This window comes from Centroberyx affinis, unplaced genomic scaffold, assembly GCF_046629955.1.
Source record: "Centroberyx affinis isolate AG114_WGS23_722 - 3 ecotype Tasmania unplaced genomic scaffold, CSIRO-AGI_Caff_v1 ptg002840l_1, whole genome shotgun sequence".
Lineage (NCBI taxonomy): Eukaryota > Metazoa > Chordata > Actinopteri > Beryciformes > Berycidae > Centroberyx > Centroberyx affinis.
This window is the reverse complement of record NW_027280982.1, coordinates 82768-193638: the sequence shown is the minus strand read 5'-3', so window position 1 is coordinate 193638 and position 110871 is coordinate 82768. Positions and strand designations below refer to the sequence as shown.

At 44.0% G+C, this 110871-nt stretch overlaps 5 protein-coding genes across 7 annotated transcripts; 2 read left to right on the top strand and 3 right to left on the bottom strand.

Annotated features, from left to right (window-relative positions):
• Positions 1-10130: 10130 nt before the first annotated feature.
• On the bottom strand, positions 10131-17670 carry elovl7a (ELOVL fatty acid elongase 7a). 2 transcript variants are annotated; one of them, XM_071536197.1, is made up of 8 exons: positions 17561-17670; positions 14598-14688; positions 14201-14391; positions 12910-12990; positions 12721-12777; positions 12438-12543; positions 12153-12289; positions 10131-11733 (listed from the first exon to the last, which is right to left on the bottom strand). In XM_071536197.1, exons 2-8 carry the CDS (start codon positions 14659-14661, stop codon positions 11482-11484), a joined length of 888 nt encoding a protein of 295 aa, XP_071392298.1. In that variant the 5' UTR covers positions 14662-14688; positions 17561-17670; the 3' UTR covers positions 10131-11481. The 2 variants fall into 2 exon arrangements, with proteins under 2 accessions (XP_071392298.1, XP_071392300.1); XM_071536199.1 differs by lacking the exons at positions 14598-14688; positions 17561-17670 and having other exon boundaries at positions 14236-14373.
• Positions 17671-19062: 1392 nt separating this feature from the next.
• On the bottom strand, positions 19063-30772 carry ercc8 (excision repair cross-complementation group 8). The gene is made up of 12 exons (XM_071536208.1): positions 30435-30772; positions 29690-29785; positions 29218-29319; positions 28813-28936; positions 27297-27378; positions 26121-26189; positions 25953-26019; positions 25184-25287; positions 23904-24028; positions 21989-22186; positions 20211-20306; positions 19063-19456 (listed from the first exon to the last, which is right to left on the bottom strand). The coding sequence occupies exons 1-12, from the start codon at positions 30509-30511 to the stop codon at positions 19391-19393; spliced, it is 1206 nt and encodes a 401-aa protein (XP_071392309.1). The 5' UTR covers positions 30512-30772; the 3' UTR covers positions 19063-19390.
• A 163-nt stretch (positions 30773-30935) lies between these two features.
• ndufaf2 (NADH:ubiquinone oxidoreductase complex assembly factor 2) lies at positions 30936-44758 on the top strand. The gene is made up of 4 exons (XM_071536203.1): positions 30936-31123; positions 40923-41012; positions 42007-42047; positions 43473-44758. Exons 1-4 carry the CDS (start codon positions 31009-31011, stop codon positions 43713-43715), a joined length of 489 nt encoding a protein of 162 aa, XP_071392304.1. The 5' UTR covers positions 30936-31008; the 3' UTR covers positions 43716-44758.
• Positions 44759-44863: 105 nt separating this feature from the next.
• On the bottom strand, positions 44864-46267 carry smim15 (small integral membrane protein 15). The gene is made up of 2 exons (XM_071536204.1): positions 46198-46267; positions 44864-45534 (listed from the first exon to the last, which is right to left on the bottom strand). Exon 2 carries the CDS (start codon positions 45502-45504, stop codon positions 45280-45282), a length of 225 nt encoding a protein of 74 aa, XP_071392305.1. The 5' UTR covers positions 45505-45534; positions 46198-46267; the 3' UTR covers positions 44864-45279.
• Positions 46268-48958: 2691 nt separating this feature from the next.
• On the top strand, positions 48959-96807 carry LOC139658149 (zinc finger SWIM domain-containing protein 6-like). 2 transcript variants are annotated; one of them, XM_071536200.1, is made up of 14 exons: positions 48959-49416; positions 74595-74951; positions 76907-77055; positions 78302-78452; positions 79989-80168; positions 80933-81103; positions 81282-81428; positions 81884-82030; positions 82862-83122; positions 84485-84620; positions 89867-90024; positions 90232-90395; positions 92800-92881; positions 93055-96807. In XM_071536200.1, the coding sequence occupies exons 1-14, from the start codon at positions 48990-48992 to the stop codon at positions 93918-93920; spliced, it is 3396 nt and encodes a 1131-aa protein (XP_071392301.1). In that variant the 5' UTR covers positions 48959-48989; the 3' UTR covers positions 93921-96807. The 2 variants fall into 2 exon arrangements, with proteins under 2 accessions (XP_071392301.1, XP_071392302.1); XM_071536201.1 differs by lacking the exons at positions 80933-81103; positions 81282-81428 and having other exon boundaries at positions 79989-80150.
• The last annotated feature ends 14064 nt before the right edge of the window (positions 96808-110871 follow it).

The window sequence follows — 110871 nt, the reverse complement described above, 5'->3', positions numbered from 1 at the left end:
TCTTTTTATTGTATTTATTTAATCTTTATCTAACCACTAAAGCCAATCTCCATTCACAATGACAACCTGGCCAAGAGGCAAAAATATCACATATCACTAATCCTTTCAGATGTACAACATGATGGAGGCCAACAGTAAACATGGATTACATGCAGTTGTGATGACACAGTAGACCGGTGCGAGCATTTGAGATGACATGAAATTGTAGTTTACCTCTGCGATTTCAGAATGAGATTTCAGAATTTGATCACAGGCACCACAACAGGAACTATGGATACCTTGGAGGGTAATCACAGAATGTCATACAGTGCAGAACAGAACCTAGTGGAGGCCAACATTGTGCATGGCAAATGTCAGCAGTAAAATTAAATCAAATCAAAGAGTTCACCTCATGAAAGGCCTGGCTGCCCATTCAGCCATTTTGCCTTGCATCCCTCCTTCCACATGTCTGGAACCAGTTCAGCTCAGGCTCTTATGAAGACAAATAGCTGAGAACACAATATTACTGATATATTTATATTACATATTACACTGATGCCAGTGTAATATGTAATATTGCTGTGTTCAGACTGAGACTGGTAATAACAAGGATGTCCAAAGCTTGGAGAGTCCATAATTCACAAAAGCACAAGATGAGAGATAATGAGCTAAATGGCAGCCAGCAATGTAACTGTGCTGTTGGTATTTTTGAGGATTTCAAAGAACACATTTTGAGGTAATGTTCAAATTCCTCTCCGAGTGAAGAGACCGTCTCAAATAAGTGCACATCAGACGTAATGCACCTCCTCTCTCATCCAAATATTGACTTGGAGCACTGGTAGCTGTAACAGCCAGTTTTCACACAGTAGATGCTAGTGATAATATTTGAATCAGACTGCTCTCTCAGCCTGTATCGTACATCCGATGTTGTGTGCCAGATTTAATTGCACTTTAAAAAGAAATCTTCATTACTAAGCTAAATCTGAGTTACATGTATTAATTAATCAATCTGAACAACCTGCTAATCAAAGGTAACACAGACAGATTTGGGTCAACAGGTCTGGTGTTCACCGTGTAATGAATATCTAAGTAGTAGATTCAGTTTTGAGACTAGAACAGGAATACAAGCAAGCAAGGAGTGAGACAGGCAGGCAGGGATACAGGCAGGGATACAGGCAGGAATACAGGCAGGGATACAGGCAGGAATACAGGCAGGGATACAGGCAGGGAGGCAGTCAGGCCCTCAGGGATGAAGCAAGGCAAACAGGCATGCAGGCAGGGATTCAGTAAGGCAAGCAAGCAGAGTGCTACTGTACTGTAGCTGTCTTGCCCCAAGGCCTGTCAAACTCACAGGAGTGGAAGGGTTATGCTAATACTATGCAAAGGGTGTACACTCTGTGCCACTCTCATGCTATTACATCAAAACATCTTACATGGGGCAAGGAACAGCATCAAATACCGGAATAAACGTCTGTATCTGTAATTTGTCCGAGGAATGGAAGTAGTTTGAACTTTAACAAAGTTGTAAATCTTGAAGAATATGAGGCTGAAATACTCCTTGAAGAGATGAAAAAATCTGAAGCAGGTTATATAAATAGCCTTTGCTGCCTGGCTGTCCTTAAGCAGATATGACAGCTTACAGCCATAGAGTCGGCAGCTGACACACTGCAGGCCAAACTCACTCTGCTGAGGCCTTATTGGAAGACAAGACAGTGATCGATAAGTCGGCTTTGGGACAGATGATATACTGCCTTGGGGTAGGTAAGTACCTGGAAATATCAGTCAGTCCAGAAACACTGGATTTGTTTCATTGCTGTGCACTGTGAGCTGCTGCAAAAGCTATTGACGACAACTGTCAGGGAGAGAGAGAGAGAGAGTGAGAGAGAGAGAGAGTGCGAGAGAGAGAGAGAGAGAGAGAGAGAGAGAGAGATAGAGATTAGTTTATTAAGGCAACTTCATCAAACATCCAAAATGATCTCAAATACCAATAATTATCTTCATAGAGCCATCTGTGCTCTGCTGACAGACTCAGCAGTGCACACACACACACACACGCACGCACACACGCACGCACACACGCACACACACACACACACACAGATTAGCTTGCTGTGCTTCGCCCTTGCTAATATAGTCAAGGACTTAAGAAACCACTTGGGGAAAGAACTTTGGTCACTGAACTTTGGTCTGGCATGAGCCGCGGCCAAATGATCACCATTTTAAGAAGTTCAAGACATGTGACTAAACAAAATTATTATTATTATTTTATTTTGCTTAATTCGATAGCTGATAGGAGAGAGAGAGACAAGAAGGATGGGAGAGAGAGAGGGATGACATGCACCAAGGGACCTGGCAGGATCTTAACCCAGGACATTTTGAAAACATGGCATGTGCTTTAGTCAACTGAGCCACTTCTTTTAAACTTAATTTATTTCGCCGAATCCATACATTCACACGGTTGTTGACACTTCTCATATCACAGATAGCAGTTTGAGCGAGGGACAAGATGTTGCAAAGACTGAAGCATTTCTTCTTCTTTTTGTCCTTGTCCTCTACTCCTTTTTTTGCAGACTCATTCCCCTCCCAGCACCCTCTGTCCTCTGCCTCTGTCTTTCTTCGTCGTTGTCCCTCACTGGAAGGTTTCCAAGGTGTTACAAGCTATTATGCTGTCAAACATTAACATTCATTAGGAGATAGGAGGCACATGGATGTAGTCCTTCCAGAACCGTCACGACTGCACTCACAAAGCACTGACAGCTAAATTACACCTAACTAGCACTGATGAGAAAACAGATATGCTTAACCCTTTGCCGCTGCAGTGTGTGATGGTGCCACTGCCTGGCAGCGTCGTGATCTGGCATTGCCAAATTACAGTCTTCACAGAGAGGTAATTACCATCCAGCTTTCTCCCTCTCCTCTGAAATCACCTCCTCCTGTGAGCAGTGACTCTGCCTCACGAGTCTTCTTGACACTCAGCGCCGAGGGAGACATAGTTAACTCAGGACGGCATCGCATTTGATGATATATGTGGTTTGATATATGTGGTGGTCTGTTAACGTGGAATCATGTAATGACTCTGGTGTTCAGTATAGTCCACATTAATGTGAGGGGTTTTTAATCTGTATTGGATCAACATTACAAAAACATCTACAATGTTTTCTGTTTGCTCAGATAAAACCTAAAGTGAATAAAGTACTCAGGTTTAGTTTGTTGTAGGAAATTCATTACAACATCAACAAATAAACATCAACAAATTCTTTATTTAAAACAAAACTTGTTTTGTGTTTGTATGAAAATTGAGTCGTAGTATCAAACAGCATTGCATCATTGCAATCCAGAAATAATGCATCATTATAGATGGATACTTTCCCAGTAGTTTTCCTCACACATTTTCTCATTTAATTCTCCAGAGATGTATTTCTTGAAGTACCTCAGCAAGCTCTTGGTGGTTTGAGGCTGGTTTGATATTTCTGACACCTCTGTACTTGTCACTGCAGTTATTTATCCATTAATGTATTCCCATATTACACCAGAGTCATTTAGAGCAGAGTGTACTTCTTATAGCAACACATTCAGACTCAACAAGTTTGTTTTGTTGACCAGAAAAGCACAATAACATAGCATGGTAGCAATACATACTAACAATTTTTGATTACATACTGTATAAAAACAACAACATTATTTAATTTGATTTTTATCCATCATAATACTTTGAAAAAATGGGTTCTGGGTGAATATTCACCAGTTTGGATGAAAATAGCTGTAAATCTGTAAATCAAACTTGACTGTACTTTAACATCACACTGTCTGTGCTATTTAAAATCCAAATAGGTTAGAATACAGAAACAAAAAGTTTAGGAAAACATTTTCACAGTACAAATACAATTTGAGCTTGCTGAACTTATTTATGGAATCACTCTGACAGCAACTAATGCTGGGATATCACATGAAACTATAATTAGGCCTAAATGAAAGAGACTTAAATTGCAGCAAATATTTAAGTAATTAATGCATTTTTGGGATATGGAAAATCATTTGCCCATTTCGCCCATAATTAATGCTCCACTGCAGGGGCATTTCAGAGGTAGTTTGTACGAATACAAATCTTGGCAATGCTTTATGTTACAGCATTTTACAAAATAACAATGATGTGGTTACAGGGTAACAAAAAAAGACGTCTACACTTTCACTGCTTTAGGCTACAGGTTACCCATAACTGCAGGAATAAAGGTGCGTTTTGAAGAAATGCACACAGACACTATAACAGTAGTGTGCAAATAAATGTATTCAAACAAAATGATTCAGTTGTTCAATTCTGTAAAGTGGATAGGAAGATGACAGGAGTTCAGAAGTGGACTGCAGGTGAGAGGGTGTTCAGGCAGGGCTTTGGCTCATCTCCTGCTGTTTGGCAGGTCTGTTGGAGTGGCGTCTCTGCTGTTGCAGCCATGTTGTCAGCAGATTTTTTGTTCTTCCCCTGGAATATGCGGGATAGCCAAGTAAAGAAGCCACGCTTCTTCTTCTTTGGTTTTGTCGACAGGCTGTCAGAACTCTGAGGCCCTGTACGTTTGACCAGCTGGACGGGTGAAAGTGTCTTTTCCAGTGTCAGACCGGACAGATCCTTGGTGTCCTTTACAGTTTCAACCACAAGGCTTGGTGGAGCTTTGACCTCAACCTGGATGGCTGGAGCCTGGGTCTCCTGAAGCAGGTTGGTTGATCCTTCCTTAAGCAGGTGAATCAGGGTGTCTTCAGCAAGAGAGACGGGGAGAGCCTCCTCTGAGGTGGAGATATTGTCAGGTCTAGCAGAGAGGACAGTTACTTTTGTTCCCTCACTACATTCAGGCTGATGCAGGACAGTGACAGAGCTTTCAGCAGCGGCCTCAGTCAGTGCACAAGAGTTGACTGTTTCCCTCTTGATGATAAAAGGACATTGTTTGTTCTCCTTTTCCAGGTCCTGGAGGAACAGCATCAGTTTAGAATCAGCTTTGACGATTGGCTCCCACTCATCAAGATGATCTTGAGTAGGGGCATGTTGTGCAGCGCAGGCAGCCATACATGTAGAGCTCACTGTTGAGGAAGCAGAGATGTGCTTTTCACGAAGTTCCTCCTCCAGGAGGACTGAGAGGAACTGCATCAGGTGAGAACCAGTGCTGACTAATGGTTCCCATTTGTCAAGCTGGTCCAGAGATGGCCCATATTGTGGGGAGCAGTCAACTGCAAATCTAGAGAGATGTGATAAAGCATAAAGGAGCTCCTCACCAAATCCCTCCTTCTCCAAGTCAAAGTGGGATTTGACTACTGGCTTCCACTCATCCGGGCAGCCCAGAGTGGATCCACAGGGTGAGCAGCAGTCAGCCACAAATCCAGATGTGTCACCTGGGGGGGCACAGAGGTATCGCTTTACAACTGCCTCCATGTGAAAGTCATCGTCAAAACCAATGGGGGAGTGCTGAAGCTGATTCAGTCTCTCAATGATTTTGAAGACATCAGTCATTGGAGCCTCGTAGGATGGAGCCTCAAGAAAGAGGAGCAAGTTGGATTGAGCCTCAACATGCTGAGCTGGGTGGATAGATGCTCCAGCATTACCTAATGCTGTGTCCTCGGTCATGAGAGGAGACTCTTTCTCTGTGGGAGGAAGGTCTCCTTTGTCCACATCCAAGAGAAGTTTGCATGCTGATGAAGCTGCACTGGCTATTGGTTCCCATATATTGAGGCTCTCAAATCCACAAGCAGGTTTGGAGCTGAGACCAACAGCAGAATGAGGTGAAAGGTCACAGTCGAGCTCAGCAGCCACTCATGAGAAACTAGAGTCTTCAGCATAAAGGTATTGCTCCTTCTTCAGGACTTTCGCAAACATGCAGTTGATGTTTTCATGGCGATCGTCATTAAGAGCATTGAGTCGAGTGACCATTTGCATTGATGCTGAAAGAAATGCAATGGCAACATCTTAATAATCAAATCAGATGAAGCTCAGGCCCCAAACTTTGATGACGGAGATGTCTCACTTCGTAGGCCTACATGGTTTATAAACTACACATGACTAAAAAACACATAACTGAATATTTGGAATTTGTATTAAGATATCGTATTTTTTATGCGGAAAACATCTATTTAATTGCTAATTCCTATTGCACTTTCACTGTTTTAAGCCACAAGTTAGCTCACTCTAATATCACTGCTACCTACTACTATTACTACTATATATTACTATTACCTATTACTACTACCTACTATCATATCTGAGGGGATACTTTAGGAAAATAAAAAGAAAAGTTATTCATTTTCAATTCAGCTTTTCAGGTGTAGAATTTATTTTTTCCAGAACAACCTGTGCATCAAACCATGTAGTTAATAGTAACATGGTAGCACTTTACAATGGCCTTTTTCAGTGCATGAATCTTTAAGCATCAATAACATTTGTTTAGTCCCACCTAATTACGTTATTGTGCTGTAATAATTTTTTAAGTATGCAGTAAATACGAAAACAGTTACACCATAACTACCTTATAAATCTCTCATAATTACAAAATTGTTACCCCTTAATTGCCGGACTTCTTGTTTTGTTACCCTGTAACTACAGCATTGTTATTTTATTAGTACCCCATAATTACAAACTAGTTACACGATAATTACTGGGCTGTAAAATAAAGCGTTACCCAAATATCGTTATACCTAAATACTCTAACAGAGGGGATGTCGACAATTAGTCCAATTATCATCGCGAGTAAAATCATCATTTCGAATAAAAAAAGGGGTTTTAGGTTTTCACATCTAAAAGTAAGAATACAATGATTGCGGATGTTTAGACCTGTGGTCAGAGGCAGTAAACATGAGGTCTGGCTGCTGACTCTCCTCACTTGTGATGCACATATCAACAATGATGAGCCGCTTCACACGTTGAGACTGATAATGACCTACTTATCCCAGGCTCTCCCCCATAGAAACCAGGGTAGGACCTGCAAGGATGGCTTGGAGACAGCGGCTGTTGGAGCTCATCGCGGCGCAGAGGCATCATCCATGCCCTCCCCGCGCTGGACGGTGCTGCTGCCTGCTCACATCTCTTCATTCAACCCACTGGCTTCAACAGAGCGTTCAAACAACATCATCTATTCACACTACCAGTCAAAAGTTTGGACACACGTAATTGAATGTGCTATCTTTTTCATTATCTTAAAGTCATTTTGATCTAAAGGCTTATGTTTAAATGCTTGAAATGTGTTTCTTAGACAAATTAGACAAAACAGTTAAGTTGATGGCTATGTATGAATTTCTTTCCAAAGCCTTTGCCTTTCCATCAAGGCAAAGTGTGGATACTTAAAATAATCGAAAATATAAGATAGTTTTGATTTGTTTAATACTTTTTTGGTCACTGCATAATTCCATTTGTGTTATTTCATAGTCTTGATGTCTTTACTATTATTCTAAAATGTGAAAAAATAGTACAAATAAAGAAAAATGCATGTGTCCAAACTTTTGACTGGTAGTGTATATGGAAACCATAATAGACTTAAAGTTATTTGTATAATTTCCAGTGATATCTTGAGTCTGATTTGAGCTTTTTATAGCTTCCATAGCAGACATTTGCCGCCTCAGAGTTGAGTGTTTTTCAATACAAAGCTCAGTGGCTGTTAGGTGTGGAGGTATCATTATGTACCACTCACACTGTACAGGGGGTCTTATTGACAACTAATGAACAGGTCAGTGTGCTCTCCTGCTTCTTGGCTGTGCTTGTGTGTGTGTGTGAGAGAGAGAGAGAGAGAGAAAGGGAGATAGAGAGGTGAGTAAAGATTAAAGAAACAAAACAGACAAGAGACACTATACCATGTTCCCTGGGGTGTTTTCATTAGCCAAGGGATGGATGTAGAATCGTTGTTGTTGGGTAAAAACCTTGTAACTCCAATTTTGGTGATTTTCGTGTTTTAACTTAAATTGAAGGATTGAGAAAGGTCTTTAAGGCTTATGAAACCCTTTCAAAAATCATTGGATGAATTGAAAAATGTATGGTCGAAAGCTAAAATCAAGGCTGTTTTTCTTGGTTCCTGAAAAGTTCACATTTTGGAGATACAAGGTTTTCACCTGATAACAGCAATGTGATTCAGGTCATCATCTTGAAGGTACAGTGGACCAAATGAGATGTTCAGTTATGAGACTATGTTAAATTGGAGCATTGCTCATCAAATATATTCATTTCATATGGCCGATTTATTTCATGTGGCAACAGTAATCTGTGTGGTCACCTGAACATGAGAAAACTCAGTCATCATTTAAGGTGTGGCTTGTAGCCTCTTGCCTTAGGGGAGACCGCAAACTATGAACATTCACAGCATAGTTTTGCGGTAATATGTAACAAACAATACAGAACTGTTACTCAGGACTACAGAGAGCTCTTTATGTACAGATGACTTACCACCAAGGGTGTGACCAACACTCTTTACTCAACGTGAAAGTATTAATTTTATCCATTGTTATGTGCAGCGATCCATTTTAATATGCCATGTCATTATAAAATACATTTTAAGGAACAGCAATCTGCAAACCAAATGTTCATGTATCAGGGCTTTCTCTCTTAATTTAACAGCACCTTCTAGTGGGAAAAGGAGCCATTTACAGGCAGTGGTGGAAAGTAACTAAGTACATTTACTCAAGTGCTGTACTTAAGTACAATTTAGAGGTACTTGTACTTTACTTGAGTTTTTCCATTTTATGCTACTTTATACTTCTACTCCACCACATTTCAGAGGGAAATATTGTACTTTTTACTCCACTACATTTATTTGACAGCTTTAGTTACTAGTTACTTTGCAGATTTAGATTATTAATACAAATTATAAATCAATTAATAAATTATGATATATTTTTATAGGTTAAGCTACCCAGCTTACCCATAAAGTAATTAAAATTAGCTCCACCTTTACCAGCTGCAATGCATCAATAATTATAGTCCAATAACATGATATATATGATTCTGAAATGGGCCATTCTACATAATGACTAATTTTACTTTTGCTACTTTAAGTACATTTTGATGCTAATACTTTTGTACTTTGACTTAAGTAAGATTTTGAATGCGGGACTTTTACTTGTAACAAAGTATTTGTACACTGTGGTATTGCTACTTTTACTTAAGTCAAAGATCTGAATACTTCTTCCACCACTGTTTACAGGCAGACCTGGCATGAATTCCAATTAGCCAATAGGAACCTATGAAGGTAATCATAAAAGAATTTCACAAAGCCAGTGTTGCCTCTAGTTGGCAGTTAGATGCTACCTACAACAATGTACTTGGTTCTCACCGTCAAATGCTGCTCCGAGACAGTTATATATAATAAATACAGCCATGCCGCATGTCGGGCACAAGCGTAACCCCATAAGATTGGAATTTCACCCTGCTCCTGCGTAGTTCCCTTTTCCCATACAGCGGCTTTCCCCTCATGAAATAACCACCTTTCAAAGATGCACGCAAATAGCCGGCATTTAGATTCTCTACAATGGTTCCTTTCTTTTATATTTTTTCCCACTAAACATCAAGCTTCTAATCTAATCTTCTGATCCCCTACTTTTATTGTACCCTGCAAGAACAAGAACAAACGCACCAAAAAATACCTCTGTTCACCGTGTGGCACAATAGCACCCTAAGATCATACTTTAAAAAAAGATCTTTGGTCACATTACTTATCAGAGATCATACAACTCCCATTTTAGCCAATCTACATTGGCTCATTGAGCTTTTATCGCATGTACAAAAGTGTAGTCTTACATCTACAGACAAATCTGACTGTTCCCAAGTCTAAATCAAAAGGTGATTGATCATTGTCAATCAGGGTCCCTGCACTTTGGAACATGGAGGAAATAAGACTAGCCAACTCTGTGAGGTCTCAGCTGGAAACAGATTTTTCTAAAAAGGCATTTAACTTAATATTTTAGCTGCCATTTTTGTTTGAGGTTTCAACCTGGTCATTCAGTTTAAATTTTACTGTTGTCTTTTGTTTCCAGTAGCTGTATTTCTTTTCTGACACCATTTTATCCTAAGTAAAGCACTTTGTAAGTCCGCTCTAAAAAGGTGCCAAAGTTGATTAAGCTATATAAAAACATGTTTAAAACACACTTATATACACACACACACACCATAAAAGAAAAACAAAAACACTCAAACTAAAGTACAACGATCATTTATTTTGATAGAAATACATATTAAAAAAACATAATATACACACACACACAAGTCATTACAGGTCGCACCATTACTACAGTTTAAACTACACCAGTAGAGTGAAGACGGGCTCAGACCAAGGCACTGAACAGTAAACCAAAAAACATGTTCACATAGACCCATATCTGTATGCATTAGAGAACTGTGATATATCCCTCTAGTGTGTTAACCTGGGCCGCACACCCATACCAAATTAAATACTGTGCCCTCAATCACCATAGGAGCAGAGTGTTGCGTTCACTTTCAACTGTAACAAGAACGCCATAACCACATATTAGAGGCTATTCCAGAGGCTTCAATGCAAAGCCGTTGCCTGAGCTTCAACAAACGAAGCGAAACAAACTCACGGATGAGACAAGCAAGGCCACTGAAGTGTTTTCCGACTGATTTGGCTAAACAGTGAACCTACACAATTGCATGTACTGTGTGTCTTGTGATATGGATTTAATCCCACATTAGTGATGAAGTAGTAAGGCAACTGCTGCTAAATTTAAAGCTCTGCTCTGGGTCCTACAAGAACCACAGTGTTGTACCGCCCTTCCTCTCTGGCATCTTTGTCACACCGTCACTTCATATGGAGAAGTAATTTTTAGAGTCTGTACCATCAGCAGCTGTGACTCAAACCATAGAGAGGAGGGCATGCATATGAGAAGAGCGGTCTCCCTTCTGCGTGCATGTAAACATTTAACAATGTCCTGAACAATAGGAAATGTGTAGCCAATATACCATTTTTTAAAAATCCTCATGTAAAAATAAGGAGACACCAGCTAAGAGCCCGTCTCAGAAAACATACAGTCAGCACGAGTTTGGGCCTAGTGTAAAATCCAACCCTTAAACTTTTAAGACCTCAACTGAATTTCGTAAAAGCTGTAGATTCTTTTTGGGAAAGTCCAGCATGGCTGTATGGCGGAGGCTGCTTTAGCTTTATTAGGAGGTGAAGTGCCCATTATGTAGTCTGACTGGTAGAGTCTAAGGGTTGATTTCAGACTAGACTGCATACTTACAACTTTGACAGAAAGAAAAAAAAAAAAAAGAAAAAAAAAAAAAAAAACAGGGATATTTGGAATTAGGCTTTAACTTCAGTGTAAAAAACAAACAAAAAGCAATCAGCTTTGGTCATTAAAGTTCTTAAATACAGCTTTGGTCATAATTTAAAGATTGCCTTTGCAGATACAAGTAGGAGAGTGATGAGAAGTACAGTCCAAACAGATTGGAGTTGAATCTAACAGACTCCCATAGTGGTCTGCTTACGCAAATGAGGTCAACGCCGACCCCCTGATGGGCCAACCCCCGCATCACTCGTCTTTTTCATGTTGGTTGGCATTGCCATTCATAACTCCGTTGCTGTGGTGTGCCCATGTCTGAGCCTGCAGTACCTTGGGGAGCCTCTTGCCTTTGGTGTAGGCGTGGTACCAGAAGTTGAGGAAGAGGAACAGGAAAATCAGGCCGTACAGCCCGATGATGTAGACAAAGATGGGGAACTGGTAGTCGCAGTCCTTTATGAAGAAATACTGGGAGATGTGGCTGGTCACCATCACAAACTGGATCTGGGGAGGGACAAAGGAGGGAGGGGTTGACATGCATCATCAAGTCTCATTGAAAAAAGGTAGGACTTTATACATTTAAAAACTGCAATTTTTAGACAAAGTTACATTAAACTTGACTACACAAATCTTATTTTGTGTAGTCAAGTTTATAAACAGTTGAGTCTGTTAGATTCAACTCCAATCTGTACATAACTGATAAAGGATCAAGAACCTTTATCAAATCTCTCATTCTCTATTATTACATGGAAAAACTGACATCTATAGACAAAGTTATATTAAACCGAGTACACAAAATAAGAGCAGATCAGAGGAGACCTACCCACTGTGACATATACACACACACACATCTTTTAAATAAGATGTATAAAATCTTCCAAAGCAGTCCTATGTCAGACTAGCTCCTAGACTATTTTACATACCAGCTGGATGGTAGTGAGATATTTCTTCCACCACAGGTATTTCTGGTAGTTGGGGCCCAGAGCAGTCAGGCCGTAGTAGGTGTACATGATGACATGGACGACACAGTTGAGCAGGGCATGGAACGTTCCCAGACCACCTGCAATACAGGGAAGATGTCAGGATGTGACATGCAAACAGTTGCTGCAATAAAATCCTGGAAAATCCTTTAATGTTCCTTAAAAAAACAAAAAGGGAACACATCAGCTATCAAAGAAACATTGAGACTTTAGAGGGGAGAAGTGTACCTGCAGCAAAACGAACGCCGAACCACCAGGTGAAGGGCATGATTGAGTGATGGTAGACATGGAGGAATGTCACCTGACTGTTCTTCTTCCTCAACACAAAGAAGATCTGAAAGAATGGCATACATAAATTAGTTTTAAACAAATAATGAGACATTGCTATAATTTGACAAATACTAGTTTAACTACAGACTACCATCTTAGCCCGGTGTCTTTAAGCAACAATAGCACAACACAATGTATAGGGACATTTATTCAACTGTCTGGGAAATCTTTTGCCACTTACTGTGTCCAACATCTCAATGAACTTGGAGAAGTAGTAAAGCCAGCATGTTGCTGCCATCTAGAGGAGACAGTAAAAGAAGATGTCAGAGCCAATTCCAAAAGAGAAAACACCCATCAGACGTGATATTTATTCTGCCAAATTCAATTAGGTGTTGCAATAGTGCCAAGTGTGTGAAAGAAAGTGTCTCACCCTCACGGCCTGTGGCGATTCAGTGTAGTCAACCAGATCGCAGTGAAATGAGTATCCTGTTCCCCATCCTGACATCACAAACTGAAAAGAATACAGTGCAAATTGCAATTAGTCACAAGCAATTTCAGGTGTGAAGTCAAGGCAATTGAAAGAAGGAAAAATGAATAACTATTGCATCTTTAAAATGTTTGATACAAATCAGAAATTTATCTTGCCATCAAAAAACACGTATTGTTGGTTATTCAGGAATTCGATTTGTACATGTAAAGCAAGTTTTTGGGACTTTCTTAATCCATCAAAACTCAAGTTTACACGAGTTTTTAGTCTAGTGTTGACCAACATGACAAATGTGAACTAATCTTTTACAGCCTCGAAATGCATGTAAAACCTAAGTTTGGCTGTCATACAAGTCTTTTTGTGTTTTTTTCAAAAGGCACACATACAGGTTAAGAGTAACACATTTTAGAGTAAAAAATAAATCTCATAAAAATCACTAAGCATTACAATCAAGAACATTTATCAAATCTCTCACAGTCTCTAAAGTACTACATGGAAACACAGAATTAAGTACACCATTACAAGACAGATGTCTATCAAAGTCAAAGCCACAGTGAAGTTACACAATCCTGAGGCAAACTTTGCAGAACACTGTCGGGGGGGAAAAAAAGGAAGTCACACCTGCCCATCAGGTTTAAACCTCAACACATAAAAGAAGACGCCCAACAGGTTTAGGCCCCAGTCAGCACCAACTGAAACTCAGTGTTTCAGGGAGGAAATTACCTTTTGACATTTTAGGACCTTTCTGTCCAATAAGAGATCAGACACTCTTCAGCTTTAAACCCCATGATAGGATTGAAATTTTGATTAAATGAAAAATCGGGAGTTATGGGAGGCCACGATGAGGGATTTGTAAGCTTGGGCTAGGTTGCTTCACAGCTCTTTAAAAACACAGAGATCAAACTCTGTTGTGACTTCCCATAGAGGGAAAGAGAAAGGATAATATCAGCAAACACGTTAAAAAACGGAATGTCTTTCTTCCTGGTTTCGAGCACATGTGAAAGGCAGACACTTGAGCAACAGCATTTCACAAGACCAACAAATAACTGTGGTATGTGTCATGGCCGTGTTCTTAACAATGAGCTCAACACCAGGGGAAATAATGACGCATGCTCCGTCGTGAGCCTGTGGTATGCATATCCGACTCAATCTTACATTAAAGAATGATTGCATCACCACCAAGTTTCAAGTAAACCACGCACTGATTGAAGCAGAAGATGCCCATTCAACCCACCTCATAGCACATATAGAGAGAGAGGGCTACCACACCAAAGTTGTAGAATATGAGAATTCCTTTGAGGTCAAAGGCTTTGCGGTTCTCCATTATCCGAGGCCCCAGTGACGTGACAAAGTAGATGTATGCTGCGATGATTATAGTTTGGGGGAGAGGAGACGACATGAGCAGCCAGTTCTCCGTCCGCAAGTCTGCAACAGAAGCACGGTGAGAAGTTGGTAAGATGTTCGATACAGAACTAAAGCACCAAAGAGATGCAAGCATAGTGTTTTAAATGCCATAAACATGCAATACAGTGTTTGTCTCAAAATTATTCTTTTCAGTTTATAGTTGAGCTTAAAAAAGAGGATAGGTAGTCCAACAGTAGATTTTTCGGTCAAAATGGTCAAAGACTCACCTGCGTTTTGGATGAACTCATCGTACAGGAGTGCAGCTGAGGACTTGATATCACTTAATTCCATCTTTTACACAAGGTCCTTCCAATTCACCTAGAAAAGCAAAAAGGTCAAAAAGTTAGGAGTCGGTTTGGACAAGACATGAGGTCACTGGCATTTGGATGAGAAGCCTGAGAGAAATCAGAGCTGGCAGGATTTGTCTCAAAGAATGCAAACTAGGTCTTTTGCTGAAATGTTCATAAATATTCAAGGCTGTTGAGACACACCATGTGGGGGAAAAATAGCACAAACGCAAATAATTTAGATACAAATTTTAAGATGATCATTTACCCCCCTTTTACCCAAATACATGTTCTCAAACAGATGTGTGCAAGCCATTTGAAATGTAATTCAGTAGAATGAGAAGCTCTCCTCCTAAACTTCCATCATGAACCCCCAACAAGAATTAAGTCTCTCTCCAAACAATTGGCTCAGAAGTTGCAAAAGCCAAGTGAAAACAGGGCTATTTACTATGAACAGGCCACCTATCATTGCCTCCTGATTGATTGATATGCACAATTATTAGTAGGCTATTTCAGGATGAATTTTAAAAATCTGTGACTGAGAATATGGCCATCTGTTGTTATCTGTAACAGCATACTATTAATGCTGAAAGACTGGATTGTATGAGAAAATGAGTCAACTCAGCATCGCAGCCATTCTCTGCTTTCTTTCCAAGCATCTGAGGCAGACAAGGGAAGAGTGTGTAGTGAGCACAATGAGTGGCAGTCAGCTCTACTCACTGGGCCATGCTCCGCAAAGGACACAGCAGTGGAGCCAGCAATCATTTATTCAAGAATGTGGTACAGGGATGCACACACAGTGCATGCAAACGTATTAATGTCCAATTAAAAAAAAAAACCAAATAAAATACAGTGCATGTTTTGAGGAAGGATAACTCGATGTTTTCAGTGTATGACCAGTGTATGGTGAACTATGACCAAAAAACAAAACAAAAAACCTGTGTCACCTTGCCAGTTGCCATGTGCGTTTTTGTAATGACAAACATACCATGAACCAACTATCTGGACTTACAATTTGTATATGGAAATTGTACTGCATCTAACCAAGGGCAGAACTGTTAGTAACACCATGTAAATGGGCAGATAAAGGTCATTTTCTAGCCAACAGCTACATGAGGGTGTATGCTGTAGATTAAACTTTAGCACCACACACTCCATACTCAGATAACACCGAGACAGGCAAAGCAGCATCTTATGAAAAGGCTCCAAGGATTATCATTGAAACAAACCAATCAGTAGTTTGTAATTAATCCAAACAAGAATGTATCAGAATGACATCATTTTCAAACTAAGTGAACTGGGATGAAATGGAATAATCAGTGTCAGCGATTACCCATCTACAGTGATGAAATGAGTTCAGACAGCTGCCATTTCCAATTCTTTAGCGCCAAGACATTATTGCCACATCTAAAGACAGTAATGTCCTATGCTACAATTCAACATGTATGCCTCTTCATTTCTTAATTTGAGGGGGGGATTCCTCTTCGAAGCTCAGAGCCTCATGCTTGATGCACAAATGAGGCTGTTCTATAACCTGCTACACACCTGTAGAAGGTTGTAGAATATAGGAAAGGATGTGGCGACACCTGTCACATTTACAGTGCTGACAATAACCAATGAGGAGGCAAGTTCAGATAATGAGCTCACTGTGTGGTCCGACTGGTTTATGGAACGTGCCTGTAGTAAGGAACTTTGTCAGAGGGAAGTTTTCATGTTAAAACACATGCTGCTTTGACAACCAGAACTCCAACGTCCAACGGGTGAAACATAAATCTCACCATTCTATACTTGCTACATTCACCTTAAATCTTAAATAATGTTTCTACAAAGCCCTCTCAATCTCAACGCACCGCCCCCCCCCCCCCCCCCCAGGTCTGAAATGATGTACATTTTGCCCAAACCCTACATGACAGGTTCCAAGGTGTGTCTACCTCTGACACACTAAGGAACAAAAAAAAAAAAGAAAAAGAAAAGAGGATATGGACAAGTCATTGAATGAACAGTGAACCTGCCAATGCCAATGTCAATTACAACTAGTTCCAGACGTAAAGGCTGCTGCTCCTGATGTAGACTACGCCTCATCATTGGTGTGTAGGCTACTTTATAGTATGCAATGTCAACAGATCCCACAACTGTTAAATTAGAAGAGATGACTGGACAGCCTTTAAAATCCACTTCTGAATAAGTTCTGGCCGTACTAGCCTACAGTCCAAGTCTGTAAGGTCCAAATTTTATCATATTCACAATCATATAACAGTTTTCAGTTAAATCATTAGGTCAAGAAACTGAACACACTTTCGATTAGCCTAAGCTATAATCTTTAAATGAGTTTTATGACAAACCAGCAGACTGCCAAGCGTGGCATGGAGCCATTTGGCGTCAATAGTTGTTTGACAACGCGGTGCCTCATCGGATGAAATGTGGTCGACCCGGTTTAGGTTCCTAGTCTTCTAACTCAAATGGTTGGTAGGCTACTGCAGTTGTAACTGGTGGTATGTTAAGAACTTATGTAGCCATGGGAGATTTGTGTGTGTGTGTGGGGGGGGGGTATATTGAAGTATCAGGTGTAGGCCAACCATATAGGTGATCAAAATCAAACTGGAATTGTTATTTTTACGCGTGGAAGACCCCATGTGATTTTTTTTTTTTTTTTTACAGCCGTTAATGCCATAACTCGCAACAGGTGACGCAACAGGCTGGAAACAGATCCAACAGCAAATCAACTCTTCAACAATGACAGGAAGTCATTAAGTGATAACAAGCACGCTTTTGCATCCATACACCGATCTCCTCCTCAGTCATTTTACCCCTTAACCCTATTATCTTTAAAGTATTCCTGGTCGCTTTATCTGTTGAGTCCTCACCATTAAACGAAAAGTTGAAAAAATAAATAAATGACTTACCTTTAGCACTGCTGATAATCCAAAATCCTTATGGTCCGTCAAACTTGTTAGTATCCGACCTCCTGGCTCACCTGCGGCCCCGCAGTAACAGGTGTGTCTCCAGCTCCACGCACCAATGCGCTGACAGTGCGCGCCTCTCTGCTTATGACACCAACCGGAGGGCGGGGATTAGACTCCAGGTTGGCCTCCTCGTTCTCTGATTGGACAAAATGTCGTCCAACAAGGTCCCTTTTGATCCAAAATCATACCTAAAAGATGCCTCACAGTTACCAATGAAAACAATGTCAAACGTTTTTTGGTTTTTTTTTTTTAACTCTCTGTCCTATTCGGTTTCTCTTTGTAATTGGTTTCAGTACAAGAAAAAAAAAAACATAGCAGCTATCAATATAGTATCTTTTCCTTAAATATCCTCTCGACTTAAAGTTACACATAAAACCATAGTAAGAATACAGAAGTAGGTTAGGGAATGCATTATTGAGGTAGCATTCTCAGAGCTTTTATTATAAGGAAAACCACAGGTAAATTATAAAAAGACTGTACAATTCAAGACACTTCAGGTATTTTAGAAAAGATAAACTGGCTGGTGAATTATGTGATGGCACACAGTATATCCAGGATATAAACCCTCCCTTTGAATCCTTTTGATACTATTATACATAAATTGTCTCTCCGCTATGGGGATTACAGTCAAAATGATCTCTCACATATTTCTGACTTGTAAAGTACAATCACTGGGTGGATATAAATGACACAATAGTATATTTAAAAATCACAATAGATCACTATAATACGTATGGCATGTGTCTTTGGGCCATGAGTGAAGGTTTAGCCTGATAAGGATTCCAAGTATATCCATGTAAATAAGGCCAACATGTAAAAGAGGGAGGGGGAGAGTAGTTTCAGTACCACTCCTCACTGGTGGTTTCACTGAGGCCTGACAGCAGAACCTAAAAACAAATGCAAATTTACCCAGGAATGACAACAAGAGAATGAATGGAGTGGTTCCTCCCATGTGAGGCTTTTCAGGTTTTTGGTTGGCCTCTTCTCACCTCAACTGCAGAAAACACACAAGCTGAAAGCCTGCACAAACAGTGATGCTTGTTGTTATGAGACCACACCTCTACAAGAGGATACTGCTCTCCCTCTGAGCCCTAGATTATACCCTTGGCTAAAATTTTTAAATATTCAAATATTTGAACCTGAAACATCATAACAGGTGTGTACATCATGGTAAGAAATGCAGTAAAAAGTGACAATAAGTCCGCCGCTCTCTGCTATAGGAGGAAACCGTATATCACCAAAGAGTCAATGTATCAGAATTTGAGAAAACAAAAGCAGACATCCCTCTTGATTTCCATGCATTTTTGAAAAAACACAATGGGTTTTGAATGGGTTAAAAAGGCCTTAATGACATGAAACTTAATGTGCATACCAAGGACAATGTTGGCTTTCCGTTCTAGTAAAAAATGAAAAACACAAAAAATGACGCTACATCAAATGTATAAAAAAACCCAATTACTTTACATAATGTGTACAGTCAGTCATGTAGTACTTGTCAGTGTAGTACATGTCAGTGTAGTACATAAAGTACATGAAGTACATGTCAGTGTAGCCTACTCTGCTGACATGCAATGTCTTTCAGGCATGTCAAGGTGTTCAAAACGTCGTTTGAGTTTTAAGAGCTTCGTCTTCTTCTGTAATGTCATGATGATGCAGGTGAGATTATCCCAGACCCCTTATTTATCTTCATTTATTTTCCTAGGCCTCTCATTTGTTGACATGGTTGTTGTTGTTAAAGAGCTGTACGTCCACACATGCAAAACATTATCGTTAGTCTTCATCGCTGCTCCATCTGTCCTCGAAGGCAGCGTTCACTGAAGACTGGCCAGCCGCTCCCTGTAATGCACCAATACATTCATCTCAGTATATCCAATCAGTAAGCAATCCCCATTATTTTAATAGAGCCGTTACATAAACATAATATATATATAGTGCACTCAGAAAGCATCGTACAGGTATAGGAGAAATATTGCGATCCATTAAATGAAACCACAAACGCAAATTTGACTGGCAACAATCTTACACATTACAGATGACAATTATTATTCAGCTCATCTGCTAAATACAGTAACCGGTGAAACTGGAAAAGGAAAAGTAAGATGTATTCATCATTTCATACGCATCAGTAGAATGTAGTATGGCACGGCAGAGCTGACAGGGGGTGGTGACTGACTCTTCCTGTGTGTGTGTGTGTGTGAGAGAGAGAGAGAGCGTGTGTGTGTGTGAGTGTGTGTGTGTTTGTGTGTGGATTGTTGGGTGCCAGGTTTCCCTGATGTGGATGAGAAAGATGTGTCGAAATCTAAATTTGTCATACGAGGCACAACCCATCTGGGATCGAATTTCTGCCATGAACACAAAAACACAAAGGAAAAGTTTCACAGACATTGACTAATCCTTGTGTGAAACTAAAAATCTGCTCCTATTAAGACCTCCTTTGAAAGAGAAGTCTTGCTCTAACTGTGAGCCTTGAAAATGCTTGACATTAAAATTTTCTCTATGAGATCTGAATAAAGAGTGTAAAAATATGCTTCCACAATCTTTTCCTAATACAGCTTTTCCACATCTTGTTTCCTATTGTTAGGGCTTGTACCTTCTTTGCTTCTTTTGACTCTTCTTCTACGTCCGGGGCACGGAGGACAGGAACCCACGCCAGAATGTTACAGTCTTTACCTCCACTATACAGCTCCTAGACAGAGAAGAACAAAGGGAATTAGAGGACACACAAGAAGGAGCTGATGTTGCAGCATTACCTTCACCTCACAGAACTTGTACAACAAAGACATCAGCACCAGGGGAAACCGGCGGTAACAAGCAATATGCTCAGGACCAAGTGTAAAGTAATTATTAAGTACAAAACTGTCACCGCAACAAGTGTGCCTCTGGGAAGTATTTCACTGTGCTGCGGGACTACTCAGTATTGTTACATCAGCGTAGAGGCATCCAACAGAACAGAGGCAAAATACATTTCCAGGACTGTGTGTTTCCAGTAACCCTCCAGAGTGACAAGCTGCTGAGCTGCATTCTTACACATGTGGGCTAATAACTAGGGTGTGGGTCGGATAACGCTACGGATGTCCCCATAAGTACTTGTGGGGCAATCAAATCTTCCTTAAATTACTCATTAGTGTCTCTATCAGCACAGACATTATTAGCTATAGAGGAGAATCTGAGTAGAAACAGAATTACAATGTGTTTTTTTGTCATGTGCTACTTCGGAATATTTCATAAGAAAAACCTTAATGTCCTCAATGAGGCAATTTGTTGAGTAGCGTAAAAACACAATTACATCACAGAAACACAGCGTCACTTAAAAAATAAAGTCCTGTTCTGTATAATGCTCTGTCATAACTTTAAAGTGTGTGGTATGCTACTGCATCTGTCTGTCAAGTCTGGTGGTGGTCAATGTTTTTTTCTACTCATTACCAGACTTAATAACTAGGCATATAATGGATCAGAAGATGAGGGGCAGACAGAATCTTCCTAACAATGGACAGTCAGGATATACAGGAACAGAAAGCTCTGGTGAAATGCCAATGACACGCCCTTGTCCCATGAACTCCTTTCTCACAATCGCATGCTCCTAGAATTACTTCATGGCGATGACGAACATGAGTGAAATTCAGAAGGAAGAGACAAAAGTATGTCACAGATTACAATTACAATTTCACATTTGGCAGACGCTTTTATCCAAAGCGACTTACACATGAGATAATGCTGGAAGTAAAGCGAGCAACGCCAGCGCCTGACTCTGATGGCTGTGACACCAGATAAAGGAGATGACATTGCTGTTGATCTCCCCACTGCACAGTAAACTTTCTCCACACAGCTTCTGACAGCTGCATATCATTGAGAGATACAGAGCATGCACAGGCTGAGAGCACCAGCTCCTATCGCACAATGGGTATTCCTGTATTTGCATTTATACCAGCTCAGTATAGCTCGGGAGATGTTGACTTTAATAGGTAATCTCTCCAGAGGAAGTGGCTCATTTGAGTCTACCATGGCAACTGCACACTACTGGCAGCCGCGACTACAATGACAAGAGCACAACAGATGAAAAGATAAAAGAAAGCGACTGCGGACAGACAGACATTGACCTAAAATCTCTATGCATGCAGGAACCAAATAGACTTGTCTGGCATACAAAGCAGAAATAAACAGGTTGCCCAGACAGACAGAAAAAAGGCAACAGAGTGGATAGATAGATGGAAATACAGACAAAAAGGCACAGCAGCAGACAGCCTAATGGAGCAACGGACAAAAAGGTAGTACAGCATATGGATGGACATATTGGCCCCTATGCAGGGGATGTTCTCCATGCAGCAGCAAAACTTCTCTCCGTGCATCTGGGTCCTCAGTGTGTCTCACCTGGTAGTCTGGGTGGAACTCACAGCAGTCGACGTTGTTGTAGTGCCCCCTGAGCATGGTGACCAGCTCACCTGTGTGGAGGGCATACACCGCCACCGAGCTGCCGCATGGCACAAACACAAACTCTGGGCTGCAGCCGTGCGACACCGTGAACTTGAGCCCCTTACGGCTCTCGTTGCACACCTTCCCATAATTCACCTGGGGGGACAAACGGAGTGGAGGGAGAGAATGGCCGGGTCACTGTTGTATATTTATTATTATTCCTTTATTCCTATTATTCCTTTTCCTGACACTGAACAGAGTGGAATGGTTTCATGGACGGAAATGAAGGCTTGCTCTGCACTGAGAAATTTCTCTCAATGGAGATCTCTGTTGAAATTACAGAAAACTTTGCAAATCTTCCATATAAATTAATTTCCGTTTTCCTACTTTTCATGAAATCTTTTATATTTGCTCTTCATTATAATAAGATCACCACACGCTCAACTAGTATAGTATATACAGTATATACTAAGGTTCTAGAGGTAAAAAACATAGAAGTGGAAGAGCCAAACTTCTGCACACTTAGGTCCATGCAAGTTTCTTTATTTAACCAAGCTTTCGGTCAAGTAGACCTTCTTCAGGGCATACCTATGAATGCCCTGAAGAAGGTCTACTTGCCTACACTGAGTGCAAAACCTAAGCAATGGCCACTTATCCTCTTTGTCACCAAAAGCAAGAACCTTGCAGATTATCACATTAACTTGACCAATCACAGGAAAGGGAAAAAGTGAACAATAGGTTAAATAGAGAGACCACAACAATTTAGTAAGTGGTATATAGTCTCAACATTCCATTCCATGTCACACAAAGAGTATCAAGTCTAAGTATAAACCACACATAAGAAAACATCATCACATTAATTGCAGTATACATATAGTACAATAAAAAAATATTAGAGTAATAGCAAAAATAAGCCTGAATATCATGGAAATACCATATGAGATCAGCATAGGCTAAACCTGCAAAACCACCTCCATCATCAAAGGTGTATGTTCTGCAAGCAATGGAACTGTAGGGGAACCGCCTATCAATAAAATGTTTTGCTATATGTGTACCATACATATGCGCATTCACTCAATTCGGTTGTCACTACCAAATTCTGGCACTGTGTTCGTAGCCTTAGTGAGATTCAGTTATAAAAGTAGCCGGCCAGACAGAGGTGGGTAGACGGCTAAATAGCCGGCAGCCGGCACTTAGGGAACCCAAGGAATTCACACTGCATCATCTATAAACAAATTTTAGTCAAAGCCCGCGAGAGAAGGTACATCTAACCTTTGAGTCATTAGTCGTCTTGTGCAACAGCCAGAAGAAATGGAAACATGCCCGGCATAGCAACTGTAGCACGGAGCAGCAAGAAATTAGAATAGGTGACTGTGTGGGAGCCCAGGGCAATTACATGGTCACCCCTGGTGTTTGGAGAGGGTTAGGTTTCTGTGGAGTGGGTTTCTGTGTGGAGTTGGGGAGTGGGGGGTGGGGGCTCTCTATGGGGAACAAACATGAGGCGACTGAAACCCACTCTGAACCCCTAGTGAAAGCTAATACTACTGGAACTCATTCAGAAGCCATATGCAAATAAAATATCCAAAACATTTTGCATGATATCACAGGGATTAAATTCTCCTTCAGGGTGGTAAGAAGGGAAAGCAGCATATTTGCCAAAGAGCCCATGGGTGTTGTGATGGGAGCAAGGGCCTCTAATTTGGTTAATAGTGTGGTGACTGAGAGCAAAAGTCTAGTTTACACATCTATTGCTAATAAACCCATTTTCACACCATTACCTGTAGGTCTCGGCCTATCATATTTTCCACTGAGGTTCATATTAACTACTTATGTCTCTCTCTCACTCACACTTTCACACTCTCTCACACCTTACCAGTGTGTTTTCTCCAGTGGCGCTATTCCACAGTCGCATACGGTCATCAGTTCCCATAGTGAGGAGGTAGAGACCATCTCCAGTAAAGCACAGGCCATTCACTCTGCCATTATGGGCTGTGTTCACTGGTCAGAGACAGGCAACATATCAATGACGACTCTACATACTGTACTTACACACTATCGATACCATATCTCACACACACACACAAAAATTGATTAATAAATTCTGTACAGATTATGACAGGAGCTGCACTTCCATTACTATATGGCTATGAGGACTTGGAGGACTCAAACATTAACATTGCTGCTATCATACCATACAATCCACCATGTTATTTATGTAGCATCCTTACCCTCCAAAACATAAGCATCTGTCATCTCCTCTCCCCTCTGTCTGTCTAAGGATACTTTATTCTACATGCTATTCATTCTAGCTTATCGCTTCGGGCGCCTATCCATTAACAAAATTTGCTGTTGCAGGTGTTGTTACACTCCTTTGCCCAGGAAGGCTAAGATAAACTGGTTTTGTCTAGCTGTTTGTTCTCCTTAGCTAGTCCTACAACACAGACAAGTCCTCAGGCAGGAAAGGCAGATATGTGGAGAATGTTAACCTCTCCTCTAAAGAGAGAAAACTCAGCTGTTAACTTGAATTGTTAAGTTATTACACACGACCTTCACAGCTGGGAGGAGGAATCATTTCATCAGTTTAGAGGCGTAGATGTGCATCCCCATCAAATGTTTTGAGACACACTCACCTCAACACAGCAGGCTTTGCTACAGTTTACCATACACAAGCAACACTTATGCCCCAAATATGACTGTGATCATTAAGAGTATGCAAATATGGGATTCATTCATTTTGTACTTCTATATAATTTCTGAGCTTTCACCTCTGCTCCTGTTGTTAGAGCACAGTCTTTCTCTTGTGTAGCACCACTATGAGATATTTGCCATGTTGTGAGGTGCTAAAAGAACAACATGGAGAGTGGGAAGTAGAGTGTTGTGGTAGAGGGAGGGGGAGAAAAAATATTTGACAGGATGACAAGGTGCTCCATCAGTATCCAAGCTAAGCCCCAAGCTGTTACCCTGCCAGCTACACCCCAGGGGGCTGTCTGACAACCATTTGTGCCCTGATGTCCCTCTATGACTGTATGCCTCTCAGCTTTCTCCTTCTCTAAGTAAAGGGTGAAAAATCTACCAAGAGCTCTGCCCACTCACCTTTAAATAAACAAAGGCTAATGACAGAGGAAGGGAAGGAAACAAGAGAGGTGACAGTACCTGCCTCAGAGGCGGCTTTCGACTTGTCTCCGTTGTGCTGGTCCAGAGTGAAGAGACTGCCAGAGGCCCGACGCACATCCCACACCTGCACCCTGCTATCTGCACTGAGAAAGAAAAAGGGGGAGATTAGTTTGTTTTGTCCCTCATGGTTAATTCATGCAGATATAGCCCTTTGAAATGATCCAAAATAAGCTCCAAGGTTGATCATCCCACTAAGAAGTAGAATCCTGGGGTTTACAGGTACAGGCTCAGACTGAACAGCTTCAATGGGCTAAAAGAGCATCATATACTGAACGACCAGTACCCCAGAGTTTGTTTTTAAAGGTCAGTTTTCTGGTGGGACTTCACATTCTACTCCACAATACAATATCATATACCTCTCTGTGCGTCACTCCTTCAGTTGTTTTCAAAATCACTTACAGTCCAAAGGGACGGCAGCACACGGATCCCAATGGGTTAATTAGCGGGTCTAATGCAGCATAAAGCAGGTGGGTACTACATCTACCATATGCTATACTGGCAATCCCAGGGAATGGGCTACTAGAGTGCCACTGTGCCATCCTACTGGTAATATGGTGCCATTATCCTTGACTCAGGTTGCCAATGTGGCCAGATGGCAGGGGACTGAGGTGACAAGAAACGCTGGGATACAACAAGGTGGGAATCACCCTGCATTTGGCATTATACTTTGATATGGCATTGGGGGCTAGCTGAATGATGGTTCTGAGGCTGTATCCCAACAGAAAGAATGGCAGTCAGCAGGGCCTACCTGGCAGTGGCCAAGATGTGCTCGTATCTGGGAGACCATTGTACAGACAGGACCTCTGCTCTGTGACCTTAAGGGGAGAAGAAGTTATTATTTATGGTTTCAGCTTCAGTTTCAGGTACAGTGAAAAGAAGTGAGTGTGAGTGTTTGTGTGTGGTGTGGTCTACTAACCCTGAAGAACGTGAATGCGTGCGCCAGACTTCAAGTCACACAGCTGTATTTTAGGGTTTTTGGTCCCAACTGAAAAGGCAGAGACAAAGTGGCAGTTTAGAGAGGATCAATGGGACTCATTAAGGCTGCCAATACTTCTGTGTTTAAAACACTATTAAAGAAAAGACCTCTATACTTGCATAGGATATATTAATAAAACAATACCTTCGTCAGGTTTATGTGTTTAAAACAGTGAATTACAAGACTTAACTGAAAATCCATGCAAAGTACCTTGTACAGGCTAATTTGCTGTGTCTGTCATTCTTACTTAAATGAGCACATTTTAAGGATCTTGCTTGATAAATGTGTGAGAACAATCTGCCCCAACATGTGTATATGGGAGAGGTGCTTCAGGAGGAAAAAAAACTGGAGTCCCGGGTTCTCACAGATGAGGTGTGGTGAATATGAAAACTCACTGATACTACCTTCTGATAAACATGAGCCAACACACCCAGCATTTACACATGGGATGAGGGCAAGCTAGATGGTGGAATTCAACAGACAGCGAAGAAGATGATTAGAGCATGGGTTAGAGGATTAGAATTGAACTAGCCCAAATGATGCAACTTTGACTTTAATGCAACTTTAATTTCCCCCAGGGGATCAATAAAGTGCAATCATATCTTATCACTGCTTTTCAATAACAGATTTCCTTAAAAATGTCCTCCAAGAAGTAATGGAAGACTACAGGGTTGTTTACGACCCGTTTGGTACACATCTGTAACTCCTCTGAGAGGGATGGACACATTGAGAAAGAAACAAATACACACTGTAGCAGACACTGGGTTACAAACACAGTCAAAGAGACTGTTGTGTGAGTGTGTGTGTGAAAGGGTTCACCTGTGTGCACATGTATATGTATACATACTGAACAGGTATGAGTAACCAGTCAGGCCTGCTTGGTGACATTGTGATGAAGCACCTAGATTCCTACCATGTTTCTCCACAGAAATCTGTTCCTGCACCTGAATCCGTGTCTAACCCCCTTCTGACTCTCTTGTCCCCTCCAGGCACCTGTCACTTTGTAACTTGGGGTAAAGACTGGGGTACAAGACAAGGGCAGTGACTGTGGAGTGCTGTGGGGAAGCACATAGTACACGGGCAAGAGAAAAGACCTGATGACAGACACTTGCACACCTGCAATCAGGCTGTGTTTCCTGGCGATGGGGGACATGTGGTGGCAGTAGACGTTTCCTTCGAACTGGAATACTTCAGCTGGCTGAAGAATCGCAGAAAGAGAGAGAGAACAATCAGCTGTGGTCAAGCTTCAGCACTGCCTTGTACTATGGAGAAATAGGCTGTGTGTGTTTTGTTTGTGTGTGTGTGTGTGTGTGTGTGTGTGTGTGTGTGTGTGTGTGTGTGCGCAATAGAGACTAAAGCAGAATGAAAAAAAACCCCATCTATTTTATGATCAAATATACAGCCAAAGCCTGTTGTCACTTAAAGATGCAAACCAAACTACTATCGGTAAAGTCTGAAGAATGTACAGTAATGCAGTGTTGCTCAACCTAGGGGTTTATTAGTTAGAGAAAATTTGCTGAGCATGGCATGCTCTTTTTCAACAGAGCTTTGCTACACACTTAGAGGTAATGAATATGTATGGGACCTCTTCCCTTAGTTAATCATGTGAATAGCCTGAAAAGGAAAATCATCACTTGAAGTCAACCTTCACCTTTCTTTGTGTGCATGCTTGTGTTGCACAGTCGTACGCCGGCATTCCTTTGTTTTTAGAGGTCAAAAGCTAAACAGGCTGGGACTTATTGCAGTGGTGGCAATTATTGGCCTACATAATATCTAACACCTTTTCACTGAGGATGTACTGTTGTACAGCAGGCTGTCCAAAAATGTTAACAATAGTCTTATAAAATGACTAATCTGAAGTCATGGTCTTAAATTATAACTCATCTGCAGTATAATTTCACCCACTCTACAGGGAAGGAGTTTTGGGCATTAATTAGGTGACCATGAGAGGGGGAGGAGGGGGAGGGCATAGCAGCTCAGAGCTTGGGAGTCAGTGTGCCTGAGCAGCAGTGGCGGTTACAATGCAAATTCTTCTGCAAACACAAAAAGCCTCTCTGTGCCCTATCTGCCAGCTTGTGCCAACACAAGCATGGACAGAGCCAATGTGCACACACACAGACACAGAGAAGGCTCTGTTTGGGCATAAAAATACCATAACCATGCACATATGCACACAACACTTACAGTCATTAACACACACAAACACAAGTGCGTGAGTACACAACTACATAATAATATTTTAATGGGAACAACCAAGAATCGGTGTGTGTGGCTGTGTGAAAGAGACAGAGAGAGAAACGCACAGAGCGTAAAACAAATGAGAGGGTTAGTGGGCTTTTACTGTCCCTTGCTTGACCTTTTGAGGTAACCATGGCACCAGTGTAACTCTAGCAGAGCGAAGAGCCTGCCATATGGGACCATGTGGCACAGAAAGGTAGAAAGCATGAAGCAGAAAATAAGAAAGACAGGGAAGAGATGGTGAAACAAGTGAAAAGAGAAGACAGGGTTTTGGAACTATAAGGAAACCAATGTCAAGTCAGCCAGTCAGTCAATAAATCAATCCCTAATATATATTACACATTTCATACAGATGAACAAAGAAACAAACAAACAAACAAATAATATTCCTTACCTTCAGTGTCTCAGTGTCCCACACCTTCATGGTCTTGTCAAAGGAACTGGAGACAAATATGCCTGTGTCATGAGGATACCACTGGACCGTCTCTACACTGAATTTGTGGACATACCGACTGGACCTACACACACACACACACACACACACACACACACACACACACCCTTATGTCACCATGTCCTAAATTTAAAAAACTTCTCAGCAGATTCTCACATCACATGTTTCATGGTTTGATTCCCCCCCGAAAATATTCAAAATTCAATACTGTACCAATATTGCTAATGTAGTGTTACTGAACATAGTAATATGTCCTGTCTTGACTATAAAAGACACAGTTTGTGCAGGGTTACAATGCAATGCTACCCTCTAGTGGATGGAGTTAGTAAATGGGAGAAACTTCACCTGCCTACTGTGCAGATTGCCTTGCAGCTGTATTGGGGTTTCCCACTGCTGTTCTCCAGGTCATAGATGACGATCACCCCGTCTGCACCTCCAGACAACATGCTGAACAACAGAGAGGGTTGGGATCAGATGCTGCAGTCCGTCAGTAACCCATACTTGCTGCAGCATGACTTCTCACATTCTTTCAACCCGGGAATACAATCTGAAATTCAGTCTCTTCCCTTGAGGTGCAGGTTTGTTAAATACATTACCACCTTTGTTATGCGTGGACCCACAAGTAATGGGCTTGTGAACAATTTTGGGTTCCGAACCACAGTTTAAAAAATCAGCTTCTACAGTATTTATCCAATATTATATAGGATAGACCTGCAGAGGTTGAATGCTACATTTTGCAGGAAAAAGAGTGGTATAGCTTCAGTGGGAACAAGAATATTTGCAGAACAATAGTGCTAAATTACTGAGGCACACTTACTATCTGCCCTCTACCACTTCAATGTCTATGGTGTTAATGCCGTTGCCATGGATTCTGTCCACATCTCGGTCATGATTCAACTTCAGACTGAGGACCCTTTGGAGCGAGAGATGGAGAAAGAGGTTTGCAACACTGGACATTTCTGAGCATTAATCCATATCTGGGACTTAAAAGCCTAAGTAGATGGTCAGCATAACATTTGATAACATTTAAATAATCCCTGTGAGGAAATTGGTTCATTGAAGTAGAAAAACAGCTAAAGGATACAGCAAAGTAAAATAGACTATAAATAAGAATGGTCATACATATGTAAATCAAGTGCCTGGGTGTGTGGGCGTGCATTTTAAAACGTATATCAAAATGTTCAATTTATCCATGTAGAACTGATGTAGAGGTGGTGAAGGTTTTCATATGTCCTGTGCATTACTAGTTATCAATCTTACATGGGTGTATGTGTATTGTTACTGTGTGCAAGGCACTTCACAGATGCTTGATGCCCCGTGAAAAGATTAATTGGAATAAATCAGACACAGAGTTTAACTTTAGCTGAAGAGTCTTTTATTTGTATTTTTCCGTCTTATTTACCTATCTCTAACTATTGATGACATGACTAAATGTGGCTTCAGGGGTGAATCGAGGGGCCAAGGTAAGTGCTGTTAATTAACGTTATGCTATGAAAACTGAACCCTCTGGTAGACATAACGGTTACTTCTCTCCTTTTCTTTCTAGCTCTGTTCTCTCTCACCTTCTCGTTGACTCTGCACGTCTCAGACGGAGCGGGTCATCGAGACCAGCCTGTCTTGCTGCGAGAAACCCCAACATTGTTTCAACCCGGAGAGAAACTATCTTGCTTTCAGAGCAGGGACTATTGTTTAATTGTTTGCTAACGTTAGCTAGTTTTACTTAGCCAACTAGCTTACAGGCTAGCATGTTTTCTACCGTGTAGTGAAAAGCCAATCCGACCAGAAACTTTTTGTATCCAAGAAATCATCTTCTATGTGCCTGGGGCTCCGTGAAGTGTAAAACATCATTTGGATCCCATTAACTTACTATTGGCACATCATTTCTAGTCTAACTTAAATCACTTCCATTTAGCTTCGCGACTCCAACGTAATGAGCGGCCATGTTGTTACGTAATGCGTCCATTGTATAACAACTGCAATCATTGGCTGGTCAAGTCCAGCCGTCCAATCACAGAACAGTTTATTCATTCCCCCCCGAACTCGTAAGCGATTGCATAAACAACCCTGCGAGTCAGTTCACTCAGCTGGCAACGCAGACAAAATACAAACCGATATATCGCTAGTTATCCTGTAAAAATGAGCAGGTTCGCTGGCGTTTTACGACGGACGTTTGGAATTATACGTGAGCACGTTGGCACAGATCATTTAGGAAATAAATATTACGTAATCCCTGAACAGAAGACTTGGACAGGTAAGTCTTGTACTAATATTAGCCAGTCGTGATCTCTTAGAAACTACTCTGACCTCTAGACACTCACTGTTAGCCAAGTCCTACGTACCAGCAGTGACGATACGTTAAATATATACTACAACGTTACTCATGTATGCATTTTTCTGTCCATGGCTTCATATATCCAGAGACGCACTCACTGTAGTCACTGTAACAAACTTTGTTGTCATTGCTCCCTGTACTGTTATATAGCCTAGCTTAAGTATAGCTCAAAAGTATCACCTCGACTAGATATGTTGGCCTATACTACATAGCCGCATGAATGAGCCACTGCTTTCCTACTAAAATATGTTGCTGTCACTGTGCTGTCACGATTTAATTGAGCCTTTTACCCTTTTACCCTTGTAGTATGAGGCTGCCACTAGATGGAGCGCGCGGCTCAATAACAATTGAGAATTGCCATTTCAGAGGTTATTGTTAGGATTTCTCAGTCTGTATTTAAATGCAATTCACTGCAGTTACGATTTTACTAATTATGGAAGCAGACTTCGGTCACGCAGTTATACCAGTTCCACTGTCACTGACTTGCAAAAAGAAGAGACTCCCCCACTGTTGCAGATGAAATGATTACTACTTCATGATGAGGATTTAGAAGGAGGTCATATCTCCCTACTGAGACATGGCAGTGGTACAGTATGTAATACATAAGCCAAGTAGCAGAACTGTGTCATCAGGCTAATCCATGGTGGGACGCCAATGGTGTCCTTCACACCGCCTCCGACTGTTATAAGGCCAAGGACGCGCTCGCTGGCCTTGCACACTGAATATGAATGCCTGTCTTACTGTGAGTCCTTTTCCAGATGCCTAACTGCACTGTCATTTGCATAGATGTTTTTAAAGGAGGATGTCTAGGAAATGAATATGTTGAGGTGTAGGCCTTAATAAGGATCCAGCTGAGTGAGGGAGATGGATGATCTGCAGGTGGTCGTCGGTATCCAGGCACAGAGGCTATGCTGAATTAGAGGAATGCATTACACTCATTGTCTTGCTCGGAAGGCAAGAGGGGACATTGACATAACTGACATTGGGGATGTGATGACTTTGTGCAACGTTGTTTTTTTGGGGGGGTTTTACCAATTGACAACAAAAACACCCTGACCATGAACAATTGTAGACATTTTCAGTGATGATGTGTCATACCCCTACCTGAACTTGTTTTGGGGGAAATCTAGTGATAAAGTAAGTATGAACAAGCCCTGTAGTGGAAGCCAGGCTAATCAGGCCCACTCGAGTTAACCTGAATTGATTCAATTAATCTATCATGAATTAGCCTATAATGTAACAATATTCCCCCCCCCCCTGATTCTAGCAATGCTACTTATTCCTCTTAAAGGCTTAGCTGTTGAAGACTGTGATATACAGTTGGTTTGACTACTGTTGACAAAATGCACTTGTTTTAAGTTGCTTTGGACAAAGGCATCTGCTAAATGACACACTGTAATGTCATGATTCCACTTTCTCTTCTTCTGCTAGGATTCCCCTTTCCTCCTTAAATCATTATTGGCAGGGGCCTTTCCCAGACTATAGGCCATAGGTCAGGGGTCACAGGCCAAAGGGCAGGGCCTTTGCCTGCCCCAGACATGATACTGCTAGTTAACCTGCCATAGGCTTATGGATAGCTCATTGTAACGGGGGCAGTGCTTCATGATATTTACCTGAATCAAAATGCTTGACCAGAGCTCTGTGTTATTCCAGGTATTTGTCTAATCTGGAAGCTACACACAGCATTAATCTGGGAATTAGCCTATCTGATACAACACTTGATTTTGTCTCCCTCTCTTGGCGCCACTTTATACAGGCTAGACAAAACCTAGCATAGGCTAAATAGATAACATGCAGTACATACACTCAGTGGTAGTTCTCTTCTTTCAGGATATAACCAAACTGTTGTTTTGCTGGAGTGTGACTGACCTCTGGCGGGATATAAGACTGGCTTGTTTCTGACTGAACTTGACTTTGCGCTTCACCTTTTCTCAGCAGTTTGCAGGGAGACTTGCGCCCGCCTCGTATTCATAATTCATTTCAAGGCTGCTCCTCAGCCCCTGGCTGTCAGACTATTCAAATGAGACATCACAGAAGCCCATTTCTAGCACGCTACAGGCTATCGTACCCACTGTCCAATCACAATGAATGACACTATGGAGAGGCTAGTCGGCCTATGGAAATATCGGTTTAGAACAAACACAGTCACATATGCCACACAGACAGGCACACACAAACACACACACACATATACACATGTGTGATGAACAAACATATGACACTTATACACTCTCACATTCACCTCTTTTTTTTCTGCCACTCCGTCCGTCCAACCTTGTGGAAATAAAGTGGATGCATTATTCAGTCCATATGTCTTGCTAAAGCGAGCTCTTTTTGATCTTAAACTGATAGGCCAAGCGTGGGCTCAGGGCCTAAGGCATGGACCGCAGGGCTTTCCACTGCAGCACATGAGTGGTGGATGAAAGAAGAGAGGAGACTCTCTCTCTCTCTCCTCTCTACCTACTTCTCCTATTCATTTGTCCATCCCTAGTGCTCGGTCCATCCCTCTCTACCTTTTTCTATGCCTTGCTGCTCCCATTTTCTACCTCTCTCAATCTGTTAACTTTAGAAAACTGGGGCGGAAGTAATTCTCTGTGTAGTGGGCTGGGTTGTTGAGGATGGAAATAGTTGTTAAGACAAAAGCAAAAAGGGAAACAACTCCCTGTTTTACTTGGTTCTGTCCTATCTGATTTCAACATTCTGACTTAGTGGTCTGTAACTGCCCAGGCCTCGCCCTAGGTTGACCTCTTTATTTGCCTTTTGCTCCAGTAAGTCCTTCCTTCCCTCGCCCCACCCCTTCATTGCTGCCTCTCGATCTTCCCCCTTTGAAGCCAGTCCAGTGAAGATTTCTATTCAGAACATCAGAGTAGTTCAGCAGTGTGGAGGGCTAGACCCAGCAGCAAGCTTTCTCTCCCCCTCCCCTTAGATGCTGATGCTCTTGTGTCTGCACATCAAAATGAATAGGCTTGGGTCTGAAGCACAAGTCTAGTGAGGGAGAATCTCTGTCTCTGCCTTTAGAATTGGTCCAGCTTTAGAGGCCCGCTGTGTGCTGCTGCCCCATAGAGAGAAATATGCTATAGGCTACGGAGCCCCAGCGATTGTTGTCTATGGCCAGGATACAAGAGAAAGCCACTGGCAATCTGGCCACTGGTCTTTAGAAGCCTTTTGCCTTGGTGTTGGGTCCATAGAGCTGAATAGAGAATCTATATTCTTCTCTGTTTCTGTGTGTCTGTCCCCCAGGCCCAGCTCTGCCTCACACTGCATGGGGCGCCATGTCATGCTGCCCAGATGAAAGCAAAGCATTCTGCGGATGGGCTCATTCGTCTTCGGCAGTGGGCCTGCAGCTTTGACGCCTGCCTTCCCTCCTTTTATTTAGGAAGAGAGGCGCGCTGACATTATCGGCCGCTGCAGGCGCATTTGAAAATAATTGCCTGTATGATTGCTATTTTTCTTACCTCTTTGAGTAGGTGTAGCCTTTGTCTTGGAATCAATGGCTGCTCAATACTGGACAGGGGAAAGGCAGTTTCCTTTCATGTTGCAGTGAAAAGGATGTATTTTTAGCGCTATTCATTTAAGCGTTGTATGCCATGCAGTTTTAATCTATTGGTCCTCTCCGCTGTGTGGAGAATGGAAGGGATTCAGAGGTTCTTCAGAGGTGCGCCATGCTGTTGTAGAGAAAGGAGGCATTGACTTGTCGTCCTATCACTATCCCTCTCTCTTTGTCTATTATTTATTTGATTCCCCAGCTCTGTTCTATGAAGTGAAAAACTGAAAAGGCCTCAGTTCTGCCTTTTCAGGATGGGCGACTCCAGGGACCAGAGGGAGTGTGTGAGTGTGTGTGTTTGTGTGTGCATCTGTGAGTGTGCGTACGTGTGTGCATGCTTGGGTGGCATGATAACAACTACGCACTCTGTGTGTGTGCATTTGTATCTGCTCTGTATTTTAAAAAAACAAACAAACCTGAGATTCTGTGTTTTCTCTCCACTTCATGGCCTAACACACTTAACACAACAACAGATGGCTGTGTGTCATCAGAGCGTTGATTCAAGCCGCATATTTCCATGGAAAGAGTCACAGCGGAGAGAGACGAGGGTCCAAATGGCTGTTTATTCTGCCACAAGTCATCCCCAGGGTGCAATGAAGGAAGGTCTACCCTACAGTGGGACACCAAGTCGGTGTTTGCCATGGAAGCACTATGTCCAGAGCTGCTACAGTAAATCATGTTAATTGATCAGCAGCTTTGCCATGCATGGGGTTTAAATGAAGGTTGTTTAATCATTATAGGAACACCAAGTGTGTTTAGCTCATCTTTCTGTATGCCGGTTGCCAAGTGTATGGATGTGTATGTGGTGAAACATCATGGAGTGGCTTAACTACTTCATTAAAAAGGCATTTAAAATGATAGACCCAGAATATGCAAGTGGGGTATAGGCACATTTATTTCTTATGGAAGAACATTAGAAATGGGCCTAGCTGCAGTATCAGTGGCCTAGCCATTTAACAGGTCTATTAAACACTGCTGATACGTATTCCCAAATACACTCCTGACTCCACCCACTTCAGGACTGACATCGTTTAAATGAATGTGATTCTTTCCACCTCCCTCAAAATGATTCTGTTTGGAGAGCAATGACGGACAGCTGGTCATGCCAGCAGACGGAAGACAACAAATTAATAGACATTTTTTTCCGTTTGGCCTAGATGTGATTCACTGTCCAATGCACTCATCTCTCTCTCTGGTCAGATGGCCAGCTGGATGTTTTGACACCTCGGGGCTCCCTGTCTGTCAGAAACTCAGCCGGGAAGACTGACGGACAGACAAGCAGACATCTCCCGAAGCCTGCCGCTGCTTATTCAATTCAGAATATTTTAATAAAGCAGACAGGCAGAGAGGAATAAGGCTAGAAGTAAGGAAGGGTAAGATAAGACTGAGAGAGACTTATAGAGGGTGGAAAAAAAGGCGGGGGAGAGAGAGTGACAAAGAACAAGGGGGATGCTGACATATGGGGTGAAATTATAGAGTGGGGGAAGAATGAAGAGAGTGAAAGTGAAAGGAGGGTTTCTGACAGAAAGAGGGTGAAATGAGTGGGTGGAACAGGCAGACAGAGAGAGGGAGAAAGAGAAGGTGGAGGTAGGTTAATGGAGAGAGAGGGGGACTGAAGGTGGAATGGAGGGAAAGGAAGGGGGTTGGATGAGAGTGATGGAGGTGAATAGAAAGGGGTGGACAGCTCGGTGTATGGACATCACACACATGGGCCTCAGAGGAGGAGGGGTTCCACACTGCTCCACGGCCTCACAAAGAACGCTGACTTCCTGGCTCGCCATGGTCCTTTTCTATAGTCCGCTGGACAGGGAGGAGATTTAACGAGGACGGGTGGTCTGAGTCTGGGCTAAAGTATCCCTTCCACCCTCAAGGATGCCTGCGTTTTGTTAAAAGTAACACACCGGGGAAATCAGGGTTATTCTTTTCGGCATGGTATTACTTCAATATGAATTATTCTCCTCTGTTCTGCTCTGAGTCGCTCATGCCTCAGTGGGATCGACAGCAACAGGGACAAACAGAATGAGGGCTGAATAAAAACGAACACCAGCAGGCCTAGTTTATGCTTAAGCTCCTCCTCTCACCAGAACGGATGCAAAACAACGGCTGGCCTTTTCCCTCTAAACCTCATCTCGCGTCACTAGGCTCAGGGCTAACTGGTAACCATGGTTACGGGCCCCACACATCCCCCATTTTTTTTTCTAGGGAAGGAGATTGGAGGGAGAGAGAGGGAGAGGGTGTCAGTATTGGTACCTGGTGCTCCTGTATCACTGATGCTTATCGGATCACTCCATCTTCATAAAGCTGTCCATTACCATGCACACACCGGTCCCCTACCCTCTCCGGCACACAGCTCAGCTGGAAAGAGAAAGACGAGCCCCAATCCAGTGAGCCCATAGGCTGATGGGCTAGCTGCTCCAGCCAGCTCCTATGTAGCCACTGCTGTTGGCTTTTTGTTCCAGTACAGTGCCAAGCCTGAAGCTTTACGCTTTTTGTCATACACTCGGGAAGATTGAGAAAGCTGTTCGTTCTACTGTCTTTTGAGAGAATGCTGGAATTGAATGCAGTGTTGTGGCACGTGGAAGCTTTTGTGTGCACTGCAATCTATTCTGAGACTAGTGAAAGTGGTGTTTCTCTGTATGCACATCGGTGTTGATGGTGAGATGTTGGTCCACAAGTTTAAGTCAGATCCCGGTGTAGGAGGCCGACTCTGTTTTGTCTTATCTGAGTTTTTCTGGCTCTCTCTTCCTGGATGATGCCAATAGAGGTGTGTTCCCCTGACGCCTGCCTCCATAATCAAAGGCAGTGTGCAGGAGAAAGGCACACAGGAAGAGAGACAGCGCAAGAGGCCCTGAATGACATTGTGGAGGTGAAAAACCTCTCGGGTCGCTCCCAGCACTACTCACCAGGGACCTGATGTGTGAAGTTAGGGTTTTTGTGTATGTGTGTGTGTACGTGTGTGTGTGTGTGTGTGTGTGTGTGCAAATGAGCATGTATATGTGTGTGGGGAGGAGGGGGGGGTAAATATGTGCAAGTGTGTGTGTGTGTGTGTGTGTGTGTGTGTGTGTGTGTTGAAGCAGGTGATGGAGTTTAACAGGGTGTGCTCAGGGTTCAAAGAGCAGCCCTCGGAGCGCATCACATCTCATTCTAACGAACGAGAGGGATAGGCATCCCTGCTGTTTGATTGGCTCCCGATCTCGCTGCCACGGCAACCCCTCATCCGTCCTGCCTCCCCTTTTCCTCCCTTCCTCCTTTCCTCCCCTCCCCCAGTTCCATTGCTAGGCTCACAGATGAGTCGCGCTCAGACAGGTGAGATGGCTCATGAATATTTATGAGGTGGGATTTTATTCCTCCTGCCGCTGGCCCCTCCCCCTCTCCAACGCTGTGCTGCGTTTGTCCTTCACGGTAAGAGGCAGCGTCCTCGCTCCTGTCCCTCAGGTTAATCTGCCTGTTCTCTAGCCAGTTGTGTGTTTGTGTGTGCGTGTCTGTGTGTGTGTGTTTTTGACTGGTAACTAGGTTCCCCCCTAGTGAGTGATGGGAAGGCAGACCTGTCACAAGGGGGCCCGCTGAGATAGAGAGCTCCTAACACCCTCCACACCTCTCTCTCTCTCTGTCTGTGCCTCTCTCTTTCTAAGACACAGAGGTAACAGAAGGTGGGGGAGAGCGAGGGCTAGTAAAGGTGAGAGCACTCAGCTCTGAACTGTGAAGTAGAAAGATAGGCTACACCCAATCTGGCTGTGTCAAAGATCCTAGAATAAGAGTGGTTTGTAGGCGCCGTTAAGGCTATGTTGCCAATTTGATCTGAGAAATCAGTAGGTAAACAATGTGCCTGTTAATTCTGTATGCTGCATTAGGATAAGATTAGGCCTACATGCAGTAATTGCATTCTTTAATAACGCTAATGTCCATAAGTAAGGTTGTTGCAATTTTTAATCTTGCATAGCCTATCTTTTTGACTGATTCCTATATCGGCTCCTGTGAGCTAATTTGTCGTTCTTTGTTTCTCTAAGGTGCTGTCTTTCTTTTGAAGTTGTGTAGTAAAAATGGTATAGCCTTGGCCTATGTGTTTTCCTGCAGTTGTCCCAGATCAGAGATTACCAAGAGAGCAAGATTCACCCCAATCAGACTGACAAGCCTCCTCCCAATGTGTATGTGGTGGGAGGATCAGGCTTGTTTCATAAATATATGTACATATTTGTTATTCAAATCCAAGGATAAAAGCCATGGTGGAAGGGGTTTAGTCATGCTGCAAAAGCAACGAGACAAGAGGAGAGCCATGTTAGAAAGAGACAGAGAGGAGAGGGGGGATGCAACCTAGCGGAGAGAGAGAGAGAGAGAGAGAGGAGAGGGGGAGAGAGAAAAAGTGGGCGCCTGTCTTTATGCTTATTAGTTAGGCATTAGCTGTAGCTAAGTACATTGCTTGTGGGGACTGTATCATAATTGTACCATTTCTGTCTGCTGCCACCCACACCCAATGCAAATATGGATACGATCTGTTTATAATTAGCATACCTGTTAAATGTATTTGTTGGTATCGCCTAGAGAACACAGCCTTTTGTTTGTTGGCAGTTGTTTTTGTTCTACTATCCTGGGGGTTTCTAGGAAAAACATTCTCTGATGACTTTTTAAGGCATACATGTAAACAAATAGAATGATCATAGAATGCCTTCTACACACTGCTGGGCCAGCCTTGCTGGTAAAGTTGGGTTAGAAAATCCAGTGTTTTGTCAGCCCTGGATATCATAAAACTAAGGCTACAGAGCTGGAGCCTGTGAGGCCCTATAGTGACAATCTAGTGGGAACCCAAGCAGAGGTATACTAGCCTAATTAGCTGACCTGATTACTATATAGGCTGGATAAAGTATGGAATGGAACAACGTCCTGATAAGGCATAATTACAGAACAGAACAGGGAAGAAATTATCGTCCATGCATGTAGAAATTTGTTTTTTAGGTTAAAACTAAAAATTAACACGCGTTTAGGAAATACAAGCACAACACAGCCTCTGGTACACACACGTTGGCAGTTTCTCAGACTACCATCACTCATCCATCCACGTGCCATAGCTATCTGTTATGGCTGAAGTAAACATTAAGGCCATCAGTCTGCAGTGTGCGTGGAGCTGGTTGGCTCCATTTGTCCATGTCCAGTCAGCTGCGGAGAGATGGTGATGGAATCCTGACAGATTGTCTGTGTTTTGGAGCGTGTTGTTTTCCTTGCCCATCCATTTCTCTCCTCCTAGCCACGTTCGCCATGCATCATCACTCTCTCTCCCTCCTTCTCCCTCCTCCTTCCTGCCTCATCATTTCTCAGAGGGATGGGAGCGATGGATGGACGTCCGGCTACCTGCAAGGAGAAACTATGGAAACAGAGCACTTGTTATTAGTGAACGCTGTATGAGGCTCTGTAGCACCACACACAGACATAATTCTCTCTCTCTCTCTCTTTCTCTGTCTCTCTGTCTCTGTTTCTCGCTCTCTCTCTCTGTGGGTTCCCCCTCTACCTCCATCTCCATGTCATTGTGTGCCAGCCAAACTTGTCTAATCAGCAGATTCGACCAAAATAATTGGCGGTGGCCTTGCTGCTAGCGAGCGTCGTGCTGTATACAGATAGGGGAGGGAGCACTTAATATTCCACGCAGCTCATGCCTCTCCTGTTCCCTGTGATATCTGACCTCTTTTGTCTCCTGCTTGGCTTGATGTTGATTTTGGAGGGCATTGTTAGCCCGAGTGCTGTGATTGGAAGAGGTTGTCAGTGAGGGGGGCTGTGGTTGGTGGGTTAAAGGGGGGGCTGATTTGCATAAAGGCTTAGCCCAGATTTGGAGCCACTCAGAGAGATCTGAGGAGAAGGGCCCGAGGGCCACGAGGTAATCATCCATGGCCTGTCACAGCGCTGTCATCCCTCTGTGTATTTGTGTGTCTGTGTGTCTGTCTGTATCTGTGTGTGTGTGTGTGTGTGTGTGTGTGTGTGTGTGTGTGAGAGAGAGAGAGAGAGAGAGAGAGACAGACAGAGAGACAGAGGGAGAGTACTGTGCGTGTGTGTGTGTGTGTGTGTGTGTCTTTGTGTATGTTTGTATTCCTTTGTGTTTTGTATGCATCATTGTTGAGCATCTCTGTTTCTCCCTCACTCTTACGCTCTCTCTCACTGTTTTTCTCTCTCGTTTGTTTTGTTTCCCAGGAAGGATGGTCCGTGCCAAGCGGCTGGTAGTGGCAGCCAATCCTACAGAATATGAATATATGGAAGGCAACATTCCACTGGAGTGGGATGGTAAGTCTGGACTGCTGTTACATATTTTGACTATCACTAATATGGATAAATGACATGTTAACAAAAGAGCTACCAAGTAGACTACACAAAGTGCTGCACAAATAAAATAGAATAACAAATTTGTTGCTGCATCTATTGGGGCCTAGGCTAATCCATTGATTTTGTTTTTCATACTGCGAGATGGGGGTTGGGAAAGCATATTCATGAGTTTATCAAAGACGCCTTCTGCTGGTGTTATACAACCGTAACATAAAATAGTGTTTCAAATTTCTTACAACTGGATACAAACTGTTCCCTCTGTCTCCGACTGGCTTTATCCACCTTAAACCCCTCATCCTGCTTCGCCCCATCCCTCATGCATTTTCATCAGGATGCAAATAAGAAAGGGATAAAAGAGGCCCAGAATCCCTGCGCTAGCTGGAGGAAGAGTTAGAAAATCTCTCTCTTTCTGGCTCCCTTTAACCTGCCCTGCTGTGCAGCTAGCTCAGCCAAAATAGAGCTTCTTAAAAAGAAAAAAAGAGGATGACAGAGAGAGAGTTCTGCTCAGGGAAAACAGTTATGAGGAGAAGGAAGAAGGACAGAGGTATTGATAGAGAATGACAGAGTGTGTACTTTTTAAATTCAAAGATCTGAGGAGAAGAGATGTGCACTTTCTCGTCTGAGACACGGTTCTCAGTGGCCCTGCACAGCCTAGAATAAAGCAGGATTATAGTTTTTAGTTTATCATGTGTTCAGCTTGCATGTTTTACCATTGTGTGTCTTTTCCCCATAGTTCATGAAGTGTAATGAAACAAAACAAACTGAAAGTCCTGTATACAGTCCCCCATCTACTGTAGCTTGGTTTCTCTGTAGTTAACACCAAGCGACTGACTGTAGTTCCCTGAAACTGAATGATGCTATCACTACAACCTTTAAATATGACTGCAGGTTTTGTTTGTGCAGCGTATGTTTGTGTGGGTGTTCTCACTCTTTTTTTTTCTCTCTCCTCCTCCAGCTTGGATCCGAGGCAGACGGAAGGAGCCCCCCTCCATCGAGGTACGTCTCCCCCAGCCTCCCTGCTGCGGTGATGGTTGGACTCTGGGGGACTGGTTACAAGGGAGGGAAGAAGCAAAGATGGAACGAAAGGCTTTGATTTGATTTCTCTCACAGTTTCCAACAGAATCCAGGAACTTTGGGGGACAGGTGTTAAAATAAACTGCTGCTGAAGTGCATTGATGGCGAGACTGAGAGCAAAGACAGCCTCTGAACAAGGGGCTCACTGACACCATGTCCTAGTTTACTTTCTTTTTGCCAGCAGAAGCCTGCATCTCTGTATTTGTGTTTTATTTCTGGCAGTCTCTAAGATGGGAATGGTGAAGGAGTGCAGTTTTTCCCCTCATGTACCTCTCACTGGGTTTATTGCTCTTTTAAATGTGAGAATGCTACAGATTATTTGGCCAGTGAAATGTGGGTCTATAGGAAATCCCTTGGAAGGCCAATACCCAGGCAGCTCTCTCTCACTCACTCTCTCTATCTCTCTGTCCTCTCTCTCTGCCAGTGGCCAATGCCATCCCCTCTTTCTATTGCCAGAACATTCTATTCCAATTTTCTGCCTTGTGTCTGCCCAATAGCAGCCATCGACAGCTGGACAGTGTTGATGTGGCCAAGACTTCACTCCCAGCACATTACCCTACCCCTTGTCACGCTCCCTCTCTTCCTGGTCCAAGCCGACATAAATTGATTGGATTAAATCCTGTCATTAACAGGCTGGAAAAGCAGCTCAGTATGTTTGTCTCCATCCCCAAAGCAGGGCTTTTTGGCCATGGCTCTCCCCTCTCTTTTCCAGTCCTTTATTACTGCCAACACACAACAGCATTATGCCCAGTCCTCCCTTCCTTTTTGGCTCCCTGTGCTAGGGAGAGGCTAACATCACTGGACACTAGCTGCAGCTCCAGTGGGTAACTATTCCACTAGTGGACTGCGTTCAGGTTGTAATTGTTTCCATGAGTTGGAATGGTTGTGTAAACTCCAAATGCCTCCTGTCATGTCAGAGCTTACCAATCCTTTCCAAGTACTACATTTTTAACCAGGGTTTATTGGACCAGTGTAGGTTAACTAAGCACGCTTACTTTTTTTTTTTTTTCCAGTAAATGCCCTACTTCAGACTCAGCAGTTACACACATTTGTTCCTGGAAGCTGCCCAGTGCAACTGCATGTCTTCTGCTTTTGACTCGTGAGCAGTTGGGGTTATGTGCCTTGCTCAAAGACAAAACAATGGTAGTTGTGTTAAGGAAGGGAAATCAACAGAAAAACAGTTTTTCTGTCTGTTCTTTATCACAGACCAACTTCTCTTATCTACAGGCATCTACCACCTAAACATTTCCAGCACCACCACAGACCTTGGCAGATGATATAAACTACAGTGTCACAGACTGCACTGTCTAATATGCATGTGTATATGTCCACCTGTATGTTACATAGGAGCTGATGAAGAACAAGCTCTACAGGGAGCAGATCAAGCTGAAGGCCAGGGAGGTGGAGGAGAGAGATCTGGTCCTACAGGCTAAGGAGTACGAGGAGGGGCTAGTGGCTGCGCCCTCGCAGACCATGGCCAAGGGCCATGCAGCTTCCACCGGCTTCGGCAAGGAGCAAATCAGCGAGGAGCCCACCAGCACTGCAAACACATTTCAGCCTGGCTCCTGGATGCCCAACCCCAAGAAATAAACTGAGACATTTATATACACAGTATATTCACACATATACAAGATAATAGTTCCATCAGTCATCTGGAAGTTGAATAGACTCCATAAGTGACGACAATTTAAAGGTAGCTGTAAGGGAAGGATTGATCTAATAAGCAAAAAAAAAACTGAAAATGGTGTACCTCCTATAGTGACTGAGTACACCAAACCAAGAAATGCTCTGTATCAAGCGTGAGAGGGATATTGCACTGGATCACTTCCCAAATTATGATTACCTTAGTTGAAATCAATCTGCTAACTCTTTACCAGATACTTAATTGTTTTACAGAGCTAAACATAAAATATGTTTCAAATTCAAGCTGAAGTAGGACAGAGGTATTCAACTACAACCAAAGTAAAGATGTCCAGTCTTTTAGTTAAATATACAATATTTTTTCAGTGTACAGATGAGTGGTATTACTTGTTATGGAAGCATGTGGCAAAACTTGTATTTAATGCTGTGAGAATTGTTTATATGTATATATGTCTTTTTGTGGACTGCAAATTAGAACTCTGAGGTGGGTTCAAGGGGGAGCAAAGTGATGCAATGCAGCTGTAGTTACATTCAATATTTTCTGTGTAAATAATGTTTCCATTCATCATATGGAAGTGGTGTCCAGTGGTTGTGAATCATATCTCAAATAATGAATAATGCGATGCCGTGTTGATGCCCATTGGGAAGTTCTATTTCGCTTGGCCTCCTCCACAGGGAGGTTTAGCTCCAGTACAGCACCATTTGAGCGGAAAGGTATTTAGTGTCTTGTTCAAGGAGACTTCATCAGAGCGGACACTCGCCAGCACAAGAGATTCAACCTGGATCCTCTGGTTGAAAGACGACCTCCCAACTCACTACGCCAGCCATGCTATGCACTCGAGATGACTACACTGAAATCAGTAACAAGTCAGGTTTTCTAAGAAAAGGGAAATGGATTAGCAGTTGGCAGAAACCACTTGTATACATTTAGAATTATCCTTTCATTTTCTTTATCTGCTTACTTTCTCAGGAGGTATTCAGATTTATTTGACATTAAATAAAGGCACTTGCAGTGATTGCTTTTTCATCAGTCCGACATTAAATCCACAAAGATGCAATTATATTTTCTTATCAACCATGAGACCTTTATTGATTAGAAAGTAAATCATTTGGACATTTTGCTAGTGACTTGGAAGAAAAATTCCAGTATACTCATTACATTATCAAATCAGCAAAACAGCGGGTGCTAAAAATGGAATGCAAGGTGTTGCAACAGCTGCACAACAATATACCGGTGGATCTCTGCATAGAAACAGATTATACAGATGACCACTGTGCTCTTGCTGACAAGAGTCCCATTGGGATGAGCCTCCTCCCGGCAGTACTGTCCGTCTCAGCACTGTTCGGCCTATAGGGCCAGTGTCCCTCCTCCTCCTCCAGACAGAGGGATAGCAGGCCTGTGCTGATGGTAGGACTGAGACAAGGGAGGGCAGCGCACCTTTGGAGTGAGGAGAGCCTCGGTTGCTGTCCCTCCTATTCCTTGCCCTCATCCCTTCATCCCACCCTCTGTGGCTCAGTCTCTCTTGGCCCTCTTGGCCTTGGCTATATTTTCCTGACGTTTCTGCTTTTTCTTCTGTTCGCGGTCACGCGCCTCAATCATCTTGGCCAGTTTCCACGACAACAGCGCGCTGGCAATGAAGAGAGGTGTGAGAGCCAGTATGACAGTCGTCAGGAAACCGTAGGGGTCTTTGGCAGCCCACTCCACCACATACTCTGCCCATGCCCGCACGTCAATCATCCTGGTCACCAATGACGACAACTATCAGACCTGGGCAGGGCGACCAGGAAGAGAATGGTGATTAGCCAAACACACAAATGAAATGGATTAACGCTAGCTACAGTAGTTCAGTGGCAGATGTAACTTACTAGCGTTACCTCTAGATAGCATTTTAAATAGCAAACTAACATATGTTGCAATAGGATTTCATGTCATCACAGTTATCACAATCTGTGTCCACTGGTATCTCTACCACGGCAAATCAAGTCATCAAGATGGCTTCGTGACATCTGACGTTAGCAGGTTAACGTAACTAAGCGCTCCAACCAGCCAAACACTCCGCCATAAAACTGTTGGTAACTAGCTAGTAACATTAGCCCCGAAACGTAAATATATTCAGGGACGGAAACCTTACTCGTGGCTTAATACCGTCTGATTTACACGCCCTCTGCTCAGGCGATAGCTTCCTAGCAAACAAGCTAAGCTAACATCCCCCTCTGCCCGTCATTAAGATGAGATTTGCATTCTGAGATGAGGATGAAAGATTTGCATTGCTTAGCTAAACCGCCCATCCACAACGGCCCAACTCAGAAGTAAACCCACTATAGTCTAAACAGCGCAACGAGAGTATCTGTAAACGTAACATAATTACAGGAGTAGATTTTGATATTAGTTAGTTGTGGTATAAATTCGCTAAATAGTAAATATACTCACCAAATGGAGCAATTTTGTTTATGTCAAGGCTGCGTCCCAGCTCCCCTCTCTGCCTGGTTCCAGGAAGTGGTCGCATTCTGTTCACTCGCGATTGGTTATGACGTCCACCTCACGAGATGGGAATTGTAGTCCTTAAACCAGGAAAACCAGACTGGGAAAAATTACAAATCTAGGTTTCTGTAGCACCGAACGCATTGAAAATTACTTTTAAGCGAAAGAGCTGGTCTCTCTTGGTAAGTTTAAAATGACTGTGAAGAGTTTTCAGGTAGTCTCGGTAAGGACTGACCTATACGTTTAGCTCATGCATGCTTTTCATTGGTCATACAGAGTTTGTGATTTATAAAGCAAGTCTTATGTGTTTTGCTTGTAGCCTATTTGTAATTTTTACATTCATTGGTGTAGCCTTTATTGTTTTGTTTATTCTTTGTGGAAATTTGCCTTTGGCATCTCGGTTAAAAGAAATAAAATAACATTAAGTGCAAAGGAATAGCAGTCTTAAGAACATACAATTAAATGCAGTGAAAAAAAACATAATAAATAGATGTGGGGAAGAGGTGGGGGGCAGCAATAATAAATAAATGCAGTAATAAATACAAAGGTGCTGTGTTGCAATTAAAATGTAATTATTGGTGTGCTGAATACTACTACTACTACTACTACTACTAACAATATTAATAATGATGATAATAATAATAATAATAATGATGATGATAAGTGGGGAGCCTTACTCCAGATTTTATATCAAAGCCTATTAGACTGATAAATTTTGTCTGGCTTGGATGCAGAATTGAAAACCTAGCCTATGTTTCAATGAAACAATTAGATATAGGTTTCCATGAACTGATGTCCTTGAAGGTAAATATAGGCTAAGTATAATTTCTGAGGGGAGGTAGTACTGTAAATTTTGGAGAAACAGGCCAGTTACCAGAAGGTTGCTGGTTCAGATCACCAGGTGGACTGGAAAATTCTGGGCAAAGAATGAATAGTGCTCTCCTCTCCATCAGCAATTACTGTCAGGATGCCCTATAGGGCCTAGAGCAAAGCACATAACCCTTGTATCTGTACTGGGAATCTTCCAGTAGTGACTATGTAACTATATATGAATATGATGTGATGCTGAAAAAAGTGTGCATGCTCAATAAACCATTGGATAATGATTAAAAGATAAATATTTTATGAGTAACGCAGGACCTTCTTTTTAAAACATTAGCATTACTAGTCTTCTTTGTGAATAGACAAAGAGAAAGCTGACACCTTCTAGCTGAGGCAGAGACTTCTGATCATGTGTCGGATTGCTCTGCCGGAAGAACAAAGTGAAGGATAATGCAATAACTTCACTCTTTAAAAATAAGCTAAAAACTGTACTGGCCTTCTGAGAAACATGACTAACATAACAAAGGAGGACCTGCTGGCTCTGTGAACTTCCTGTGGGGAAGTATTGAAACCAAATCAGGTTAGGCCACATCTGCTCCGTCCATACGGCATGGATCACTTTCAGAGTAGTTCAAAGGCCAGCCTTTTACTCACAGAGGAAGGAGAGGGGCAGCTGGGAACACATGCAGAGGACAGACAGACAAGCAAACACACACTCTGGTCTACCAACATAGTTTTGGCCAGTTTTAATTGACAATTTAGAAAAACTCCTCCAATCTGGAGCCTTTCTTGTTATATGGTTATAATTATTAGCTTCTGCTGTATGTCTCTACCCCATGTGTGTGTGTGTGTGTCACAGGCGGAGATCCAGGGGGTGGGCAATTCAGCCGCACCCTGGCCCCTGATGACTATTTTACTCCTCCAGAAGTAAATAGTGGGCCCCCTTTCATGACACAGCTATGGAACTAACATTATCAACAGACAGGGAGGGGGTCCATAAAAACGACTGCACCAGTATTTATTGTTAACCAGCTCCACCAGTGGTGTGTGTCATGATGGTTGCAAGTCAAACCACCAGTCTAGCCAGACCTCAAATAATTTCTGACATCCTTTGATTTTGCCTTTTCTGCAGCAAGGGTGATAGACTAAATTACTTGAGTGATAGATGAGTACAAGGCATGAAAGAGGCCTCTTAAAATAAAGATAAATCCTGTGTGGGGGAGAGAATGAGAGCATGTCTTTTGAAGTGTGTGTGTGTTATGAATTGCCTATAGGCTGCAGCTAGTGAGCCAGCCATATAGCTACCTAACAGCTGACCACAATGACTGATAAATGACTGCGGAAGACAGGCATGTCCATGGCCCTATATCTTCATGTTCCTCCTCCCACGCCCTTTCTCTCTTTGACAGCTGAGAGGCCTTTCGACTTTAGGCCTTGAAAACAACCCTCGCGATGTTATTGAGAAAGGCAGAGCCCGCGGTGGTAGCACAGACTCCAAAAGAAAAAATCAACTCTCTTGCCCCCTTTTGCCCCTGTGGGAAACTGCGAGACCGCCCCTGGATTAAGTCCCCGCCTTTAAACTCAAATAAGAAGGAAACTTCAAAGGCCGTCGGCCGCCGGGGCCCCGCCCTCGCGCTCCCGAACGGCTTCACAAAGGATTTGCCGACGTTCGGGAATTCCGCCTCCAGTTCCTTTTATAGCGCCACTCGTGCGCTGGCAGCGCTCCAGGATCCCGCCCATCCCGGTTACTTTGACAACACAAAGGACTTCACGGAACTCGGAGGCGCCGCCTCCTTTTCCAAATAAGGGCAGTCTCTCCATGTACGGCAAACAATCGGTGCGAGATTGCCCTTTTCTCTTCCTTATCCCGTTTATATGATCGGAGAGGAACTGCGCTTCAGGTTGGAAGCGGTGCGATCATGGCCGAGCGAGTCCAGCAGCCCCCAGCCAAGCGGCTCTGCTGCCGGCCCGGCTACAACCCGGCATGCAGGCAGGGGCAGCGGGCTGGAGGAGTCCTGTGTGGCGGCGCGGGGTCCGCTCCAGGAGGGTCGGGAAAAACGCACAACCCCGAGTCGCTGCTCGACATCGCGGCGCGCAGAGTCGCGGAGAAGTGGCCGTTCCAGAGGGTGGAGGAGCGGTTCGAGAGGATCCCGGAGCCCGTCCAGCGGAGGATCGTATACTGGTCATTCCCGAGAAGCGAGAAGGAGATCTGTATGTATTCCTCTTTCAACGCCGGAGGAGAGGAAAGTGGGACTAGCGGGGACAATAATGACGAGACCCAGCTGCCTTTCCTACGGGGTGTCACTCTCCTAGAGGGTGGCTGGGTGGACAACGTATTGCAAGTCGGTGAGTGGGCTACAATAAGCGGCTTATAATGCAGGGAAACGGAGTATAACAAATAAAACATCTAACCCACAGTGTTTGGCTTTTTCCATGGAACCGTGCCAGGCTTTTAAAGGGCTTGTGTTTGCTTTCCGTAGTCTTGTCTATTATCAACCATGTAGGCTATTTCTAAACCAGTCTACCCTATAGCTGTGTGAGAATAGCCTATTTTCAGAGAAGCTCGTAATAGTAGCCTACTTCTCCTTGTTTTTGCCCAGCGAGCTGCGCGCATTGAATTGCCCTGAGCCATCCCAATTGGAGGCTTAGCACTTTGTTCCTATTTTTGTGTCTTTCCAGCTCTCCATGCCCCCACCAATGGGTACGCAGACAAAAGCCCCCTATATCTTTTCACCGCTGGCTAAATAGAAGATATTTAGAAAGGGTGGGAGGGACGGCGATTTAAAGCCACAGTGCTTCTATTTTGTTTGCCAAACACCTTTGTGAGACAGATTGAAGCTTTTCTGCTGCCTTCCCAATATTCTATGAAAGCCCAAGCTATAGGAGGCTGTTAAAGGCAAAGATGCATTTTTCTCCCAGCTGCATTATTTGTGGTAGAGCAGGGAGTAAACAGAGGTGCTGTGGGCTCAGCAACCCCCCTGCCTGCCCGCCTGCCTGCCTGGCTGGCTGCCTTTGCCAGAGCCACAATATTTCACTGCATTCGTCAGTGCAATAGGCTCAGCTGTCAATCCGGCTCCCCACCCTTGGAAACGGTTCAGGATTCTAATCCCATTACCCTCCCCAGTTCATCTGAATCTTAATGCATTCTGCAAACAAGATTTTATGCATGATCTTCTTCCTCCTCCCTCCCTCTCTCTCTCTCTCTCTCTCTCCCTCTCTCTCTCCCTCTCTCTCTCTCCTTGGCTCACTATCCCTCCAAAGAATCTGTGTGGAGATGGCTTCAGCTCTTGTGGGCTCAGAGAATGTGCAGTGCACAATAGTAGCCATGGAGCAGGCAGACGGGCAGGCAGACAGGCAGGCAGCTCTCTCTCCCTCTCTGGCCTGTTTACCAGATTCCCCAGCATTAGGCTCATTTATGTGCTCGCTCTTTTGGGGCTTTAGGAAGCTAAACACTGTCAGTTCTGGGTAAAATAGAAAGTGCGAGGCTTCATTGGGGAGATATGTGTGTGTGTTTAGAAAGACAGTCTGTCAGGAAATTTGATGGAGAAAAGAAAGGGGGCGTATTCTGTGGCCACACATACAGTATGTGTATGTGTGTGAGAGAGAGGAAGTAGTATGTGTGTCAGTGTGTGTGGGGGGGTTTGATAAACACAGAGGGGAATTGTGCATGCATGTGTGTGTGCGTGTGTCTTCGTCTGCACGGGCTGTCAGTCTCATACTGCATGCTCACAGAGAGTGGAGGATGACAGGCGAGTACACAGCAGGAGGAGGGCATGTTATGCTGATTGCAATTTTCGCCCCAGAATTTTTGCTGGGAAAATAAAGCCAAGGAAGAGAAAGTGATTGATAAATAAAAGATGCAATCTTCTCCAGGGGACAGGCAGCCACTGGAGGATGAGGGCTTAAAAGCAGGGCAACATGGGAGGGGGCTGTCAGCCACATCACAAATCGCATGTATTGGCCCATCAAACACACAGTGGGTCTGGCCTGAAAAAAATACAGGGTGGGTGTGCATGTGTGCACACACGCGTGCATGTTTGCATGTCTGTGTGTGACTTTATTCTGTGTGTGTGTGTGTGTCAGTGTGTGCTGTCAGTGGGATGGGATTCAGGGTTGATGATGAAAGACAGTAGAGCAATAGAAGAGATGCGAAGGTTATTGTGTATGGGGGGGAAAAGCTAATATACTTGAATGGATCTGCTGTCGCTGTGTTCCTCTCCTCCCCCTCTCATCTCCTCCTCCACCTCCCTCTCTCCCAAGTGAGTAGCTATAAAACTCTCCATATTTACTCCCCTAAGGCCAACTACCAGCCCCCAGTCTCCTGTGATTATTTATCTTTTTCTCAAAGACATTAATCATACCCCTTTTCTTTTTTCTCTCTCTCTTTCCATACATCAATGCTTCGGAGGGGAGGGATAGGGGGATGCCGTTTAAGGGGAAGAGCGATAGATCGGGTGATATCAAGAAATAGAGGAGAAGCCTAGAGGGAAAAAGTGGGTGGAAAATGCAAAAGAGGAGAGAAGCATTGAAATGGTGATCGCGAGAGAAAGGGACGTATGAAAGTAAAGAATGAAGCACAGAGAATGAGAGAGAGCGAGATGGATGGGTTGCTCATTCTCCCATGCGAGCTCGTCTGTTCCAATGCCCGCCTTCCAGATAAATATTCATATATGAATACAAGTGCACACCACTACTGTTATCCAGCAGTCCACTGCCCCTGACCCAGTGTTGTAACAGCCCAGTCTCAGCCCTCTTGTACAGTGATCAATTTGTCAGGTAGTGGAACACATATATCCAAAATGTTCCTACAGGCACTGTGCAGAATAAAAAAAAAAACGACAAATATAAAAAATAAATTGTGCGTGTTACTTAGGAGAATAGTCCCATACCAATTGCATTTGTAATAATTGCACTGTTATAAGACGATCGCAGGAATATCAGGAGTGTTTTTGTCAGCGGTGTGCAGAGTTTCAATTTTCTTTAGCTTGTCAGTCAGACGCTGCTCTGCCATAACTGAGCATCGTTAAAGCTCAGTATAGAAAACTTCCAGAGCTGCCTGTTCCGATCACAGCATCTGTTCTCAGGCTCCCTTGTGTAACTCAGACTCAGGAGCTCATCACGCTGAAAGGAAGGCTAGTATTATGGTGCCCCATCCTCTAATTATAGAATTCTAATCCTATGGCTCTAATATGGCATGACAAAGCATGTTTGCACTTCATTACCCCCCTTCCTGCTTTAGTCCCCCAGTCTGGGTCAAGTTCATCCCCTCTCCTCTCATTCATTTATGACATCTACTGTCCCACCCCCTCCCCTTGACCTCTCATCCCTGTGTCCCTCACACCCACCCCCTGTCTGCCTCCAGGGCTCTGTGCCAGGAGGTAAACCCCCCCTGACAGATACACACACACACACACAAACACACACACACATACAACCCCCCCCACCCCCTTTCTTACTATCCTGTTACCGTAAGCCCCATGTCCCCAAGGAGTGACACACTGATGCCTGGCATATGTCGCTCTCTGCAATGTCATTAGCGTCAGCTACATGCTACAGCCTATTTATCCGAACCTTGTCTAATTTTTTTCACATGAATCTACATGTCATGTTATCATGGGCCTGCCCCAAATCTGAATGATGAGGACGCCACTTTGTACAGATTGTTTTGGTTTTTTTTCTCGACTAGAGCGAAGGTAGAAATGCACATTCTCCGGACTATTTTGGTGTATTTTCCATGGTGGTGTTGTTGGGCCAGCCAGCCTATAATATTTTGCCCTTCCCCTGCTGAAAATATCACTGAATGTCCGTGGCTGTCATGCCTGTTTGAGTGTGAATGTCATCCTCCTCTGCTCCACCTATTTCGGAGACCAGTGTGTGTGTGTGTGTGTGTGTGTGCTTCCGCATGCTCATAACTCAGGTTAATTTGTTCACGCTCTGGAGAGTCTTAATTAGGTTTCTGCGTCATCTACTCCCTCACCCTCTTTTTATCATGATGTCAATGAAACAGTGAAATAACAACCAGGCCGGTGGTTCCCCTTTTTAACCCGTTCTGGTCTCTCCATAAACCTTGTGCTAAGCTCCAACATGCCAGCTTTAGGTGTGTTAGTAGAGGAGCTGTTGTATGTTATCAGTCTAGTGCTTTCATATCGACTGTAAATCACATTTATTTAACATCAAAACTGTGTTGAATGCTGAGATGTTGGTCATGGGTACAGCCATCGCCATATCACACATCACTTTCACACACACACATACACACACATGCACACACCCACAACTTACACAAAACAAAACAAGAGGCTTGATAAAACAACAAAGAAATGTGCACACACGAGTAGGTTATTTGTTGTGTGAGAAAGCAGTGAGCTACATGCCAAGGAGAAATCTGTGCCACTTAGAGAGGTGGAGTGACATTGAGCATGTTTGTGCAAGAACACATTCAGGTACACACACACACACACACACACACTTTTTTTTACTCTGGACTTTTTTTTTTTACTAAGAATTCACAAGGCCTTTCAAAAGGGCTTTTCAAGGACCTACTTTAACATTTCAAGCATTTTGTCCACAAAGGTGCAGAATTTAAGATCTGGAACTTAAATTTTGCATGAGCATGTCGTCCGCGAGGCGCTATCTGGCCTAGCTGGCTTTTGGTGAGTGAGGCTTATTCTTTCTGTTTGTGTGTGGGCTGTTTCTTTTCATGTGGGTGTATCTGGTTTTATTTTGCAGTTAGGTTCGCCCGAGAGTTCCTTTATCTTTTACAATGCCTGTTGAGAAAGAGCCAACTTGCCTACCACCAGAGAGAGTATGTTACTTGTTTGTTTAAAACAAATATGTTGTAAAGTGGGCACAACACACAACTCAGAACTGTTAAAAAATGCTGACACAATATGACATGGGCCTTTAAAAAAAGGTCACTCAGGAAGCATTTCTTGTTGTTTTTACCTTGTTTATACCTTGAGAGTAGTCCTTTTTTTGAAGAAGATGCAAAAGCAAACTGCATAGTCAGATGAGCAGATGTCATTTGTGGATCAGCTCTGATGGTTCGAATTAAGGTGAGAGAGTTTAGGAGCAGTGATCCTGGATCCGGTGCCTCAGGTCTACCCTTTGCCATGTGACTAACCCTGGGATTGTATCGTCATGGAAACATGGCTGAGCCTAGAGCTAGTGTAAACAGTTGGCCTTCCAAGAGGGAGAGAGAGGGGCAGCAACCGCATCCATGTGAAGAGACATTGAGTCTTTAGAGAAAGTGCTCTCTCTCTCTCTGAGATTCCATGCCTTCATCTCATTATGATGGTTGAATGGAAAGAAGATAGGATACATTTCAGCTGTCTTGTAATGGAAACACATTAGCTTAGTTTCTTTGTGTACGTGTGTGAGTGCGTGCATGCGTGCAAATGTGGCTGTGCACATGCGTGTTTGTGGACATTAACAGTTTAAATATTTTCTGTGTAACATCACTATCCTCCTATGTTATACAATATTGCTTAATATTAGATAATATTATCTGGGTTTACAAATCTGCCAATTAGACAAGTTTATTTTGTCTACCAGCACTTGCGTGGAATAGATAGCATTTTATATAAAGCTCTACACATCCCAGTTCTGTATATGTGATAATCAGTTTCTTTCTGCTCATTATGAGTTTCAGTACAAGCCCAATTTCAGTCTTCGATCACTCTCACAGTCAGCACTAGCCAGCCCAAGACCCACAGCCCCCAACCGGAACAAACCGCATATGGTATTTGCCATTCAGTGGATGCATTTATCCAAAGTACTTTACAGTATGCTGAGTGCATACATTTTCAGTATGTGTGGCCCCACTGAGGATCAAACCCATAAACCAAACCCTGCCAGTGCATTGCTGTACCCATTGAGTGATAGAGCAACACTAGCCACTGCTCTCTAGCCAGTTCTGTCACGTTCCCAGCACATAAACTGTTTCCAGTAGGCCCCAATCCCAACGCTTGCCACAGTCCCAACTCTAAACTTCAACCAACCCCATTCCCAGACCCAGATGTGCCCCTAGACGGATTATTCCCACCACAGACCATAACTTACTCTAGCCAGCCCCGTTCCATTTTTCTACACCCACCCTGCTCTTCACATTCCCAAGACCGTACCCCAGACCAGACGAACCTCTGGACAGCCCCTCTCCCATCTCTAGCCAGAGCTAACTTCTGTGTGCCCCATTTCCAGTCCCCTGCCACAGTCCCTAGACCTGACTCCAGCCAGCCTCACTCCCACTCCCACTCCCACTCCCAGTCCCAGTCCCAGTCCCAGACATAGCTGTCTCCTCCCTGTCCTTCTTTAATCACCATTCCTAGTTCCAGCCCTAGCCACCTCATTTCTGCCTCACTCCCAGGCCCATTCCCAGTTGCCCGAGGACCACAGTTCAAAATTACCCAGCTTGCTAATACTGGCACATTTACAGAGATACTGATCAATGTGCATTGCCCCTATTAAAATAAACCAGCTAAAGTAATAAAGTTCCAGTATGAGCTCTCTAACGTCTGCCCCAGTCCCAGTTCCAGCTCTCGCTGTCTCCTGTCCCAGACTGTGGCTGCTGGGTGTGCGTCAGCACAGCTCCTCGGCTGGCTGACTCTGTCTAGGAATCTAGTCCTCCGTCCACAATGCTCCTTCACCTCTCTTCTCTGAGAAGAGAGAAGAGAAAAGAAGGAATGGAGAAGGAAAGAAAGCAGGCGATAGAAAGGCTACTAAATCCACAATGACAAGGCCCTATTAAAAGCCTTTTTTCTATTTCATTTAATGACTTTTATTACTAGCCGCCCTTCTCTGTTCGATTTGGCAATAATAACAACAGGGGAATGCAGCGCTCAGCATTCTCCTCTATCTGATGCTCCCTTTCACTTTTTTTTCTTTTTAATGAATTCCTCTTTGCACCAATGGGCTGCTGAAATAAGCACAAAGCAGTCCAAGTCTCTGCTTACTGCAGTGGTAGGTTCAATGTATGTATGTATGTATGTATGTATGTATGTATGTATGTATGTATGTACTGTATATGTGTCTGTGTGTGTGTGTGTCTGTGTATCTGTCTGTGCATTTACATATGAGAATGCATGTTAAAGACTACACATGCTTTCATTACTGCCACAGAACAGACTCTGTGTTGTTTGATCAACAGCTGTTTCTCCCCATTTCATGCACACAGAAGCCAAAGAGCGTTGGATCAGCCCAAAGGCCACAACCGATTGTGTGTGTGTGTGTGTGTGTGTGTGTGTGTGTGTGTGTGTGTGTGTGTGTGTGTGTGAGAGTGTGTGTGAGATAATCACTGTATACTTGGCTTAGAGAGGTAGATGGTTACCTGCTGTTGCCACAGATTAAGGGTAAACCTTTTGATCTGTCCAGAACAAAATTGTCTTGACTGCAGATCTGAGTATAGCATAGAATTTCTCAAGCTCATCTGTAGTTTTTAAATATTTCTTTACATTCTTATGTTTTCAGGCCATGGTCTACATGAGGAATTTTGCCTTTAACCTAGAATCCAGGTTCATTAAACCATTGTAACTTTTGCCATAGTTGCTACTCAAACCCACATTTTCATAAACCAGGCAGTAGACCATTGTCTGTCTCTGGGATGTTGTTGAGCTTTTCCCTGAGGTCTGGCATACAAATAGACTTTCATTCATATTAGTATTAAAGTAAATGATTGTTAGGTTAAAAGTAAGCAGCACCCAAAAGTGGAATTACCACCACAGGCTGCTTCCTGAAACAAAAACACAACTGTTTGCCAATTTACAAGACCAAACACATTGAGAAACACCTTCACAGTGGCTGTTTTCTTGCATGGGGTTGTAAAGCAAAGGTAGAAAAAGAATTTCTTTCAGCCGTCGCTTTTCTGTGAGTGTGAATAGGAGTGCATGCGTGTATGAGTACTTGCATTTATGGCTCGGTGAGTGTGTTTATGGCTTTGTGTGTCACACTGAATAAAGGTGAGGCATGTTAATGATAAGAGGGTGGATGACATTCCTGTCCGTCATCATTCCCACCCTATCTCGTTTCCATTCGCGCACGCAGACACAGGTATGCATGCACACACACACATTAAGACACACACTTGTCTCAGAGCGCTAGGGCGCCAGTGACTTGGCGCCTTAGAATAAACAACAGCAGAGGATGAGGGTTTACCTGCCACTGACCCCTGTCACACACACACACACACACACACACACACACACACAACAACGCTGGAGGTGTTCACTCATCGACTGGTCCCTCCCCCAGCACTGAGCTGGCCTCATGCTGACCTCCTCACTTGACCCCCAGGGATTTACTGAGGTCAAAGGTCAATCTGGTCAAACTGTCCCTCCAGTAGCCAATTGCTCTGCTTGAAAGGCAGGCCCATCCTCACACTATTGTTTTCCAATAAACACCACCTGACCAAAGGAAAAGATTGCTTGTTTGCGTGTGTGTGTGTGTTCCAATAAGCCATTTCTCACCTGAGAGATCAATACTAGGAGAGAGAGAGAGAGAGAGAGAGACGAGGCACATGCCCAGGTTTCTCTATGGAACAATCCTGAATCCAAGCAGGCTCGAGGGGGGGGAGCTTACCCACTCCCTCCTGCCCGGCAGGCTGGAGTGCTGTGTGAGCTATGCGGAGGAGGAGGTCCTAGAGAGAGTGTGAGGTGCCTCTGGCTGTGCCTAGTCGGAGGATGTCGTGGCTGTGTGGCATGTGAGACATGCATTCACTTCTCCGTGGCAGAGCAACGCTGAATAGAGCTGGAAAGGCTCTCCAGGCATGAGAGAGAGAGAGACAAAGAAAGAGAATGAGAGAGACTTAAAGGGGAGGAGAGGAAAGCTTTCAACAGACTATGGAATTTAGTTTGCCCTTCTGAAGAGTTCTGTCTTGAAGGGGTTTGCTCTTTCTCTCTCTCTCTCTCTCTCTCTATCTCTCTCTCTCTCTCTCTCTCTCTCTCTCTCTCTCTCTCTCTCTCTCTCTCTCTTTTATTCTTTGTTGCTCGTTCGCTTGCTTGCTTACTTTTTGCTTGCCTCATTTCTGCCCCTCGTCTCATTTTCCTCCGCTCTTTCGCTCCCAGTCTCTCTCTATACCTGCCCCTGTTCTCCTTCTTCTTTCATGCATTCCTTCCCTCTGTTTATAAGCTCTCACGATCTTTCTTTCTCCCCCGCTTTTTCCCCTTCTCAATTTTCCAGTTTCATTCCCAAGCCAGGCAATAGAAACTCATATCTTATTTACACTGCCCCTATCTAGATACAGCATGTTTCCATAGTGCTTCCTGTGTCTAAACTCCCAGAGGAAAGCTAGCCGGCTAGCTAGCTGCTGCTGTCTGTGCTGTGCTGTGTGCTAGCAGACTGCATCCAGACCTCAGGGGCTATCACTGTTTCTACATTTAGAAGCTCTCTGTTTACCACTGTCTAGAATTAGGAGAGGAACAGGACTTGGCCTATTTGCTGTGCTGTCTTTCTCTGAACTTCTTTTAAATGATCCTTACCTTGAGGTTTTCTTGGTATGGCACTAGATTGGAGGATCATCCTGGAGCCTCCTGGAACCTTCTCAGTGTTTCCCATGCTCAGCATTTCATCTGGTATCATTGCCTTTAAATGTTATTTGTTTAGCTGATGCTCTGAATGGGCAGGTAAGGGTTCAGTGTCTTGCTCAAGGACACTTTGCAGGATATATGGCTATTGCTGGTAGGGCTGCACAATTGATTTAATTGAAATTGCGAACATGTGCAATATCACAACAGCATGTGGTAATTTTTAAAAAATTATTTTACTTCACATGCTTTATTTCACATGCTTTCATCTCCATACCAGTTGGTGACCAATGAGAAGCCAGAGAGGCTGTGGTGGTACAATAGCAATAAGAATGAGAGAGAAGCAGCCAGTTTCTAACTATGTTACAGCGAAAGAGGAAGGTTTGGTCTATAAAAGTATTAAACATCGGTTGTGTAGCAGATGTTTGGATTCAGGACAGCAGATACATCACAAACTTAGATACTATGCAAAAAAAATGTTTTGAACAATTGTAGTGACAACACTTCAAAAAAACGCTACAGAGAATTGTATAAAGTATGTACGGTCATGTCCCAAGAAACCAGTAAACATGGAACCCAACCTGTAAATAAATAGTAATTACTAATAATATTGCATTTATTAGATGTGTTGCAGTTGAAAATATTGAACTGTTTAAGTTTATTTTTTATTGTTCATGTCATTTGAAAGCTGTATTTTTCAGTAGCTGAATGCTTTAGCTAGTTACAATTAATAAAATGGCCTATATGGTTTCAGTTATTGTGATTTTGGTATATTCATTCTACTGATTTAGTTCTAGCTGACCATCAAATCTATTAGCCGTGTAACTAGAAAATAAGAGATGTTAATTCAAATGCTTCTCATCACAATTCAAATCACATTAACTGAAAATAATAGCATGTTTTTTGCTGTGTCGTAGAGTTGCTGGGCTTGACTCTGTAACTACTAGGCTTCCCTGCTGCCCAACTACCATGGGTACATACATGTGTTGTTGGATGCTTTTGATTTTACCACTGAAAATGCTCTACAATACCATGAGCGAATACATTTTAGCATTAAAGGTCATAGTTGGTGTCAAACCCCTGATTCTGGCTGTGTTGGTGCCATGCTATACTCATAGATCTATACAGGACCCGGATATGGGTCAAGTATCGATCTACCATTGTTCTGTATTGTTTTGTTTGGTGTTGTTGAAGCCTCCCATATGATTGTCCAGATTATAAGAGTGTTCCAGATAACTGTCTGTCACTGTGTGTTAGTGCCACCCTGTCTGTCTGCATTCTTGTCCACATCCCTGGCTGCCTATCTGTCTGTCTGGCTAGCTGACTAGCTGGCTGACTAGCTGGCTGGCTGGCTGGCTGTCCCTCCTGGGCGGCTACATCACCTTACCTCCTACCCCCCTCACAGCCAGCGACAGCCCAGCCCAGGGAGACATGGGTAATGGCCCTCTCTGATGTACAGCCTTACTCGATTGGACTGGATGGCTGACACACGCCTAAAATAACAAAAGAAGGAGAGAGGGAGGAGGGAGGGAAGGAGCGAAGCGATCGATAAAGCAGGGACACATCTCCTAATAAAGATTTATTCCTTTTTTTCCCCCCTCTCCATCCGCCCTGGCAGGGCCAAGAGGGGGAGGAGAGAATGTGATTAGCGGACTTCTTTTCCCAGGGTGCCCCTGGTCGCGTGTGCGTACGCGTGTGCACGTCCATGCGCACAGCAGTATGTATACCCTATGTGTTCTGTGTATTTTTGCATCTCTCTGTGTGTTTATCGCATGTCTCTCTCCCTCTCTCTCCTCCCGAGAGCAAAGGGGGTTAAAAGCAGTCTGTGTCGTTTGTCCTGCCGGCAGCAGCACTAGCAGCAGCAGCTGTGTCCCTGCCTCTCTCTCTTCCTGTCAGCTAATATTTAGTTAATCTTTGGTCTGGGACCTACGGGACTGGCCGGAGCTCCTGGTGCCCCATCCATCTCACACTGATCTATATTCCACACTGGATCCCTGTGCCATTAACCACGACCGAGGGGAGGAGAGAGGAGAGAAGGGAAGAAAGAAGAGGAAAGGGCAGATGGGTGGAGGGAGAGTGGCAGAGAGGCAGAGACGAGGGAGTGATGGAGAGGGAGCGATAGAGGGAGGGGGGATGTCTGCCGTCTCAGAGAGGGGGATGGAAAAGGGAGGAGAAGAGGAGGGTCAGCTATTTAAGAGATGGGAAGAGATGAAGAGTTAATTCAGGAGGAGACACAAAAGGACAAGACAGAAAAGTGGAAGTGGAGGTTTATTCAGAGAGGGAGTATAAAGGAGAAATTGCAGGGATGCATTTTTCAGGCTTTTAGGGTTTGTTTTTTTTTGAGCACGCTACTCCCATTCATTTCTAATGGAGATTCCTGTTTTCTTGCTGCTCTCCCACCTCCTTTTATTTCCTGCTTTTTTTGTATGCAGTCCTGATCAAATCCCTGAATATGCTGGAGCAGGTGGGATGAGAATTACTTCATTCCAGCCAAAGAGAGAATAAACAATAAACAGAGAGGTGCAGTGGGTCCACAAGGAGGTGTGAAAGGTTGAGGAGAAAGGGGAAAATGAGGAGGAGGAGGAGGAAAATGAGGAGGAGGAGGGGAGGGAGAGGTGTGGGAGTGAGTGATCCATATGCAGTGAGTGGGCCACTTCATTGATATGCAGTGTGTAGTTATGAGGGCGTCCACCTGCGAAGGCTCCAAGTGCTGAGTCACTCTCTAACGCACAGACTAAATGCTTTTATCCCAGACGCCTGGCCCATCTGAATGGAATATAATAGGCCATAAAGTGCTTTGCTAGCAGCGGCTGCTTGCCCTGTGGCAAACCCTCGCCCCTCGCTCTCCTACTCCAAATCTCATTTCACCACTTTTATGGAAACAAAGCACGTATGTGCTCTGCTTTAATTACATCGTTTTCTCTCTTCCTTTCAGTGTTTTCTCCTCTCTCCATCCCTCTTTCCGTGTGTGTTCCTCCTGCAGTGCCTCTCAGGCCCTCACAAAGAGAGCTCTCTCTTTTCACTTCAGCCCTCTCTCTCTCTCTATCTCTCCCTCTCTCTCCTTCTGTCTACAGTCTTACTCCCTGCGTCCCTCCCCCTTTCAGTCATGTGTGATCACTTTGCTGTGTGTGTGTGTGTGTGTGTGTGTGTGTGTGTGTGAGTGTGAGGGGCACCTGTTTGGGATCTCAGTGCGTGTTTAGGGTCATGCCTGCAGGTCGTGTGTAATGAATAGCAGGGCTGTTGCCGAGCCACAACTGGTTGAGAAGGAGTTCGCCAGAGAATAATACTCCAGTGATGGAAGGAGAGGAGGAGGAGGATGGAGGGATGGAAGGGAAGGGAGGGAGGAATGAGGGAGCAGGAGGAAGAGTGAGCGAGGAAAGGAAGAGCGGTTGCGAAGCCAGTGAGCCTTAACCACCTTCTGTCAGTCTGTCTGCTCTCAGCACTGTTTTTGCTCTCATAGGAATCTAATGGCTTTTCCACTGTCCGCCTTCCAAACCTCCACCACCACCCCCATCTCTCTCTCTCTTTCTCTCTCTCTCTCTCTCTCTCTCTGTCTCTCTCTCTCTCTCTCTCTCTCTCTCTCTCTCTCTCTCTCTCTCTCTCTCTCTCTCTCTCCTGTTATCCCTCCCTTTCTATCTCCATACTGTTTTTTCTTCTTCTTCTTTCTCCCTCCCATGTTGCTTCCCCCTCCTCTGACTTTTCTCTCCTCCTTCTCCTTTCACTTTTTCGTTTCCCCATTAAAATTCTCCCCCAAGTCTCTGCGCTTTCTTCCCTGCTCCCTCCCTTCCCTTTTCCCTCCGTCCTTTCCAGCTGCTGGCCAGGGGAACAGCTGACTAAATCTAAAGCTTGGGGGCCCCTGGCTCTGGCCCCGGCCCCGGCCCCAGCCCAGCTCTGCCACTGCCTCCTCCTATTCCCAGCCCCCTCCCTCCGTCTCTCCCTGCCTCCCTCCTGCCCCTGGCCTCTTGCCCTGGCTCCTCTCTCAGCAGCCCAGCTCAGACCTGGCCCTGCCTCTGAGCCTCAGCTCCAGCCCTGCCTGCCTCTCAGTGGTTCTCTCCAACCATCCCCCTCCATCCCAGTTCTGTGCTGAAAAGCCCTAAAACCTCTCTCTCTCTCTCCTCTCTCTCTCCCTCTCTGACTATGGTCTGTTGCTGGGCCCCTGGTACTGTCCCAACTTCTCTGGACTGAAGCCTCTTCCAGGTTGGCTGCAGTTCAGTTCTCTGGCTCCTATACCCAATCTCTGTAGCCAGGCCCCGCTCTCTCTCTCTCTCTTTCTCTCTCTCTCTCTCTCTCTCTCTCTCTCTCTCTCTCTCTCTCTCTCTCTCTCTCTGGCTAGTAGCGTTAGTCACTGTAACTGGCTGTGGCCCGCTTCACTCTGAGCCACGTTCGGCTTGTACATTTGGTCGTTTTGGCTCGCCGCTTTCTGAAAGGCTCTTTGACTCCTCATGCGTCTCTTTGTCTCGTCTCCTCTCGCTTCTGTACGTCTCTTTAACTGGTGCAGACAGGCTCCCTGCCCCGACACACACACACACACACACACACACACACACACACACTGACGCTCACCACGCACACTTGCACCGTGTGAGAGTGAAGCATATGACACATGATTGGCAGTGAGGGGAGGTTGGGGAAACGCAGTGGCTGGGGAAGTGGGCCTTGTCACATCTCCAGGCAAGCCAGGGACTCGAGTTTGATCGCTGCCCAGGGAAGGGAGCCTTTGTCCCCCCTCTGTCGCTGTCAGAGCGAGGCTGCAGGGCGGTGTGATTAGGCGCAGGCCCCAGCTCCAGCATCACTCCTCAATAACAGACGTCGCCCACAGAAGACACCTGTCAGTGCTCCTCCTCCTCTCTGACACCCAACTGCGCTGAGTTCAGCGAGGGACGACTGACAGTGGAAAGTTCAGAGAGCACCCCACAGCTACAGTGGGATGCACACACACACACACACACATAACTTTTTCCCTTTGTGTGGAAATGGGCCAAGGAAACCCAAGCAGGAAGTAGCAGAGTGTTCAGCCTGCACCAGTTGATGCGACATCAGAATGTTCTAGAACACCTCGCTGCTCCACATGGATTATTATCCAGCCCACTCCCTGTCTGTCTGATGCCCAGTACAGTCTTTGTTGTTGTTGCTGTCTTTGTTGTCGTTTTTTGTTTTTTTATTTATTTATTTCCTGCAGAGGAAATGGAGGAAAAAAAACCCCGGCAAAGTTTCCTTTGGAATCACGTTTTCTCTTGTTGACTGACAGATGCGGGACGATGAAAGCAAATCACAACTTGCCACAGACTTCAAAGGTTCCTCTGTTCCGCCGTTTATTGGCAACAACGCACAACAACCTCTCTCCCGATGTGGATTCTTCAAAATAGGGAGGAAAAAGCTAGAAGAAACAGAGGCAGATGACAAAGAAGCAACCATCCAAACAGCTAGAGGGGGTAGAGGGAGGAGGGGTGCTAAATAATCAGACCTAAGCAATGTAAGTGAATCGGACTGCTTTTCAAAAGCATTTTCAATCAAAACAGGCTTTTGATGCACACTGATTCTGATCCCAGGGATGTTTGAGGAGAAAAAAACTGACGGCTTGAAGTTGTAAAGAACTTTTCCTGCTTTGGGGTGAGTTTTGACTGCTCACTCTGGGGCTTTTTTTGATAGTGTGTGTGTGACTGTGTGTGCGTGTGTGTGTGTGTGTGTGTTCTGTATTGACCTGCACAACAGTAATTAACCAAGTGTGAAAGCTAGGCTGAAGTAAGCTGCTTGGTTCTGCTCTCCTAACCTTGATGTGTATAGACTAGACTCTCTCTCTCTTTCTCTCTCCCTCAGTCTCTGTTATCTCTCATTCTATTTCTCTCTCTCTCTTTCATTCTTTCTCTTGTCCAGCATGGCACCATTGACTGCCACTGACCTAATTTGGGCAAATTTCACTGACCTACTTCATGGGTGGATGCTGACTTGCCCACAGGAGGGGATCCTCACACACGCACATGCATACACACACACACACCCACACACACACACACACACACTCAACCTCCTTTGCCGTTGCTATGGCACTGGGCATGTACCCCCTTAGTTTGGCCCTCAACCCCCCTCTTTCCCCTTTAAACCCCTGTCCTTGCCTCCTTTGACACTCTAGCATCCCAAATGAACGTAATGAGGATCTCAAAGAGCAGACGCATAATACAAGATGAAACAACGGACAGTTTGCCTTTGTTTCATATGGTCTCCGAGGTAACACAGTCCTTCACTTCACAAGTCTCTGAAGTGACATAATCAGCATAATTGCATATGGACGCGATTATTCCCCTGTCACCAATGAAAATGCAAATCTGAGCAAATTTGACCAAACAATATGGTGACGCTTTGAGTGTGCAGACAATCATAGTAATCCTTACACAAAGATGATGCATAGTGATTATATTTGTCCTACTGTGTATTGATAGATTTCCACATTACTGTGAAAGTAACCACATCCATGCAGCACTATAGATCCCTGGGAACCTTGACATCCTTAACCTTCTTATATTGACTTGAATCCCAGCATTGCTGCTTGGTGCTGGCTGATAATTTCCCAGTTCACCAGACACAGACGGTACGTTGGAGGATTTTGGGAAGGAGTTGGTCATAAGATCAGCAGATGGATTAGCTTTGCCCTGTGTTAATGTGGGAATGCTCAGTAATAAACTGCTCTGCCTGCAGCCTCCCGTGAGGACATGGTGCGAGGAAGCTAGGCTAACCTGATTCAATGTTTTGGTCACACTCATGTATTAGCTATTTGCAAGCTTTTGTGCAGCCGTGCTTGTCACTGTGTGTGTGTGTGTGTGTGTGTGTGTGTGTGAGAGAGAGAGAGAGAGAGCAAGAGAGTGAGAGAGATTTGTGTTTTATTGTGTTTCCATGCGTGTGGACCTGCCTGGTTTGTCTGTGTTTGCCCACATGCATGGGTGGCGTGTGCCCCACAAACAAAGCCCATGAAGGCAAACAACATACACACACACAGACACACACACTCATACCGGGTAGACATGTGTTGTCATGGCAACACGTACAGATGTCAACAAAAGAGGCTCCAGGGTGAACATTGTCTCCCTCTTGTCCAGCAGGGTGCAATTTATCTCAATGTAGCCATGAAAGGCAGCTATTTACATGAAACGAGAGCTGTTTCTGGGAAATAGGGGTCTCTCTGAAGGTTTTGATGTCAGCTGCCTGCTTTTAGCTTGAGAGTGGAAACCTAAACCATCTAGAGGGAGAGAGAGCAGCTAGCTGTAAACCTACTGAGAGAGCTCAGTTCCCTCATGTGGTTGCAGCTCCTCACCCTGTGAAAGTCCCTTGCCTTTTCCCCTCAACACACTCAGAGAGGGCCAAGCGTAGCATGTGATTTCAGATGCTTACAGTTTGCACAGAGTAAATCTAACCCCTTCGCTTTATAGCTTATCCTTAAGAGAGTGGTCCTAACATCAACGTCAATATTTACAGGAATTGCCCGCAGGCAAGAGAATCGACCACCACGATTCAACAGAGACGTATTCAACCTTTCTCTCGCTCCCCTCCCTCTCCCCTCTCTCACTCGTCTTCATCCCCCTTATTCCCATCCTCTCTGCAGTATCCCGTCGATCACGGCACCAGGTGGCTGCGATATTTGTCTTTGGTTTTTCTTTGTTTGATATTTGTGTGTGTGTGTGTGTGTGCACCCACGTGCGTGTGTGTGTGTGTCTTCAATGGGACCGCGGCTTTGACATAGGCTCAGCGGCTGTTTGAGAGATGCTGGATGACGCGTGTCAAGTGATATTAAATGTGAGAGAACCTCCCCTCCTCCCTTGTTTGCTCCCTCCCTCCTGCCCCCTCTCCATCCCTCCGCCGTGGACTGTGTCTGCTGTGGTTAGTGTGAGGAATGACACTTCTCACTGGGGTTTTTAGGGGGGGAAGGCGCCACGTCTGATGTACGAGGGCTCACATCTCTGTGGGCAGAGTGGACACTTTGGCCTACATAAGCTCGGCCCGCTCCTGGAAGGTCATTGGGTATAGCAGAGCTGAACAGATACAATGCATACATACCTATACCACACCATGTGTGCTATGTGCTTTGTAATTTCCTAATCCAAACTAATCAGTGCCTGAGGCGGTCAGTTGGTGAACAGGATATTTGTGATAATGATAATAGCTTGGTAATTGCTAATGAACGGGTGTGTATTTCAGTGGTTGCAGGTGATTTTGTGTCATTGCAGCCCTCTTTGTCTTCTAAGAGAGATGCCGCTCTAAAACCAGGTCACTCTTAGACAGGCTGCTCTCTAAATTAGACTTCATGTACCAGGTTACACTCCTTGTTTGGTGATTATTTTAAAAGAAGAACAAAGGTAGGCAGACAGTCAATTCATTTGAAAAACAAAAGAGAAAGTGGCATGCAAAGGGTTAACTTATTTCCTGATGAATGTATCATTTCCCTTTGTTGGGTGCTGGGTGGACGGATGTGTATATGTGTGTGCGTGTGTGTGCCTATGCCTGTGCCTCTGCATAGTGAGTGTTTGCGCATGTGTATCTGCATGTATCTGTGTCAGGTAATAATGTGGAGGCATGAGTAGTGGGCCAGTGTGAGTGCTATTATGGGACAGCCCCAGCCGGGGGGTGCTGGGGGATGTTGGGGAGAGGCAGGTTTACACCAGGATGTGGCAGCGTTGCTGAATAGAGAACAGAGAGTGTGACCTCAGTGACTCCAGGAAGGAAGGGGTTAAGCACGAGCCGGCAGGGCTGCATGGGCTGCGTTACGCAAACTGGCGGCTGGCTGGAGCTGAAAGGGGAAGTGCTGAGCTCAGAGGAACACTGGCTCAGAGCCATCCTCCCTCCCTCCCTCCCTCCTCCCTGCCTCTCTCTCTCCCTCCCTCCTCCCTCCTCTCTGACTCCCCCCTTCGCCCCCCTCCTCCCCGCCTCCCCGCTACAGCTGAGCGCTCCCCATGCTTCCCACCGCCAGGCGTGGTGATGTGTGTTTGTGTATGTGTGTCTGTGTGCCTGTGCTGGAATGCAGCTTCCCCCTCGGCTGGGGCCTGTGTGTGTGTGTGTGTGTGTGTGAGTGTGTGTGCACGTGTGTGTGTGTCTGTCTGGAATGATGCCTCTCCTTGTCTAGTGCGTGACGTCAGTACACACAACGGGTCAGCTTAGGGCTAGGCAACATTGTGCGTGTGTGTGTGTGCGTGTGTGTATGTGTGCGTGTGTGCGTGTGTGTGTGTCAGGGGAGGGGGAGCGGGGGAGGAGTCAGTTATTGGAGAGAGAAAAAGGAAGGAGGAGGGGCTGTTTGTGAGCAGAAGGAGGTTGACTGCAGGGAGTCACTGAAGCCAGTGTGCGTGTGTGCATGAAGGCATCATGAGTGTGTGTCAAGGGGTGGGGTAGTGTGTGTGTGTGTGTGTGGGTGTGTGTGCGGTGGAGTGTGTCGGATGACTTTCCAAACGAAATGGGAGGGGTAAAGAGAGTAAGGTTATTTCCTGGCATGGGCAAGTGAACCTAAAAACACACACATACTTGCGTACATGCACACGCGTGCGCACACTCACACACACACATGCTTTAGTTTTCAGTCCAATCCTGTCAGTGCCCAGCTATTTTCATATGGTAATGAATTCTGTTCACTCAACCACGTTGGCTTTCTTGGTGGTAGCTTTTGTCTGCATGCGTTGCTCAGGTTGGCTTTACACAGACTTTTTCCTACATTTTGTTAAAGGCCCCATAGCTTTTTTTTTTTTTTTTACACTTTTTTGTTTTTGAACAGATTTGTTTATCTCTTTTTTCAAAAATATTAATCACAAAAGGTTTATACTATAGAGCAAAGTACAAATAAAACAAGAGAAACACATCAATAATCTGTTTTGATCGGCACAAGAAATCATCATTTCAGCACGTTTCATGCACTCACATAGGTACACAACATTGAACAAATACCAAGTGTGTATCACTATACTCTTACCATGCTAAGCCTTTGTTCATCATGTGTTTTTAATTGTCCTCAGTGCATTACTAGTACTCTAGTAAACTAGTACCTTGACTGCACCTTGACCAGCAGAGTCCAGCTGGCCTCAGCCTGGACCCAGCCTCCTTGGTGGGAGAAGGACACTGGTGCTGTAATGTCTCGAGTGTATAGGTTTGTCATTAGAAAGATCCTCAAGCCCTGAAGTAGCAGACAATGGCTTTCCAATGGATCCCATTACCTCCGTCTATAGCTTGCCTGGCTCTACAGGGACGGACCTCTGCTAATTACACACATTCATTTCCAGCCAGCTGTAATTTCATTCACACTAATGAACCTTGCACATGGATTGGGATAATGTATAGTTAATGTACAGCCAGGAGAAGGAATTAGCCAGCTACTGGCTTCTCCAATGACAGTGATTTATTGGATGGCGGCTAAAGGGACAGCTCACCCAATACTGCACAGGTCTCATTCTGAAATTAGACCTAGAAGTTACTTTGGACACGCTAAAGCTTCAAAATGTTACATCATTAATGTAATCTACTGATAGCTATCGCTTACATTAGTTAACAATTGAATTTTCGAAATTGAATTTTATAGAATTAAAGACATATGCTATACACAAAAGCTCCATGTCTTTTAGTTTGTTTGTTTTTTAGCTTGAAATAGCTGAATTGGACAATTGTATCATCTCCTTAATGTCACCATTAGCTTGTGACATTAAGCTAATTCTATGTTACATGCTAGCTTCCCTGCATTATCTGCCTTAATAAGAATCTTGCCCCAGTTATTTCTCTGAAAAATATCTAGCCTCTGATCCCGTGTCCTAATTATTCATCAGGATTCTTTTTTTCCCTCTGAATTTCAGGTTTTCTCCGATCCGTTACCAATAGAATTCCATTTCCCCAACACTTCCTCCCACCGCTTTGTGCTTTTTTTGTCTCGTCTTGATCACGTTCCTGAACAGAAGCCTCGCTGTCTTTCTGTACCGACCAGCCTTCTGAATGCCAACCTTTGGGATCAGTCAGCATGGCAGTAAAACCAGCGCTGCCTGACAGGCCCAATCCAACAAAATTAGAATCCATTTTGTAAGTGATAGTTAGAAAATTGCAAGTCATTCCTGATGTACCGCATGGCAACTAAGTGGCAGCAGCCCAGTAGTCGACTGTCATTTCAGCCGCCAGCTGATGACAACTCCAATCACTCGCAGCCGTCAATATACGCACACGCACTCACACACACACACACACACACACACACACACACACGCTCACACTCAGATGCTTTCTATCACTATGATTAATATGCAGATTTTGCTGTCAGAATCTCAAGCGGAAGTAAAGGCATTGAAATTCATAGAATGTCTCAAAACATTCATTTGTGCTCATTTGTGTCTTGACAGTATGCACATTCTGACCGTGAGAGTGTGTTGGTGTGCACGTGCGTGTGCATGGATGTGTGTGTGTGTGTGTGTGTGATGAAAACACACCTGGAGAGAACAAGGCATTTGGTCTACCAGAGGGTTCAAGGCGTAAATATGGCCGCCCCTGGAGCTCAGCTGTGTTATTCCAGTCTGTCCCACACCTAGGACACACACACACACACACACACACAGACACACACACACACACGCCTGGAGCAAGGTCTCCTGCAGAATCGCATTGATCTGTGTTTATAGTCTCTGTATGGGGGCTTCCTTATAGGACCACACACACGTGTACTCCCTGTTACGCACACACACACTCTCTCTCACACACACACACACACACACACACAGTGACTGTTAGACCTTACCTCTGTAAGATGTTGAATGGCTTTGTGTTTTTCTTTGTAATGTTATTAATTGGGGCAGTTCACAGAGCTGCAAAGAAGAATGTGCTACACAACTGTGGGTGGGATGGTGGCGGTGGCGGGGTGGGGGTCGTCCACAATTCTCCAGCCTGGCCTTTCTTCTGTCTTGGTTCAGATCTTCTTTCAGTCGGGAGTCATCCAGTCCAACTAAACAGATTGAATTCCAGTCCAGTAGCTTTACCAGGCTATCTTTGGTCAACATTCAGTAGGATCCCATGTTAAAAGCTTACCTGCTGGAGGTGGCCTCCTCTGGATCAGAGAGGCTCTAGCAGGGCTGAATTGGATTTCGGTGTTGCTCTCTGTCTGTCTGCAGCACATGGGGTAATTTGATTAATGTGCAAAGCTAAAGTGAACAGGAGTAGACGAATGGGTCTTAAATATCTATTTGCTCTGTCTCTCTTTCTCTCTCTCTCTCTCTCTCGCTCTCCACCCGCTCTCACACCAGCCCACTTCCTTTCACCTTATTTCCTACACTCAAATCAATCATGCATTCACAAACCAACACACAAATACACACACACATTGGATAAGCACTGTCTGAACTGCATGGTGCCATATTAGATTTAGGTGACAGTCACTCATGGACCAATTCAGCCAATAAACTTAATGACCTTCCCACTGCTGGGTTTGAATTTTCTCCATTGACTTGGAATCTTAATTTGATTGGGGAAATATATGTATGATGCTCAATCTAATTTACCCCAGTGGTTTTGCAACACTGAGCACTTTTGTGCTTAGGCAAGCAAACCTTACAGCCCCGGACCCAATCCCCACTGACTGCCTTCATGTGGGAAGGGTAAGCTATGGCTAAATCCTGTTTTATAAGCCCTATATAAAGGCTACATTCTTCCATCAGAGCAGATGTATGTTGAAGGAGCTGTGGGTCTTAGTCAAGGCCTTCCTCCCTGAAATAAGAGCAGGATTCCGGTATTTCTGGGGCCCCTTGTTGTTGAATAGACAGAAGTGGTCCTAGCTGGTCAAGAGAGAGCTTGCTGGCTTATCGGCACTTATACAATTTCAAAAAGAGAAAGAGATAGAGAGAGGGGCTATTTGGGGGAATGCTTTGATGTGGGTCCCCCAAAGAGCATGGGTGGTCCGCCGGCCTTTGTGGGATTTGAACATATATATACATACGCTCATTCTCGCTCACTCTTTCACATACAGTTTTTTCTCTCGCTCTCTCGCACAGTGCTTCGAGCCAAGTGTGATTTCACCAGGGCGGTCAGAAGGGGTTTCTAGGGCAACCTCACTGAGGCCTTGTTCTAAAAATGGCCGCCATGGTTCCTTTGAAAGCCTGCCCTGGCCTCTCCAACATGCACACAGAAAGGGCCCTGAGCAGCACCAGGGGAGGGGGGGGGGGCTGGGGCGACGGGGTGAGGGGAAACCAGGCTCTCTAATAGCTAGCACATGAGACATTGAAGGTTTCATACCCACCCAACCAGGAGTCTTGGGAGGTGTGTGTGTGTATGCGTGTGCATGTGTGTGTGTGTGTGTGTGTGTGTACCTAAACAGTAATATCCCTGTACTCAGCGCTTGGCTAAATTAAAAGGGCATTTTTGGCGTGGGGGGCAGTTTTTGGTGCCCAGACGATTGGACGGGGAAAGGCGAAACTCATTACCTACCCATCTGTCAGAGAGAGAGAGAGAAAGAGCTGTGGGAATGTGGATGGAGGGAGGGATGGATGAAATGAGTGGGGGGGTGGCTGGTTGGAAGGAGAGAGAGTGTCCATTAAAGCCAGGGCAACAGTTTCACAACAGACTTTGGGTTTAGAACGCGGATAAGTCTTTTATCAGTATTTAGTTTTTCATACTCCATGTGTTTTGAATCTACAAAATATCTCTGTGTTAATTTTCCCTGTGGGAAAAAGAAAAAAAAATGCAAAAGAGTGAGAGAGTGCAGCTGTTTTTACGACAGGCTGATGAGTGTGTGTATGTATGTGTGTGTGTGTGTGTGTGTGTGTGTGTGTGTGTGTGCGTGTATCAGAGGTTGATTTTTCTTTGAGCTCTCTGAGCCCCACATGTTTTTGATGTTCTCTTTTGCTCTCCCCTCTCTGGACCAGGGGCTACTCTTGAAACACCAGTGCATGCACACACAAACACACACACACTCACACACACACACACACACACACACACACACACACACACACACACACCATGTATCAGCAAGTATTAAAAGCCATTGCTCATCTGTATGTTTTTACATAGCTAAGTGAGCCACCTCTCAATTTCGATTCTGCAACCAGCTGCGCCATGTAAACCTTTTTGTCTCATTTAAAGAGTGACTCAGATTGGCTCTCTCTCAGCTGTAGATATATAGGCCTCCATCACTGCAGTTGCAAGTGGCTGCCATATTAGGTCCACACCCCTCTTCCGTGGATATTGTTAACGAATTTGTATTTCCTATGCCAGCTGGCTTTTAGAATGGAAAAGCATATCTCCATGGCAATGTTCTGGAGAGCGGCGTTGGATATTTGCAGCCAACACTTCTCAGTTCTGGAGATAAGGCTGAGCAAAAGGGCACACATAGCAAAGCATGATTATTTCTGTTTTTACGCTTTGGCAATATTGAACTCCTTCAACCTCCATGCTAATAAAGCACTTTGAATTGAATTTTAATTGAATTGAACTGATAAAAATGTGGACAAAATCTTTCTATCAATGGCTTTGCTCTAAGTTTTACAGAGAATATTTGAATGGCTTGGCTGGCCATGTCTCTCTATTGGACTATTCAAACTGCTCCAGGGAGCTTCACAGCACAAAGGAGAAACAGAAGGCCTCTACATTGTAGCTAAACAAAGATGATCACTTGAAGAACAACCACCACCACTGCTACCTATTTTGTTTTTGAATGCATCCTAAGGACCTTGAGGCCTAGAGAGGATCCTAAGGTTACATTCAAATGTTGTGACCCTACTTGCTCCCTCCTCCTTCTCGCCTCTCTTTCTCTCGCTGTTTTCTTCTTATTCAGCTGCAGTAGTGCACCTCTTAACCATCAAGGAGAAGGAAAAGCTGCTTTGACCTGACCTGTGTTCAGCTTGTGTAGCGCACCCCTCATCCCATTCCCATCTATACGCTATGAAATATTCAACCCCCCCCCACCCTCCCCTCCTCTTTCTTTCCCAATCTAGGGTTCCATGTAGAGACGCAGAAAAGGCTTTGATACTTGTGTTAAAACATGCTTGATATCACAGCACTGCTTGCGCTCAGCCCTTTGATAAACATATTTGGAAATGTATGTCTTTGCCTGGTCCACATGCATTTTACAGACCTCTCCTGAGCACATAAATGCATTCATAAGCTGCTCTCTGTCTCTCCTAACCACTCCCCACTATTAATAAATGCATGATCTCACGCTGCGACTCTGTGTGTGCGTACACGCGTCTCTTTCATATGCTCATCAGTGTGTGTTTTAGGCCACTGCCGGGGACCCCGCCCTGCTCATGAATATTCATCGCCGCATAATGACCAACCGCGCCTCTGGATAGCGCAGTCAGGAGAAGATCAAACGTTATATTCAAATGAAAGGCTTTATTATTGATACCGTAACAGCCATGCTTTCCTTTCGCTTCCCCTCTCTCTTTCTCTCTCTTTCTTGATTCCTCTCGGAGTGGACTGCTGACTAACTTGCGGCCTCTAGATGCGTGTCAGGCTCGTGGCCTGTAGCTGTTACTGATCACACTCTCGTGACAAGAGAGCATGGGGCCTTTGGCCGGTGATTGTGGCTAACTGCGTCTCTTTCACATAACTGGCACTCCAACTTCAGTGCGTTCAGTTTCAAAGAGATAGCTTCCATTATGTCATTTACTAAAGGTCAGATTCAATGAGTTGATCAAGTCATCCAGTTCTCGTTTTTCACTCAACAGATGTTTAGGCTGAACGTTTTATATACAGTTGTCGCATGTATGGCAGTATAGCATGTCTCCTGATCTTATCTCCAATGCTGCTAAGATCACTCTCTTACTTAATGACTTACTTAATGACCATTGGTTCATTCTCTGACCTTGTCTGCAACAATCTGAAGTTGTTCTGGGCAAAACCTCATGACTAAAAATGGCTAAATTACTTAATGGCTAAATGACAAAAAAAAAGGCAAAAGGAATGAAGCAAGAGGAGAAGCAAGGAAGGAAGGATGCCTCTACATAAGTTTTAAAACTCTCCTTTCCTCTCTTCCTCCCTCCATCTATCTCTCTCTCTCTCTCTCTTCATCAGGTTTCCACCTGAGCGGCACGGTGACGGACCCGGCCACGCCCTCGTCCCCGGAGCTCGTCTGCAGCGTCAGCGTCAGCTTCGACCGCTGCAAGATCACGGCGGTAACGTGCACCTGCGGCAACAAAGACATCTTCTACTGCGCCCACGTGGTGGCGCTGTCCCTTTATCGCGTACGGAAGCCCGAGCAGGTCAAACTCCACCTGCCCATCTCGGAGACCCTGTTCCAGATGAGCAGGGACCAGCTGCAGAAGTTCGTCCAGTACCTGATATCGGTCCACCACACCGAGGTGCTGCCCACCGCGCAGAAACTGGCCGACGAGATCCTGTCGCAGAACTCTGAGATCAACCAGGTCCACGGTGAGGGTTTGTGTTAGTGAGTGTGATGGGGGAGAAAAGTGTGCGGGCATGGATATGATTGTGTGTGTGTGTGTGTGTTTGTGTGTGTTCCTGCCTGTACGTGCATGCGTATATTGACTGTGTGATAAAGGTAAAGTCTGGCAGGATCAATGCTGCTCATTAGTGGGATCCAGGCAGTAAAGGAGAGACTGTGTGCCTCTAATCAACACTATAGACCCGTTATTTACCTCTGAGAGAGAGAGAGAGAATGAGACAGAGACAGAGACGGAGAGGTAAGGAGGGAGGTAAAGAAAGGTGCATATCTCTTGTTATCAATACTGTACTTGCTGTTTACCTGTAAGGAGGAGATAGAGGAAGAGTTGGAGAGAAATGGAAGGGGAAGAGACACGGGGGAAGAGAAGGAGGCACGGAAAAGCAAATGTCTATTTATCAAGTCCATACTTTTTTTTCTTTTTTTTACTTCTGAGGATAGGGAGAGCGAGAGAAAAATGAAATGAGAGACAGAGAGAGGCGGAGAGGAAAGAGAGAATAAAAGAGAGGAGATAAAAGTAAGGTAAAGTGCATATCGCTCACCGCTGACGTGATACTTACTGATTACCTCTAACGAAGAGAGAGAGAGAAAGAGAGGGAGAGAGAGAGAGAGAGGAAAGGAGGCACACAGGAAAGAGAGTTGGAGGAAGATGTTGAGAGACAGGAAGAGAAACACAGAAGGCAGAGGGGGAAAAGACATAATAGAGGTGTGGAGGAGAGGGAGAGAGATGTAGCTGAAGAAGAAAGGAAGGGAAAAGAAAGGATGGCGAGAGAAACTTCTGAGGATGGAGGACAGAAATGAGGGAGATAGAGAGCTAGAGAGAGAGAGAGAGAGCTAGACAGAGAGAGAGCACATTATCAGTGCTGCTGCTCTGTTTTTTTTTTTTTTTTGATGGCCTATTGATTTCCCAGCTCTTCCATCAATACCTCTATAAAACTAAAACGTGTCATCTGGATTAAAGCATCTAACTGAGTTACACCTATTCAATGAGTGTGTTTGCGTGGGAATATGTGTATGCGTGCGTGTGTGTGTGTGTGTGTGTGTGTGTGTGTGTGTTGTTTAGAATAACAGTCTTCATTTTATTTCTTTTTCACCATGTTTTAAAGTGTTTTGCTCTCTAGAGAACTAGTTTTGAGGGATGAAAAGCAAAACATATGCTGTGTGTTCGTGTATTTATGTGTTCTTGTATGTCTATACTTATGAGGACCAAATATCCTCCCAAGGGTAGAAAGATAAGGAAAATCTTCATTCCTCCAAAGTGAGCACATCTTGATGGTCTTCACCTCTTAAATGTTTTTTTAGGATGATGGCTTTGTTTTACGGTTTTGATGAGAAATAATATTATGTTAAGGTTAGGGTAAGGGATAACAATTAGGCATAGTGGTGAGTGTTAAAGCTAGGGTTAGGGGTTAAGGACTTAATGTTGTCAATGCTGGCCTACAAAAGTAAACAGCAACTATTTATTGTGTTTTTGCAAAGGCTAAATGCCATGACTGGATTTCATTTTAACAAAAATTAGACTCATAGGTGCTAGTGCTTTGTGGACAGAGAATTAATCAATTATGATTTTGATAATCAATTTTTTAGTCGTTTATCAAATATTTTTCTCTATTTCATATCATTATAAAATGAATATTTTGGGGGGTTTTGTCTGCTGGTCAGAAACATGTAAGCAATTTTAAGTTAAGATTAATCGATAATAAAAATAATTGTTAGTTGCAGTCCTCCTTCTGTACCACAGATACTTTTGTCAGGACAGGAGACAATGAAGATGAAGATCATTTTTCTCAGTTTAACTCACTGTCTTGTCTTGTCTTATGCAGTTACTGCTTTCTTAACTTTGTCTTAACTTTGTAGGGCAGAATGAAGATCCTTTCAAGTATAGTATAGTAATACGCGTGTGTGTGTGTGTGTGTGTGTGCAGGGGCCCCGGACCCCACAGCAGGAGCCAGCGTGGATGATGAGAACTGCTGGCATCTGGATGAGGAGCAGGTTCAGGAGCAAGTCAAGCTCTTCCTGTCCCAGGGAGGATACCACGGCTCGGGCAAGCAGCTCAACCTGCTCTTCAGCAAGGTCAGGAGACACACACACACACACACACACACACACAGTATTCACCCAGTCGCTCACATACAGAACATAACAACACACATACAGCACATAACAACCCAGAACGCTCTGCCCACACTCACACAGCACATTCTGTCTGTATACGTCTTTCTCTCACCCTCCATTTCCCTTGTGTCTCTATTCTCTCTCATGCACACACAGAGTCTTATACACACAAACACACACACATAAACACAGTCTCACCAACCAATCCCTCTGCATCCCATTAATAAGTATTTTCTGCCTCTCTAGTGCACTTGTCTTCCCTTGAATTCCCTTATGAAAAGAGGTCTTCCCTGTTCAAAGCCACCCCTGACAATCCAACTTACATACATTGGCTCATACATTAAAGGAGGCATGCTGCCTTTTAGTTAAAGCTAATTGGAGGAGGGAAGGACGTCAAGATAGAGAGAGGTATAGAGAGAGAGAGAGAGAGAGAGATAGAGGGAGCTTGCACAGTATTCTAGCCTGTACCCATGATTAACCGATTAGATGAGAGGTCTGTGGTTCTTTCTGTTGCCCGGTATTACAGTGGGAGAGCTGGGCCAGCATTAATGTATTGTGTGCTATGTAAAGACTGCTAGCCAAAGCCATTATCATCTACCCTGCCCGGCTTTTAGAACGGCTCTCGGCATTATGCTCTTTGATGCCTGTTACATCCCTTTATACACACACACACCCACGGAACGGCCACATATACGCTTGCGCAGACACTCGCTCATTGGGAGCCGTAGACACACACACACACACACACACACACACACTGAGAGCCACGTACACACTCGCATGGACACGCAGGCATACACTGAACTACACTCATACCGGATGAAACATACACCGGTGCCAGTACACACGCAGACACTCACACACACACACACTCACGCACACGCACACACACACACACAAATATATACATCTCCATGTGTGTGGGTTTATTGTTTTTCTGTGTGTTGTCCAATTTATCTTTGTGTGTTGTTTACATGTCTATATGTGTTTTATTTGTGCTCTCTAGTTTTGAAAAACTACTGGGTGTGCCTATACATTACTGTGTGTCTGTATGTGTATGCATGTGTGTGCATAGTCCTGGGTGTGTGTGTGTGTGTGTGTGTGTGTGTGTGTGTGTGCATTTGTATAATCTGTATGTGTGTCTGCACGTGTGTATACACTGTGTGTGTAACCGTCTTCCCTGTCCCCCGCTCTGCTCCTCTAGGTGAGGGAGATGCTGAAGATGCGTGACTCCAACGGAGCGAGGATGTTAACACTGATCACAGAACAGTTCATGGCTGACCCTCGGCTGGCGCTGTGGAGACAGCAAGGCACCACCATGACCGACAAGTACAGACAGCTCTGGGACGAGTTGGGTGAGGACGAAAAACACACCGCACACACACTGTCGTACAAACACACACATGCACACACACACACGCAGCATGTCCCTCACGTTTCCCACGATGTACAGGGACGGAGGGACAGAGCAGGTGGATAATCAAATCCAGACAGACACATAGTATTTTTTTTACTGTTTGTTTGTTTATCCTCTGTTTCCAAGACACACAGCCCACACACACACACACACCACACACACACACACAGACACACACACACACACACTCTCATCGCTGACAGCCCAGTTTCCCTCACATTGTGAATATATGTTTGGTGGCTCAGCAGGGCCATCTTTGTGAATTACAAGCTGTTTAGCATAGCGCATCGTGCCTCATCAAAAACCCAAGTATTATGACCTGCGTAATGTTTCCAAGCGCTGCATATTGTTTTCGTTGAGATGGCGCAGCGCTGCTCACCGTTCAGTGGTTTGGTTTGACATGCTGTATAGTTCTTTTGACAGACGTACTGTACCTACAGCAAAATACTTACTTACAAACCACAAAACCGACAAGCCTGTCACCAGGACAGCAGTTGTGTTGTCTCCAGCCTTTGTTGTTTTTCTCTAATGTCTTGGCTGATGCTGCTGTTGTTGTTGATGATGATGTTTTTTTTCCCTTTGGTCTTGTTCTGTACTTTCTAAGGACAGCACACTGATCTCATCTGTTTGAATCCCACGTATTTTTGGAGGAGTGTGTATGGTCTCTTTGAAGTCCACACTTCAAACCCTTCTCCCCGAGTCCTTATCGCTCCCCCCGATGTGTGGCGAATGCTGCCTCTCGGCGCTGCTCTCTTGTCTTTTGTCTTTCTCTCCTTTGAGCTGCTGCTACTCCTCTCCTCCAGACACAAAGCCATGCCTCATTCACTTGTCCTCATCCATGTCTCCTCGTCCAAATCATCTCTGTTCCCATTTCATTTTCTGTTTCCCTTTTTCTTTTCTCCCTCTGTTTTGTGCCTTTTGTATTCCTTCTCTCTCTTCTCTCTATTCATGTTCTGTCTCTGTCCTTGTCTTCGTCCTTCCTCCCAAACTCTCTCTGTCTTTACACACATGCATGTGTACACACACACACACACACACACACACACACACACACACACACACACACACACACACAGTACAGTGTACATAGCTCCGGTAGTCTGGAGAGTAAAATCCCTGAAAGCGTTTGCGTCCCCAGAGACTTAGTCACTTTTCATATTCTGTTTGTTCCAATTTACTCCAAAATGATATGTGTGCAGTCAGCGTTGCCTCGGGACTAGTTAAGTTCTCTGTTTTCACAGAGTTTTGTGTTCCAATGCAAGATGGCGTCAGCATACAAAATGTGCTCTAAAAGAAACAGGAGCAACAACTTTCTTTGAATCTTGCAAGATAACTGCGTGCTTAGGGTGTTTTCTTTTTTAATCTCACAACACACACCTCCCTGCATTATATGACTCATTGTTTACGTGATTCTCACACATTGGGAAGTAGGGCAGATGACTGAGGTGTGTGTGTTTTACGTGTGTGTGTCCAGGCGCCCTGTGGATGTGCATCGTACTGAACCCCCACTGCAAGCCGGAGCAGAAGTCGTCGTGGTTGCGCCAGCTGCGCAGGTGGAACAGCGTGGACGTCTGCCCCTGGGAGGATGGTAACCACGGCAACGAGCTGCCCAACCTCACCCACTCACTGCCTCAGGGTGCCCATGGCAACCAAGGTCAGAGATGGACAAGTTTATGTTTGGTCTACCTTTGAGTTTGTTTGTCTCTGTAATATATTCTCTTTGTAATGATACATGCATCTTGTTTACAATACGCCTTGACAATTTCTCATTGGATAGTAAATCTCACAGTGCTAAACGGGAGGGGAAGTTAAAGGTGCATGTAGCATTTTTAAACATCAATACTTCATTGTCAAATTAATTGTGGTACTGCAGCGTAATTAACGTAAACAAATGAGACCATGGGCAAGATGATTGGTAGCCTCTATCTCACACTAAGACCACATTTCCCATAAACCCTGTTGCCTCCCGTTCCGGTTGTTTGTTTTCTCTTTTGCTTAACTGAAGAGGATAAACATGGAAGTGATTTTCCCATCGGCCTTTCACTGTGAGAGCTTTAGCTCAGTTTGGAAGAAGAACAGCAGCTCCTGTTTTGTGCCGCAAAGCAATCCAGCAGATTTCCAGCAAAATCTGACCTGATGGAACCCAATAGAAAACGCAGTGTAGAGGCCAGCAGAGGCTGCCAAACATCTCAGTGATGGTCTCATTTAATTACGGCAATTATACTAATGTCTCAAAATTAATGTGGTGATGATTTATTGATGTTAAAATGCCACATGTAACACCTTTTAACAAACAATCAAATGAACCTGTATGTGTAGTAAAGCTGTAAGTGCGACCTGTCTCTCTCTCACCATGTGAAGGTGATCATGCATTAAACTCTTTCTCACCTCCGCTCCTCTCTTCTTCTCCTCTTCCAGAGTTGCGCCCCCACAGGACCGTGTTCACCCGAGCCATTGAGGCCTGCGACCTGCACTGGCAGGACAGACACCTCCAGCACATTATTGCCAGTGACCTCTATGCCAACTACTGTTACCACGACAACCAGGAGGGCTCCCTCTTCGACTCGCGCGGCTGGCCCATGTGGCACGGTGAGTGTGTCTTCATGGGATTGTGTTTTGTCAAATCTCTATTCTTCACCTTTCATGCGGCCAGATTAGTTGTTTACATAAAAAATTGGAAAAGCTCGGACTGAGAGTGCAGCAAATGGAAGAATGCGAAATACAAAAGCGAGGTTAATATTTTGCCTTTTATCTCTCCCTTTTGTAGAGCATGTCCCAACAGCCTGTGCCAGGGTGGATGCCCTGCGTTCCCATGGTTACCCCAGAGAAGCACTCCGATTGGCTATCGCTGTGGTGAACACGTTACGGCGGCAACAACAGAGGCAACTGGAGCACTTCCGCAGACACAAGAAAGGTGAGGCTCGTGTTTTTTTCTTTATGGTTTAGAAATATGGTTTAATTTACCTTTGGTTGAATATGGAATAATTAATAAGCAAGGAATAAAATAGCAAGGAACTGTACCTGTGAGTTTTGATGTTTGTGTCCATCAAAATCAGTCATCCAAAGAGGATTGTTGTTTCCTTCAAAAATTGACTTCATGATTTGAGAAAAATTGGTTGATTTGGCCAATGATGGCTATGTATTTTTGATTTTAAACAATGTTTCTGTGGTTTTGCATGGTCAAGGTCAAGGAATATTTTTTACTTGCAACATAAATACTTTCAATGGGACAATATCAGATCAAAATTTCAGTAAAAATAATTACAGATGCATTTAAAAACACAAGGTTTTGCAGGACACTATGTTAACTGTATCCCTGCTTAGGCGGTCTCTGTTAACTGTATCAACGTCTGCCCTGCTTTGTCCCAGAGCTGCTCCATAAAGGCCACACCTCCACTACCAACATGGAGGGCTGGGTGGGACACCCCCTGGATCCCATCGGGACCCTGTTCAGCACCCTGACAGAGTCGGGACGGATAGGAGAAGAGGGCTCCAACACCTGCCTAGACCTCTCAGGTACTATTGACACACCCAGCAGGCTGATGGAAAATAAATATATAAATATACAAATAAATGTATGATATATTTGATTCTATTCTATGGTAACATATGACAAAATAAAGACATTTTGTGCTGACACAAATTCATAAATATAGATGATGTTTTTCTCTAATACACACACAGGTTTTATACTGACTCCCCTGGTGGGTTGACTGAAAATATTAGACATTTTTATAGTTCTGATTATGTACACTGTCGTGAAAAAATCCATAATTTATACTGACATCCCTGCCTTGTTGACTGAAAATGCTACAGTAGAGGAATCGTTTGGAAATACTGCAGTACTAAAGATAGACTATGTATATGCCACTGCTCAATGTTCTCTTCCAGCCTTATAGGTCTCACTTTTCCAATCCCTCATCATCCTAGAGTTATGTTAGAAAGCCTGATGTTAGAAAGCATAGTTTCAGCTCGGATTCTTCCTTAGTCTGTTTGATTTTATCGTGCCTCCTCTCATGTGTTTTGTCAATTCGCTTCCCCCACGGTTCTCTAGTGCTCCGTCCCTCATCGCCTCCTCTGCTCACAGAAATAGCCCTCTCCTTCGCTGAGGTAGAGCAGTGAAAAGAGGAATGCTCCTGAGGCGTTAATCTTTACTTTGGGTGGTTGTTGGGTCCAGACCTCTGCTGTGTGACTGACACAGTGGTTTTCCATAGGAGACAGCAGGCTCATCTAGTGTCCAAACCTCAGAGAACAACATAGACATTGACTACCACTCTATTTGAACTCAGTTCCTTTCTTTTTGCTCTCTCTCTCTCCCTCTCTCTCCTCTCTCTCTTTTCTTTACAGACTGCTCCAGTGTAGTGAGCCGCGCTGACCTCCAACGAATGCCCGTGCAGCGATTGCTAGGTGACGGCGAATCGTATGTTGCGCTGGCAGTGGAGACGGCTCTGATTGGCTTAGGCCAGCAGAGGGTGATGCCTGATGGGCTGTACGCTCAAGAGAAGGTGTGTCGCAATGAAGAGCAGCTATTGGCCAAGCTGCAGGAAGTGGAACTGGACGACTCCCTGGTCAAAATCTTCCGTAAACAAGCCGTCTTTCTGTTAGAGGGTGAGGAATCTAATACACACACACACACACACACACACACACACACACACACACACGCATGCACAAAGAGATTTTTCATCGCTATAACCTCGCTGGGTAGTATTTCACCCTTAATCTCCCTCTCTTTCCTTTAACCCCCCCACCTCTACCCTCCACCCACCCCAACTTCCCAACCTCTCCTCTCTCCTCTCTCTCTCTCTCTCTTGCTCTCTCTCTTTCTCTCCTTCTCTCTCTTAACTCTCCCTCTCCTTGCCTCCCACACACCAAGAGCCTACACATTCTTGCTGAAACAGGAAAAAACACATTGGACTCTGTCGCACTATTTATTATCCTTTCATTTTGTGGTGCAAATAGAAGCTGAGCTGCCCTGGGCCAGACCAAAATGAGCTCTTTACACAGTAACACCAGGGGTATTGTGTCAGCACACACACACACACACACACACACATACAAATGCAGTGTGTGCGTTTACAGGACTCGAGCTGGAGCCGAATGCGACGGCTGGGGTTTGGTTATGGGAGTGGGAGAGGGGTGGCACATCCTGGAGGCCCGGCCCAGTCAAACCTCCAGTCCCCACCCTAACCCCAGTCCTGCTTCAGCCCGGCGCGACCACCCACCTCTGGCTCCGTTACTAATAGAGCACCAGGCTCCGAGGCCTCGGCGGGCCCCAGGAGGCTGCAGCCGAGCCCGCGTGTGATGTGGTCTGTGGCTTAGGAGCCTGTTGGGGTTTAAAATAACCCACCGGAGACGAGGGGAAGAGCAGGAAGAGGGGGAGGGAAGAAAGAGGGAGAGAGTGCGAAGCCAAGTCTGCACATGCGACCATATGGTTTTTGACGTCACCGTTTGTTTTATGCCGCGTGGCTTTGCCTTTTCTGGGCCGGGAGGGGAAGACACTGCTGGTCACTGCTCACTACGCATACACAGTACAACCCAATATATAACAATATAAACATTCACATCACGATATTTCAGACCAAATACCTCAATATCAATAATGTGACAATAATGTGACAATATTTTGGGGATGAGTATTCATGCTTTCAGAAGATATTTACAGAAAATTGCCTCACTTTACTGTAAAGCAGCCTTTAAGACCAGGAAGAAGTAACAGTTAAGTTATTTCACAATATTACGATAACTACGATAACAAAATCCCAGATGATATGTAGTCTCATATCACAATATCGATATTATACGATATATCGCCCAGCCCTAGCCTGTACATTCATTTATTTCAACAGTGAAATGCTTCCCTCTCTTTGTGTCGTTACTAAAACCTGTCCCCCTCTGTGTCTGTGTGTGTGTGTGTGTGTGTGTGTCTGTGTGTGTGTGTGTGTGTGTGTGTGTGTGCTGTTTGAGCAGGTGGTCCATACTCTGGTCTGGGAGAGATCGTCCACAGAGAGAGTGTTCCCATGCACACCTTCGCCCGCTATCTCTTCACCTCTCTCCTACCTCACGACGCTGAACTGGCGTACAAGATTGCACTGAGAGCCATGCGGTAGGTCTCCTAAGTGTGTAAAGTATAATTCGCTGTTGTCATGTGAAACGCTTGTAACCCCAATATTGGTGATTTTCATGTTTGAGAAGAAAATCCTTCCATTTTTGGTGCTGATGAAACCCGTTCAAAACCCCATTGGAAAACTCAAAAATTAATGGTGATCGAGCTAAAAACAAGGCTGTTTTCCTGAAAAGTGGACATTTTGGAGATACAAGTTTTTCACCCGACAGCGACAATATGTATGTGTATGTGTGTGTGCGTGTGTGTGTATAGAGGGGTTAGTCTGTCCTGTTTATGGGTCCTAACTGTTTGTGAGTCTTACTGTATGCATTCTCTATGTGATCTCTCTATATTAAGCTCCTGTGTGTATTCATCTGTGGACAATGTGTACATGTGTATGTGTGTTAATCAGTCTGCGCTGCTGTGTTTTGATGTTGTGACTAGTGGGAGCTGGATCAGTGAATATTAATTAGATTAATGAGAGTGTAATTAGTGGCTGTAATGAGGAGGAAGCGTACACTCACACACTAACACACACACACACACACACACAGAGCCAACAGGGACAGGGCAGTGTGGGGAAGAGGCCTGTTGTGCTTCTACAAAGCAAGGCCTCTCTGTCTCGTTCCCTCTTCAGTGAGTCCATCGCTGAACAATACTGATGGCAAATGATTAGTGAATGAATGGGAGCTGAACTTTGTCAGGCTGGTACCATCATGTGTCACAGTCAGACAAACAGAGAACAAAAGGACGGCAGACAAGGCAAACACACTGTTGACACTTTCCTACAGTTAGCTGGTGAAGAGGTGGGGTAGGCCTCAGTAATTGAAATAATGTGCTAACCGAACCAAAAGAACAGGACTATTTTAAAGTTTGGCTTTTTCAATGAGGGGCCATGTGGTTTTAAGGTTGTGCGTGCAGCCACTGTGTCCCCTCCTTGCCTCTCTCGCGTGTCCCAAACCTGCTTTTCCTTAGTCAGCCGCTCCTCTCGCTCCCTCCCCCCCTCCCTCCCTCCCTCCCTTGCTACTTCCCTCCACCTCCCGTATTTCCTCCCCTCACCTCCATCCTCACTCCTATGGTGTGAAACAGGCGATTTAGAATAATATGGCCACTTATGGGTGCTCCTGGGAGCCAGGGGTGTCTACTCAGCACATAATGAATGTGTGTAATGTAGCGTAGTGTAATATGATAGCATATACCTCCCCGCTCCCACGGGACGGTGGACGGTTAAATATAGAGGAGGAGGTAAAAGAACCGGGGCTATTTTAATGGACCCATTATAACACTATCATTGATACAAAGAGAGAGAGGGAAAGTCTAGCTCTCTCTCACACACACACACACACACACACACACACACACACACACACACACACACACACACACACACACACACACACACACACACACTCTTTCACTCTCTCACACTTCCACTTGCTTTCTCTATTTTTCTCTCTTTCACCGTTTCGCTCAAGCTAGCTCTTTTAGAGGTGAGGGGGAGTCGGACTAACTCCACATAGGGAGGACAGGAAGAGTACAAACGTGTACGAGTATTTTAGAGAGTGTGTGCATGTTTTCATTTGTGTGCGCATACATTTGTCCGTGCTTGCGTGTTGATGTGTTGTGGACGAGGTTAATTAAAGCATGCAAGAGCAGCATATGCTGTGTGATGACTTGGTCTGAGCGGCCAAAACAAAACAGAGGAGCTGCCTACTGGTTCACGGGCTGCCCAGAATTTCAGTGCAGCAACAGTGGAACCTCTCTCCAACTCCAGAGAGACTGTCCTTATCTCAACCCCAAGGAGAGAAATCCCACTGAGATTTCCATATGAGATATGAGACTTCCATTGCTAATGAATCTAGATCCTTGGCTTAATCCACAACCTTTGATCCTCTGCCTAATCCACAATCTTTAATAATGGTTATCTTAGGATAAACTAAAGCAATGATACACCAATGACATTTTCAGGCAGCGTAGATGGACTACTGTTATCTTTTTGATTTTGTTCCATTTGCAAATCCCTGTCAATCCCTAGCACTGGATCAGCACTGGATGAGTTAATAAATAAAACTGTGTAGCCCAACACAGTTTAGTCTAACCCCTGAAAATAATTAATAAATAGATCTGTGTAATCTTTCACTTTGGTAGAATATTTTCGTCTTTTATCATGCACATCTCCGTATGAAGCCAGCCTCCAAAATTAGCTGCTGGGAATCTATAGTCCCCATCAGTGTTCAAGCTATTTTCAGACACACGCACACACACACACACACACACACACACACACACACACACACACACACACACACACACAACAGGTAAAATTAGGCCACTTCTTGAAAACAATGGAGGCAGAATAGCGCAATATTATCAGGTTCATGTTATTTATATATACAGTATTTAAGCATTAGGAGTAGACCAAAAAAGCGAGGATCTATTCCATCACTACATAACTCAAATCACTGTTGTCATGTGAAAACCTTGGGACTCCACTTTGTTGATTTTCATGTTTCATGTCTTCAATTTAAGGTTTACACACTCCTTTATGGGTTAGGCAAAATTCTGCAACCCTTGGTGCTTATGAAACCCTTTCAAAACTCATTGGAAATCTCAAAAAAAGTGTGATGGTAATCTAAAAACAAGGCTTTTTTCTTAGTTCCTGAAAAATGTATATGTTGGAGATACAAGGTTTTCACTCAACAGTGGCGGTATGATAATGGTGTGTGTCACTAAAGGGACATTAAAGCATCCTATGCACACCTCCAGAGCTGTGAAATAAAACTGGGCGTTACATCTCAAGTCATGAATGACTTGATCCCTCTTGTCAGGCATCACACTGAAGGTTTCCAACCATGAGTTTGTATATAGGGAAGAGTGCTGGAGTGGAGGTCTTCCAGCGGATGTGTAGCCTAGTTGATGGATGTGTATTTGATAAATGATGGAAGTGAAGGGTGTTTACAGTCAGAAGGGGAAAGACCAGGAGGTAGAGGGGTCAGTCGTCATGGTGATGCTGACCAGAAACCCAAAGGACCTCAGGATTTAGGTAAAAAACCTGGTTGGACTGCTTTCTGTCAATGTCTCGCTCTTTCTCCCTCCCTTTCACTTGTTCTGTGTCTTGTGTGTGTGTGTGTGTATTTTGTGTTTGTGTGTGCCCCCACCTCACTACCCCATCAACAATCCTCCCATCTTCTAAAAGCGAATGCTAAGTGTAAATATAACTACACCCAATCAATTTTGTATAAACATCCGATTGCCCAACTGCGTCCCTCCACCAGCAAGCGTCTGTCTTCCTTGGTCCCTTGCAGCCTCAGTCAACACCGTCGCCCTTGAATATTTCTGGTGTGATACATATTGCCGTGTCCCTTTCATATGTGACAGGGTGCTACAGCGCCACAGGACCCGCTTGACACGAGAGCTGCCCTCCCCACCACCTCGCACGGGGGATTGATCGCCTCTTAGAGCTCACTCTATTATATTGTCTTATAGCTCATTGATAATGTGCATTTATATCCAGGCTAAGCAGCGCTGTAAAGAAATACGAGTTTAATTTGATGTTTTAAGCACAGAGAGTGACATTGAGTTGAGAGTTTGTATAGTGTTATTGCAGCGAGAAGACCATAATGTTTATAGCCGATGTGCACCATATTGCGGTAGTTTACAAGGTGCTAAATGAGAATGTAACCATGGCAAGGAATATGCTGTACTAGTGGTGGATATGTTTAGATTGAATGGTTCAGAGCAGGCCATGAGGCTTTTTTTCATCATTTATGGTTTTTTCTCGCGGAACAATAGCCCAGTATGGATTTTCCTCCAACGTTTCGAGGAGGTTATTTTTCAGCAGGCCAAGCCTCTCAAGCTCCCATCCAATGGAGGCCTCTGGCTCTCTGGTGAAAGCCAAACAAAGACAGGAATGTTGATGAGGCCTCCATCTTTACCCAGGGCCTTTTTTGCTTTGCTACACCCCAGGAATCTTCCAGAAGGCCCCAGTGTGGTGGAAGGCTTTTAGCAGCTCTTTAGATGTGTGTGGAATGAACCCGGCTGTTGCTAGGGCTTCCAAACATCTCCATTTCACACCAAGTGTCAGTGTTCACACTCACACATCTCGCCTGGGTTTTTGTCACCTTCCCTCTCCAAGAGACGAGTCCCACTGGTGTCCTCTCGGGCAAAACCGACTGAAGAAGAGGCTGTGTTGTTTTTTTACATGCCTTTGCTCAGGTGGTAACGGTATCACATGCATACTTTGCTCTGAAATCGAAACTGGCATTTAGCATCACATTGCTTTTACTAGGTTGCTTTGATGTGTTTTCAGAAGGGCAGGTGTGTGCGCATGTGTGTCTGCTTGTGTCTGCGTCTGTGTGTGTGTGCGCGCGCTTGTGTGTTGGCGCTTTCATTCATGTGTGACGGTATGTGTTTGATGTGTGTCCAGCCTTACAGGGCTGGAAGGTGAATTCCTTAATTTCCCCGTGGACTCAATTAGCTTTGTGATTGGCTGAGGGAAGGCCAGGTTGTGCTGTCTTCTGAAGGAAAGAAGACCTTTGAAACTGAGGTGGAAGAGAAGGAAAGAGAAGTGAAGCAGAATTGGAGATGAGCTGGCCACAGTGGTAATGGTGGCAGTGCTCAGGGTGGTGGTGGTGGAGACTAGGCCCTGTCAGTAATATTGTAATGAGAGAGAGAAACTAGTGGAGCTCCTTCTTCCACTAGCAGGTGTTCCATGGCTCTGACTTCATTACGACCAATTAGAGTGAAGAAAATACTAATTATACCTTGGTTTCTAGGTGATTAAATACTAGGTTGGAAGTAAATTGCAGGGATATGCTAACTATAATCCCCCTGTGATCATTGAAGTCATGCTTTCAGGCCACTCATAATGAAGACTTACTTTTTTTCTGTCTGTATTTTCTGTCTGTCTACCTACTGAATGAAGAAAGAAGTGATTTCAATTACATGTATGATTTTGATGATTCTAGGACTGCTGGTGTCTGTCTGCCTGTCTGTCTGCCTCTCTCTGATTGTCTGTCTTTGTTCTCATTCTCTCTATTTATAATTCCGCCCCTCATTTCTTTCCTCCTTACATTATTATTATTTTTTTTACTCTCCGGTTGATGTTTTAAAATGTATTTTTATATGAATGAAATTCTTTTATTGAAGCAAGCTGTTTGGTTTCTAATTATAACAGCAACAATAAAAAAAGTGCTGCTTTATTGATCTCACTCACTCCCCTGCCCTGCTGTCTGTCTCTCTGTCAGGTTGCCGGTGTTGGAGTCGACGGCGTCGTCCGGTGACCTGTCGCGACCGCACCACATCGTGTCTGTGGTGCCCAACCGCTACCCACGCTGGTTCACCCTCAGCCACATAGAGTCACAGCAGTGTGAGCTGGCCTCCACCATGCTCACCGCTGCCAAAGGTGCAGAGACACATTCACACATACACAGACAAAAACACATATAGTACGCATACTTTACTTGTTCAGTGTAGTTGAAGATAGTCAGATAGTAATGCCAGCACACGCGCACACACACACACACACACACACACACACACACACACATACAAGACAACCATAATCTCTATCCTATTCTAAATCATCCCTGCTCTACTCTGTCCCACCCAGGTGACAGTCGCAGGCTGGAGACAGTCCTGGAGTCCATCCAGAAGAACATTCACTCCTCGTCTCACATCTTCAAACTGGCACAGGATGCCTTCAAGATCGCCACTCTGATGGACAGCCTGCCTGACATCACACTTCTCAAAGTCTCCCTGGAGCTGGGACTGCAGGTACGCAGACACACTCACTCACGTCGTGTCTCAAAACTGCATAGCTTGCCTAATGTTGGATGTATTGCAGCACAAATGCATATATCCACAGAGCTGGGACGGAATAGAAAGGGCATTGTATTGTTGGAATCACTGATTCAGTCTCCGACGGCGCGCCTAAGATGGCTGCCGCAGATCCTTTTTTTTTATAAGGTTATCATGAAAATTAGTTTTATTCTTTGTGTAGAATGTACATCAGGCACTGAACATTTTGAAGGTTCCACAAAGTCACCATTGAAATCTTAAGACACACGATTTGGTTTTTTAGTCATTCACCCAAAACTAATGCTGATTTCCATAACACCATTTTTAAAAATTCAGTTGCAGCCATGTTAGGTGCTCCAGCCAAATGACCATTCAGGAATGCTGAATTTTAATGGAAGATGTCTATTGAAACCATCCAAGTTGTGTGGATATACTGTATCTTTCTTATTGAATAAAGTATGACATGGAATTACTGTGCTTTAACATTACAGAATCTGATGTACGTAGCTTGGAGCACCAAGGATGTGAACAGCCATTTTGGGAAAAAAGTAGTTTTATATATCAAATTAAAACTTTGAATGAGCTCTATATTGTACCTACGGCTGCAACAAATGATTACCTTGATAATTATTCTGATTATTCTGTGGAATAATCAGTTAATCAGCTCAAGAAGAAAACAGATAACAGGGATATTGGATCTTTCTTCAGGAAGGAAAGCTTGTAGCTCTTTGATGGATGAAATTAGTAAATCGACTTCCCATAACAATTCAGTGATGTTTAGATCTGGTGACTCGCAAGGCCATGGAAGGCATTTTACTTCATTCAGGTGTTCATGAAACCACTCTTGAATGTTTTTTTTTACCAGTGTGCATGGAGACATTATCATCTTGGATTAAAGGGACATCCTGAGGGAACAGTGTTGGCACCATAGGGTGCACTTGGTCCTGTAAAATGGCCTCATCTTCCTTGGCCGTTATATGACCATGCAGAGCAATCATTGGACCTAATGAGTCCCATGAGATGGCTGCCCATACTATTACAGATCATCCACCATCTTTAACAGTTGATAACAGACGTTGTGGGTTGAGGGCATGCTTTGGCTTTCTCCAACCTGTCTGGATGTAGGAAAAATGGTGAACACCAGGTTATGCTTCTTTGTGTGTTGTGTTAGATACAAGTGGTTTCCAAATGGCAGCCCTACCATAAAAACTCATGACATACAATTTTTGTTGAGACGGTCACAGACGTGTCACTTCAGTTCTGTGGCAGTTTCTGTGGCTGTAGTTTTGTGGCGTTTAGTAACTATCCTGTTAAATGTCCGTTTATACCCGTCAGTGAGGTTCAACTTGTGACAACTGTTCCTCTTTGCTGATACAGTTTGTTCAAGTTTGACAGATGTTGTGATGATGTTCTAGACTGTTCTTGTTACCACATTAAATAATTTTGATACATGTGATACATCTGCAATTCAGGCACCGGCTATCTGTCCTCTTTGAAACTGTTAGTTGCCTCATGTTGCTTTGAAAACTCACATATGAAAGTAATCAGAGCTTTAAAGTTGACACATACTGCTAAGTGGCAGTCAACCTAATATGACTGTCCTGTGTAGCTGCCTTTGTAATTGTGATTTAATACCGCAACTTCAGTTCTTTTTCATGTGGTGGAAACAACGACAGTAGTTTTCATTTAGTACAAAGTCCTCCTTACATATATTCTTTATTTTGATTTTGCAATTTTGTATTACTCAAAAAAACAATGTAATGTTTGTCAAAATGGATTTTACGTTGAAAATTATGACTGAAAGTACTATTATTGTGTGGCTGGATTGACACGTCAAGGAAGCTTGTGCTGCGGTAGTAAGCCAAGTTGATCTTACACAGTCTACATTACCACCACATTCCTTGAAATCTTCCCATGCTTTGCTCTACTTAAGTCTTTGCTTTGAGACTTGCTTGAGGGCTCGTCATCCTCAGAATTGCTGCATGCATGAGCCATTGTCAAAATACAAATGAAGAGCGAGAAACAAAGCAGGCCTGAGTATCTCTGAAGACACATCAACAACAGGAAATAATAATTATTGATTTGACATTGCTGAGATTGTTGAGAATGTCACATAAACTTTGCAGCCCTTATTGTACTCACAGCATACTGCTGAAACCAAGATTGAATCAGCTAACAAAAGAACAAACATTCAAAATGGACTTGCGTGGGAATAGTGCCAGTGTTGTTAGTTTTGTGCAGTTTGTTTAAAAGTATTAGATCTGTTTATCTAGTTTCCCTTTAGTTAGATCCACTGAGTACCACCTGTCTAACAAATACTTTCTCTCCTCTAACTCCTTCACCTGTCATTCCCTCTCCTTCTCTTTCTCACCTTCCTCAGGTGATGCGGATAACTCTGTCCACATTAAACTGGAGGAGGAGAGAGATGGTGCGCTGGTTAGTCACATGTGCCACTGAAGTGGGTAAGTTGTCTTGCCATCTTCCTACTTTCAAACTTAATACATCCAGTGTGTTATCATCAATGACCGTTATCGGCAGTTGACTACTGAACTGTTTTTGTTTGTTTGTTTTAAGATGTAGATATATCAGTTTGGCTGCTTTTAATCTTGTGAATTTCTCTGTTTGTGTCGGCCAGGCGTGTACGCATTGGACAGCATCATGCAGAGCTGGTTCACCCTCTTCACCCCCACAGAGGCCACCAGTATTGTGGCCACCACCGTCATGTCCAACAGCACCATCGTCCGCCTCCACCTGGACTGCCACCAGCAGGAAAACCTGGCCTCCTCTGCCCGGACCCTGGCCCTGCAGTGTGCCATGAAGGACCCCCAGAACTGCGCCCTCTCTGCCCTCACGCTCTGCGAAAAGGACCACATCGCCTTCGAGACAGCCTACCAGATTGTACTGGACGCGGCGGCGACGGGGATGAGCTACACGCAGCTGTTCACCATAGCGCGCTACATGGAACACCGCGGTTACCCTATGAGGGCGTACAAGCTGGCGACGTTAGCCATGGCTCACCTGAACCTCAGTTACAACCAGGACACGCACCCGGCCATCAACGACGTGCTGTGGGCCTGCGCGCTCAGCCACTCGCTGGGGAAGAACGAGCTGGCCGCCGTCATCCCCCTGGTGGTGAAGAGCGTCAAGTGCGCCACCGTGCTGTCGGACATTTTGCGGCGGTGCACGCTGACCACGCCGGGGATGGTGTCGGCGCTGCACAGCCGCAGGAACTCTGGGAAGCTGATGTCCCTGGACAAGGCGCCGCTCAGGCAGCTGCTGGACGCCACCATCGGGGCCTACATCAACACCACGCACTCGCGGCTCACACACATCAGCCCGCGCCACTACAGCGAGTTCATCGAGTTCCTGGGGAAAGCCCGGGAGACGTTCATGATGGCCCACGACGGACACATTCAGTTCACCCAGTTCATAGACAACCTGAAACAGATCTACAAGGGCAAAAAGAAACTCATGATGCTGGTGAGGGAGAGGTTTGGCTGAGACTGAGGTTGGGGGTTTTGCCAAAAGCTCCCTCCGGCTCTAGTACTTTTCTATTAACTTGAGTCTGCCTTTTGAACTTCTTTGGACTTATAAAATAGACAAGTAAAAAGAGGGATGTGACTTGTAGGATGAAGCAAAAAGAGAAAGGAAAAGATGACAAAAAAATCAACAGAGCCACACGCGGTATTATTGTTCTTGCTGTTGTTATTGTTATAAACATTATTCCTATTATTATTATTAATAATAATTATTATTATTATTACTACTATGTGTACAGAAGTGTTTTTATTTTTCAGAAGAGAGGAAATTTGTCACGTTGTGAATGTTGTGTGTATTTCTCTACATGTGTGCGAGAGGAAAAAGAGAAGTGAAATGGCTTTTTTTAATTTTGGTTTCTTTATTTTTATGATTTTAAGCATCTTTTTTTTTCCCTTTTTCAGTTTATACTGAGTTATATGTTGTCAAGTGGCTGAAGCCCTTCTACGATAGCGCTCATGTAAAAACAAAAAAGAAACAAAATGACGTCTCGGCATCCTCAAAGAGAAACTAAGGCTTTAAACCACACAGAGCACCTCCCTCTGTCCGGTGCCCTCACCGCTGGGCACCGGTCAGCACTGCACAGCTTAGCTCAGCTCGGCTCGGCTCGGCACAGCTTGGGTTAGCACCGACAGAAAGCCTCCGTCAGCATTTCTCCAGACACAGCAGCAGCAGCAGCAGCACTTGAGCAGCCATTAGTTTTCTCCGGGTCCCAGGCGTTAGCTCCATTACACACAACAATGCTCTTAGCTAACTCTTGTTGTTGTTATTGTTGTAATTTCACCCACCTCCATAATGAGTACCTGTCTTAGACTGAGGACAGTATGCAAGCTCTACAGTAATGGCACATTAGACAAAGATAATGAGTATTATTGGGACATTTATGTAATGTGTTACGGCTTTTTGATTTTCAGCCAGGTGCAGCCCAAATCTGACTAAATAACTGAATAAAAATGTTTGTTGTATAGTTGATATAGATAAACTATACCTGGGGGGAGAAGGCTACCTCACGATATGGTATTGTACCTGCTCCCAATTTGTTAATGCTATCAGAATATTTATCATCTGTGATAGCTGACAGTGTTAATTAAACAGAGGAGATCCACTAGTGAGACCAAGCATATGAGGAGATATGGAGATAAGTCAGAGTCCTGCTGACTGCTTCTGCATTCGGCTCTGCTGTACATCACTGCCCTCACAAGACAGCAATGGTACTTACAACAGAAATTGGCTATAACACACACTGAGAAGATGTGTCAGTATGTCACTTTCCACCATCTCTTCTATAGTCACCATTGTACCAATCATGGTATTTTCAGAATAGGCCAGTGTCATTTCCCTCTGTGCATGTGAATCATAGAAATTAGACTTCTACTGTTATAGTTCATTGTGTGGAACCTTCAGTAATTGTCACCAGAATGTTCTCAGGGATTTCTCTACACAGGAAAAAGGTGGAACAAATGAACGAGCGAACGACTGACTACAGGAAAAGACAAAACGTGACACAACATGAGCGAGCATTTATTGTACTCTGTATATATGCCATAGTATATGTCTGAATATGGAGGATCTGAAAGTATATGTTAATTAATTTATACAGAGTATTCTATGTAATGTGAAATACTTGAAGCCGCTGTAGTTTGCTCTCTCTCTCTCTCCTTCTCTTTCTCTCTTTTCGTCTTCTATTTGTCCTTTTCTTTTGTTAAAAACAGAACATATCAGAAGGACAAGAATGACCTTGTTGACGGGTTTTTGGACTCACAAGGCATGTGTTGACACAAGAGACGCTGGATCCGGTCATAAGTACAGGTTGAGTCAAGTTGGCGATGTTGGTACAGGAAAACAATGTCTTACTTCATTCCCGCTGACTAAAGCATAGAAGGGGAGGAAGGAAGACTACTGCAGCCCATCTGTCAATAAGTTTGAAAACAAAATACAAGATACAACTTAATTATGCTCCCAGCCTAATGAAAAAAGCCTAAAAACTATGATGTGCTTTGGGGAAGGGGCTAACTGGGGATACATCCAGTCAGAAATCATGTAGTGTGCATCCAGCCTCACATGGGTTTGTTGACGTTTCTTGGCTTCGTTTTGCAGTAGAATGACCCTTATAACTCCTTGTCAGAGAAGCTTAATAGTCATACAACCCTGTGTGTTGATCAACAAGACTTTCACATGGATAATTATGCACAGGTTCAACCTAGCTAGGACAAAAACGAGTCTCCTCAGTTCTCCCTTCTATTCTTATAACACCACAGAATGACCAGTGTCTCTTCTGCAATGTTCAGCTGTTCTATCATGACTTGCCTTTTTACCTTCTTTTTACATGCATTTTTTTTTTCCTGTGCATTTTTTTCTATCTTGTGTTCATTAAAGATAAAAGCAGCCTTTTCTCTTGCCTTGTCTTAACGCTTTAAAGTAACCAAACAGGAGATCTATCTAACAACCAAACGCGTTCCAAGAGGTGAGAGACAACCCACCTTGGTCCCAGCTTTAGTGTCCTTAATTAGTAAGTGAATGGCTGTGTAACTCATGCTTTAACAAAGCAATTCCTCACGTGTGTTTGGTGAAAATACGTTGTCCAGTGTCTCTCGTTCTCTTCAGAAACGATTTCCTCTGAGTCTTTCTAGCTGTTTTATTTTAGTTTTTTGTTTGTGTAGGAATCTTCTGCTCTCCCATTTTATTTATTACAATGACCCATGTATACATGCTTATGAAATTAAGATTTGATACACCGATATCAATTTATTTATGTAACTAAATCACTGTTTTATAATCTTGTTAATGAGTCAATGATTGATTTTTTTTTTTTTTTTTTTCGTTTTTGTTTTAATAAAAGTTAGTTTTTTGAAATGTATATTTAAACCCTCTCCAACGCTGCTTTGACACGTTCACACCCACACACACCCTGACACAAAGAACGGGAAAAACGTTTTTCCACAGCCGCACTTTAGTCTCACACAAGTCTGTCGAGGATCATTATGGGATGCGGTGTGTGAGCCGGTGGACGAGATGTGCTGGTCGGCATAGGAACAGATCTGTGAGTGCCTATCAGTCAGGACGGTTCAGATCTCCATCAAACAACAGTGTCAGAAGAAAGACAGAGAGGGATCACTCTCACTGGCAGCAGCTTTCACGCTGTCATCTAGGCGAGCCGACAGGGAATATGAAATGTATCAATTGATATTCCCATGGTCTTTGTAGCTTCTGTCAGGCAGCCAAGCTCAGCCAACCACAATAACCTGTTTACATGCTTCCAACACTGACAGCGTTGCCACAGGATGACTAAATCAACGCACATAGTTTGTCAGGTGCGCCTGTATGTGTGTTTGTGTATATATGTGTGTGTGCATATGTGTGTGTTAGCCCAGGTTTGTGTACACTCGCATTTTTGTCTGTGTTCCTTCTTGTTCACATGCCTCTGTGTGTGTGTGTGTGTGTGTGTGTCTGTATGTATGTGTGTGTGAGCCTGTGTGTGCTCTCCTGCCTGTGTGTGAGTGTGTGTGTGTGTGTGTTAAGGCCTTTAGGGAGTGAATGGGAACAGGTGGTAGCTCCAGACTACAGGAGCTCCTGACAGCAGTAAGGTCCCCAGACTCCCAGCCTCTCATTAAACATTGACACAAAAACACTGCAACTGTCTGTGTGTGAACAGTAATGAAGCACAGACTGCTACACCGGTATACACACTGCAACTTAGCACAGCACGAGCTCTCCATCCGTCCGTGTGTGTGTGTCTGTGGTTGTGTGTGTGTCTATGCGAGTGTGTGTGTATGCTGTCCATCTGTGTGCGCTCATTAATGAGGCACATTTGTCCATAGAGGTGTCCACTTAGATATTGAGGAATTTGTCAGGTTTAGCAACAAAAGCACTAGTGTGCTGTCAGAGGCCAGAGAGAACTGTCCATTTGTTATGTGATGGATCCCTGCCTGTAAGAAATACTGTGTGTGTGTGTGTGTGTGTGTGTGTGTGTGTGTGTGCATGTCTGAGGATACAAACATACTCATACATGTGCATTACTCATGTGAGAAAGCGTACACTTGCTCATACTGTGTGTGTGTGTGTGTGTGTGTGTGTGTGTGTGTGTGTGCACGTGCGAGTGTTTCCTGTGTGTCTGACCTGTGCTCAGGTCCCTGCTCAGTTCTAGTTGGTAATGACGTCCCTTGGGTGTTCCGCAGTACAGCAGCCTCCTCCGGTCTGTCTCACTGTATACTCCTAATGACATCATGATCACACACCGGCCCCTTTCATGCCAAAAGCCCTCTTCCTCACCATCGCCATCAAAACTACTATCTAGAGCATCTGTCTTCCTCTCCCTCTCTCTCTCTGTCTCTCTTTCTCTGTCTGTCTCTTTCTTACTCTCTCTTTCATACACACACTCTGCATCACACCTTCACATCACACTGAAGCCTTGACATTTTCTTGCAGAAACGCAGATCTATTATGCTCTATATGTTACCTACAGATACAGTATTTTGAAGTCAAACCAAAAGCAAAGCGCCTCTCAGTTCTTAGCGTGCTGCATAAGACGTACTATAGGTTATAGAGGAAGGTGAATGGCGTAAAGCCAAATAAATGTAGTTTCATCTTCCATTACAGAGACAAAATATCAAAATCTGCCAATATTAATCGATTCAATACTTGTGGAGTCCAACTGTCTAGGAAAAAACACATTTGCAGTATGTGAGAATGCAGTCTAGGTTCCTTCCAATAAAACTCTCAGCAAAGGTTCTGGGCCTTTGCGATGCATCGAGCTTGCTATCATTACAAGAGTACAAAAAGGATCATAGGCCTGTGTTCTTCAACACAGCCTGCAGCATCAGCCTAGTTACCACAGGGACTCTCTTCCTTTCCTCCTCTTCTTACAGAAGGCCGTTGGAGTTTGATCTCCTCTCTCCCCCTCCATCGGCCCCGAGGCGTCTGATTAAATGCTAATTAAAGCCGTTAGCGCTGCTATCACCGCTGCTAACTCCTCTCTCTCTGTCACAGAGATTAATGCCCCTCGTTCATCATCCCACCTCGCAGAGCCTGAGTACCTGCCCGGCTCGCAAAACCTGATCAAGTCATCAGCCCCATAACCCCTCTCCTCCGCTCCCTCCCGCCGCATGAAGATGGACGAGGGGTTTAAATTTTAATTTGAAAATTGCCCTCAATTACTTCTGCGGCGACCACTTGCCGGAGCTTCTCATGTGGTTGAGTGGGAAGGGGTTACAGCAGCGGGTCAGTGGCCGTGATGAGCGATAAGGGGACATTAATAAGAAAGGCAGAGGTTCATTTAAAAGCAGAGAGGACAGTGGGAGCAGCTTTCTCATTATTTAACTCCCCCAGCTTTATTTAAAGGACTTTATTTAAGGATACCAAGTTAATGTGTCCTCCAGGACAGACGGTTAAAGCGCCTGACAGAGTGAGAAAGTTACGGCCATAACTTACGCCCTGAGCACACACTGTGGTGCCATCTTTTTTACCTCTTTTGACATTCTCGCCATTTTTAGGCAGAACAGAACGAGCCTCAGAGGGATATAAAATGTTAGAACAAAGTTACACACATCATTTAATTTTATTCTTTCACAATCTCTGGCCCACAAATGTTTTATTGGTTCCAATATCGGTAATTATTATAGGCTATTGGAAGATATTGAACCATGCATAACAAGTCAGCCAAATGTCATTGGAACTACCAGATCAGGAGAACTGTGCCCTGGAATATACAGTAATTCTGTAGAGCCTCATCTGCGTTTGCTTTATGGATATCATAATTCATCATTTTACAGAAGAAGTGCACTTACGCCTCTACCATGAAAGGTTTTTTTCCTTTTCTCAATACACCTGTTGTTGTTACCAGTGTGGCAAACAAACACTGTAAAGAAAGACACTATGCTAGCAATAGGTAGCGTATAGCAAGTTAAGGTCCTTTGTGGTCTGAGTATGCACCTGCCTTAACCATGCCATGACCTTAACAATTCAGTTTGGGTTTGGTTGACACCTTACGTCATATGCACTGAGTTATGAACAAACATTGAGCGGAAATAGGCTTTCTCTGCTTGTACCCATTCACCCATACAGTGCCCAGCCCATCTGGCCAAGTCTGAGCCAGCAGTGCTGTCATACAATGGCTTCCAAGGACAATTAACAAATATAGAGAGATTTATGCACCTGTGACCTGACTGCTCCCACCCAAAAATACTTTCACTTCATCTCTTACTGTTATTGCCAGCGCTCTGCCGGATGCCTGTCCAAAGGCTTTAAATCTATCCCCTGGTGTTTATAATCATGTCACAATGAACGCAGAGAAATAGAGGATAAAAACCCCACTCCACTCCTCTTTTCTTCTGCTAATGTGTTTCTTACTCTCAGACATAAAACACATGTGTGAAGGGAGGTCACGTCTATGCTGCATTTGCATTCATGTTCCTGTAGTGTGCGAGTGGCAAAATGTTCAAGGCATTGATTACGGTGTAAAAATGTAATTTGAGCTGAAAATGACTTCTACAGTGTTTACATGTCCTACTGAGGCTCTGGGGCCGAGCTACAGGAATAAACAACGCCACAGTCGACATTAGCTGCCTTCACAGGGAGAGATAGCTTTAACATTCCATAACTGGCTGATTAAAAGCCCAAATGAGTAACAGCATGATGTCCCCCACACCGTCATCCAGTCTGCTCTTTTCTTTCCGGCAGCAGCAGGCACTGTGTGTCCGGCGAACGGGAACAAAGAAGGGGGAAGAGAGACAGAGAGAAAGAGGGATGGAGCGACAGGAAGAGGAGAGAATGAGAGCATATATCAAGGCCGCTTTCAGTGACATTTGTGCTCTCGGTGTGGAGAGCCACTATGAATATCAATATGAACCCATGGAGAGGAAACGTAGCTTCTTTTTTTTTTCGCTGGGCTATTCATGCACACAAGAAATCTATTCAAGTCAATGTAATGGCCAATCTCTGCGCTGCGTTCGCAGCCTGTACATGGTTGTGTGAACAGCACTGCCTCTGCTCTACATCTTCTCTCACCCTCTCATGAGGCTGGTGGGGCTTGTATTAGTGAAAAACACTTTATGTCAAGTGCAACTGTGGCGAACACTACAGTATGTAAATCAGGTTGGATTAAATGCTTGCATGAATAGTAGAGATGTTTTGTTTTCACTGCGAACATAGAGGGGTCGAGGCCAGGACAGGAAAGCAACAATTTTACATTCATGCCGCACTATCCTGATACGGCAGCCATCAGGTACAGCTGCACACCTACAATTTTCTCAGTTTTATGTGTGTTTTCACACAGCCTGCTCCTCTCCTCTCCTCTCTTCTCCTCTCCTCTCCTCTCCTCTCCTCTCCTCTTCCTCTGGTGCTTAGAGATATAGAGTCAAAGGGATGCAAATCTGCCCACTTCCTTCCTCCCCTCCCCCATCTGCAAACAGAGATAGCCCCAGGCCAGTCCCAGGCCTCTCTATATGCAGAACCAGTGACAGGAGTTACGCACCATTCTCCCCCTGTAACAAACTGTTCCCTCCCTAACAAGCTGCCAGCGTCGCTCTCACTGGGGTGGATGTATGAAGCTGTGTGATTGGATTGGTTCGGCAATAACAATAAGGGCAGTGAGCTATGGAATAGTGTGCTGGCTGCCGCCTCCCTTTGCATGTGGATGTTGTTTCTACTCTATCCTCACCGCCTCCTCTCTCCTTCTTTGCTCACCTTTGTGGGTGTATGAGTGTGTGCATGCATCCATGTATGTATGTGTGTGTGTGTGTGTGTGTGTGTGCCTGAGCACCTATACCTGAATGAAAGTGCGTGCATGCATGGCTGTGTGAGTGGGTGTGCGTATATGTGCATATGTGTGTGCAGTTGTGTATGTATGTGTGTGTGTGTGTGTGTGTGTGTGTGTGTGTGTGTGTGTGAGAGAGAGAGATTGTACACTGTTCGCTCCAGGCTTATTACTTTAAGGTGTCTCCAGCCCCAACGCTAATCCCTGTCTTCTTCAGGGAGGGATAACAATAATACAACGAGATCCAGAGGTACTAATGAAATCCTATCAGGTTCCTGAGTCTGAATGACAGAGAGAGAGAGAGGGAGAGAGAGAGAGTGTGTGTGTGTGTGTGTATATGTGTGAGAGAGAGAGAGAAAGAGAGAGAGAGAGGTGAAGAGACTGAGAGTGTATGGGGTATTGACTGAATAGAGACCAAAGCGAGTGAGAGAGGGAGGGAGCGAGGGAGGGAGAGAGGCAAGGCGGCATAGTCATGAAGAGAGAAAATAGTTGCTGAAAAGTGAGTGAATAAACAGAGTGGGAGTGAGGTTTGAGGAGGAACAGGGAAACGTGAAAAGAATCAGAGAGAGAAAGAAAGCAAGAAGGGGACTTACACTCCAGAGAGAATGTGAGGAAAGAGAAAGGGAGAGAGAGAGAGAGAGAGAGAGAGAGAGAGAGCGGACAAGAGGATGACAAAAGGAGAGATCAGGAGTGGATGTGAAAGTTGGGTATGAGCGGAGACAGAATGTTTTCTCTTCAGTGGCTGAGCATGCAGCAGCTAAAACACATCAGCCCCGACTTGAACGGGCTTCAGACCCAGACCAATTCTCCCTCTGCGTCTCTGCCAGACCCTCCGTTCGCCCCTGGGATTGAATTAGGCCTGCCCCATTATACAGTTGCCATGGGGACCCTGACACCTCCACTGATGAAGTGAGAGCCACGCAAGGCTGAGTTGCTGATCAGAATGTGTGTGTGTGTGTGTTGCGTGAGTGTGCACATTAGTTTGACTCTGTATGTACTACTGATATATGCGTATGAGCGTGTGTGTGTGTGTGTGTGTGTCTTGTGCACCTCTTCGGTTGTGGGTGCCTGTGTGATTGTTTACTCGCTCATACATGTGTGTGTGTGTGTGTAGGTATCAGTTTCCATTTACAGAGACAATCAGGTTTAAAAACTTGGGGCTCATTTCATATATTTAGGTAATATAAGCATTCTCATTCATCAGCCCTTCAGCGCTCTCCCTGTAGTCCTCTAGCCCAGTTTTTAAAGTCTAAGTCAGGACCCAAAGGTCGGACACAGCATGATTAAAACAGGCTCCTAAATTGTTCTGGTAAAAAAAATAAATTGGTATTTAAAAAATAATCTTTATATTACATAGCCAAAGTCTCCAAGTCCTTGTAACATTTAAAAACACTTAAGACTGGTTTAAGAACTAATGGATACGTTTTGCTAGATTAGCCAGTGTAATACATATCTATTTTCACATTTGTATCTACATATTTAAAGTTTATTTATTTATTTTTACTTCTGTCCCCATTTGAAAACCAGGGCTGTAGAGATCCATGTGACCCATCTATAACATCCTCACTGCTTAAAAAAAAAAAAAAAAACTGGATAGATGCTGGAACAGAAAACCTTGTCTGTCTCTCCACATTGGAATTTTGTCACCAACACACTTCTAATGGATGGCCAGAGAAAGGATGCCACCCACAGCACCATCTGGCTAATGCCCCGTCCTCTGCTTATGAATTACGCTAAATTGTGCCCAGGAGAGAGAAGCCACATGTTCATTATGAAAGCTGCAGGGGTATTAGAGATCCCCTGAGTCGCACCAAACGAGCTGCGTGTCACAGGAAGGCGTGACACACAACACGGTGCAATGAATAAAAAAAAAAAAAAGATACAACCTTCCCCAATTTTAATGGGATGCATTCATCAGGCAACCTTGACTGAGGTCTGACAGGGTTGGTTTTCTATTGTTTCAGCCACAGTGAAGTGATGAAGCGTTGAATTCACACTAGTTGTGGCTACGCTGTTTGGTAAGTCATGCTGTTTCAAAAGCCTCATCCCGCATCCATCATGGACTGAATATTGGGGGAAATCAAGGGAACCCGCACTGATGGATGTCACCCCTAACACCAAGTGGCACCTATACCTGAATGAAGCACGGCAGCCATTTTGTGGCAAAACGCTTACAACAGCAGCCAGTGTACGTGAACCACCATTAGGTGTCTTTATCTCCGTCTAGACCATCATGAGACCAGCCTAACAGCATCTGTCAGTTCCTGTAAAAATCCCCCTGGTACTATAGGAGTAAAAGACTGGGCCCCTCCTCAGTAAAGGAACCGGGGGTGGAGAACCCAGTAGGGACCCATAGCAAGGTATGGAGAGAAATAAAATGTTCTGGGCTTTTTTTTTTTTTTTTTTCATTCCACCACAATGTGCCATGCATGGCCATGCAGGCAGGCAGATGGGGGAGGTGGAGGTGGAAATAAAACATGCATGAGTCGCCTGCAGCCCAGGAAAATAATTACTGTCATTTAGCAGACATGTAGAGGGGAGCAGCACAGCCCAGTCTGCCCACAGTATACTGCCACACTGCCTGCATACCGATGAACTGGAGAAAAAAAGAGAGGGAGGGACGGAGTGAGTGTGAGAGAGTTGTGTGTGAGAAAGGCACAATGTTTCCTTGTTTGATGGTAATAGATGCCGTAGTTTATTTTCAGGATTTTTTTCATACGTCACGCACAGCTAATAGAAAACTACAGGTTGAACTGCAGATTTCTACGCTGCTGTAATCAAAAAATATTTAACAAAGAGGCTCTTCTTCTCATCTGTCTCCCCCCTCAAAGGAGTTCCAATACAGCTCAATATATATTACGGTGCGCTATTTTGGGTCCAATCACCCCAATGGAGACAAGTTGTATATTTCTCCAAAGATCAGAGAGAGGGATTTGACCTCTCTGTTTCTTGGCTGAGGGCAGATGTAAATCATGCTCTCTCTCTCTCTCTCTCTCTCTCTCCCTCTCTCTCTCTGTCCGCTCTTTCTTCCCACTGCACGCTCTCTCTCTCCCTCTTTCACTCTGTCTCATCTCTTCTCTCTCTCTCCCCCACTCCCTCCCTTCCTTTATATCTATCCATCTCTCTCCCTTTCTCTCCTTCCTTCCCTGCTCCTTCATCCCCCATTTGGTTGCCTGGAGTGAGACCACAGAACAAATTTATAGGAGGTGGAGGGCTGCCAGTGGAGGTCAAACGTGTGAGCGGCTCCCCCTCTGCCTCCCTATCATTCTTTATGGCTGATCTAGTGGTGGAGCCTTCATTACCCTGAATTATACGCTGCGATTATTACCTCTCCCCCTGGCCCACGCGGGCCGGGCCTGGCCCCATCATCTTATCATCTTACCCCAGAGGAACGTAATGCGGGAACTCCAGTCGGCTCTCAATATATAGAGCAACATCTGCCTCCAACATGACTCCGCTGCGGATCTTTGAACTTTACATCCTTACACCCATAGTATGTGATGTATGTAGAGAGTGACTGTTTGCCTGAGATCACAGGCGTATTTCTGGAGACCTGTAATGAGCTGCAGAGGCGTCGCCTGATGGGGTGCAGGCACTCTATTTACAGATTTAAAGTATATATACTGTAGGTTTAATTCAACTTCCTGGATACACTGCAATATGTTTCATCACAACAAAACATCAGAGACATCTAAATCGTGCTTAAAGTCTGATTTTCCATTATCTCAGACACCCAGAATAGAATTGCGTTGGATATCTGTCATTAGATGTCAAATGACTATGATAAACTATGATAAGCTTGCCCAGGCTTGGTATATAGCATATTATTAACAACTTTTTTATTATCAACCATTCTCTCTATCAACGACACACGCTACTGTAATTTCTTCCTGTTATAAAAACTTCTATGATGTTTGGTAGTCTGAGCTGTTTAGAAAAAGAAGCTTTGTTTTACTTGGACATGTGCCAGGAAAGATAAGATGTAGATTGAATGACTAGGATCAACAAAACAAGTTCATATAGTACATACAGTGCATCTGCTGCCATCAACTCTCTGTCAATGGGCACGCTTACGGAGCCTGTTGTGCTGTATCATGACCCAAGTGTAAATACAGACTCAGAGGGGGGCAGTAGACTGGGTCTGGATGACACACACACACACACACACACACACACACACACACACACTGCTCCCCTCCTGTGTGCTGCTATATCAGGAAGCCAGGCTGGGAGTCAGGGAGCAGTAACAGGGCTATTAGGACTCCCAGGGACCCTATCGATCTTCTCATTGATCCCCTCCTGCCTCGGCAAGTCCAGACAACTATAGGGGTTTATACAGCTACTACAGGAAAGAGCAGTGTTACACTACAGGCGAGACCACATGCAACGCCAGAGAACGGACATGGCAAGAGCAGTAAGAGAGCCATTGAGACAGACAGATATACTGAGAGAAATTAAGATACAGGGAATGAGAGTGGGAGGGAAAGGGAGAAAGAGAAAAACAAAAAGTTTAGAAACTTTGAACCTTGGTTCACTCCTTCCTTCTGTCCTTCCGTGCCTCTTTCCTCCCTCCTACCCTCCTTCCTTCCTTCCTTCCTTCCTTCCTTACCCCCCCTTTCCCTCACCCTTTCCCTCCTTCCTTTCTCTTCTGTTCGATGACCAAGTTTTGAGACCTCTTTTTTTTCTCTTGAAGAAACATACTGTATATGGCTCACTGTCAAACATATCTCTGTGATCCATAATAGCATCTCCAAAATGATGAAATGATACCATGGCTGGAGATTAAGTGAATGGTTTTATAAAGACCATTATCCAATGCTCGGAGCTCAGGAGATTTATAATCTGTGACAAAATGGGGAAAATCTGAACCACAATTCCCCGTGTGATTGAGCGTGGTTATCGAAACCAGGCAGGCTGGAACCTTTCCCCTGCGCCCAACTGGATCGCATTAGAGTTACGTATGTGACTTCAGGTCCAGGAGATGGTTTCAATACACACTACGAACCATGAGCCTAATCGTTTCACTGCAAAGTCTGTGTTTTGGTGCTTGTGTTTTGGTTTGAGGGACTTCTGTATGTGATTCTACCATGATCATTTGAGTTGATAAATTAGTCTAAGTTCATATATTTTCTATCTTCCCTTGTTATATTTTGTTTACTAGTGGTTCTGCAGGGCTCCCCCTCACTAACCAATGGCCCTCGTGAAAACAATCCAATGTCGCCCCCACTGGACCTCTCATGGTACTACTACTGCATATGACTAAACAGCCAATGTTGCACATGTTAAGCAAAATGTACTCATCATGCCTGCCCATGCATGTATGATACAAATCATCTCAACAAAGTTAGCATTAACACCCCCCACTCTGTGTGCATGTTCTCTGGAGAGTGTGTGACAGTGTAACAAGTGAAGTTGTGTATTGCTGAGTGTGCAGTCTGACCCTGATGTGTATTAATGACAGAGGGGACGGCAGGTCCTCATCAGAGTCAAGCTGATTAATAACCAGCCCTTCACTCTTTCCCTCACAGCTAATGGCTCTCTGTCTCACTCTGTCTATAATTATCATTCAATAATGAGGTCCACAAGAGCCCAACGTGTGTGCGTGAGTATGTGTATGTGTGTGTGTGTGTGTGTGTGTGTGTGTGTGTGTGTGTGAGAGCGAGAGAGAGAGAGAGAGAGAGAGGATTTAACTGTTTGGTTTCACAGGCATGTTGTTTTTATTTAGTCATTAACATACGCCCTCCTAATGCACAATATATAGAGATATGCCTCCCATCATACATAGTAATAGTAATACTAATAATTTAACTGTCCATAAGATAAGCCTCATTGTAGATCAGCTCGATTGTTTTTTTTTAAAGGATTCAGCAAACAAATCAACAGGAGCCACATTCAAATTTCTCTTTCTCAGTCAACCCCCCATTTTATTTTGATGCATATTGAGAAATTGGTAGTTTCCCCTATTCAGGTGACAGACACTCCTCTTTAATGTAAACCATTGCAGCTGAACGTGTGAGCAACAGTCACCGTAATCTTGCAGCTACTGTGTGCAGCAGCCTGAAGCCTTTACAATAACTATTAGAGATAGCGTACACTAATCTGTCATTGATAGGGACCCTCATAATCAGACACATTTATGAGAGGATTATGAGGGTCCCTTCTGTAGCGGTTTTCAGTAACGTGACAGAAAGGTGCAAATCAGGCCATAAACAACTCCTTGAGAGGAAATTGTTGATAAAATGGTTTATTTGTTCATATGCGCTTTGTGACTTTATACAAACTAAATATCCCTCCATAGGAAAGGAGAAAAACACATTTGATAAAGGAATTATATAATTCCTGATTCTGATTGTTTGGTGACTGGCTGCTACATAGAGGCAGCATATTGCAGTGTCATTCTTTCCTTTATAGGGCCCCAGATCATTCACGCTGTGAGTCTAGACGTTTCCCCCGTCAGTTGTGATAGCACTACTGAAAAAAAATAGCCTTCAATCAATGCGCTATCTCAGGTACTGGAACATGCTGAGTTATCATCATAGATGAAAGTACCACAGTTTGGTCTCTGACCAATTGATCTCCTGTAGCATGCTTGACTTTACATTAGACTGCTGAGTGTTGATCAGACATGATAATTTATAACCTGCATAACATTTATACAGTCCTACTATTAGCACTCATTATTTGATAATTCCTACCTATTAAGATGACGATACTGTATCTGACATGATTATCAGAGAGAAAGGGGTGTTAACCTGTCGAGAACATTCCCGTGGTGCAATACCCAGGCTCTACCTAGCCTGAGTTCAGAAGATTAACTCCACTCTGATAAGACTCAGGGCTCATAAAACCATTAAACTCTCACAGCGCCAGTATCAGTTCTGATATCCGTGTTGCATTCACAGAAAGTGTTGTGGAGGTGTGGAGAGACTTCATTCATAATATCACCCAGGGAACAGCTCACCATTCATAATGTGTGCCCTGCAGGGGTTGGCTCATTAATCGATGACTGATGATGATGTTGACTAATAATCAAAGAGCGAGGTACATTACATAGCAGAGGCTGGTAGGTCAAGGGCAAATAGAGAGGAGAAATGCAAGAAATTCACATGGCCTGTGCAACAGATTACATACTATCTTTGAATGACTTTAGTATGCACACACTTTATAGACAGGGTCATGCTGCTATTTGCACAAAACTTCCCTTTAAATTTAGTCTCTTTAGTCTTCACAAAACAATAAAATGCATTGTACACTTGAAAACAATTGGTCCTTTGAACACCTGTCCTTGTTTCAGGTGTGGTCAGGGCTGTTTAGTGCCTGCTTACTGCATAGTTTGTTCAGCTTAACTAGGAAGTCATATTTTTACTGTAAAACAAGTCAGAACATAACTGCTTGTTATAATATGCATGAAGGCCAAAGTGCAGGCAAAGCGTTCAAAGGTATCATTCATTGACATTCTTTCAAAGGATTTACATAATTGATTTGAGAGCTAAAAATAAATATACAAATGGAAAGTAAAAGAGTTTATTTGTATGGCATTAGCTAAAAGTTTTTCCCTATAGTGGCTAATTTGTTTTATATTAATTCTGATTATTGCAAAAACATACTGACTTACTGACTTACTGATCTGATTAATTACTAAAAACATTTGAGCTCATATACAGAGGAAGCACCATTTCAATAACTCATTACAATAATGATGATGAGTAAAAAAATGTTCAATTGCCAATTTTTCCAATTTTTGTTTGTTTGACTGTTTTTTTTTTTTTTGCAAATTTTTGCTGCACAAAAAAACTGAGAATTTCACACTGGACACATTTGCACCAAATGTTCCAAGTTCCAAGAAAAACATGCACAAAAACAACAGGCTGGGAGAAAGAATATAGGCCTACTGGAAAACAAGTTACTTTATGACTTGAATTGTGCTGTGTCAAGTAGTCAGATGCAACTACAGACACGCCTAACAGCTGATGTCCGCTTCAAGGAGCACGTAACTTGTTTTGACATTATTTTGTTACATATTATCAACATGGGTTGTCCCACACTATACCTGCCCTCATTGTACTTGTCATTTGTAAGAGTTAAAGATTTGTATTCATTTTTAATTGAGTCTGAATGAATGGTCTGGTTTCTAATTAATCATTTTAGTTATATTGTTGATGCTGTATGGTAGAGGTCTCAGGGATCATAATCAAGACTAAATTATTACATAAAAAATGGCACAATTATAGGAGGCATAGTATGACATTTGCAGAATGAAAACAAAAGAGCAAAATGAAATTAATAAAAGTAAAGTCGAAAGTAGAAATAACAATACTAAGATTAGTAATAATAGGTAATGCCAATACTCTTACTCCTCCCTTTTTGCCCTGCTCCATACACGTTTAGAATTTAAAAGAATTAAGAGAATAAAGCATAAAGAAAGAATAATGTTTTAAAGAATTTAGAGTATATTGAGTGTTTTTTATTTATTTATGCTTATGCTTAACAAACAAAGGTCGGACAACATAACAAAACATATAAAATAGACAGGCAATGGCTTACAGACTGTGATAGACAAAAAATCAGATAACAAGTAACCACCAAAATGCGATACAAATGTGTGGGGGTATGTTTGAAAAAAAAAAAAAAAAGGCCGGGGGGCAGAGGGTAGTGTGTGTAAGAGTGGTATCTGTATAGGGGAATTGGTGTGTGTGTGTGTGTGTGTGTGTGTGTGAGAGAGAGAGAGAGAGAGGGCAGAAAGAATGAAATAAGGAGTGGACAAAAGGAAGGACAAAAACAGTTTTCATACTTTTAAGTGTGTTTAAGTGTACTTTTAAGTGTGACATGAATGTGTGTGTGTGTGTGTGTGTGTGTTGTGTGTGGAGCAAGCATGTGATTATATGGTTGGATTCCTGGGTGTTGTGTGTGGTTGGTAGGCAGGCAAAAACAGTAGGAATTGAGGTGATTAATGAATGGAGTCCACATTTGTTCAAATTCTGTATTGAGTTTTTTATTGCCCACATCTGGTTATCATTCTGTTGTCTTATCACCTCTCAGAATTTTCCGAAGAGTCTGTTTTTGCCTCATTACCAGTCCTATCTCTCTCATCCCCCTGACCCCGTATTAATGCTGTGTTAATATACAACCGAGGAGGCAGGGACATCCCAGCCACCGCCCCTTCTG

Coding starts and splice junctions, on each gene's coding strand:
- elovl7a (XM_071536197.1), bottom strand. CDS start 14,661: ATGGAATTAAGTGATATCAAGTCCTCAGCTGCACTCCTGTACGATGAG. Junction 12,778..12,909: donor AATCGCCACAGGCCGTGAGG/GTGAGACACTTT, acceptor TGTCTCCTCTAG/ATGGCAGCAACATGCTGGCT. Junction 12,290..12,437: donor CGGCGTTCGTTTTGCTGCAG/GTACACTTCTCC, acceptor CCTGTATTGCAG/GTGGTCTGGGAACGTTCCAT.
- ercc8 (XM_071536208.1), bottom strand. CDS start 30,511: ATGTTGGGGTTTCTCGCAGCAAGACAGGCTGGTCTCGATGACCCGCTC. Junction 29,786..30,434: donor CGTGCAGAGTCAACGAGAAG/GTGAGAGAGAAC, acceptor CTCGCTCCAAAG/GGTCCTCAGTCTGAAGTTGA. Junction 26,020..26,120: donor ACGCATTCACGTTCTTCAGG/GTTAGTAGACCA, acceptor TCTCCCCTTAAG/GTCACAGAGCAGAGGTCCTG.
- ndufaf2 (XM_071536203.1), top strand. CDS start 31,009: ATGAGCAGGTTCGCTGGCGTTTTACGACGGACGTTTGGAATTATACGT. Junction 31,124..40,922: donor TGAACAGAAGACTTGGACAG/GTAAGTCTTGTA, acceptor TTTGTTTCCCAG/GAAGGATGGTCCGTGCCAAG. Junction 42,048..43,472: donor AGGAGCCCCCCTCCATCGAG/GTACGTCTCCCC, acceptor TATGTTACATAG/GAGCTGATGAAGAACAAGCT.
- smim15 (XM_071536204.1), bottom strand. CDS start 45,504: ATGATTGACGTGCGGGCATGGGCAGAGTATGTGGTGGAGTGGGCTGCC.
- LOC139658149 (XM_071536200.1), top strand. CDS start 48,990: ATGGCCGAGCGAGTCCAGCAGCCCCCAGCCAAGCGGCTCTGCTGCCGG. Junction 82,031..82,861: donor CACCTGCCTAGACCTCTCAG/GTACTATTGACA, acceptor TTTTCTTTACAG/ACTGCTCCAGTGTAGTGAGC. Junction 92,882..93,054: donor CACATGTGCCACTGAAGTGG/GTAAGTTGTCTT, acceptor TGTGTCGGCCAG/GCGTGTACGCATTGGACAGC.